The 144,179-nt window shown below is 33.5% G+C and overlaps 1 protein-coding gene across 2 annotated transcripts; it reads left to right on the top strand.

Moving 5' to 3' along the window:
* The first annotated feature begins 70,514 nt into the window (after positions 1-70,514).
* LOC118179467 (synaptotagmin-2-like) lies at positions 70,515-128,264 on the top strand. Of its 2 annotated transcripts, XM_085815429.1 has the most exons (4): positions 70,515-72,139; positions 98,858-98,931; positions 116,597-116,720; positions 126,891-127,029. In XM_085815429.1, the coding sequence occupies exons 1-3, from the start codon at positions 71,048-71,050 to the stop codon at positions 116,673-116,675; spliced, it is 1,245 nt and encodes a 414-aa protein (XP_085671555.1). In that variant the 5' UTR covers positions 70,515-71,047; the 3' UTR covers positions 116,676-116,720; positions 126,891-127,029. The 2 variants fall into 2 exon arrangements, with proteins under 2 accessions (XP_085671555.1, XP_085671554.1); XM_085815428.1 differs by lacking the exon at positions 98,858-98,931 and having other exon boundaries at positions 70,519-72,139; positions 126,891-128,264.
* The last annotated feature ends 15,915 nt before the right edge of the window (positions 128,265-144,179 follow it).

Genomic DNA, 144,179 nt, shown 5'->3' with positions numbered 1-144,179 from the left:
ACATTTCGAGCATGTGAACATAACGGCAATTAGAAATAGGGCAGACCACTATGAAATCATTGATAACTTACTATTTTACACGAAAATAACGAACAAGAATCAAGAGTACCGGCCAGTGTTCCCAGCGAGTCTACGATTAAATATTTTAGAATCTGAATGATTCACCCATATTGGGTCACCTCGGTATTAGGAAAACAACAATTAGAATCAACTAGTTTAAAATTCTATTAGTTTCGGCTAAAGCTTTTAGTTTGTCATTAGTTAGTTCTTATTTCTTACTTTTGAGTTTAAACCCAAGGAGCATTTCCCCATAAACTTTGCTTTATGCGCAAAGAAGAGGCTGACTGTTAATTTCTTTTTGGAGTGAATAAAGAGTAATTAACCCTTCTTGAGTTCTACGTTTTCTGTTCTTCGAGTTGAGCAATTATTCGCTTAGTAGTTCACTAGGTTCCTAGACACATAATTAAAGAGAATAAAGTGATAAACAAAAATGAAAATATTTGTTTTTAAAAAGATGCATTATTTCTTTCCTATTCACTGAATTTTTTTCTAAATGGGATTAAATATTATTACTTTTCATATGCTCAAAATGATTTTAAACTGAATAAAGTGTTTCAACAACTTTTTAATAAGCATGTTAGAAAGAAATTTTTTAAGTAATCTAATATGATTCGGTTAATTGACAAAAATAAAAATATTTATTAAAAAAATATTATTAGTAATAAGATCATGCATTATTTCTTTCCTATTCACCAAATGTCTTTTCTAAATGGGATAAAATGTTATTACTTTTCATACGCTTAAAATAATTTTAAACTGAAGGAAGTGTTTTAACAAGTTTTTGATAAGTATATTAGAAAGAGATCTTTTCAGTAATCCGATTTGATTCGGCTAAGAATCGGCAAGAAAGGAAAATATTTGTTAAAAAATATTATGCATAATTTCTTTAATAATGGCTGATAATATTTGCTAGAAAGAGTCTGAAAAGTGATACAACGCATTTAAGTGATTCAACGCAAAATACCGTTTCGAGACTAAGAGCCCTTCTGGGATAACACCCCTTTGGTCTAAAAAGGCTTACTGACATTTTTTAGACTTATAACTAAATAAAACAAAATTTTTATAAAATACAGTTTTAATAATAATACAATTTAGTTACTTTCAAAAAATTACTTTTGTTTTTATTTATTTAACTGAATACAGTGAAACACATTAGGATTATTTGTCTTAGCGGAAGGATGCCTTTTGTGAAGTACTTTCTAACGATTGTATTTACATTACACGCGAGGAAAATCACAAAAACACACATGCAGCTAGCCCGTATGCTAGGATTCGAAAGAAAGTCGAACTACTTGTGTTCAGAGGTCTTACTCAGTCAATCCTGATGGACTTAATACAGTTTTATTCACTATCATATTAAATTAGAGGACAACAAAGTTATATTTTGAAATATTCAAAGGCAATTTTGCAAGGTATGCGTAATAAAACTGGATATTTTTTCTCAGAAGCTGTTTTAACTATCAAATATTATCATGAGAAAGAGAAAACATGAAGAAAATATTATAAAATACTGCATTTTAAGAATCTGTTAACATAATATGCCTTGGATGCAAAAGAAAATGCGACACACTCATAGACTGTAAAGCTCGTAAACCCGAACTTTAACCAGGTAAAAAGAAAGTCTTTTTCTATTCCTAGCTCCACAGGTTTGAGCACACTTAGATTAGGTTAGGTTATTTGAATATGACAAAGCGTACAAGGGCTATTCGCCTAAAGGGAGGCATGATTTCGTGATGGACTTTCTAAGAGGAACTAGCTTGTTTTCACTTTACACAGGGAAAAAAACACGAAAACCAATCATGCAGCTAGCCCGTTCGCCTGGAACCAAACCCGGGTGAAACTCCTAGTTCGACTAATGGTGGGATTTGAATATAAATATAAGATTTACGTTTTCGATTAAACGAGTAAGTACAATTTCGTAACCACAGGATTAGATACTTGCAATGTGCTTTCGAGCAACTTAGTGTTCTAACTTGCATTTATTCCTTAGCCTTAGAGGAAATTTACGATTCCCACGAATAGACGGTAACCGTGCTTCAGCTTTTTATTATAACCTATGCGCCACCGCGTGGTTAAAACGTATTTAAATTGCTTTTAAATGTTATATAAGGAAAATTTATAGAAATATATCCAATTCAAAGACCATCCAAAGCTATAACTTTAAGATTCATTGCTGTAATTTTATTAACCGGAAGATTTAAAATAGAATGAAATTTTATGAAGGACTGTCCTCTTCTTGATACTTGCATAAATATAGTATAATATTAAAATATTAGAGCATGTCTACTTTTTTTCTGCTATACACGTAAATATTCCTGGGCTACTGTAATGTAAACAGTAATTATAAATCCACTGTAACGTTAAATTTGGTGCTCTTCTAGGTTTAAAGTATATCGTTAGCAAAAAATTATATTGTTACCGAAATATATTTTTGAAAGGTACTATTTTAACTTACTAAATCCGAAATTCAGTGCTATCTTTTATAGAGATGAACAAAAAATAAATACTCTTAATGTAAATATTTATTTTAAAGACATAATTTCCCATACCTTGCCTTCCATTAGAACTGAGAAATCAAATCGCTGATAAAAATTACATGTAATTTTGACGCTCTTAAGGTAAATATTTATGATCATAGGGACAAACTACTATTTTGGTTGCTATGGTTATTGTTTAAGGAGATAATTTTTAACACGCGCTTTACCAATTTACGCAAACTAACAGCAGAATAAATTAGGCGTGAATTTTATGCGTGTGATTTCAGGCTTTAAATTTTAATGATTGTTGTTGGACTTAAGATGACAATTAGTTTGTATTTTATGCACACTTTAATTTTATTTACTTAATGTCTTTTGGCCATTAATAATTATTGTTAGTTTTGTTTTTAGAAAGTGGCAGCAAAACAACTTATAGAATTAGCAAAAATATGAGCCTGTAGTAAGTAGGATTATTAAAAGAGTGCTCTGCTATTTACATGAGTGCTGTATTTATTTAAGATCGAAACTTATTTTCAGCAACAAATGAATATTTTAGAATACGTTTATTAGTCTCTAGAGTTCATGATACGGTGGTAGCGTAATAATTTATTTTGACGCGTAAGCGCACATTTTCTAGTACCCTCGGCCCAAGAGATATTAGTTTGGAATTCTAACGTATAAAAATGGAAGGTAAACAAGCTATTAAATTTCGTAAAAAGATTCACAGAGCTGAATTTACAAAATCCTTCATCATTTTAGAAGAAATTATGAAGAAAAATGGGATAGATTCTTCTGAATTACAATCGGAACTTGATGTTTTTCTTTCGAATGCTGAACAGTTGGAAGATACGCACATACGTTTTTTCAGCACGCTGATCGAAAACGAAATTTAAGCAGAACTTGATGCTATTGAAGACTATAGAGAGAAGCGCGTCAGAAACGAAACTAAGGTAAAAGGTATTCTTCAGAATCTACAAAACGTAAGTAGTGCTCAGAAGTCGGTCGGTTTATGCCCACACACGTGTTAGTGACTTGATCCACTTCATCAAAGAATTTGTATTGACTTTATGCCTTGTTTATTTTGTATTCTGGTGGTTATGGGGAATACCTGAATTTTATAATCGCTTTTGGCTTTATCTCGTTATACTTCAACTTGTACACAGCGTATTCAGTGTTAAAGTGTTCAATTCGTAGGATGTAATAAATAATTTCAATAAAGTTCTAAAAGTTGAAGTTCAAATTAAATTTTTTTAATTCGATGGTAAAATAATGTATAATGTGTATTGATAGTATAATGTGTATATTGTGTACCAGTATAATGTGTATTGATGATAATTTTTTTATCATTTTTAATTATTTTATTATTATTATTATTATTTTTAACTTAGGTAATATTGTGTTAAATATTTGGTTTAGAAAAGTTCTATTACCCTTATTAATAAAATGCCTAAACAACAAAATATTTCGAAGGGACAAGTTGTATTGTTAGAAACTAAAATAAAAATCTTAGACTGTCTAAAGAGAGTCGAAGGTTACATATCTGTTGACAAAACTTTTGGTTTAAACGAAACGACTATAAGAACAGTTAGAAAAAATGAGAATTCCATTCGACAATGAATAATTTCTGGATCGAAACTCAGTTCCAAAACATATTCTTATAGTTGAAATCCTATCAGAGAAAACGGAAAAACACGTGGTGTTTTGGATAGAAGATTCATTAAAGAAAAGATTACCTATTGATAGAACATTTTAAAAGAGAAAGCACTTAGAATATACAACCAACTTCAGAAATTGGAACCACCAAGTCTTCAAGCAACGATGAAACTGAATTTAATGCAAGTGAAGGATGGCACAATCTATATAAATAAAGAAGAAAGTCTGTGTGTTTGTTCACTAATAACTCAGTCACTACTATAGCTATCGTCATCAAACTTTTTACAACTATTTTCTGGGTACTGGAAAAGGTCGACGCCCACGTTTTTCAAGAAAAAATAACTAAAATCAGAGATATTAATTAAAAACGGGGAAAAACAATAATTTTCTTCTCATTTTCCCAGTGGCAACAGTCTCGCAAGCTGGAGATGAAAATCTGCTTTATTTCGAAAGTTGTTGTCACTACTCGCTTTTAAATTTTAGAGTTTGTTAATAAAAATTTTTCCAAGTTTTACGATGAAATAAAAATAGCATTACCAAACATTAAATACATTATTCCCGATTCCGAAAATTCGTGGGAAGCCATCTCGACTATTCCCATCTTCGCACGACTTTAATCAGCCGAAGTGTTAATTGAAAACTCTGAAAGTGCTAGTTTTCGCACTCATTTTTCCGGCTGGCAACAGTCTCGCGCGTTGGAGATAAAAATGCTTTATTTCGAAAAGTCTTGCTACTGCTTCCTTTCAAATCGTAGAGTTTAGTCAAAAATTTGTAAGTTTTACAAAATCGATACATATAAAGAAAAATATTTGTTTGTGTGTTTGTTTGTTCGCGGTATTGATTTCTGATCAATTATGATAAATTTTTTTCCACTTTTAATCGACTAAAATTGAATATAGGTGAAATATTGTACGGAACTTGAGCTTTTACGACCATTTGATTAGAAAGACGAAAATCATTAAAAATTGTGTGCCGTTGTTGCTGATATAATGAGAGAGAATAGCTTATTTTTCTATGGAAATTTTTTATTTGGGTTCCATATCGCATAAGACTGAAAAATGATTGACTATGATTCATATTTTTTGCATCATTATTAGAGAAGGATTACAGCGGTATCCTTCTCTCTGTTGTTAGATGCATTACTCTCAATCTAACTTAACTGGCATCAGGTGCTTCCGCTAGTGTAAAAATAAAAGGAGAAGTGGCATCAGCAGACGAAAATGCTGCAAGAGACTTTCCGGATAAACTAGCAAAAATAATTGAATAGGGCGGTTGAAATAATTGAACTCCCGACCAAATATTTAAAGCCGACGAAACGAGATTATTCTAGAAGAAATTGCGGGAAAGAACTTACGTAGAAAAATATGAAAAATTAGCTGGTGGTTTTCAAGCAGAAAAAGATCGGGTGACGTTCTTGTTTATTAGTTATGCATCTAGTGGTAAAATGTTAAAGCCTCTGTTAATCAACAAATCCCTTATGCCACGAGCTTTAAGAGGTAAAAAAAAAAATTAAACAACTTCCGATTCATTTGATGGCGAATAAAAAGACATGGATGATGGCTGATCAGTTTACAAAATGCTTCAACAACCGTTTTATTCTTGAGGTCCAGAAATTTATCTGGAACAAAAAGGTTTGAAGTTTAAAATACTTTTGCTCGATGATACGCACGCAACACGTTTTGGTGTCAGGAATGGGTTTGAATGCCAGTAAAAGAGCGATGGTGGAACAATTAAGGCAGTTGATGACTGCATTTACTACATTCCAAGTAAAGATGAAAGTTGCCGTCAGCTCTGTTAAAGAAGTAATGCAACCTAACCAAGATTGCGTTAAAGGGAGGTGAAAGTCTTTCAAGCAAAGATGGAAGCTGGTCAAGAATCCGTTAGAGAAGAGATGAAGGTTGCAAAAGAGGAAATAAAAGCAGGTCAAGAGGAAATGAAAAGAGAAATCACCTGCATAATAGAAAAAAATAGACGCTGTTGAAAACAAACTTGGAGAAATTCAAGAAAAGGTTTCTTCTGTGAAAGAACAAATAGAAGAGAAAGTTTCTGTCGTGAAGCAACGAATCGATGGAAGAGTTTCGGCCGTCCAACATCAAAATCGAACAACAAATTGAAGAAATAGTTTCTGCCGTCCAAGGACATATCGAACAACAAATTGATGAATGGGTTTCTGTGGTCGCCAAAGAAGTTGATACCTTAAAGAAATTCGTAGCGACGGCAGGGATCAATTCTGATGGTTTTAAATTTTTACCCATGCCTGTTGGTCCTTCTCTGAAGTTAGCCACATATGATGGGAAGACCTCTTGGCAAGTATATGAGACACAATTTTCTATAATAGCAGAAACGAATGGATGGGATTCCCAAGCTAAGGCCCGTCATCTCGCCGCTTCTCTGAGAGCAGACGTAGCGGATATCCTTCAGACTCTTCCTGGAAACCAAAGAATAGGTTTCGAAGCTTTATCCGGCGCGTCGGAGCTGCGCTTTGGGGAAAATGTTTAAAAGACTACAGTAGGCTTCAGTTAAAATCCCGTAAACAGAAGCCCATGGAAACATTCCAAGAGCTCGCCAAGGATGTTGAAAGGATGTCTTATCTCGCCTTTTCGGAATGACCGACAGAAAGAAGGGAAATCCTGTCCTGCAATACTTCATCGACGGCATCCGTGATCCTGAAATACAGAAAGCTCTGCGAATGGCGGATGTTAAAGATTTGAGAAGCGCTCTGGTGTACGCCATGAAATTCGAAGCAACCTAGCAAGCAACTCGTAGAGACTGCCACCCAATCAGAGCTGATCAAGTTTTTTTTTAATTCATGATTTAATTATAAATACACAGAGGGTGAGGAACCTGCAGTTTTAAAGAAAATATAGTGTATTTTATCTGTTATAATTAATAAATCATTATAATCAATTTTTTAAACGTCATAAATGCTTACAATAAGGGCAGCTTATCTTCTACATCAAAGCTATTTTTTGACGCAAGGTTATTTTAAGGCTGCTTTTTTTTTTCCAAATTTCAAACGTTAATTTCTTTGCTGCAAATTTTGTCTTTGGAGTCAGTGTCAACGCACTACGTCATCACTCCCTCCACACTTCTGTTTCAGGAAAAACAGCTCTATGAATTAACCCGTCTTTTCTAAGTCCTAAGTTTAACTGACCCCTCCTGCTTTTTGTTTACTTCTTTTCTGCCTCCACTATTCCCGACTGAATTTTTTTTTTTTTTTTTTTTTTTTTTAATCAAGTTTCTTTTTTGGGCTGAGGCGTTGGCCTAAAACCTCGCTCCTTTGGTCCCTCACCATACCCTGTTATTCGAATGTTTTCTGCCACTCGTCGATTTGGGAACTTCGGGGCCAATTCAAATACATTTTCTAGCGTTGTTGGTTTTCGAAGCTTGAAGTAGTCTTGAGAAAAGTTATTTTAAGGATAACCTTGAGATAGAAGTCGCGGCAAAATTATTTGAATTATTTCTTCATTCTCTTGCCGAAGAGCCTATGTTTTTTACAACAAAGTTTTCACCGACCGCCTAATTTCAGCACCATACATATCCCGTGTCGTCACGGGCCACGGTCCTTTTCCGGAATATTTCTGGAAAAGCGGTTTTGTTTCCTCTTAAACTCTGTGTGTTCGGTGAAGCTAGATCCCAAGATTATTACATAACAACGTGCCCACTCACAAAGGCGTGGCACATGCAGCTGCCAGACATTGATGATCCATTTAAGCGATTCTTCATCAAGCAACCGGCTTCCCTTAAGAAATTAAGAAGTAGTATTGTAAGATTCTGGGTTATGTACTTTTAAGTTACAGTTGAAGTTGAAGAATGTTAAGAACTGATCAGCGAATAATCGTTTGAGTTCGTGAGATAGAGACAACACGTTGGCCCCTTAATGCCTGAATAACGACGAAGCTATCAAGGGTCTAAAGTACGGCCGAGCGTGATAATAGCTTAAGAGAAAATGGCCTAAGAAGGCGAACACGCGCTAGTCGGAATCACTTGATTCTCTCTAACGAAGTCTGGAGTTGTTCCATCTCTGTTGCCAAATTTGTAACATTTTGAGTTCGGTAATCTTTTTTAAATAGGAAACTGGTGCTTTTAGGGGTGTTACAGGCATATTCAAGTCGTTAGCTGCTAGCTTAGCAAGCCTATCAGCCTCTTCATTTCCAGCAATGCCTACATGCGCTGGAACCCAGCTCAAGTACGGTCGTTGGGACTCGGGAATCTGAAGTAGAGCATCCCTAATAATGTGGACAGAATCCGCTTTGCTGTTGAGTTCTTTAATGGCCAGTAGGCTCGATGCTGAATCACTCAGTATTCTGACTGGTCCTGTTAGATTTTGTTTAATATAATCTAATGCTGCCTAATGCTCGATGCTGAATCACTCAATATTCTGACTGGTCCTGTTAGATTTTGCTTAGTATAATCTAATGCTGCCTTGAAGGCAACCATATCTGCGTAATGTATTGCATTAGTATCTGTGTCTGCATTCGCATTTAATATCTGTGTAGTAAATAATTGTGTATATAATATCTGTTTATCAGTATATTTTGGTATTTGTGTATTTGTATCAGTATTTAGTATCTGGATAGTATTTAGTATCTGTGAATTTGTGTAAAGACTTGCATTAGTGTATTTGTACTTAATATCTGTGTAATAGTGTATTTAGTATCTGTATATCTGCGTTCTTTCGTATCTTATCGTATCTGTATATCTGCGCTAGTATCCGTATATCTGTGTATCTACATAATGTCTTGTATTTAGAATCTGTGTCTGCATCCGCATTTAATATCTATGTAGTAAATAATAATGTATATAGTATCTATTTATCAGTATAAATTGAGTAGCTTAGTTTCTTATTTCAATATTTAGTATCTGTGCATTATGTAGTAGTGTATTTAGTATCTGTGGATTTGTGTAACGACTTGCTGTGTATTTAGAAGCTGTGTCAAGATTCGTTTTTAATACCTGTGTAGTATGTAACACTGTATTTAACATCTAGTATCTGTATAATGTCTGCATTAGTACTGAACATCTGTTTCAGCATTCGTAATTATCTGTGAAATTTCATTGACTTAGTATCTATATTTTAGTTATTTAGTTTCTGTGTAGCAATTTGTAAAATGTTTAGTTTAATGTCTTCATCAGCGTAAGAATTGTAAGAATTGCAGCCTCCCTTCAGCCCACCTGGACACGAGTTTCCCCATAGCTCAAAAGAAGGGGCCCCGTATCTCCACAAACGAGGGCAGCCAGAAACCCAGCCACCCCCAAACAACAAACAAAAATACTAAATAAAAAATAAATAAGCACATCTAACACAAAATTACAGACAAACCAACAAACAAACTCATTTTGTAACTATGTCTATGTCTTATCACTTAGTAAGAGGCAATCGACCATTAACGGCCTTTACCAATATATTATACCTGACTTTTAAATGCTTGAAGAATCGAGTAAGTTGTATCCAATAATATGGAAGCACTTGTGCACATGCTGTGCTAGAACTCAGAGATTACTAGCAACGGAGGCCCCTGAAAAATATTTTTTTCCAGAATGCACAAAATTTATATCATCTGAAGAATTATCTAATCGTTGCCACAAGTTCTTTTCAAACACTATAATAAATTTAAAACGATATATAAAAGAAATTAAACAAACAAACAAAAAGAACAGTTTTTTGCAGACGATTCAGCGCCGTTTACCTAATGCGCATGCGCTACTCGTAAACATTCTCCTCTGACCGAGACAGACTGGCGACAATATTTGCTGCTAACACGAAACCCTTATTTCCTCAAATTTCATTAGAGATATATTTCTCATTCAATTAATTCAGTTTTCACATCGCAGCAAGGGAAAAATTCTTAAAAACTTATCTTCATTAAATATTGAATTCGTGTGCTTTGCCATAATTAAATAATCCAGTCCAATCCAATTCCATTAAATATTGAAAGTTATAGGAAACATAAAACACTAAATAGAGTTAAAACAATTAAAAAATTTACAATTAAATTTAATAGTTCTGCGCAAAAACAAGCAATCTTGTTAATGATGTAATTGATCATGTTTGGCCAGCAGGCAAAAAGGCAGATTTTTCGGTGCACAAAACTAAAAGTTTCCTTTTGGAAACCTTTGGATCCACCGGGCAAAAAAAAACACTGAAGGTGCGTCACTATTCTGCTAAATTTCAAACGTAAACAAATATGGCTGCTATAATAAGAAAAATTAGGCTTAGCCGCACTTAAATAACTTTTAAATTGTTCATAATTCTACAACTATCGCATGCAGATTAACTAAAGGCGTAAAAACCTTAACCGAAATATAAGAACAACATGATTCAATCATTTTAAAGCAAAAAAATGTACAATTTACAAACATATAACAATAAAGAAACTGAGCTTATTGAGCCGAGTAACAGAGTGGATATATATATATATATATATATATATATATATATACATATATTTATATACTTTTAGTGCGGTCAATTGCAACCAAAAATGAAGGTGCACAACTACATGTTACGACAGTCTTATACAAATCTTCAACGTTCTGAGGCTATCGTATCGTTTTTGAGTTAAATGAGATACATACATACGTACGTACGTACCTACAGACTCCACGAAAAGATATCTTCTGAATCCATTTTAAATAAGTTTTATAACTTTTTGAGGAAAAAGAGTTCTTTATTCTGTCCTTAAGTACAGATGTCACGCAAAAACATCGTTAAATTGTATTCCATAGCCGTCAAAATGGACATTTTCATTGAAATATGATACCCAGAATTTTTCGTGATTACAATACTTTCTTTACTCTGTATGAGTTCGTAAAAATAGAAAAATTAAGGTTAAAGAAAAAAATCTTATTCAGTATGTAAGAATTATAAGGATTATGTTAATTTTATTAACAGTTAAATTTTAAGTTCCTCTCCTGTCAAATTCCTAAGTTCAATTTACTACTTCCGGCCAGAACGTAGTTTTAGAATCACGTCTGAATACATAATGAGGAAGAGCGGTATTTAACCGCGAAGTTCTTTGGTCTTAGCGAGAGAGAATCAGAGTTTCTGATTTACGCGCGTCTGCCTTTTGGCCACTCTCTCACTCTCAAGCTGTTATTACGCTCGGCCTTACTTAGGCCCTTGATAGCTTCGCAGTCATCTGGTGTGTATTGGGCCAACTGCCTTAGAATCTTGATAGCTTCGGCTATATTTCTTTAGTTAATCTTAGTTTTAGTTTAATTTTTAGTCTCTTAAGTTGAAGCCCAAGTGTCGGCTTTGATTGTACACTCCAAGACGGAGTTTTATTAAATCTTATTGGAATAATAAAGGGTTAGTTACCTTTCTATCTTGTTGTTTCTTGTCACACGAACTTAAGCGATTATTCGCTAACTAGTTCTTAAGATTCGTCACTTTCTACAGTAACTGAGATTTACACTAGTGAAAATCTTAAAGAAGTTTAAAAAGTCAAACAGGTTTTTTATAAAACTAATTGCATTTTTTAGTGCTATTAACTTCCCAGTGCATTTGAATGCATCTTAAGATATGAAGTCTGAATGATTTTGGTATTGAAAGAGTTTTATGAACATGCAGTTTGAACAATGTATTATGTGTTAAAAGATTTTTCAGTTTAGTATTAGATGCAAATCAAGGACTTTTTGCCAATAAAAGATGCAAAGTTATGAGCAGTTCTGTCAGAATCACAAGTGGTAACTTAAAGCTAGCTTCACTTTAGTTATAACATTTGCAAATCTTATAATATCAGAAGATTTTTAAAGTTTCAAGCATTCTAAGTTAGCAAAGTTTAATACAAATAAAAATACCTTCGTAAACTAATGTAATCTGCCTTCGTAAAATAAGTACATTAAATTAATATGTACTCCTGAGTTGCATTCCTGAACGCATTAATGAATTATTTTGTGCCAAAAATATAACTCAGTCCAAGCTGATTGTAACGCCATTCATTGTGAGCAATTTAAAATGAAATAAAATTTTCAGTATTTCTTCCATAAACATAAAAAGAATTTCCAAGAACAGCGCAAGCAGATAATTTTATTGAACTTCAGAAATTACATAACGAACAACATTTTAATACTGAAAAAATTTTAATTATTTATAACTTTTTTGATATTTTATGTATTATTTCAGCTTATAGTGTAGCTCCAAAAAGTCGAGTTTACTTCAGAAAAGCAACGTAAGCAGTGATCGCAATACCTATCAGCGGTTTTTTTTAATCCAATAATAATATTTGCTCTTTTTTCGAATGACGTCTGTGAAGACGTAATATATCTGAAACGTTAAAGCAGATACAAGAGAATGTAATCCCAGCGCGTCAGATAGTTGTCTTTGTTGATAGTATATATGAGTTTTTGACGTCAGTGGGCTTAAAATAGGTACAGCTTTTCTCTGATTGCGAAACAGAATGCAAGAATTAACATCAGCCATTTTTCCTGTTTGCAAAGGTGTGTTATGACAAATGATAAATCTGTTTGAGGAATGATTCTTTAAAGAAATCTTTAAGCGTAGGAAATGTTTTCCTAAATTACAATTATGTTTGGATTGAAATATTATGAATAGCACATACTATGTGAATGTTATATGACAATATAGTAATATATGACAATATAATGTTATATGACAATATAGTATAGTTAAATAACTATTTTTTATATAGTTATTTAACTTTTTTGATATTAAAATCTTTGTTCTATCGAATCAACTTTCTGACATATACATATATTTGTACTTATCCGGTGTAAAACATTGTTACATATAGTTATATAACTCTCGTAATATAAATGTTCATTCCATTATTTTAAATGTGCCAATTCAACACATTACAAAGTTGATGGTCAAGCGGATAGCCATCATGAACTTTTCTGTGCAGGCGAGCAATCTCATTCAGTCAATCGAAATAGATAGAGTCTTTATCAGCTTTACCTAATTCTTTAATCAGACGTCCAGCGTGAAAGGAAAATGCGTCATTCTTTCTTAGGTATGATTCGTGAAAACACGACAGGAACGTAACTGAATAGACCGTGGTTAAACCAGTGTGAACAGCAGGACACAACTTTCACTCATAAAAGCAAACCATTATTCTCGTTCTACAAATTTTTATATCTCTCTTAACAAATCGCAACAACAGTCTTAATAAAATTTGAACTCTGTGTGGTAAGAACTCAGACGTTCTCTCTCCGGCGTTTTATCTGAAAGCAGACGCTCGCTCTACGGCTTTAAATCGCTTTCATACGACCGCGAGTTATTTCTAATACTTTCTGCTTCTGGATGTTATTGAAAGCAATGCAAGGGTGGAATTAAGGTTACAGCTACCATAGTGGTCAATTACATTTATTCAATTTCAATGCAAATTACCGAGATGCCTATTTACTCAATGTTAAATGCACGTACTCCTGTATTCTTACTTTTCCGGCATAGCTTTTAATTAAAATTTGTCTCGCGCGACATTGCATAGAAAAATACAACAATTTTACTTGTAATTCTATTAAAACTACCTATCTAAGTACACAATTCGTAACAATATATATATATTCGTAACAATATATAGATATTTAATAATATCGTATATTAATAAATGTCTGTAATGGACGATATTAATAAATGTGTGTCAGACGGCTCGACGCCGTCTGACACACATTTTTACAATTAAAAATGTATACATTAAAATTTAATATGGAGGAAGAATACAAATACATGCACTTTTTCATGTTACGTAATTGCACATTTGAATTTATTGAAATACATTAAATTTTTTTTTATACTTCTGTATACTGAAAGTTCATTGAATATATATTGTTGCGTGCGTATGGGATCGTTACGAAATGAATGCACAAGTACGATGAAAAATGAACAAAATTTATTATTATCACAACAAATATGCTTAAATTTCTTCAAATATTCGTGCAGTATTACAATATCTCACAGGAGTTACCTTTTAACTACTCAAAAATTCAAGAGAACTTAATTCAAAACAGCTAGAGAAAGCTAATGCGCGAATTCGCTACAGTCAACAAGAGCAGTTTTCCAAACAAACTCTTAAAACAACAAACTAACTAATCATCAAATTGAGAGGTTTTCCTCCTTTTTATAAGATTTTTACATCGCGCGCGAGAATTTTCTAGAACTTTCTCGAAATCAAAAAGAGATATTTATTTATTAAATGTTAAATGCACGTGCTCTTGTATTTTTAATTTTTCGGCTTAGCTTTCCTTTAATATTCGTCACGCGCTGCATTGCACGGGGAATAAAACAATTTAATTTATAATTCAACTAACATTAGCAATTTAAATACCAAATCCGTAACACTGCCCCCTTCCCAAGGACTGCATGTCCCGGGAAGTACAATCCATGGACAGGAAGCCAAACTTCCAAGGCAACATCAAACAACATAAACAGTAAATGCAATAACTAACTTAAACAAATCAAATGCTAAATACAAGTCAAATCAAATACTAAATACAAGTCAAATCAAATACTAAATACAAGTCAAATCAAATGCAAGATACAAGTTAAATCAAATACTAAATACAAGTCAAATCAAATACACATTTAGAAATAAAAAGGACCATGGTCTTACACTATTTAAAATTATTTACACTACATACTATGGCCATAGTAATGAGCTAACCTGTCGTAATGAACGACTTTAGGTTTAGAGTTCGAAGACTTACGGATCCGAACCACGACATTATTCAGCCTGTTTAGGACTGTGTACAGACCATCCCAAGGTGACTGTAATTTAGACCTGACTCCTTTTCGTCGAATCGAGTTCCACAACCACACCTTGTCTCCTTTGTTGAATCTATGCCCAGTAGCTCTCGTGTAGTATCTGGTCTTTGGTTTCCCGTCGCCAAGTTGACTCGCTTTCGTGCAGAACGGTGCATCACTTCAAACCGGGCCTGAACATCTTGGATGTATTCCTCAGGCGATGAAGACGCATCCGTAGGGCGACCAAACAGGCGGTCACAAGGCAGACGAAGGTCTCGACCGAAGAGCATCTGAGATGGACAATAGCCGGTAGTCTGGTGTTTCTCCCTGACCCTAGTATGATTTTGGCAGGTTTCTGAGTAGGGTCTTTCACATGAGACGTTGGCGTTTCCAGGCGATGATCTCTTTTGAAGATGGATCGTCATGTCCTCAGATGCTGAGAACAGCTTATTGTTGCCACATATTATCACCAGATGCAGTCTGAAGGGTAACATAGGATGGCGTCCAAATAAGTTTATCTTTAAACTGTTGAGCTAAATCTCTCCGAATGATGGTAACATTAGCTCCTGTGTCAATGATCATATTGCAAGGAACTCCATCGATATGCCCATTGATGGACAGTTCGTTACTGTTGCCACTCACTGTAGAAATCTTGAGCGCTTTAAAACAAGGTTTTTCATTCCCTGGCAACCTCCGTTCCTCGATATGTCATTCATTTGTTTCCTCTTCCATCCGTAACACTATGTAAAATATAAAACATGAGACAAAATTATTAAGCTTGATTGGAGCCTATTAACAATAGATCTTAAAAAATTCATAAATTTTAAACACATTCTCCCTTCAAAGATACGCTTTGCACTATTTTGCGTCAGTGTACCGCATATTACGTCAATCGTTCTCTGCAATTTCTCTGCACTGCGACATCTTTAGCCCAACTGCTGCTCAGGATTGATACAATGATTTTCCGACTCTAAATAGCAGAGAAGTGAGTATCTCGCTTGCTGCCCAGCTGGAACAAACCACGTCTCTCTCTTCGCCTCTTTTCTCTTCGTCTTCTCTGTTTCTTGGCCTCTTTTAAATTTTTTTTTTATTATTTTTATTTAAAATATAAACGGCGCATATCGAAACTGTGGGACACATCTAGCACCCGCAATGCAACAGTTTTAAAGATAAGAGTATTTCAGACTAATCTTTCCTGTAAAAAATAAAAATAATGTTTTAACCATCAAGGCAGTCGTTATTTTCGACCCAGTCGTCATCTAAGCAACAGTCTTCTTGGCCGTGGCTCGAGAGCGGCAGAGAGGTAAAAGAGTTGAAAACCTGTACGGCTGACCCCCAAAAGTTCCTATGTCTACTGAAAACGCATTGTGGATTTTTTATTGCAGTTCATTACAATGTCAGTTTCGAATTTATTTCGGCCACCTCTCCAATATTTAGAAAAGCAAAGAAAAGTGTTCTCTAAATAATCAGTGATTAATAAATGTACGAACGTTCCGAATTTATTTCAAGCGCGCAGTTTGAGTGCATTGTCAAAAATTGTTCCGGGTCAAGAAGGGTCATTTTTTCAGTGTTGCAACATAATGAAATACGGTGAAATTTATGCTTTACCGATCACGGCGTGAAAGCAAATTCAATATGTAAATTCATTTATCATAAAGTGATGCTGCCCAATGTTTAAAATATAACAATGTGCTTCAAGTGTAGCTGGAAATATATAGAAATTGCTTATCATTCTAATTATGCTGAAAATCTGAAAAAATAATGCTATTTTTCTCTTGCAATGGATTAAATGTACATCATTGTTTTATGAAAATGAAAGAGTAAAAATTACATGGCATTAAAAATTCGAATTTTGGGAGGTCTAACAAATTAAACAAGTTTAAGATTTTACTTAGGAAAGTTTATTAACTTGATTAACCTATGTTTTTATTATTGTTTGAATACCTTTGAGTTATTATTTTGAATTTTTTTGAATTATTTTAGTAATGAGATTTGTTTAAAAATTTGAATTCTAAAACTTTTCGAATTATTTTAAGCATGAAAGAAGGGAAGGTTATTAACTTAATTAGAGAAGCTTATTAACTTGATTAATCTATGTTTACATTACTAAATTACAGTTTTATTGTTCAAGAATTATTATTTTGAATTTCTGACTTATTTTAAGAGTGAGATTATTGTTTAAAAATACGAATTCTATGAATTTTCTAATTATTTAATGAATGAAATGAATACAAAGTTTGAAAGCTCCCACCTTATAATTTTTTTCCCAAACAATTATTATTTTTATGATGAAGAGAAATTCATTTTTTATATGAATGAAATGTTTTAGTGCAGTTCTAAAAGGCCAGTTGCTTTTAAACGAGGAACGGAGGCCTTGTAGAACTTCCTCGAGCAACCCTTCACCATTGATGAAAATTCATACATTGATTTGTTAATATGGATTTGTCCATAAGATGGGGACTAAACAAAGATGATTTTAAATTTAATTATGCCAGTTATTCTATAAAGTATTTCTCCTGCCTTCTTAGCATGCCTTCATGGTGTAAGGGTCAGCCGCTCGGCGCGTATTTGAGAGTTCCGAGGTTCGAGTTCCGGCGAGGACATTGCTCATTTTTCATGTCTCCTACTTCGAAATAACCTAATGTCTCTACAATCCTTCCAAATTGCATTTTTTCTCTCAATCTGGCTAGTCGCACTGATTCTCTTGCAAGGAACTTTCCATTTTTGGTCAAAGCTTATTATTATGTTGTCTTTTGTTTGCTTTTATATATTAAGTATTTCATTGATCTATAATAACAAAATAAAATGAATTTGTTTTGTACTAAATATCTTAGAAAAATTTTGATTTCGCATTGGATTATAACACATGGTTTTACGAGACTTCGAGCTGACTGTAAAATTCATGATGTGTTCTTCAGATTTCTTTTCAAGAACTCTGAATATTATTAATGGCTAATATTCCAAATTCAGGGTATTTGGAGAAAATGTTTCAAAAATATTTAAAAAAAATTACAAGCGTATCTCTTCGAGACTTTCAAATTCAACTTTAATTCCATTTCCAAATTGTACAATATTTTGTGATTAAATTTCTAAATTTTATTTCTATATATTTTTCAGTATTCCAGTAGGAGAAAATTCATGATACAAATGATAGGCATAATGAAACCTCAACGCAGTGTCCTTTCTCATTGTAACTGCAAATATTATAAATACTCTCCAATATTTCTCTTCCTTCTGCTGTTTTCTTCTCAAAAGTCTTTTCTTTCGCCAAGCCTTTTTCTCTTTGAAGAGGGGATATGTAAAATATAATATAATATATGAAACAAAATTATTAAACTTGATTGGAATCAACTGGTGACACAGCTTCAAATTTATAAATTTTAGTGAAACATATCCCTTCTTCAAAGATACGTTTTGCACCATCCTGTGTCAGTCTGCTGCATGTTACGTCACTCTGTCCTTGCAATCTCCCTGCATTGTGGTATCAGTGCTCATTGTTTTTTGTCATTTGCTACTGCTGGAATAAGCCACGTCTGCCTTCTTTTTTTATTTTCTAAAATGTAAACTATATATATACGGAAATTAGGGAGCGCGTTTAGCTCCCCCTTGTGCAGCAGAAGTATATTTATGAATAATTATTTTTCCTGTGCAAAATAAAAATAAAACCATCAAGTCAGCTGTGATTTTCGCACCAGTCGTCATCTAAGCAACAGTCTTCTCGGCCATGATTAAAGAAAGACTGTATTGTTTTCATCATCCGCAAAAACTACAACAGAAAGTAAATATCCGCTAAGTATAATTAAGTCAGGACGGGAAGAAATGTGTGGTTAGGTTAACTGAATAAAGCAAAGCAATTCGAGCGCATTCTGGCTATGCGTAGGAATGCCTTCTTGTACTTCTTAAAGAAAACTGCATTACGGTTACACATGGAGGAAAAACAATAACCTCTCAATGCAGCCATCCCATTAACCGAGATTCGAAACTGGATCGAACTACCATCGTTCAGAGATTTTACCGCTCTGCTACTGGTAGGCTCAGAAATGAATGAGACATCAGAATTTCACTCAGGACAGATCGATCTGTGGGTTTGTCACCTCTCTTCCTCTATCAGCAAACCACCTGACAGGACTTTCGGCTGACCAATATTTTAAGTGCTGGCATGCCACTAAAACATATTAGAACTTAAAAACATTCGGGATTCGAGATCGAGTTCAGCGATACGGACCAGCATCGCTAGCAAGTGTACCGATCATGATGGTACAATTATTGCAGTAAATTTATCATGCAAATCTGATGAGCTGTTTTGCGGGGTAGATAATGAAAATTCTCGAAACTTTGGCGGTTTGGGATATTTACTAAAAACTTCCCGATCGAGAATTTAAATTAACACTGGGAAGGAAGGAGATAGGCACCAAAAAAATACAAATAACGAACATGCACTGAATAAAAATGAATTTATGCATTTTAAATTGAATTTATATTTACGTATACAACACAGGGTTGTTAGATTAAGATACCATTTTAATGGACGGGTTTCTTACGTTATTTTATACAAACACAGGTTTCTTTATTAAGCAACATGTTTCAAAAAAGTATCGCTTACCACTGAAATTGTTTATCGTAGTGGCATAGTTTAATTAATTCCTCAATAGACCTTTATTTTCCTGGTGTTTCCAAAATTCCAGCAAATACTTAAAAATTCTGGTTTTTATTTTAGAATAACTTTACTCTGCAATGTACTTTTGCGGAAATTCTAAAGGAAAGTAGCATTCGTGCAAATTATATAACTGTAAAAATATTGTCACAATTGTGGAAATTAAAAAATAATTGGAGAAAATTCCGAAATTTACTAAAAAAAAACTGGTATTGGCAAAATTTAAAAAAAAATCATATATTTTGGCGAAATAATCCGAGAAATTTGTGCCACGATAAAGATATCCCCTTCAATAAAATCAATTAAAATATAAATTCTAACTGAATCATGAGAAAATTTTCACCATCTTGGGACTGGTGAATGTCATTTTCAGTTTCATTATCGAATAAAGTGTGAGATCTCGCCTTATGTTCATTTTGAATATTACAGTTTTACAAGCTGAAAAGTTCATTGAGAGTTTAACGGATAGATGCTTGCTGCCGGTTGTTTTATCAGTAAGCGTATCCGCGTTGTCGAGCAATAGATTATTTATTTAAACTTCTTATCAACACGAAGTTTCTTTGTGATTTAAACTCACAGAGTACTTTTTAAAGTGAAGCGAAGTAATGTATTTTTATAAGCATACTTATCTGCTACTGTCATCACTTTTGAATATTCATAAAAAAGCGTTCTGAAACAATGATTCCTAAAAATGTCCTGTTTAAGACGGATATATTTGTTGGAAAATTGCTGATGTAAAAGGAATATAGATCTTCTTTTGAACTACTCGATTTATTTCCTTTTCGGTAATAGCTTTTTGATGTCAGAAATTAAAGCAGTGTTTTTATAAAATATGAAGGTAGAAAGTTTATTATTTTCTTTTGAATAAAAGCTCTGTGGAGTGAATAAAATACTTAGTGTTTCGCTAACTAGACGGAAATTATATTAGAACTTATCTGAGTACTAATTATGCTTCGTTAAATAACAGCTTTAAGATATAATTATGTCCTTAAAGCTGTTATTTAATAATAACATAGCTTTAGGGTATGCAACCATTTAAGAAATTTATATAGCTTTAGGGTATAATATAGTATAGCTTTAGGCTATAGAGTCTCACTCTTTTTGAAAGCATACAACGTAGACTCTACGTAGGAGGCGAAGTAGCGAATACTCGCTATGTCTTTGAATAAATGGAATACTGCAGAAGAAGGTTTAAATAACCTTTTTATTTTAACTAAAACAGATGCACACACTTGGTGCTCACAATTCACCACCACTTGTGGCTACTTAGCTTTAACTAAAAATAAAAATGTAACGAATTGCAATAAATTTAAATGGCTAACGACTGGCTCCTTGGCTTTATCTAAACCGCTAAATCAGCTGCACGCAACAAAGCCGAGACTGGAATATCAATATAAACTAATGTGTGTCTAACACAGACTAGCGAAATAAATTCAAACACGCAACATGAACTCGGAACTAAGTCCATTTCTCTCTTACGAACTCTTAAAACGCAGCTTAATTACTGATTCTGACACACGCTTAGATTTTCATACAACGTCTTTAGAGTTTATATTCCGGCAGGAAACTGAAATCAGAGGCAAAGGAAAGTAAAACTAAAAATAATTGGTTAGAATAAAATAAGGTCTTTACAAGTTAATTAATTATAGATTTAAGATATGCAACCATTTAAGAATATGTACAAAATCTAAAAATAGTGATGCATTTTCATATTTATGAAATATAGATTTAATTAGCAAGCACAGTTATTTCAGTGCACAAAATGCTAATTCATTTGTCATGAAATCGGTATGAAATAAAATACCTTTTAGGGCAGAACTCATTCTGCATCAGAAGACGTTTATTAAATGCATCGAAATCTCTTCGAAAGAAACCTTTTGGAAGTGTTTATAGCTTTTAGTTCGCCGGATTTCGTGTCTAGATAAAATGTAAGTACTACGATTTTACGGTAAAATTTATTGCAAACCTCGTATGAGCAAGCAACAAAGTGAAATAAAATTACGTTTTGAATTATTAAGTTTTAAAATTACATTTTGAATAATTAAATTTTCCTTTTATTGAATATGGCAAAAATCTCCGTGTTATGTTAGATAGTGATGAAACAACATCACATCAAATTATTTTTTTACCCTTTGGCTTTTTCATCTTTCAACAGCAGCTCATTTTAAAAATAATATTTCACGTTTCATATAAAATGTCTAGAAAGATCAGGTCAGTCGGGACTGCATTTGAATTAAAAAATTTCAAAAGCTGCAACTAGAGTTTCAGAGAGCCATAACGAAATATTTATATACTTTTAAAAGACGTACGATACAGGAAGAAACGTTTAATGTAGATTAGCAAGAAGTTTGCATTTTAAAAATAGTATAATTTTCCCTGAGGATAAAGGAATAATTTTTGCATCTCTTGCTTTGTATTGAAGAAAATATATTCTTGCAGTGTACAAATAAGTTTCCTTTGATACTCTTTTGAAGATAATTATCAGCCAATTTTACTAAAAGATAATTTGGAATGAAAAAGTAAATAGTGGTCTTTGCAAAAGTATAAAACTTTTCATTCGACTGAAGATTAAGGAGCAAAATTTGAGAAATAGAAACATAATTTTTTCTTGATTCTCAACGTATATCCATTTCTTTGTAAAAGTTGCAAAGATGTAACGAGACAGCTGAGGAGAAATTGAGTTTCAAATAAAAAAATAAGCGTAAAGTAAATTACCAATATCTCAGACATTAGCATACAAGGAAATAATTCAGGTTCCCATACGGAACTACAGCAAAGACGCCAGTACAAAAACATACCTTAAAAATAATTTACTGGAGTCATTTGATACGAACAAGATCATCAAATATTTTTTTATGTAAATGATTACTCTATGTTTCCAAAAAGAAAATCGGTCCACTGAGTTGTACAGACACCATCGCAGCGGCCAGAAATAACACAGAACGTATGTTTGTCTTTATCTACATTATTTTAATGAAAACAGCGCAGAACATATTTTGACATTGAAATTATTATACTCATACTGCACTTAAAATAAATTGCTAATTGTTAAGAGAGCCTAGCGCGATGTTTCAAATTATAATAATATTTAGAAACTGAAATTCTAGTTTGTCACATTACGAGCCGCACTGAAAAGGTTCAAGAATCGTGTGTAGTTTTCGAATTACATTTAGGGCATGCATGCGTGGGGCGTTGGGAGATGGTGTGCCGTTGTCAGAAAAAACTTTGCTCGTATAGTAGTGCCATTCATCTTTGGTATTCAGTATCACTGGTTGTTCGTCTATGCCCCTTTTAACATACAAGTTCCGTTTTCTTAAAACTTGTCGGCGTTTTTTAGAGAGGTGGGGAAATGCACATTTATTTATAATAATTTCTTTATCTGCATACTAACTAAAAGAATTCTACTACAGTGTGTTTATATTAATAACGATAATAATAATAAAAAGACAAAAGTTTTGTTAAGCCATCTTAGTAAGAAAATTGAACACTGTTATGATGAACTGAGAAAGGGCTGGAAAACAAGCAAACAAACAACAAACAATAAACAAAAAACAAACAAAAAATATATATGCCAACACTTAATGCTGAATCGAGAATTCTAAATGCATACTGCTATGCTGTTTTTAAAATTTTTGTAATTTTGGTGTTGAATTGTATGTGGTGTAAGTGTGAAGAAAATGATGCTTATTAACAAAGCTAAAAAGCCAAAAAAAGTCGGTTAGTAGGAGTGAATGTAATAGCAGACTGGTAGACTGCGAGCTCAGCAGGAGCGTAAAAAATCTTAACAAAACCTTTTGGGCAACCTTTATAATCTGAAACCCTTCAGATTTTATTTTTGTTGTTATTATTTTTTATTTTTCTGTTTTTCCGTCAAATTTCATCAGAACATAAAAGCACAAGTTTAGTTAGTTTGCATTAATAACAAGTATTCATTAATTTCTAGAGACTAATGAAGTCACTGCATTCCCGATAAGGCAGTTATTGAACTCGAACTCCAATTGGAAAGTGTGAAACTTGTTGATATATAATATGTAATTAGGAAATAATATTTAAGAGAGTAAGAGTTATTTTTGTAGCCGCTTATTAAATTTTTGTCGTTTAATTTGGTTCAGTTTCCCAGAAACAAATGCAAAAAATTGCATTTTTTAGTTTTTGTAATCTCTAGAAGTTGTAGAATAAACTTCCATTTTATTCCGCAGTTGTTGATAAGTTACAATATAGACAGCTGGTCACGAAGATGAAAATTCGTCTGAGTGCAGCAAGATTTAGCACTCTGCGAACAGTTAAAGCAAATCTTATAATATATGTTATATTCATTTGTAATTTATTGTTATTCTTAAGGAATTCACTTAATTTATTTTAAGCTTGCAATCAGACCTTTCATCTTTTCACTGCAGAGAAAAAATGCAGACATATTTTCAATTTGATTTTTGCTATTCTATATTTTTGCAATCACAACTGCCTTCTTTAAAGCATCTTTTAAGCATCTTTTCTACATGGAAACTCCCACGTATAAAAACATTTATTTCATTAAAATTTTAGAACTTACAGAGAGAATGTGTAGAGAAAAGAAACTTATAGGGAAAAAAATCTGGAAAATGTGGAGGAATGAAGCAATCTCTCTTCAAAATGACACTGATTGTAAAATTAATCTTGAAGCGGATGTTGTACCTTATCTGAGAGATAAATGCAGAATCCGGTTTTTAAAGGAATTATATTTTATTGCTACTCTGTTATCTCATGAATTTCATTTTCCAGTAAGGATTCTAAAAATATTTTTGAATTAAAAAATTAAAATATTTCTTGAAATTAAATTATTTTGGATTCAAGTTAATAACTGATCAGGTTATGGCTGATTCATTAGATAATTATTGGTTATGAATAAATATATATTTAATAAAGTGTTTGGAGTTTTCAAAATCAGTGTGAAGCAAAGCAATTTCCTCGGCTAAAACAAAACAAACAAACAAATAAAACAAAAAACAAACAAAAAAAAAAGAGAGAGGCCTTTTTTTTTAAGCAGAACTTTTTTATTTCTGGCAATTAAGATTTTTAACTGAGCTTTTTAATTGCTTTATATATCACAATGAAACCATCCATTAAAACAGACATCCATTTCAGACAATTTCTCTCTTCTGTGAATATGATCGCTTTACAGAATATGAACGTTGTGATTTTCCATAGCACTATTTGTTTATGTTTTAGGAATACAAGATACTTTTAAAAATTTTCGCCGTGAGAGTTTACATCGTATCTGTTATCAAAGTAATTATTTCAGTAAACGGAGTTCAGCTACGGATGCTAGGTATGGAAAGAAATATGATTGTTTTAATTTTAAGAAAACGTTTATTCTATTCCTTTGAATATCATTTTTATAATCAGACAATTGTTTATTTTTTCGAGTTTTTTAGATTTTTTCTAAATACTATTTTATTGCTGAATTTGCTGTTAGACAATTATTTTTCGTAGAAACATTTTGTTTCAGGAGTTCAGCTTTCTTTCAAGTTTTACACATTCTGCAATAGTTTGAAAAGGTATTCAATAAAAAAATTCTTCAGAAAGTCAAATTTCACAGTCTATTTGCCACCCATAAAATACAGATGTACTAGAAAGATAGAAATTCTTTTACAAATGTCATTGTTGTGGACTTCGAGAGATATCTATAAAGCGTACCTACGCTGCTGGCCATCCTAAATGTAGCACCGTTAAGAGCACGAAATATCAAAACCATATTAACTAGATATCTAATATAAGGTACAAGGTAAATTGTTCAAACTTACAGGTCCGTCCGACATGCGAAACATGAAGAAATTAGTGTTTTGTGCAGCAACTATGCCTGTGCATAACTGCTGCGATATGCCTCGACATTGAAGAAAGAGGCGTTGAATGTGTGCTTAGGACATGTCATGCTACTTTCATACGTTGTCACAGTTTAGTTTCTGCAGCCATGAGTGATGTATGTAGGGCCGCTTCATTGCTAATCATCGATCAGAACTGTTCGATGAAGGGCAAACCAAGGCAGCAGTGCGACTCAGTGGGCAATGAAGACTTGCCGATGTTGGTGTCTGCGGTCGCGTATTGTTCTGTTGAAACCTGGACTGCAGAAGGTAAGGGAGGATAACAGGCTTCAAAACTTCGGAAATATAGCAATGGCTGTTAAGTGCGTCAGCAGTGCGTAACAGACGGATGCCGAAGTAAAATCCAGTGCCATCCCAAACCATAACCTAAGTGACGTATGGGTTTAGAGATGCATAATGCTAAGGATCATGACGTTTGTCAATGCAATCATACACGAACGTCAGCAGAGCTGAGATTGCTGTTGTAATCAAAACTGAGATTTTTGTTTGAAAAGAAAACATTTGTTTGTTCGTTTGACAGGACTAATTTTTAACGCATTGTTGCATGCTCATGTAACGCAGAATTAACAATAATCGCAGCAATGGACGTCTTGCATAGGTTCCTTCTTTTGGAGACGACATCGAATGGTACATGCTCACACAGATTGCCATGCAACAATTCCTAACTGTCAAACTCGTAAAAACAACCTTGTATTTAGCGTAGGTATAATCAATCGTAAAAACAACCTTGTATTTAGCGTAGGTATAATGATTAAACCTACGCTAAATACAAGGTTGTTTTTACGATTTACGCTAAATACAAGGTTGTTTTTACGATTTTGATTGTCATATTAGCGTGTTTCTAGTCTAATTCCTAACTGTGCTAAGGAGCTTGGTGTTGCTGCGCGATCTGTCATTGTCCTGGGCAAAATATTCGTACCTTCTCGTGCGATGGTGTGACGAGGACAATGCAATCGCTGGCGTTGGCCGGGCTTTCTTGGCACACACCGATTCCATATTCTCCTCACTACGGCTCGATATCGTCCAAAAGGAGCACTGCTATTTCAGAAGGACATACGCAGTCTGAACAAGTCATAATTCTACCTCGGTGAAACTCAGAAACTAACTGGAATGAGCGCCATTCTTTTCGACAAATCACACCATAGCTTCCCACATAAAATAACAGCTGAAAAATGCAATATTTCAGTACTTCAAACAGCCTGTTCTTCCTTTTTATAATGCTTCTAGATTAGGTTCATTCAACCCGGTGGGGGGATTACCCTTGAGGGGAAATTTCATAGTTTCCATGGAGGTAGGAAGTAAGGAGAGGCCCTAACCGGTTTTCCTCATACACTGCTTTGAAGCACTGGCGATCCTTTCGTGGTGACCAAAACATTCAGTGACTTACCATTAAGATCAATGGATTTTGACACGATCGGATGTAAATATTTTGTAATTACGTCGTAAATATACATATAAATGTATATATTTTCTTTTCCTACAGTATTTTAGAGTCTTAATATGTGAAAATAATACATTTTTAAACAACATTTCATTCTGAACGGAATTAAATGCTATATGTTTCACAGAACAGTTAGCTCAAAACGATTTAATTTGATCGAAATATTTTCACAAGATTTTGTTAATTACATTAGGAAAAAATTGAGGTAATTCGATTTTATTCGGCTAAGGATTACAAAAATTAAGATCAAAGTTTATTGTATTATTAATATTAAAATTATATATTACTTCTTTTCTATTTATAGAGCTTCCTCCTAAAATACTTTCTCAAAATTTTTTAGCTTCTGAAGGCATCTTTTAAATCGAAAAATCTAATTTATAATTAAAGCTCTATTCGGTCCATTTCAAATTAGAAGACGTTTTATTTTAATGGTGAAATATATTAAATATTGGTGCTCATTTCCATGTACTTAACCTTCTCAGAATAATTCTGAAAGGGAATAAAAAAGATTTTTTAAAAATATTATTTAAAACTTGTAACTGAGTTATTAAAAAACGTAAGGGAATAATTCTTTTAATGATGCTTATCAGATTTTTTTACCCTTAATTTCAACAATACATATCTAAAACTCTTCTTTATTACTTTTTTAAGTATGCAGCTCACAGAATTTGCTTTGCAATACGTTTTAACAGATTGCTTTTCAGTACGAACAATTCTTGCTTAAATAGTTTTATAAACGTATTTGTCAACAGAATTTCAATTTATGTTTTGAATTCAATGTTAAGGTTGTTATATGTTTAGATAACATTTATAATCATTAAAAATTTAGGTATATTTAATAATTAGATTTCTTCCCATTAACTTTCACAGGAGTTTATGAATAAATAAATCCTTCATTTCAGATACATTTATAAATAATTTAATAAATATTTACGTATTTTATTAAAGTCAGATACAGGCTTATACAGGCAGATACAAGTATATGCATAAACACCCATACATATTTCATATTTTTCATTTTCAGCATGTGCAAGTTTTTAATTTCTACGCATTTACAGGGTGGCGCAGGGAAACGGGAAATTTTGAACGTTACAGTTGCCAGCACTGTAGAGCCGGCAGTTGTTAGAAAACAATTGTTGTGAGCGCATTGCCATTTAGTAATCATGGATCATTGGACTGGTGCGGAACGTGCAGTAGCTGTGAGAGTGTTTTATAAAATGCTGATAGGGCGACTGCCGCGCAGAGAATATTTCGACAGCATTACCAGCTTGGACGTCATGGACGTGCCCCATCTGCGCATGCGATTACAACGAGTAATTTTGAAGAAACAGGATCTGCCTTGAAAAAGAAACCTATCCAGGTGGCATTCCAACGGTACGTACCCCAGAGAACATTGAAGGTGTTAGAGCTGCAATCGAGAAAAGTCCTCGCCGCTCCGTTCGACAGAATGCATCTTCTCTAGAGATTAATCGACGATAAAGAATTAAGGTCAGTTGTTTGGAAGACGCATTATTTCACGTAATGGTGACATTGAATGGCCTGCGAGATCCCCTGATCTTAGTGTGTGCGATTGCTTTCCGTGGGGATATCTTAAAGGCAAGGTGTACCGTACATATCCTGCAACAATCCATGAACTGAAGAAGAACATTGAAAAAGAAATCACTGCCATTCCTTAAGATTTGCTACACCGCGCATTCCAGAATTTTCATAACAGGCTGTTAGAGTGTGAACGCCGAATGGGAGTGCATCTTTCCGATGTCATTTTTAAAAAGTAAAGAGACACTTTTGGACATTTTGATTGTAAAACATAAATGGCATACTGAATACATGTACTTTCGTTAATAAATTACTAGTTTTATGAATTTATTCGTGGAAACGACGTTATTTCGAAATTTCCCGTTTCCCTGAGCCACCCTGTACTATGCTTTTGGAACATAAAATAAAAGTAGCGAATACTCTATCAAAGGTATCGAAAGACGTATACAATTTTAAAGGTACCGTAAGGTATTTTTCATTCCTTAAGCATAATATTTTTGGTAAAATCTATGTAGTTCAACAGCTTAAAATTTTATAAGACAAATTCATAATCAAAATCGCTGCTGTTAGTTATTGAAAAATAACCGATATGGGATTTTTGCGTAAATGTCATTAAACTATACAGATTGCTATTACCCATCACACATTGAATGTTTCTTTTATGCGGAAGTGTCCCGTTTTTCGATTTTTATGGAATTATCGTGTGTTAAAATAATATCAGAACTCTTTCATGTGAGCTTCTGAATGTAAACAAAAAACACCCCAGTTGGAGGGAGACCGAAGCCTCGGAGCAAAGATTCACTCGTAGTGCGGCGTTGCCCCTCCTTTCTTTCTTACCTACATGATAGTTTCATGCAGGTGGGAATGCGGTGAATTGTTTATTTAGTTTTAGTTTATGTATATAAAAAAGCTACTTTTAGTCAAGTACTGGTATTTATCAACATTTTCTATACCTCTTGCTGTTTAGTAATAAAACATATTAAAAACTATCTAAATCTAAATAAATGTATATGTGTTTTCAAGTTTGGGAAAGAAAGGGGTGATGAACTTCTAGCAAGGGTGATAGGGGTGCGTTGGCCACAAAATTTGAGAACCCCTGTTTTAGACGGTGTTACTGGAGCGCATGACTTGCGTACGCACTGCAGACTTGCGTTGAAGTATACGCATGGTAAAAAGCCTATTGAATTCTTCCTTCATGGTTATGGATTCTGAATGACAGCAGTGTAGAAAGCGCGATTATTTCATTATTGAATGTATTTTTGATTTAGCAAAACGTGGTCGTATACAGCGGTACTAACAAATTTCATTTCAACCATTATTGCAAAATCTAGGATTATTTATAGAATGCGGAATATTTTCCGAACCATGTCCTGAAGCGGGATATTACACTGAAATACTGGATTTTCCCATACAGTCCAACATGTCAGGCCACTTTACTATTAGCAAAGATAACCGGAGTTCATCATTAACGGAATTGCATCATATAAATATAAATTCTAAATAGATTGTATTTCTCTTCTAACCGCGGACAACTGTAGATAACAAACGACTTTCTTTTCTTGCTTTCAGCGTTTTAATGCTTTCATTGATATTTATCCTCAAAACATTTTTCTAAAATAATTATATGTGTATTTTTTCTTTTGTCTCTAAGAAGCAGGTAACAAACAATGGCATGTTAAAGAACGCAGCAAAATGCTGAATTTTAAAATACTTTTTATAACTACAAGATACGGAGAGTATATTAGTCCGTAATTTATGAAAGAGATTGACTCTGTTTTACATTGTATTATTTATTAAGCGAATCGTGATATTACAGATATTCAGATGTGTTTGAACAAAATATACTATTGCTATGTACATTCCTATGTTAAATATTGATGTAAAGATTTAAAAATATATTTTCATTGCATTTCTATCCAAGTTAATATGACAGTATCATGGTTTTCATGTTTTTTTGACTGTGTAATTGTGTTTGAAAAATTCTACAGGTATAAGATTCTAATATTTTTAAATTATGGGAAGCAAATTAATTGTTTTGCATCTTTCTTGTTAATACTCAAATATAGCAAACACTTTCCAGCTGAAAAATTTCAAAACGTTGAAAGGTTGGTGATCCGAACTTGTTGAAACTTTGCAAACTTGGCAATCAGGCCAAAACTGATGTTCAATGCTCTAAGCTACCAAACTGAAGTTTTATCCTTATGCCATTTTCTTTTTGAAAGGAAATTTGGCAATGGATTAATCAGTCAGAAAAAAATGCTGACCTAGAAAATTGAGCTGGAAAATAAATCCCGTATCGCTTAGAAAAAGTGACAGGTTTACTGCTGATGCCTTCATTTCGTTTACTGCGGGAATTGGAATGAGTGATTTTGAATTCCCGCTGATGCGGGTTCTATTCCTTTGAAGATTAGAGAGTTCTAAAACTTACCTCGAGGCATCTCAGTATTTAATCTTCGAATATTTTTCCCCAGATAAAATATTTAATTAATCTGTTGTTTGAAATACACATATTTTATGTTGGATAACTTTTAAAATCTAATATATTTTTAAACATATATTAAAATAGTGTTACGAAATAGGCTAATGGTTTCAAATCGCGAAAATTTTAGATTACGATTATTAGCTTTTTTTTTTTACTTGATGCGTAATTGTAAAAAAAAATACTGCCTGAACGTTAAAAGGAAGTTTAGTTGAAGAAACTTAATGAATAACACATTTCTGCTCGGGTTTAGCAATGACGAAAACTGTTTTTCATTACATAATTCAGAAAATTACATTTATATGCAAATGATTAAATGTTTTTCCAGAGTAATGAATTCGAGTGATAATATTAGTCTCAAATACTCAGGAATGAAACGAATAATAATACCAGTAATTTGAAATGTGTATGAATAAAATACTTAATGAATATATATGATTCTTTCTAGGACAGAGTCATGACACCAGGACAAAAACGACAGAGATAATAAGTTAACTAATATATAAAATGTCTTAAAATAAAGTTAACACTTTCTGAATATTAATAGTAGGAATGCTAATAAAAAAAGCATTAATTTTTCTGGTGTCTCTTATCTCAGAATTACAGATGTTCAGAATGACAGCTTGATAGCAGTATATCGCCTTGAACTCTGTAAAACAGATAGACAATTATAGGATATAATATTATTAGGAATCAAAGCCGAAATAGTCACATCATATTTCGCATCATCCAGTGTCTTAGCTTTCTTGTGTTCGGATTGAAAGTCTATGATATTGTTTCCACATTCCTTTTAAACATTTTAGTTGTTTTTATTTAAATTATTAGTTTATTTAGTTTTTATTTAGTTGTATTTATTTTAATATTTATTTACATTATTCTCAGGTCCTTGCTCCTCAGGCTTGTCATGTAATCTGTAACAGTTACAAGTAATAGTGGCACAGATCCAAATTCTATTTTTGTCGTCATTCTGCTTCGTACACATTTCCACCTTTCTGAGAACATTTAAAGTTCACTTAACGTTGCATAAATATCACTTCTATGTTTACTATTAATGTACTTTGATGCCTGCTTCTTAAAAAAACAGAATATGCATGAACGCATGCACTCTGAACGTAAACAGTGTAGTTTCAAACGCAAATGCTCCCTCTCAAGTCATCTTTAATCATTTATCCGTTATTTACGTTCTAAAAGTGTAAAACCATTATTTTAGAACGCTCTTCAGTGCACCTGAGAAATCCTTATAACTCTGTCATTTACCTTTATAATACAATAATGAAATTAACTCAGTAACTCGAAATTAATTCTAACTTGGCCAGTTTATCAGGACTTGTGTTTCTCTTGATTTGCTTTGGAAACATAAATGATTCTGAATAGGAACAGGGAGCTTACTCAAGCTATGTTCAAGAAGGTGTGAAGTAGACAACACAAGCAGGAAGGGTATACGAAACCCTTTATTTTCAATCTTTTACAGGCACTTCCGAACTTCGGAATACAGAAACCAACCACTTGTGGTCTGAACGTAAGAATATAAAAACTACTAACTGAAAGCTAACTTTGAATTAGTATACAAATGCCTAGCACTAAGACTGGCCTTTATTTAAAAAAAGGTACGTATGTAGTACGCCGAGCTGCTGAAACTGCGATACGTTTGCAATTATCAAGAGAGCTAAGCCTCTGGCCTTAAAAGCAACCAGCAACCTAGTGAAAACTCGTAAAACTGCAGTGGCAAGCGGCTTGCTTCCTAAAACTCCTTCTCTCTCCCTAACTCTTGGCAAAAAGCCACTACTTAAATACTTGGGCGTTAGCAAGTCAATTTGCATAAACAAGTTAAAGCATTTAATTCTGGCCGGAAGTAGAAAATACGAAATAATAGTACAGTTTTAAAATAAAATAAACGTTAGTAAAACTTAGGATACTTACAAGTTGTCTAAAACATTCAAGGATCTGTATGCACTCTTTCTTGCTGAACACACATATTTATGACTCGTTAAATCATTTGTGCCAGTCTTTCCAATATTTCAGATGAGAAGACTATCGTACTGTATGTTCCAATTAAGGGTGAGTTGCCATGTAAAATGATAGATTTCTGTTTTATTACTTAAAACGTTCTCTATAGAAATAATATAAAAGTATAAAGAGTTCCCGGACGCAGAGTGCAAGGATTCAATAATTATTCATACTTGAATTTAGTATTTATCCTTCGAAAATACGATATTACGGTTATTTTATGTTAACCATCAAATCAACAAGAAAAGATTGGCAAGTAGTTCATTATGGAAGAGCACAATATGGCTCCCTACCAAGAGGATGTATTTCTGCCTTTTCATGCAAGTGATATTAGACGATAAGAAGTTAGATCACGTTATTATGAATTAAGAAGATTTTATATTCTAATAACCGTGCATAATTTTTACATATTATTTTCTAGTATCAGTTATATGCATGGATTCTATTCTTGAAAAGACATCGAAAATGCAGCACTTGGGAAGAAAAGTACCATCAAATTATTCCCAATGCATGAGAAAGCAAAACTGGTACTGGTTTCGTTTAATAATATTTCTCCCACTTTTTTAAAATTTAGAGTTTAGATAACTTTTTATAAAATTCATTATATGATTCTCTAAAATTTTAGCGTTTTATTAAGTGATAAGAATTTCTCAAAAACCTTGCTTTTTCATTATATTTTAAAGATATATGTAATCAATTAATACGAGAATCCAATAAAATAAGTCAGCCTAGGATATCATTTAACATATAGCTACTTATAAATGTATCAGAATATAATACATTTGGCTTAACTAGAGAGTCTCGGAATCATAACATTGTCATCTGCCTTTAAGAAATATTTTTAGAGTACGAAATCGTCAAAAAACTATAGTAAATGTTTTCCTAATCTAGTGGATTTCCTAATGAGGTGGTATGCTGTTCTTAATAAGCGAAGAAAAGCCTTGTTATTTTGAATTTCTTTTTAAGACTGTTTTAATATAAATTCTTAATTAACAGTTTATTTACTGAAATAGTTACAGTTAAAAATTTTAAATTTTATTATTATGAATTGCTGTCCATTGTTTGCTTCATTATATTCTTATTATATAATTTATAAAGTTTCTAATATACATTTTATGTTCTGATTTATTTTACTTACCGTACACACGCTGACTGTCTCAAACTTCAAAAATAAGAGCTTTTGTGCAAATTGGGATAAGCTGGGAGAAAGGCTTTAGATTTGACAGCCTTCTGGTATTTCAGAACTGTTATATAATTAAGGCAAACTAATGTTGATCTCTTACAGAATTAGGCAAAGGATTAAATTTCGCTGAAGTTAGAATGGGCGTCTCTGAAGTCAATTATTTAAACGAACTGCGAGAAGCAACAATTAAAGAAAGGGATTTACAACAATAAGCAAAAGAACTTACTGAAAACTTGCTATGAAATACTTTTAAAGCTGTTGCCAGGCATGAAAGTATTTTGTGCAAATTTTGTGTTTCGACCCATTACATATCAATGGCTTTGAGCTTGCGTATTTGATATTTATTCGTAATGATACATGTGGAGAGTTATGATTCTTAATTTCGTTTCAGCACAAAATAATATACCTCCGTAATGAATAAACAATTACTTAGTAATTGTTTAATAATGAATAAACAATTAATAATGAATAAACAATTAATAATGAATAAACAATTACTTAGTAGCTTAGATCCGTATAACCAACAGCCACCTTTTTGCTTGGCATACATCTCAAACCAAAAATTCTACACCGAAGCATCGTTGGTTTCATATCTACTGAATAATTTATATCCCTGATGCCAACCTGGGGAATAATTACTTATTATTTTTCTGCTTTCTTCATCGAATGGTACACACGGCAGCTTGCGAAATGACTTACGCACTGATGTCTAAATACTACTTTTTTAATATCAGTAATTGATTACCAAAAAGCATGGTAACCTCTTATGTTGACAGTACGATTGGCGATGATTTAGATTTCAGCTAACTGCGCTATGAAGTGCTGAGCGTGTTCATAAGAAAAATTTCTTAGCATATGTAAAAAATAGATTTTGTAAATGATACTCATACACCGAAGGATTACATCTGATGCTGTTTAAATCGGGAATAGCTCATTTGTTAATCAGATAATCCGACGATCGGAGCCGGAGCTAAAACGACCGCAACGGGCGCCAGGATTTAGGGAAGCCAAAATTTTAGAATTTAGAGAAGCACCAGGCAACACATAAAGGATTACCAAATCTTTAGAATTTAAGGAAGACACTAGGACGCAAAATGTTTAGATTTAAGAAAGCGCTTGGTAGAAGAATTTACAACACGTAAAGACTACACCAGGCCGGGAACTGTCTAGCGCCGACCGCATATTTGATACATGCACATCTGTATCGCCACCGAGTGAGTAGCTTCTAGAATGGTCCAATAGGCTAACAGTAATAATTTTGTCATTTCGCATGACCTTTGCCATGATTTGATTGTTGAAAATGTTTTGCCCCGCAATTTCTTGTACAAAATAATTAAAACATCGTGGACTTCTAGTGAAAATTTTCAGCGCGAAATAAGATCAAATATAAGCATAATTATACATGTAAACAGTAGAAGGCTTAGATTTTTTTTTTTTTTTTTTTTTTTTTATTTGCAGTGTATATGAAAAAGGTGTTTTACAATAATAGCCAATGCACAGAGTTATTCAAAGTGAACTTTCCTAATTTGTATTACTAAACATTTAGTGTGCTAAATTCACATTAATAACTGTTCACTCTTAAATGCACTGACTGCACAAGAAATACTCTTCAAACAGAATTAATTAATTTTATTCACAACAAATATATTTAACTTATCCATGTATAACTTTTAATGTTAACAGTAGGTATAAAAAGATCATTTACAATATATATTTTGAATCTTACGCTTTCAAAATCAAAGGAATGCAAACACTGAGATAAGAAAATACTAGATTCATTGTAACAATTCCAGTTATTCGCAGCTCAATAAAAAAAGTGCACACTTAAATTCTCTTAATCCGCAGATGTTAGTAAATGCATAATTTTCGAGGCTAATTGTAGCTTGAGTCATTTTTCTCGATTTAATGAGCGATAATATGCCACGAACATTAATCCTAATATCAGTGCGTGGTAAGATTCGCGGAAGTGAAATAAATGACGATAAAATGAAAGCATTACGAGATTTTCTACTAAAATGATAGAAGCATTTATCCGCCATACATTTATAACTGCGAAGCAAAACAAAACGAAAAAAAAATTAAATAACATTATGCACAGTTTCAAAGATCCAGCGTCACAAGAGCAATAGAGGCTCATTGGTCCATTTCTGAAACCCCTCCCTCCCTCAGTGGCGATACTGATGTGCACTTGTGATTTATGCACGCACGCTCTGGCTAAGCATTAAGCATATATAGAAATTTGTTTATTCGGGATACAGATAAGCTTTAAGCATATGCAAGAAATTTGCGTATGCATAATAAATAATGAAACTACATAATGGTTTAACTTCGTCAGCGTGCAATAAAAATAAGACAAAATTTAGAGGAATAACATGCCTTTAGTAGTTAAGCTCATGGTACATCGCCGATAGCGTATAACGGGCGCTAGTTAAAATTTATGATGAAAGCCGCGAATTTGAAGCTTTTTAAATATCGCAAACAAAATGTGAAATTTTTGAATTAATAGAATTTGCGAAGAAGTGTGGAGAAGTGCTAATAGATGAAGAGGATTTAACAGACGTTTTTCACTGCGATTATAGTGACCAATTATCAGTTAACTAACGGAAAGCGAAATATAGAGTATGGTTTTCTGAATCTAGAAAATATTGCTACCGACAGCGAAGAAAGTGTCAGAGAGGTAGTTCAGAACGAAAAAATTTCAGTAGACAATATAGAGGGAATTCCCGAAAAGGCAATTATGGGACTTAGAGAAAGGAAATGTGTAACTAAACAAGGGATTATGTATATCTCTAAAATCAAAAAGAAAGTGTTATCAAAAAATAAAAAAGAAAGAAGCAACTTAAACAGATAAGAAATATTTAATAAAGAAAACAAATACATATTGAGCCTTTTTCTTTTGTAAATTTTGATCCTCTTCAAGTCATAAATGTTCCAATATTTTATAAAGTTCTATTTCATATTTTTAATTTTATAATTTCCAGTTGTCATCTTAATCAATTTAAACTGGTGATCTAATCCGAAAAATTTCATATTTTGAATCCTCGAGGTCCCGACGAGCCCGAATCTCGGGCTTCTTACCTTACATTACTGCACAAATGCTAATTAAGATCAACAATATTACCCATACCACCTCCAAAATGAACGGAAGCAAAATATGGAAAAGTGTGAAATACAGTAAGAAAAGGTGAGGAGCAAATTTTCATTTCCTCACCTGTTCATCACCTAATAGCGCTGACGAAAGATTCAAAGTCTTGGATGACAGAAATGTTCAACTCATTCCATGCTGTTTCAGGTCTATGCCACACTTCATCAACCTGGAAATCTTAGCTTCTCCAACTTTAGCTGGAGAGGGGCGGCGGGCCAGTCTCTCAGCAAACCATGGCCCAATGGTTTCAATGAGTGATAGATCTGGAGGCCGTTCTGACCAGGGCAGCAGTAGAATACCCTGTTTATCGAGGAAGGCCAGAACACGACGTGCAACATGTGGTCTTGTTGGAACATGGCGTTTGGGGGCCTCGAAGATAGGGTTAAACCACTGGACGTAAGATGACAGAAATTTAACTATCTGCGTTCAACATAGCGTCGATCCGAGCTAGAGATGTGCGTGTCGTATACCCAATGACTGCCCAAGCCACCACATCAAGTGCAGGACCCCTATGCCGATATCGAAAGCAAGCAGGTGACCTGTGGTCATCTCGGACACTCCAGACACATATACGCCATCAGAAGTTTGCACATAGAACCGGGACTCGTTTGAAAAGGCGACATTGTGCCACTCCTGTACCCAGCTTTGTCGTTTGGAGTGCCAGAGTCGTCCTCTCTATGCTGCACTGTAAGCCGAAATAATGCTCACCCTGCGGATAGTCCACTTTACTACATACGTCGAAGCACCTTACGACCCTACGAGCTGATACTGGGCGTGCTGCAAACATGCCCATTTCCTGACTAATGGTCCGTGATGTGGTGGTACGGTTTTGAAGGTCCGTTAAGTGGTCGTACGGTTTTGGTGGTACAATCGTACGGTTTGCAGTCGCCAGAGAGGACACTATGTCTGTCCTCTCTGGCGTTATTGATAAGAGGGGGTTGAGATCCTGCATGCTGTTCAGTATGATCAATATACTGAACAGCATACAGCTCAGCAATCCATTGATTCCATATTCGCATGACAGTGGTTGGATGTCTACCAGTGCGACCGGTGATATCACGGAACACTTTCGATAGGAATTTCGAAACTTGCTGGTAAGCACTTACTCTTCTTATTCGAAGCATAACATGATATTCTGGGCAAACTCTAACCTTACAAAGCACTTTCCGATGAGAAATCCACTATACAACTTTTCTTTTATGCAGTGCTTCAGATGTCGTTTCTCCCTCCTGCGTCATCTAAGTCCGCCGAAATACTAATCCATTTGCATATCCAAACTTCTTCATTTTATGTGATTTTGAAGTTCGCCAGATCAATCCTTCCTGGTGTTGCAATTTTAATGGCCAGTAGTGTAATATTACCGTCATGTTCAACCCACAACGGTGTTGCACGGCTATGGAAAGCACACAAAACAATTGGAATGTGTAGTTATATTCATGTGGGGGAGGTCTGTAAGATGTATTACCCCAGAAGGATTGACGCACATTGTCCTGTCGGAAAAAAAGCGTATCACAGCCCAGCAGGTCGCGAATGAGTTTCTTACTGCTACAGGACAGCAGGTCTACCGAAAAACTGTAGCCATATGTTTGAGAGAAGAAGGTCTATACGCCCGCAGACCTGTTATGTATGTCCCATTGTTGAGACAGAATCGTATCGTTCCATCCAACTGCCATCGCAGTTGGATTGAACAGGACTAGGTTTGTATACTATACTCAGATAAAAGTAGGGTCTGTTTGCAATTCGAATTATAGACGCCAACTGATCTGGCATGAGAGTGGTACTGCTTATCGCCCAGAAAATATACAGAAAACGGACCGATATCCGAGTGTAATGGTATCAGTCGGCATTATGATTAACTAGTCGGCATTATACATGAAGTATGGACATTTGTGTCTCACTCCAAGATGGACATATCACTTACTGACTTTTTTCTCAAAGATACTTGTTGTCATTCATATGCATTTTTTCGTTTCTCTGCACACAGTATCAAAAGAAAACTTTTTTACTTTTAGATATTTCAAAACGTTCTGCATTTTACTGAACAATAAATGCCCGTATTCTAATGTCTGAAAAAGTGTGGTAACTAATATATTATACCCTACTTAGCCTCCTCCACAGCTTAATATTATGTCATACTGCAATTTGAGATTCGGCCTTAAGAATTGCCCTGAAGTGTACTTCTAAAGGAAAATGAGTTATATATAAGATTAGACTTCATTGAAGGATTTATATTTCAGTTTTCATAAACTTTTTTATCGAGTTATCTTAAGCGTGACGTATCAATAGATGCATACATTTCTAAGTAGTTTTCGTATTACATACAGGTTTCGTAAACTTTAATTACATTTATGTTAATATTTAAGTGGCACATACAGTGCTTCATTTTTTGTGAATATGAACTTCCCGGTATAAACACAGTGCATATGAAAATATTTGTTTTAATTTAGAAAATTTAGTTTCTAGAAAAGAATTAACACATTGTACTAAGTATAAGACTATGTATAAGACTATGTACTATTGTATAAGACTATTAAGGCTCTCACTACGAAGTGTGAATAGAGCTGTGATTTTGCCAGAATTTGAACCACAGATCTTTCATTTGCTATCTTGGTGTGTTAAATACTTACATCAAACAACACGCACGAAGAAATGCGATAATTCTTTCTATTTTTCTCCGTTTAAAGGATGATTGAGGAGAAGCATGAAATCCAGGCGAGCAAATCATTCTGTTCGGTGGTCACTACCCTATTCGGGCTACCCTATAGAAACTAATGAGGATTTTTTTTGGGGGGTAAGGTAAAAAAACTAATAAATAAAAAAAGGAAAGCAAAGGGGGAACAAGAAAATTGTGCCCTCTCCAGAATTAGAACCACAGATTTTCCATTTACTATCTGGGTATGCTAACCACTTACGCGATAAGAGCATTAACGGGAAAATACTAGAATACCTTACAGTGCAACTTTGGTGTAGTGTTATATTTTACCAAATTCTTTCAAATAATTTTAACCTTGCGAGAATAAATTAAATTTCACTGAACCTGTTACTCATAAATTTAACTAATTATGGAATAATACAGGGTGTGATAATTTAACATAAAGGTTCTTTGTCGAAGGTGAGTGATTTCAGAGTGCAATAGTTTTCATATCAGTGGTGAAATCCTGTGCCTTTGTTAACGATTCCGGTTGTAGCCTCGAAGGTCGCTCCAGGGGACATCAGGGTCATGAGATAGACACTGTTATGTATGAGTGAAAGAATCTCCTCTTCCTGGGAGTTCAGCGCAAGGTAAACATAGGGTGATATATAAGGTGGTTTTTTGAAAAGAAGACAGCTTTCCTGTTTAGAGCTATGGGCATGCTAGTCTGCCAGAACGATCATTCCTCGTGTATAATGCGTTAGAGCCTTTTTATTGTAACAAAATTCTGAAATTACGGGACTAAATATATCCAAGTCCCATACTGTCAAGATACACAACTGTTAAAGTTTTCATCTTTTTAAAATTCATGTTATTGTAAAATTTGAGTTTGAAGTTCATTTCAACCCTGTGTCAAAACCCAGGGTTTGTGTAGCGGTTTCGGCCACTACACCACAAGGGTGTCAAGAATTAAAGAACCCTATTTCAAAGCTGACTATAGGCGAAACTAGTCATCAGAAAATTTTGAAATTTTATGACGGATTTAATGAAGGGATGTGAATGTCTTTCAGAAAAAAAAATAGTTGTAAATATCACAATATGAGATCGTATTAATAAATTACACATTTAGTTACACCTTTACAATAATTTTACAGTTGTATACGTTTTATTACAATAAAACATGTTTCACATGCTGATCATCATTTTCAGCTACCGTCTAAAATCGCTAGATGGCATGTTCCACAATTGACCGAAGAGTGTGCTGGAAAATGTTGAGCACGTGGCCTGAAATGCTGGCTTTAAAATCAGGTAACGTTCTGGGATTACCTCGATATACCAAATGTTTCAAATGCATTCAAAGCCAAAAATCACATGGACTATGGTCTGAGAATCGGGTGGCCACACATTACGAAAGTACCTGCTGATGACACGTTCTTCTCTCAAATGATGTTTAAGAACATTCATAACACATCGTGGAATGTGTGAAGGAGCTCCATCTTGGATTAAGATTGTGCGTGGAAGGCATTGACGTGCTTGCAGAGCCAGAACCATTTCGTTCTCTAAAGAAATGCATGACGCTGCCAGGTGATCGAGCTATTCACTGGACCTGCAGAACTAAGCTCCCCGAAGAATAAATGTTGCAGAAAATAAACACCATGCCTCCCTTTTGGTGAATTTAACGGAACCGCTAAGATAGGGGGCAGATTTTCTGATTCCCAAATTCGGCAGTTATGAGTACTCACTGCACCTACGAAGGAAAAGTGCTTCATCTGTCCAAAGCACAATCGAAGGCCATTCTGAACAGATCTCAAAGCGAGCAAGAAACTGAAGTGAGAACCGGAGTCGGGCATCAAAATCATGTGAAAGCAACCATTGCAACAGTGAAAATATGTAAGGAATATTGGAGAATATTCCGCAAGATCTTATGGACAGTGAAACGTGGCCTATCCAATGTCTCTACTACACGCCGGATACTGGTGCTAGTCTGAGAGTTTGAAGCTGTGTCTCTAACACCTGAAGCGCAACCTTCTCTACTGTTTCTGCAGAAACGTGTTTTCTTCCTCTTACACGACGAACAGAAAACAATCCTGTTTTTTTAGCATTTTCCGAAGGCTTTTAACATTTATTGGACCTCTTCGAATCCATTTCAAAGTCCGAAATTTTAGTACAGCAGCTACAGCGGAATTACTCTTTTGGTAAATGAATTTTACTAACCAAGCGCGATCTCATAAACTTATCATCATTGCGAGCAGTAATCGCAAAAAATAAAATCTCCGTAATTGTTTCTAGGATTTTATAACAGATGCTGCGCACGTCTACAAAGATTTAAACTTTTATTGCAGGTTTTCAAGATGACTGGTTTCTCCTGTAGGCAGCTTTTAAATAGTTTTTTGATTCTGGGTACCATGTAGATTAAGTCTTTGATACAAAATTTATTACTTATTATTTTAATAAATCTGCATTAAATATATATTTCTATCTATTTCAAACATCTTATATGTGTTTTTCCAATGTATCTATATTTATTATTTCTTTCTATTTCTATTTATGTATTTCCATTTATCCACCAACCAAATAAACAAAGAACTACACCCAGAATGAACTCCGACTACGCGTTTTATTATTTTCTATTCTATTTTATTGCAACATTTTCCGTTAGTATGCGCTTCCTTGATACCACAGTGTCTGCAAACACGTGATATTTTCAGAAAACGGTCATTTGTTCGTCAGGGTTTCCTTCTTGATATATTTGGCGACCATTTTTCAGAATTATTTCGCCAAAGAGTTCCATGAAATGAAAACAAATGAGTAAGGAGACTAGAGAATGCTGAAAACGCGAGAAAGAGTATTTCTTTGAAAACATACCGTTTTTTTTAACTTTTTCAAAGGAAGATTTTTCATCCTTTGTATTTATTTGTAGCAAGGCTATACATTATAAGACATTCTCAGCCATTACCGAAAATTATTAAACACATTTAAAACTACAAACCAAAGAAAGAACTTCTTTTTAAAATTTTATGGAATATAAACTTTTTAATTTTATAAATTAAAATAAATTTAATCTATTAAAATATTGAAAAAAACACTAATAATGTATTTTGATTTTCTTTTCATTTATTAAGGCTAAATTACCATTTATTCAGAAAGTAATAAATCATTTACACATTTGAATAGTCAGTGATAAAAAGCGTTTTAAAATAAAATCTAAAATTTAAATTCCTTTAAAAATGTCAGTTGTAAGCAGGTATATAAATTAAGTAAACACGAAATTGAATAATTATAACTGAGCTTGAAACAAAAGTCGAACTTCAGCATCGAATGCTTTAAAATGTAGCAAAATGAACAAATACGAGTAAATTGAAATACAGGTACAAGTATTAAAAAAAAAAAATCCTTGCAGTCTATTAATTTATGATTACAATTTATCATCTCAAAAAAAGTTGCAATTAAAAATTTTTTTAAATTAAGAAATAGTAAAAATTTTCTCTGTTTTTCACAACTGACCCCCAAACCAGTTTTCTAACAAACCCCTTTAATTTATTATGAGCACTAAGAACAGCCTAAGAATTACCTTGTAAACAGAGATCTAGTTAATTTAGCTTAGAACATACATCTGAAAGATATGCCAGTGTACTTAGCCATATGACATAAAGATATGCAACAAGAAATAATATATATTTTTTTATAGTGTTTACAAACAACAGGGAATTTCTGTGAGTCTAAAAGAGCAGGCTTCGAGAACACATTTTGAAAAACCCTAGCATAAGATTAAGAAGGTAAAAAAACTTTTTATTTAGTTTACAAGGCACGTGCCTAAAAATTATATACGTTTTAAGAAGCCAATCAGAAGGGTCGGGAGTGAATCTAAGGAGTTGAGCTGTTGCTGGCGAATGTTAAGCCACTACTGCGTGGAGGCTAGACTTAGCTAACTCTAAAGCTTTCGGATGGTTAGCAACATGAGAAAGTCAGTGCCGCATTGTGGTCGAAAATACACGGAAGTCTGGAACAACAATAAGAGAGAGAAGTTTACGTCAAGCTAAACATATTTGTTTCTTACAAGCTCGTATTATTAATATTAGTCTGCGAAGATCTGCTATCTCGAAAGAAGAAGTGTATAAGGTGTTAAAACGGATGCGTATTAGTGCAAGGTATTCAAAAGTGAGAGAAAAGAGGCAGAGAGCCAACACTGTTACTGGTGCCTAGCAACGTCATAAAAATTAAAAAATATGGCTAGACTTCTCAAGATTCTGACCGATGAACTCAAATAAAGTCCTGTCGATTGTCATGAACTTTTAGATTGAGTGCCAACTGAACTGATTTTCTGACTTTTATGTGTTCTTGAGGCTCAATATTGGTCTCAAATGATAACTGCTTAGAGCCAAGGCCTCGTTAAGAATAGTCAAACTGTTAAGAATAGTGGCAGCTGAAATCTCTGTATTTATGCTAAAAACTTTGAAGGATATTAAGTTTATTTGGACCTATTAGTAATGAAACGATTTTTCCAGAATTAGTCTTAATTCTTTTAAGACACATCCTGTACGTATTACTCAACAACGTAATTCTATAATTGAAAGAAAAGAAAGATCTTATATGAAATATATATAATCTAATATGAAATAATATTTCTTATACGAAATATATGATCTAATATGAAATAATATGAAAGAGAGATCTTATATGTGTAACGTCTATTTATTGTGGTTATGGATTTATTGAAGCTAAAAAGAATAACACGCATAAGAGATCTTTCATTAGATTTGTAAAAAAAGAAATGCTACTTCTCTGAGGTACTAGAAGAGGAAATAAGAGGTAAATCTTCAATGAGAGATGCTTTTATACATTTCTTGATGATAATTATAGAATAAATTATGACCTTAAATATGCTTCATGACGAAAGATGTCGGATTTATAAACTAATTTACTTATGAAATGTATCTACACTTTGCTTCTGCAACAGATTGCGCTCTATTAGAAAGATTTTACCACATTCCAAAACTTTGATCTAGTATCACCTGTCATTCTTCCATAAGAATATAAGCTAGTTGGATCTGCAACTTTTGATAAATGTTTTGACTGTCAGTCGTCGTCCTATGATCCTCAGGATTGTTTGATAGGATTACGGTCAGAGCTCTGGAAATGCCAATCAGTATCTTTGATCCCCCATAATAAGAAGATATTTTAGAACATTGGCATAGTCCTTTTGAGTAAGGTAATGATTCAGGTGATGAAAAGTGATTCGTCACTCCATTGAAAACTTTTCTCTATTGAACACGTCAGTCTACTGAACACGCTTATTTTTTACGATCTAGCACTTACATGTGCACAATTCCACTTGCAACTCGCTTTTCTGTGGTCAACTCATTTTTTGTACTACTTCATTTGATCACTCCATGGAAAACAAGCGAAGGGTATCAAGAGAATAAATATGTTCGTGCAGGCCATTTTGAGAGGCTTATATTTACGTTAAACATGGGAAAAACCACTGAGAAGCTCACTCAGCCAGCCCGTTCGAGCCTAGATAGAGGTACCTATATTCATTGATCTTAACATACTAAACCACTTCTAGATTTAATCCAGTTGGTGCGAATATACTCAAGCTATTATTTACACTCAATACGTTTTGACAATCATACTGGATTGGTTTCTTAACAACAACAGTACTTATAACGCTTACTTCATTCTACTTATATTGGATTGACTTCTTCAAACTTCTATATTTCTTAGACGAAATTGTGCCTTAGAAATAGGATTTTTTTGGAATATTCTTGTTAAGATTTCTGCTTTTTATATTTGTGAATTTAGTCAACCTGCTATTTTCAGGTTGAATGGCATACATCATTATCTTCACAGTTTCCACTTTGAAATAACTAGTTAACTACTGTCAGTGACAACTAGTAATGAAAGCTATCAAACCTTCCAACAACTGTCGCAACAGAACTTTCATAGATGATAAAATATATCAACAAAAAGGATTCGAGAAACAATAGAGCCAAAACAAAATACATTGAAACTGACCGAAAGAACAAGGCGAATAAAGTGTCGTGCGAGCCAGCAGGTTTTGCAGCCATAGGTTGGCAAACGTGTTAGTAATGTGTCAGTGAGGTTTAAAGCATTATATCCTCAGTGAATCTATTGTTACGCGTCTTTTAGAATCAGATGTTCCTAATTGATGTCGAATTAGTGGCAATTTACTTTCCATCACACTATATTTCTCAAAAGCCATGGTATATTCTAGAACTTTTTTCGTTTTTTTTTTTTCCTTGTATTTTCGGGCATTTGCCAGTAAGAGTTTTCTTTTTTGCATTGCCAGGGTAAACATTTCCAGCACAGAGTGCTTATCAATGTATGTTAGAACAGTGTAATCTTTCGAGCACACACACATATATATATATATATCACATTCGTCACTAATATTTATACCACAACATGAGGATTACAATCCAAATACTACAGCACAATTATTACTCCAAAATATTACTTATTACCAATCAAGCATGCCATGCTCTTTATCACACTACTTAAGCAGTAGTCACTGCGATACGACATTCATGATACACACTAAGAATGCACATTATCATATCTATCACGTTATAACTTACATATCACAGTTACTAGTCTATGAGCGAAAATGTTGCGGGCGTCGGTATCAGTTTGTACGCCCTGTTCTGGCCCTTGTCGGGACTGCGAATACCATACTATTGCGCCTTACCATACCATATCTTTCATGTGCTTCATCATCTTTGAAAGTTTTGTGACGACTGCCGACAGAAATCTTGATCGATTTCTTGTAAACAAGAAAGAAACTTTCCTGACTTGATTTACTGTAAAAATGGAATCCTATTATAATATTCTGGTGAAAGTCATTTTGTTACTCACTGTAACTTATTTAATTTTAATAAAGATTTGTTAGAAACGAAGGACTGTGTATTTATTTTAATCCTGGTGTGAATCTTAATTCATACGTGTGTGAACTGATAGTTTGTTAAGGAAGAATGCTCAAGAAATTTTAAGATATAGTGTTGTATTAGTTACCACAGCTGAATCACAAGCATTCCACTTGTTTGAAGCAGAGATTTAAAATTTTGGTGTCTTGATGACTTCTAGAAAATTATAGTTATTAATGCATGTATACCACAGGCATCAGTTACGTAGCAAATGCAACAAACGGAAAAAGATTGAAAGCATTGAAATTATGGTCATCAGTCGTAAAGAAAATTGCGTTGCTTCTGTACGTGCAGGTGAAGGAGCAAACAGACAGGGACCTTCATCAAATGCACTAAACCCTTGTCTAACGCGAACTTGGAGCAATGCGATTTTGCCTATATTCGTTATCTTAATTGTCACCATTTAATTTGTCCAGCGCGAGATTTTCAATAACACGCGGTACGCTGCAGAGCATCGGCCGCTTAGTCGTAATGCCTGGTTTAAAAATTCTCTCATTAAAGAAGCCAGCACTGCTTAGAATGGGAAAACCTGAGCTTTTAAGTTCTAATAATTTTCGTTTATGCTTCAGGTTTATGCTTCAGGCTGAAGCTCTCATAGAATTGCATCCAAATGTAGCGGTTTTATTTTCTTTTCACCAAACACCACTTCCTTAATCTATGGGTCAAGGAATCATAAAAGTATTCAACCATTTTATGTCAGGCATGTTTAATCCTCTACAAATAAAGCACTAGAAGAATGACGCAGCTAATGGTATTTTGGAAGCAATTCGACATGGACACTGCATAGAAAGGAATAACTCACATAGGAACAACTAAATCCATCAACAATGAATGCTTGCTGGCATCATTTGTGGCCAGAAGCTGTCAATGATTTTAAAGGATTTGCACTGAATCAAAATGAAGCCAAGGAAACCTTACGAACTGCAAAAGCAATAGACGGCGAAAGATTCCCAGGTACGAATAAAGGAGAAAGCAAAGAATTAGTCCAGAATGACGATCATGAAATCACAAATAAAAAAATAGATGATCTTATAACATTAGGAGACGGTGAAAGCAGCGATAGTGAATAAAATAAAGAGTCTTTAAGATACAAAAAGTTAAACGAATAGTTAAAAAAGGCACTAGAACTGTCTGATTTAGTACTGAAGATTGACCCAAATGATGAGAAGAAGAGGATATTTTATGACAGGTATTGAAAAGTTTTGCACTCTTTACTGCTAAACGTTTCATGAGCTAAGTCAGACATTGCCCCAAGCAAAAATTACCAGCTATTTAGAAACATAGTTATATATACCTACTTAATAAGCAGCAATAGAAATTCTTTCAATTAACTTTTTTCATTTCCCCCTTTTAATAACAATAATACTTAAGGTTGTATAAATTATATATTCTTAAGAAAGTTAACTTTGAGGAACTCGATTTTGCCTACGCGCAATGTGTTAATGATGTAACCCGCCGCGTTCGTCAAGGTTTTACTGTACAAGTATTTTGTAAGCAATATGTAAAAACACTGCAGAGCGAATAATAGAAAAATTATTAATTGCGAACAAGATGAAAGATACTCATAGCTGATGCCAATGCAAAAATCATCTTCACTGTTGCAGAAAGTATCAAAATTTTTAAGTTATGATACCTGAAAATTTGTTATTTGATTTGAGGAATCATCGCTTGCTTTGTTTCTCATTTCAAGAAGAGCTTAGATACGGGAAAGTCTAGTATCACCACAGTTCTGCAGTCTAGTTCACTACAGAAAAGCAGTCATCGTACCCAAATATTGCCTCAGTATTTAGTTCCGCCAAAAGTCGCTGAGCATCTGGTAATTCAACCAGAGTTCGGTATCACGCGAGCGGGCTGACTGCATGTATTGTCGTGGTTCTCGTCATGTGTAACATGCATGCGAGAGAGCTTTTCGTAGAAACTCTTTCACGAAGGCAGAGTTTCCCTTAGGTAGCTCTTTTCATACTTTGCCATAATTACTTACAACAGGTCGTTTGTAGGACCTGCTTCCAAGTTTTCCAGATTCTGGCAGCGGCAAATGTAGGGTTTATATTTATTTTAACTAACATTTATTTTAAGTTTAAACTATCTTTCCTGTCAAGCCTTACTTTCTCCTGGAACTGCCAATGCCAGAGTATGTAAATTTTAGTAGAACGCGCAAGGATTCAAATTATCAGCGGAAGTATTCTGTTAAATAGAAAGGAAACGAGTTCGAGGTGTGCTGTTCGTACTTCACGAGCGCGGAGGTAGTTAGATAGAAATTGAAGAACCCCGCGTTTCGGCCTGTGTGCTTGCCTCGGAGAATTGTTAATTGTTCAACGTGATATTAAAAGTTTGCTGAATTAGCAGCGGTATTGTAAAACGCGGTGAGGTTAGTTACTTTTAGAGAGCCTCGTAGTTAGAGTCTTGTTATTATTTTCTTTTCAGGTTCTTATTTTTATTTTACCGCCGGGTCGGCGTAGTTTGTAAGCGTCAAGAACACGCAATTGTAACTTCTTAAGTTGAATAAAAAGGGACTTAAACCCTTAGCAAGAATCTGTCATTTTTCCAGTTTCAACAGTCACCTCTTGGTTGCGTGCAACTTGGAGGCGCGCAACTCTACATTGGCGCCCGAACACTTATCGAACTGAAATGGCCGAAAATCGGATGGAAGCCGCGGGACAACACCAAGGAATGGCAAGCCAATTGGAAGGATTTGGACACCTGGTCCAGACTTTGAGAGCGTCAATCAAGCCAAACGTCAATTTTGACGGAAAAAATTCGATGGCGATATTTCTAGAAGGCCCTGAAAATCACTTTCAGCTCTACCCTGTGCCTGAAAGACAAAAAGTTGCCATCGCCACATCTGCACTAAGAGGACAGGCCGCGCTATGGTGGAAGAATATAAGCAAATTTTTTTAGGGGAATTTGGAAGCCAAACATATACATTTGAAAATTTCAAAAAATCGTTAGTAAAGGCCTTCCCCATAGTGAAAGATCGAGCAAGGCTGGAAGCCGAACTATATAGTTTCTATCAACGGGATATAGAAGAGTTGACGGACTTTATTTTGCGAAAAATTAAGCTGACGGATATGCTGTATGGGAAGAAACCCGATGCGGAGATTATTGAAATAATCTTACCAAGATTGTTACCTGCTGTTCAAGACTACTTCGAAATTAGAAACCCAAGCACATTGCAGGAGCTCTTCGAATTGGCGGTCAAGTTTCAAAATCGCAGAATAACGGAAAAAGCTAGAGGGGCATCGTATTCTCAAAGTACCCGAAGGAAATCTTCAAATGAGCAAACCAGAAATGCAAATCGCTCTTATGGGGGAAAGAGCTATCAGGCTAACTCATCGAACCTCGAGGGTCAAGGCCCAAAAAGAAAATTCGAAAATAAACATCCGCGTACCCAGAAGGCACAAATTGAAAGGAAAGCTTTAAACGAGTAGAGGGGCCTGTGAAAGCGAGGGTCCAGACCCCGGAAGTTTTAAAAAAACCCTCAAAAAGACATTTAAATACGGTCATCGTAAAAAACTCACATCTAACAATTATACAAATCCTGGTTGGCGATGTACCAGTAGAAGCCCTCATCGATACAGGAGCAGAAGGAAATTTTATGAGCGAAACATTCTTCAAAAAGAATTTTTATAGGGTACGATTATTTAAAACCAAAAATACGGAAATTATAGCGGCACAAGGAAAAACCTGTTACTGCATCGGGAAATTATCATTAAACATACAGGTAAAAGAGGAAAGCCTCAAAGTATTAATTTTTGTAGTGAAGAATCTGCAAAATCCTCTTATTTTAGGTATGCAGTTTTTAAGGGCCGCGAGGGCCAAATTGAATTTTCAAGACAGTTCCGTGGTGCTGGAGATGGACCAGAGGGTGGTGGAACCTGTGGAGAAACCGCAAGTTGACCTTAGCCATCTGAATGACCATGAAAGTCAGCCACCCAGCAAGTGGTGAGTAATTTTTCTAACTTGTTTTCACAAAAGCCTGGTAGTTGCCAAATAGTTACGCATCAGATACAATTAAATGCCGAAAAACCTTGTAGGACTAAACCTTATCGTTATGACAAACAAAAAGACGTAATCATCGAAGAACATATTCAGGAGATGTTAAAGAATAAAATAATAACGCCCATAAATAGTGAGTACGCGTGTCCAGTCGTACTATGTAGGAAAAAGAACGAGATTCCTCCTTCGGATAAAAGGACTTGGAGGTTTGCTATCGATTACATAAAACTAAATAGTATTACTGAATTCCCAGTTTACCCTTTGACGGTTATAGAGGAAATTATTAGACAGATCAAATCGACAAGATACATGTCTACTTTGGACTTAACGTCTGGCTACTATCAAATAGCTATGAGACCCGAAGACATACATAAAACCGCGTTTATAACAAAATCGGGCATTTATGCATTTTTACGCATGCCCTTTGGGTTGTGTGGGGCCCCATCAACATTCCAGAGGACATTGTTCTAAAGCCTGTCCTAGGAAAATCAACTTTAATCTATCTAGATGATATAATTATAACGAGTAGTACGTTGGAACAACATATTAATGATCTAGAAGAAGTTTTTAAATTATTAAAAGAGGCCGGTCTTACAATTAACGCCTCAAAATGCAAGTTCGCAACTAAAGAACTTAAATATCTCGGTTATAAAATTTCGCAAAAGGGTATAGAAACGCAAGATTCAAAAAATAAAAGCAATCAAGAATTTTCCACCGCCCAACACTGCCAAGAAACTTTCTTCTTTCCTTGGGTTATGTTCTTACTATCTGTCTTTCATAAAAGATTTCGCTAATATTGTTGAACCACTCTTAGTAATCAAAAGAAAGAGAAGTAAATTTACGTGGACAGCGGAAGCAAATACAGCATTTGAAAGATTAAAAGAAGCGCTCATCAATGCCCCTGTTTTAAAATTCTCGGAGGGGGACGAAAACCTGGAAATTGCAGCAGATGCGTCGGACTATGCGGTGGGTGCGGTTCTTATGCAAAATAGCCATCCTCTGGCATTTTTTAGTAAAACGTTGAATCAGACACAAAGGAATTATACAGCTACAGAGAGAGAAACATTAGCCGTATTAATGGCTGTACACAAATTTCGAGTTTATTGCGGCAAAGCGCCAGTAACAGTCTTTTCGGATCATGCGGCTGTTGGTAGACTTTACTCGGGAAAAAATCTAACGCCCAGGTTAATAAGATGGGCTTTAAAACTCCAAGAATATAATCTCAGAATAAAATATAAACCGGGTAAGGAAAACAATGTAGCTGACGCACTTTCTCGTATAAAACTGGACGATGAAGGAAATGAACTTAAATGCGCTGTGTTGACTTCAAAAACTTTAGATTCTAGAGATACGATTATCAATGAACTGAAAGCTGATCCTGAATTTGGAAATATCTATGCATATTTGAAAGACTTCGAAAGCTTTGAGCACACAGATATCGATGCGATAAGAAATAGAGCAGAAAACTATGAAATAATAGATAATTTATTATTTTATACAAAAACAACAAACGAAAATCTCGAGTACAAACCAGTCATCCCAGCGTCGCTTCGATTAAGCATTTTGAAGGAATTACACGACGAGAAAACAGCGGGTCATTTAGGGGTCAGAAAGACTTTAAAAAGGGTACGCGAGGCGGTATATTTCCCGCAATTATACAAAATAGTAACTGCGTATGTCAGGTCCTGCAATCAATGTCAGTTAATAAATGATATTAATTACAGCCCGGCCGGGTACTTAAATAGCATTCGCGCTACATTTCCGAATGAAATTTTAGGCATAGATCTTCTTGGTCCTTTCCCCCAGAGCGAGTTAAATAAAAATCGTTTTCTTTTAGTAATTGTAGATCATTTTTCAAAATGGACAGAAATTGTTCCACTTAAACGCGCGTCAGCCAAAACAGTCGCAGATGCATTCTTACACAGATACATTTTAAAATACGGTGCACCGATAAAAGTCATTAGCGATAACGGTAAACAATTCATTAGTCAAATATTTGAAAACATATGCACTGGACTTGGCATACGCCATATCAATATGGTTGCGTATAGACCACAGGCAAACATAGCAGAAAGAGTTAATAAAATTATTGTAAAAATAATTCGCAGTTACGTTAGCACACATCACAAGCGCTGGGATGGCTACATAAATGAGCTAGCTTATGCTTTAAGAACGGCAAATCACGATACTACGGGAAAAACTCCAGCAGAATTATTTTTAGGCCGAAAGTTAATTACGCCTTTAGATAAATTATTCTTTGTGCAACAAAGAGAGCAAGAGTTTAAACAGAAAGATGTGCAAAAACTTATTGATCAGGCGCTTAAAAGCTCGGATACGGCAAGAAATAAGCAAAAAGTGTATTACGATAGAAAACGCCGTGAAGCAGATTTTAAAGTTGGGGATAAAGTATTGAAGCGGAAATTTTCTTTATCAAGTGCCCCAGACAATTTTACTACAAAGCTAGCTGCAAAATTTGAAGGCCCCTATGTAATTCAGGGAATCAAAGGAGTCGTATTGTACCTCAAGAACGAGAGAGGGGAGATCTGTAAAGCAAGTCCCGACCAGGTGAAAAAATACTATAATCCAAATGATTTTGAAATCCTTAAAAGTTTCTTGCAGGACTCAAGTCTAAAAGAAGTAGAAGGTCCAGAAATAACAACTGTTCCACCACCCAAGAAGCAGAGAACTGAAGAGAGACCTAGCCCTTCTACAACCCAGACGACGGTACCAAAAAGAAAAAATGAAAACTTTCAAACTCCAGCATTTAAGAAAAACAAGAATGCAGATCCACCGCGTAAAGAAACCTTGGTAAAGAGGAAAACACCACCTACAACGTATCGCAGTAGAAATTATACATCAAGGAGAACGCTCCCAGGGCCAGAGAGTCAGGTGCAAGCAAGGCCGCCGTTCCGGAAACTGAAACGGCAGCAGGAGGAACGAAAGTACCAGGAACAACAGAAGAAATTCAAGAAGGACTCCAGACCGGAGGACGTCAAGACCAGCCGTTCAATGGAAAAACGAAAACGACAACAACCCGACGATTACTCCGCCAAGAGGCCGCATGCAGAGGACGCAAAAGAAAAACTAATGTGGACGACACTCGGAGGTCAGTAAGGAGAAGATAGACGTCCATGAAACCTATAACATGGGAACAATTTTGCCAGAAAAGAATGACGGAGTTTCAATCGTCGAAAACTCAGAGATAAGTTAAAATCTTCAATAATGTTTTTTTTCTTTTGTTCCGAAATGTTATGCATAAGTACGAAGTTCTATGTTTTGACGAAAGTCAATATGTCTCGGTTGAGACATAATTTTGTTTGACTTTATTTAGCTAAGGCAAAAGTATTATTTTCTTTAAGTATAAAAGCTAAGAACAAGCATTTTCTGTTGGTCGAAAGACTAATTCTGTTATGTTAAAGCCAAAATGTGGCCGAAGATAAAAATAACTTCGTATTCTTGTATTAATAAGAATTTTAGTTTCAGTGCCGCCAGCCTGGCGAAGAATGAGTAAAGTAAAAATTTATTTTCTCTTATTCATTTTAAGGTAAATTGTAAAAATCATATGTATTAAAATTTTGTAAATGTACGTAAATACTTGAATTTATGTAAAAGTAAAATTTAGTCTAGAAGCATAAAATTTTAGATGCTAAAAGTAAAATGCTCAAAAGCAATGAATTCAAAATTTAAGTATTAAACTGTAGTTAAAATCATGCTTTACAGCGAAAGCCTGCACGTCTAAAGATGAATGAGGGGGAAGTTAGAATGAATGTGTTTTGTAGGGTTCTCCACCTACACTTGAATTTTTAAGAATGTTAAAGTAGCTCATCGAGTTGTAGAATGTCGAGTAAGGTGTGTCTATTTGGTCGTTGAATTCTAACAAATCATGGTGGTTAGGGGAAGTGTTGTAAGACTAAAACACGAATATTCCCGTTTGACACCACACATGGTAGAGAGCCAGGGTAAAGTTAAATTAATGCTTGAAAAATTGAATGAATGTGAATTAAGCAGTAACTAAGGAAAACGAATCGTTTAAAAACAAAAACTTATTCAGTGTCAAGAAAGTGTAAATTATAATGTATTTAGAAAGATACTGATACTTATTCCTTCCAGATGCTGGAAGGAAAAGAACAAGATTGATTGATGAAGTCCAGGAAAAGTTGCTGTAAGAAGAGAGATTTGTAAGTATCGACAGAAATTTAGTATACAATTTTTTACATAAGACTTTTTTTTTTTTTTTTTTTTTTTTGTGTGTGTGTGTGTGTGTGTGTGTGTAAACGAGGCTCTTGAGAGTTAGTTCAGAATTATAGAAACTTACAACAGGTCGTTTGTAGGACCTGCTTCCAAGTTTTCCAAATTCTGGCAGCGGCAAATGTAGGGTTTATATTTATTTTAACTAACATTTATTTTAAGTTTAAACTATCTTTCCTGTCAAGCCTTACTTTCTCCTGGAACTGCCAATGCCAGAGTATGTAAATTTTAGTAGAACGCGCAAGGATTCAAATTATCAGCGGAAGTATTCTGTTAAATAGAAAGGAAACGAGTTCGAGGTGTGCTGTTCGTACTTCACGAGCGCGGAGGTAGTTAGATAGAAATTGAAGAACCCCGCGTTTCGGCCTGTGTGCTTGCCTCAAAGAATTGTTAATTGCTCAACGTGATATTAAAAGTTTGCTGAATTAGCAGCGGTATTGTAAAACGCGGTGAGGTTAGTTACTTTTAGAGAGCCTCGTAGTTAGAGTATTGTTATTATTTTCTTTTCAGGTTCTTATTTTTATTTTACCGCCGGGTCGGCGTAGTTTGTGAGCGTCAAGAGCACGCAATTGTAACTTCTTAAGTTGAATAAAAAGGGACTTAAACCCTTAGAAAGACTCTGTCATTTTTCCAGTTTCAACAGTCACCTCTTGTTTGCGTGCAAGTTGGAGGCGCGCAACTCTACAAGCTATTTTGAATAACCAGTCTGGTACTCAAAATAGCATCTCAAACTGTTATTAGTTTTACGAAATGCTTCAGCGGAATTTTATAGTAAAGAGATAACCAGACACTGCTAATTTTGTTAACTTCGATATTCGCATAATTAAGTTACAAAGTGCTATTTAGAAGGTGAAAGCAGTATAGTATATTTCCTAGAGCTGTTGTTCTGTTTCGTGTTACAGGACAAAACACACTGCCCTATAGGGAAAATTAATTAGTGTACGTCCAACATAACATCTTAAAATGTAAACCTACTAGATAAAATTTCGGCCTCGTGAAACGTGTTTTTAAATATGTCAGGTTTTAATTTAAAAATGAATGTATGCACTTGAAAATGTGGAGTTTTCTGAATTCATATCTTATTTATTGGCATATTTACTATTTGTATTCTTCACATTAGCAGACTATCACACTGGCACACGTTTTGGAAATGATAAATCTTCGGCCAAGACTTTCAAATCCTAATCCATAGAAATTTTGCGAAATTTGTTGAGTTCTCCTGCAAACGCTTTGCAAATTTTGCTGGTTCTTGTGATAAACTTGTTAACATACACATGCACACAAATATTACATATATTACGTATATACAGCTAAATACATTTTATAAGTATGAATAAAATAGTATGTATATTTTTGGTTATATAGTATATATATATAATTAGTAATTAAATACAATTTGATTATCTCCTAAGAAATGCTAAGAAAATATTAATTTTTAATTGAAAAACTATTCAAATGAGAGATTAATGAAATAATTTTAAATATAAAAATATTATTAAAGACATTAAAATAGTTTACAAGAAAACTGTTTACATGTATATGTAATAAAGACTGTGCCATTATTGTAATAAGATGGCTTGGGGAAAGGAAGTTTTAATGGATTGACGATGGTTCTTCGTATTATATTGCGAAATTAGAAAGATGGATGCAAAAGTAAAAAAAAAAAAAAAAAAATCCGAACGTGGTCGGTTCCAAACATAATTTTATTCCATGATAATACACGTCATCACTATGGGTGTGCTATGCACCCCACAGTTTTATACAGCTTACATTTCTAAAAACCATGGACGAATTTGAGAAAATAATCTCTACGTAGCTAGCGGCAAGGCGACACAGCGAAATGAAGCAGAAGAGAAGAGCGAAGGAGGGGGAGTTGCTACGCAATTACCTTTTATACCGACTTCCATTTCAGATCACATGACAGTTGTTGGTTTCAGATTTCATCAATAAGTACGCATCAGAATTGCAGGGAGTTTAGTTAGAAAAATTATTGCTCAGTTATTTAGAATAACCACGAAAGGAAAATCCAGCTCCCCAAAGAGCTATTGAAAAATCTTAAATATCTCTTAGGGACTGTGATCACAATTATAAAATCTGATTTAAAGCTAATCAAGAGGAAAAAAACACGACGCCTAACGCCGAAACATGTTTCTGAGCGTAATACTATGTGCAGGTTGTTGTAAGAAAATTATTTGGCAAGTGAAAAAGAGAAATATATAGTCACAATTGCTGAGGCTTAGGTATACTTATCTGATTGCAATAGAAAGATAGCTTTACTACCGAAAAAGAGGAGAAAAAGATGTTATGCTATTGGTTCAGAAAAAACAAGGACAATTTTTCTAAAGATTTTATGATTATTACTGGATTTTCTTATAACGGAAAACTTAAAATAAGGAAAGTAGAAAAAAATCTCAAAATTAATTCGAATTACTACCAGAAATATGTTTTAACACCTGTTTTTAAAGAAGAAATTCCATCTCTTTATCCACTGTGGTTAAGTCTACTGTGGTTATTTTCACTGTTGTTAAGTTCCATCAGGATAAGTCTCCTATCCATACCTCTTAAACTATTGCTCTATGTTCTGAAAAAATGAGAAATGAAACCGAAGCTTTTCTCTTTAAATGTAACCCTCATCAAGTCCCCCGATGTGTATCCAATAGATTACTGTGCATTTGGACTTTTAAAAGAAGCTCTTTATAAGCGGCATCTTAAAACATTGGATGGACTCTGGAAGATTGTGAAGGAGGAGTGGAATACAATCAACCTTGGCGTTTTAAGAAAAAGACTTTTATCTTCGAAATCAAGATGCAATATGATAGTTCAGCAAAATGCTATCACGCTGAACATATTAGAAAATAAAATTCTAAGATTTGTTTATATATAAATCTTTGCAAAATCGTTACAAAAATGGGTGAACACCCTGTGTATATATAGTATGTACAGATAAATGTGTATATATGTGTGTGTTTGTAAAATATAAAAGATGACACAAAATTATTAAACTTAATTGGAACAAACTGGCAATAGAACTTCAGGTTCATTTATTTTACTTAAACACATCCCTGGCTCAAAGATTCGTTTTGCACCATTTTGAGTCACTCTGCCGCATATTACGTCACTTTTTCCGTGCAATTTTGCAACATCTTTAGCCAGTCGCTGCTCAGAATTAATGCAAAGACGGCTATAAATACAATCGAAGCAGTTGATGCCTCAAGAACCACCAGCGATGTCCGATGTCCGACGCATTGCTCTTTCTTGAATGCTGCTGTAATGGCAGAATGAGTAAGAGTAGAGATTTTCTTGCCACTCTCGTCTCTCTTTCACCTCGCCTTCTTTCTTTATTCTTTAAAATATAAACTGCGTATATCAAAACTGTGGGGCGCCTTTAGCACCCGTAGTGTGGTACCAGTCTAAGCCAAAATTTACTCTGAATAATTGTTCCGGTTCCAAATAAAAATAATATTTTACCCATCAATCCAGGTATGATTTTCGCACCAATCGTCATCTACGCAATAGTTGTCGCGAACGACGCTCCGCTCTTGGAGAACGGATTGAGCCTCCAGACCGACGAGAATTGAAAAAGAAAGTTTGTTTTTTGAGAACTGGCAACGATAAGTGTATGCTTTTAGAACAGTGACGCAGTAGAATAATGACGCTTTTAGATATGTAGAACAATGATGATAAGTAGTTAGAAGTGTTTTTTGATAGTGTAATGATTTAGATATTGTTCCTCTTTTGTGTCAAATGTCAAATAAAGTGATTCATACAAAATAGTGCCAATTTTAGGTGAGTTTGAAACCAAATCGGAGTCTACTAAAGCGGCTGACCAGAATCGAAGAAAGCGGATCATAAAGGTAAGCAACCTTTCTTTATTTTGCTTATCTAGAATTTTGAATGATCTGTTTTTTACTGAATACACTGTAAAAAAAAAACCTCGAAGTTTACAGACAAAAGTCTTGTATAGTTACAGAAATGCGAACAATTACGAAGGAAATACCTGTAACGAACACAGAACCAAACGAAACTGTAAACTCTACAGGAATTTTTCAAGAAGTTTTGCTTGGATTTTGTCCGTAGCGTGTGATCACGTGGCTTAAAACGGCTGAGAGAGAAGAACCAATCAGGAAGAAGGTGGAAAAACAGCGTCTTAGCGGGAGAGTTCAACGATAGTCGCCATGTTAGCCATTATTTTTGCTATGGTCGAAGTAAGTTCGAAATAGTGTTTGACGTGTATTTTACTAATTTTATGTAATGTATTTGTTATGTTCTTTACACTATCTATAATTAAATTCCTTTAATGTTTAGCTTATAATTCTAATGCTCCTAAATAAACCTGTGTTGAATTATTGTTAGAGTTCAAATCACAGAGCTTGTGTTCCATTTAGTAAAATAACAACTTTTATTCGTAACATCTGCAGGTGTCTGCAGTTAAACTGCTCATATTTATAAACAGAAACCAATTTGTTAATATGTTAGTTTAAAAACAAATAAGCTTAATATTAATGTTCTATCTATAGTCTAATAATTTCTCATGTTAAATATTTATGTATCTTTTAAAACATATCGCGTTAGAATATTCATATTTTTAATTTTGTTGACAGATGTAACATTATTATTCCATACATGTTATCATTAATCCCAGCGTGAACTGCTTTAGAATATTTTTCAGAGCATTATTACACTATGTATGTTATTATTAATCTCAACGAAAAAGAAAAAAATAAATGTAATATATTTAAAAAATTCGACAAAATAACTTAACATACATTAAAAATGGAATATTATTTCATTAATACATGCGATAAGTTCGCCTTAAAAGATTATATAGTCGGATAGCAATTACATATTTGTAAAAGTATTCAATGTATATTATTTTTTGTGTTAAAGATAGTTTTAATCCAGGATAGTCTTTACCAACTTATAAAGCATCTATTAAGTTACATTATAACCAACATTTACAAAAGGCAATAATCGAAATGCCATGACTTTGACATATTTTTAACTATGATGTAACATACTAGGAACATTAAAGAAAAAAAATTCTATTTTTTCCTTTATGCTTGTTGAAAAGTAAAATATTAATAAAATGGTACAACATTCATTCTAGTACTTACAATGTAAATTTACACATAAATTTACTATAAATTTTGGTGCAAAGTTCATTATAAAATGCATTTGCTAATATTTAATAGTTATAGCATTCAATATCAAATCATGGAAATTTAAGTAATGATACATCAGTTGCTTATATTAATTTCAATACTCAGCTCAATGCCAAATTTCTTCTATATCTGAGATAACATGTATTTTTTTTAGAATAATTCTTTTGTGTCATCTTTTCATTTAAAAATCTCTTTGAGATATATTTTAATGTGAATTATTTTCAAAATTATCCTCATTAGAATGAATGTTGTTCTCTTTATTATGTTTGAAACTGCCGTTACGCTAAAAAATATATTCAGAAAACTATTTATTGCTGAATGTTTAAAATAAGTTCTACTGCTCCTTTTTGACAAAGAGTATCCATACGAATTGCAGTTGGTTTTAATTAATCGTTGGTTGTATTTTTAAGAACTACTTGATAAAATTCAACAAATTAGTTCAATCTATGAGTTCATCTGAAAAACCTAAAATTTTTATTCCAATTCTGTCATGTGTATATATTTCAAGAATGAAAAAGAATTACAAATTCACTATCCAACAATACTGAGTAATATAAGTTGTTGATATAGCCAAACTTAAAATGACCCATTTTAAAACCAGATTAAATAAATCATCGCGTATTTTCGGTCATCGAATTTCTTTGGCGTTAAAAGTGTCAGAGATTTAGTAAATCCAAGGGTCAAGGTAAGCTCAGATATTTTTTTTCATAGTTCATATTTGCTAAGTTATAAATTTTGCTGATGCAAAAGTTATGTAACTTATGCAAACATATGCTTAGAGTATTTGAACTAGTGTTGAAAAATCACTGGAATTTAAAATGTAATTGACAGTATGCCTTAAAGCTTGTTTTGGTAAAAGCATATTGATATCCCTTGATTCCCTTGATATCCCTTGATAATACAGGGAGCACCCTTCAATATACTCTAACTGCTGTTTTTCATAAATTAAAACATTTTAGACATTTAAGTTATCTCCCTGTAAGTTACAACTAAATGAATGACTCTTAAGCATAAAAATATCAAATTTTTATGCTTAAGAGTAGAAGGAGTTATACACATTTTAAATAACAGTGTCAGAAAAATATACTTTTTAAAATATGTAAACCATTGTTTGAAGTACAGAAAAACCTTCCTTAGCAACTATACCTCTTTAAGTGACTATGTCAAGTATTCTGGTGATACAAACATTGATATTATTTATCACTGAGAATCATGCTTTGTGAAGTAACCACCTCCATTAAATATCAAAATTGTACAAAATTATGGAAGGTTATAGAGAGGTTTTACTGTATACTTAAAGTATATCATATCACTGTTAGATATTGATGATGTAAAAGATATTATCTAATCATAAATATTTCAAGTATTAAATAGCTTAGTGTAAGTCAATAAGTTTTCAGATTCTGACTTTGTACCCTGTCTTTCACTATGTAATATTTTTCTAGCAACTGTGTTAAGTACCAATAAGTAAGATGATACCTGATTACACTTAATGTAATCAGGTATCATCTGTTCTGTCTGTAAAACTTAATCGTAATAAGTGAACAAATGAATATCTGTAAAACTAAAGGTGACACTCTATGTAAAAAGTACAAGTATTAAAATGTCTATGAGAGGAACATTTAAAATATTAAATCCACGATCAATTTTTGCGACATCTAAGATAGAAAATACCCAAACTGACTAGTTAATTCAGAGGATGAATGCATGTAACATCATTGTTCATGTGTTTGTTAATTGTATAAGTTTTGAAGTTCATGCATTCATTGTTGATAACTATATTATTGGCCTTATATATATACTTGCATTTCAAAATTTTGTATATTTTGCCAGTGAGCTAAGTATTAAATGCTGTTACGTATAAGTTCATATTATGTGGAAAAGTAGTTTTTGATCTAACACTTTCTGAGAATTTTTTAATGTTGATCATCAAGCTTAAAGCATATGGCTGAAATTACCAGTATTAACCATAATTTAATTATTCTCCTGTTTCAGCGTTTCTCAAACTTTTTTCGAATAGAGATTATGTGAATTATCATAATTTGTGAATCACCTTGCTGCTGTTCCCTTCGAAAGCAATTTTTTAGCATATATTACTACTAGTACACTAATATTTTTAATATATAATTAAAATCCGTTATATTTTATAATTAAGTCCATTGAAGAAAAGTTAGATTTCTAATATTTCAAGATTATTAATGAGAAGGATGATTTGTAATTCTTGCATGGCTCTTCTATATTTGGATATATGATGGTAACACCACAGTCTTAGTGGATATATGATAGTATATTTGGATATATGGTGGTAAGTACCACAGTTATAGTGCTTTAAATCCATCTTTTACTGCTAAGACTGAGTGGGAAGTCTGTAAGTAGGGTAACCAATAATAAATTTCATAAAATGTCTATCTTACGAGAAAAGGGGATAGATGATTGTCATATGTAACTTTTTAAACTCTGAGATTTTTCAACTAAATTTTTTTGTCTCCTTTGGAAACTTCGGAGGACCATGAGGGCAAGCTGTATGATCCACAGATTGAGAAGTGCTACCTTAATACATTTCAATTTCTAGAAAAATTAATCTTAAAAAAAATCTGATCATTATTAAAACTACTTTACAGATTTATTTTATATTACAAATAAATATAGTAAATATCTAATAAACCTCAAATTATTTTCTGCAAAATGAATTATTTAAATTTGTACTGCTTTTGCTTCAAAAATGGATGATACATGCAATTTATGATTTCATGAAAGGACCAAAAGGAATCTTGTTTGCAATTTAATTATTTAATTTTAAAAAAGATTTAAATCATTTGGAATATGTGCAAGTGCATGCAATTATTATGAAGAGGTTCTGAATTAAAATGTCACATAACAAATTTAGAATATGTTATGTACTTCTAACGAATGTGATTTTTTCTTTATTTAGGAGCCATGCTTTGAATCCTAAGAAGAAGAGGACTGCACCTACACAACTATGATTAATTAAAAATAACAATAATATAAATGTTACCTATTTTTTTATTTTATTTTCCTTTTGGATAGTTTTCAAATAAAAATAAACCTATTTTTGTTTCTATATTCTGTGTATTGGAATAAAGAGTTCCCCCCCCCCAGTGTTCACTGATATGCATGTAAAAGAATTGTGTGCAAAATTAAATCAATTTTTGTTTGTCACATTCATTTTTCACAGTATGTACAATTTTCAAGATCTACAATAGAAGATTCATTGTAGCATAAGTCATTTTTTTTTCTGTGTATTTTAAATATAAGATCTGTTTTTGTATATATCAACATTTTCCATACCTTTTTCTTATTTAATTTATAAAAACGTTAAAATATAATAAAATCAAAATAAGTGTATATCTATTTTTCAAGTTGGGTAAGGAGGAGAGGCATGATCTAGCAAAGGTAAAATGGTTGAGAACCACTAATATATGGTATTAAAAGTATTTTCATTTCTGCATTAAATTGCTGGAACCAAATAGATCTTTTATATTATCTTTAATAGTTTTTGTCAACTAAATCTAATCTTGCAAGATGTAGTTATGCATAACGAAATTCATTATTATGAATTATATTGACTGTTAATTATAGATCTTCACGCTAGCTGTATATGTTAGGAGTGAAATGCATTGCAATATCCAATATTTTCAAAATATGATATTTTTTGAAATAAAATATATGATTATGGAATACTACGTTAAAATGAAATGGTTCCTTATGTAACCTGTATGTTACACTAAAAGGCTTCATCGAATACTTGTAAAGTAATGAGCAAATACTAAGTTAATATCTTGTGTGAATGATTATTATCTTACAGAATTTTTTATTCCATAAAAATCTATCTAAAAATATAATTTTGTTGAATGAAGATTTAAACATTTTTCCCGAAGATTTAAAAAGTCGTTTGAAATAATGATAACAAAAACATTAATCTGAAGCATTTAATAAATGAATAGAAAATTTTGAGAACAATTAAATAATCCACAGGAATTTTGAAATAATCATCGTATTTTTGACATCAGTTAAAGAAAGAAAATCTGAGTCATTTTGATTATAGTGATAAATTAGTTCCATTAATAGTAGGATAGAAAATTAAAATTTTAAGGAGCCATTATGCATTATCAATTTTTCATTAAAAAATTTTTAGTTTATTACTACTATCATATCAATTATTAATGCTGAATTCTTTATCTTCAGTTTTTACATTCTTAAGTCTACTTTTCTTAATTTTCTAGGCATAGCAGAGAAAAATATAATTATAGGATCAAGGCATTTCCAAATACGTTATATTTTTTTCCTTAAATTTTTAAGATCATTCTATATTTATCATGTATTATAGACACAGTATCAGGGGATTCTGTTCAATTTTTCAGTTAGAATTTGGGACGAAGTTGTGAAGTCATACCTACATTAAATGCTTGAATTGATTATTTGAAATATGACAAAGCAAGAGAGGGCCATCTGTCCAAGGAAAGGAATATTTTAAGGAAAACTTCATGTTACAGAAACATTTACACAGGCAGCCCATTCTCTAGGATTTAAATCTAGAGCCAATTGCTAGTGTTCAGCTTACTGTCTGGCTGCCTGTAGGTAATAAATGTTTTAGTAGAAGGAATACTTGAAAAATTAAATTTAGGACTAACTAATTCTTCAATTTTGTATTCAATGAGAAGAATGTAATTTATTAATATAAAGTTTTAAATCTGGGAAAATGCCTGTACAACTGTCCGATTAATTAATCTATTATTTCAATTAATGGTCAGTAGCAGAAGAGATTAAAAAGCATTTATGCCTAAAAGAATTATATGTTGTAATTTAAATGAATAATGCAATTAAGCATGAAAATAATTTTGGATAGCTTGTGATAACTGAATTTAAGTTCATTGTTGAGTTACATCAGTAATTTTTTTTAGAATTTGAAAAAATATTTAGAATTGTTTATTGAAACAATTTCATTAAAATATTTTTTACTGTAATCATATCCAATTGCAGTCTCTTTAGATTACACTGTTGGGTATAAGGAGAATGATTTGGTTTAGTTTATTTAAGTATGGCAAAGCACACTAGGACTATCTGCCTAAGCGGAGAAATGCCTTTGTGGAGGACTTTCGAAGGGAAACTGACTTATATACATGTTACACATGGAGAAAACCATGAAAATACCCATACAACCAGCCCATTCGCGGGATTTGAACCTCGGACAGAACTACCAGTGTTCAGCGGAGGAATTCTAGAACATTACTAATTTATTGCCAAAAAACCATTAAGTCTAATACACAAGTTTTTTTTTCCAGCTATTTCATGATGCATATGTAACTTTGAGATGTCTTAAAATTCAATAAAGGAAAGTAATGCAGATGTAAGAAAAACATAAAATTTGAGCTTCTTTTTAACATTGGGAATATTTTGAAAGAAAATGTTTTATATCTTTTAGAAAATCTAAGGTATTTTTCCTTAAAAAAAACTTAATAATATTTAAAGTTACATAACTTCCCTTTCCCCACAAATAAATAAATGCAGCATATTTTGTTACAAGCAGTAGCTGTAGACATTTCACATAAAACATATGTTCTACATGTGTAATTATTTATAGTAATATTACAATCAAAATATTTAATATTTGAGAATACATCATTTTTGTATTTTGTATAAGACAAATATGTTCTATATGCATAATTATTTGGAAGAACTTTTAAGTAAATTATCTGCAACTTTTACATATATATCCTTTAAAATTTCACATGAAAATACATGTTCTTACATAATCACTTGCAATAACCTTACAAGCAGAACACTAATAATCTACAAATATTCCCTTTAGTAATTCATATTCAAAAAGTACGATCTACTTACACTATTATTTCCTGTAATCTTTACAGATGTTTACATTGGTAAATCACATATGAAAAACATGTTATACTTACACGATAATTTCCTGTAACATTACAGATCTTTGATCTGTAACCTTTACAGACATATGCTTCGGTAATCAACATACAAAAACTTTTGTTATGCCTACAGAATAACTTCCTGTAACATTACTTGTCAAACATCTGTAACCATTAAAGGTATAATCTCTGTAAAGTTACTAAGAATATTCCTGTTTTGATTACTCAAATAATCCATGACATCCCAGTTTCCACGACTTTTCTTAGTAACTTTACAGATTTTTTTTTACAGTGTAGAAACGATAATAGTCTTCTCGGCCATATTTAAAGAGCGAGCTGGTTTTCATCTTCCGCAAAAACTACCACAGCATATATATATATATATATATATACAGTGTCTCAAAAAAGTGATGGGACACTTTTGCTTTACAAAAGGAAACTGCAATAAAATAAATTTACAAAACATGTAAAATTTTTTGTGGGTGTGTTTCATTCTTAAATTTAGTAACAATTATTACATAACATACATTTTCTCAAAATATTAAAATATTAATTTAATAAGAATACAATTGTTTAGAACGAAGCAGAAAATGGCTCACTTAAGTCATGGGACACTACGTACTATGCAACAAAAATCGTCTGAAGTAAGCAATAAAAATATCTTTTGGGGTAATTATTTTTACTCAAAAGCAATTGCCAATAATTTATAAAATCGTCTGCAGTATTTCTCTCCAGTTTGTTTTGGAATTTTTGTGTTTTTTAGCTCTGTGCAGCCATGAATGCTAAACGAAAAGAAACTTTGCCTGGAATTCGAAAATTAGTTATTAATTTGCATATTGAACGTGGAAAATCTATTAGAGAAACTACTGAAACAGTTAACCTGAGTCATTCAACAGTTTTCAATATCATTAAACGATATAAAAAGAATCATATGATTCAGGATAAAAGAAGACCTGGCCGACCATCAAAGCTATCCAATGGAATAAAGCGAATTATTGTTCGAAATATTTAAAAAAAATCCAAGAATGAGTGCTCCTAAAGTTGCTGCTGATTTACAAGCATTATATGGAGTAATTGTTAATTCTGAGACTATTAGAAGAGTAATTCGATTTACTGGATATCACGGTAGAGCAGCCAGGAAAAAATTCTTCGTAAGTGAAAAGAATAGAAAACTCAGACTGGCTTTCGCAAAATCTAACATAAATAAGAATTCTGATTACTGGAATGAAGTTATATTTGCTGATGAGAGTAAATTTAATATATTTGGTTCTGACGGTAGAATCTTGGTGTGGAGAAAACCCAGGAAAGAATTTCGCAAACAGAACTTGGTGCCAGCAGTAAAACATGGTGGAGGAGGAGTTATGGTATGGGGGTGTATGTCGTCCGCTGGAGTTGGTAATCTTGTTTTTATTGACAGTAAAATGGATCAGTACAAGTATATTGACATTTTAAATCAAAATTTGAAATCTTCAGCACGAAAATTGAACCTTCATAACGATTTTAAATTCTACCAGGACAATGACCCCAAGCACAGTGCTTTGAACGTTAGACTCTGGCTGCTGTATAACTGTCCTGAAATAATAAAAACGCCCCCACAATCTCAACAATTAAATCCCATGGAGAATATTTGGCAAGAATTGGAATCAAGAATTCGCAAACACGCCATTTCTTCAAAACAACAATTAAAATCGGTGCTTCAAGAAGAACGGGGTAAAATCACTCCAGAAATCACAAAAAAATTAGTCGAATCCATCCCAAGAAGATTAAATCATGTTTTAAAAGTAAACGGAAATCCAACAAAATATTAAAACCTTTTAAAAAGTAAAATTTTTGCATAAATATTTGATGGAAAAGTAAGTGTCCCATCACTTAAGTGGGCCATTTTCTGCTCCGTTCTAAACAATGGTATTTTTATTAAATTAATATTTTAATATTTTGAAAAAATGTATGTTATGTAATAATTGTTACTAAATTTAAGTATGAAACACACCCACAAAAAATTTTACATGCTTTTTTAATTTATTTTATTGCAGTTTCCTTTTGTAAAGCACAAGTTTCCAATCACTTTTTTGAGACACTGTATGTATATGTGTGTGTGTGTGTGTGAGGAAGAGAGAGAGAGATAAAATATGAAAGCAAATTCTTAACTTTAATCTGGCAATAGTCCATTTTACTCCCCATTTCAGTTTGTTACCCCGTTTCTGTTCAAGTTTGTTTATAATAATTTTTCTGGACTGCGTCTTTCCAAATTAATTCGTTTATGCTTTCAAATGTAACCATTTGTAACCCACCATGTACATTGCGGATGACTCTCATCTAGTCGCAATGCTGAAAATTTAAACAAACGGACCAAGTCTTTAAATATCGCTGTTTTTAATGCGCAGCCCTATTTTGTGCTTCGCTTCGCCATTGTCGGAAGAGATGCAAGCTGTATAAAACTGTGCTCTGCATAGCGGACTCATAAATGATGCTGTGTAAATCATTTTATAAGTATACTTGCTCTGTTACAAAATAAAATTATGTTTTTAAATCAACGGCCACGTCTGAAAGCTTTTCTTCATCATTCTGCCATCTTAAGTACCCACGCAGCTGTTTTACTAATCCTCACGTCATCTTACGAGTTATACAGACTATATATATATATATATATATATATATATATATATATTATGTATATATTTAAAAAAAGTGGTAAGCAACATAATATGAATTCAGAAGTCAAACAACAAAAATCAACGTTACATTTTCAAATTCAATTGCTGTGAAAATTTGAAAATATAACGCTGATTTTTTGTTGTTTGACTTCTGAATTCGTATCTGTTCGGCGTGTTATTGTATCTTAATAACATAATATGAATTAGGAATAAATCAAAAAACAACATCATAAACACAACATCAAAAAACATAAACACACACAAAAAAAAAATAAACACAACATCAAAAAACATAAACACACAAAAAAAAAAAAATAAACACAACATCATAAACACAAAATCAAAAAACAACATAAAAAAAAGGGAAGGTATAATTAAAAAAATATGACATGGAGCAAAAACTTAAAAATTCATCTAAAACAGAAGTAAATTAATAAAAAAACAGAAAAATAAAATAAATTAACAAAAAATGATTATTCCTTGATCTTTGTCAAGAAGCAGTCAGAAGAATTGCCAACAGAGGTACGTTCCTGAATTTTATCTGTATGAACTACAGAAGTAATCAATCATTTGAAAATTAATTAATTTTTCAAGTTCAAACATCAAAATTAAAAGAAAAGTTTAGGAATTTAAATAGGAAACCATTCACTAAGATATAACCTGCCCCAATGCGACGCGAAAGAAATGTAATTTTTATTTAAAAAAATATAATTTTAATGCTCAATAAAATGAGAATTTACTTGGAGACAGACAAGCAATTTTAATTTTGAAACGAAGTGAAGATTTTTAAAAGAAAATTTAATGAAAAATCTTTAAGTAATAAAAAATAATTAATTCATAGATGCTTGCTTATGTAATTCCTGGTGTTTATGTAATTAATTGGAATATTTAAGACGGACGACTGCTCACATAAGTAATAAGAATATCGTTTGCAAAACCAAAACTGCCAAATCATGTTAATAAATGTATCTGACGTTTTCTAATCATTAACACATACCTTTTTCCTATATGCAGCTTATTACGATAGTCATCTCAAATCAAAAGGAAAAAAAAACTTGATGTTTTTGAGATACTAGTGACATGGAAATGGTGAAATATTATAGTTATTAATTTCAGTTTTTATTCCTTTAAATAAAATGCAGCAAAGTAGTAAAAATGATCTGTCAGAAGGAAGAGCTGCATTCTAAATAAAACTTACAACTGAGAAATATCATGAACATACCCCTATATTCAGCTCGCTCACCACGATTCGAAGCCAAGTCGAACTACCAGTACTCAACAGTCTTAGCCATTCACTTCTCTGTGATTGGAAGTTTTAAAATTTTTCTCTTAGCACATATTAGTATAAACAAATTTTGCAAGCAGCCAAATAATTTTATGAAATATAAATGTAAGGAGAAAGCAAGCAAGAACGTTTAGCATAGGAGATGGGAACGCAAAAATTATTTATGTAAGCAAATTTTTCTGAAATAATTTTAGCCGTTCATGTTCAATTTCAAAACAAAATATACTCGAAACTTTAATTTATTTTTCCAGATTGAGAAACTATGATACGTTAAAAATGTAAGATATGTGTTTGGTAAAATGGAATTGGTATATTTAAAGGGCGATAAATCTGACGCTGCGGCAGCCACTATACAAACACAGCGTTTGTCCAGCTGTGTTGGGAATGTCAACATCTGTATACGACACTCAGCTTACGTCACGGCCTAGTGGACCATAGGTAAAATGAGTAAAATGAGATAAGATAAAAGCGAATTTATACTTGTGTCACGTGACAGTCAATACACCTGTGGAAGAAGATCCTCACAGCAACCAGCGCATTTTATTTCACGTTCGCAACGAGATTGAATTCAGAAGTCCTTGAGAAAGAGATATTTAGATCATTCTCTCATTTCAGGAGATTAATTCGGTTAATATCTTTTTCATGGTGGTGGGAAGTGTCACATGCGGCAGGTGTCTGTAAAGAATTCATTATTTATTTATCGAAATGCAGCATCACAAGAGCTGCATACTGTTGCTCAAACGTTAAAAAATTTAGCCATTCTGCATGTTTGTGAAGAGTAAGACTGAAGTGTGAAAATTTCTTCTTGAAATTCTTGTGAGTTTATAAATTGTTATATAAAGGACATTTCTTTCTAAAGATATATTTATACGTCTTTTCCCTTCACTAGCATAATTTAGGAAAAAGTCTTTCAAAGTATTATTGTTTTACTATTGCTCATAAAAATCTTTTCTTATATTTCTTCTGAGGATGAAGTATTTAAATTTCAGTGTGATATCTCCAGGTTGATTATTTTATTCATAGCAATACCGATGGTTCCGTTACCAGTTTCCTCAAAAGAAGGTGATTCGCGAGATTTATCCACTGCATTGAATTCAGCTCAAAGAATTAATTCCGCCAATGTGGAAAGTATCAGCAGATCATATGCCGTGTCAGCACATGCTGTTGCTCATGCAAGAACATCGGCATCAAGAGCTTCATCATATGTACTAAGCAGTATCAATGGTCTCCCTAATATCAGCGATGACGATTTTGACACTAAATCTACTCCAGGACATAATGTGACAATAGAAGTACTTCCTACTCAAGCTCCACCGACCGAAAACTTTCCTATATATGCAATTATCATTATAGCTGTTGTTCTTTTTGTAATGACGACGGCATTTCTTTATTTTCTCTGTCGCTGCATGGCGAAAAGAAAAAAAAGAGAAAATCAGTTGGCTACTATCACACCTAAAGTATCCGATCCTAGGATGGCTGGCGTTAGAGCAAACCAACCGATCCAATTTGTTGTGCCGACAACTATTATTGTCAGTGAAAACACTGAAGATTCAGTATCAGAGACTGATTATTCTTCAAGCGGAACAAAGACTTTACCAATTATACTGGATAACAGACGGAAACGTACTATGGCAGGCTTTCATATAAATCCAGAAGATCTCCAGCGTGGGCTATATGTAGGAGTGAATGAAGCTTCGGAGAAAGGTTCTTTTCTCGGAGATTTAGGCAAAGTAGGATTTTCACTGCGCTATAATTTATTGAGGAACCAATTAACTGTCAAGCTTATTGGAGCTACGGGTTTACCGTGCCTTTTTCTAAAAACAACAGCCAATCCTTGTGCTAAGCTGGTTCTACTACCTGATCGAACAACTAAGTATATGAGCAAAGTTCAACGCAATACTATGAACCCAGTGTTCAATGAAACTTTCACTTTTAGTGTTCGGAGGGAGGATCTCAATGACAAAAAACTTAAAATAAGCATTTGGGACTACGATCGATTCTCGCGAAAATGCTTAATTGGGCAAGTAACATATTGCATCAAAGATTCTGGTCTAACGAACTCTTTAGGTAATGAAATGTGCACCGGAGATTTATGGGTTGACCTCAAACAAGACTCTGCAACGGTAAGTTTCAGAATAGTTTCTTTAGTTTTCAATTAACGATTGCAGTTATGTTTATTATTTTTAATTAAATGTATAAGATAATTACAATTCTTATTGTAAATCTCATTAATTGATTCAGCATGTTTTTATATGGCTGGCATTATACTATTTTTTAAGCGTATTTTAAATTTTAGCATATTTACTACAGGTACGCTTTTAATGAATAAATGTATTTGACTATCATTTTAGAAGGCGTATTGTAGAATTATGTTTGCATAAAACACAAAATTATCTAATTGCTTTTTAATTCTTTAAAGCATTTTTTTAACATGTGTTAATACTAACACTAACGGTTAATAAGTAACATAATTGTTTAATATGATCTTTACACACAGGTTTTTTTAAAATTTTTATTAAGGAATTACTTTAAGAAGAATGAATAAGGTTTCAAACATACGACTGTATCATACATTGACTATATATTCAAGGTATCTTATGTTTTTATCACTTCCGAAATATGCTATAATTTTATGACATATATCATTTTAAAAAAGCAAGCAAAGAAACTGAAATATGTAAAGTAGTTTTCAATCTCTATTTTCTCTTTATTTCAAAACTTTAAAACTCACAATGTAATATTTTACTTTAAAATGCACTGAATTATGGTTTATTTCTATTATTCACCTGTTTTATATAATTTTTTCATTCATAAAAGCTAGAAAATCAATTAAAGAAAAGTCGTACGTTAAAACAAAAAAGTCGTTATATCAATTAAAGAAAAGTCGTACTGTCTCTTATATGGTGCTCAAAGCTTATGCCAACGACAGATGCAAACTTGCAGTCCTTGCGATAATAGAATTCGTGGGCTTCTTCTGATTAAGTCAGACAAGTGAGATTAGCCACAACAACAACAAAAGCAAAACTAGTTTTTTTATATATTGCTGCAATTTTCTCACACATTTTGATGTATTTTAAATTCGCCAAAAATTCTCGAGATATTCGTTTTTTTTTCCACCCATAGCAATTTTTTTCCTCCTAGATGATAAGTGGTACACATTTTAAAAGAAGATACTCTTTTATATTTTAATAACATATTTTACATTTTTCTAGAAAGGCCTTTTATTTGCGCTCTTTCATACAACCATTTAGGGTTCAGACTTGTCATATTTTTTCTTCTTTTAATGAATGAAGAGAAGTGTAGTTTGAAGTAAAAAGTTGAAAAATTATTAATACATTTTAAAGTTTAAAATAAAATTCTGCATTATAAAAAAGTACCCGAGGAAATTTAAGCTAATTAATAAACTTATACTATTATGAGAATCTAGTTTAAAAGTTTTAACTTTAATTTCCTTTAGGATGAAAAAAAATGCATACATGAATGACTGCATGATTTCAGCATTCTATATTCATGATTATGGATGTCAATAATTCATGCTGATAAGAAAAGTCTGGAATGTGTTCTAGATCAAAAATAGTAAACGATATAAGAAACTTTTTCGAATTAGAGAGATGTGTTTTAGATACATCATTTTGCTTTTAGTAAGTGGAGACAATTAAGGTTACATAGAAAATTTTTAGGTACATTAAGTAGATTAATAGTACATTTTTGTTCCACTATAGTAATTTTCTCACAGGAGTTTTGTATCTAAAAATGCATGCATTAGTAATTAGTTGTTTAGTAATACAAAACTCTGATTGTAAAATAGACATTTAGCTTAATAGAAATCTAAGATTTATTTACTGACAACTAACTGCTATGTTCCAGTAGATGCTAAGTCTATTTATCTGTTTTATTTTCGAACTTTCGGAATGAATGCTTGTCTGTAAAGGAATTCGATCCTTCGAATGGATATAGAGAATCAGAAATACCTCAAATGCCTCTTAGTGCATTACCCTCCCATAAAAGTTTTCAAACATCGTAGTACACCGCCTTAGAATCGATGTCGTTTTTGAAATGCAGATTTCTCTTGGTTGTACTGAAAGAATAGTATTCCTCAAGTTGATACTTTAAAAAAGAATATTATTATTGTTTATAAGACAAAACCAATTATTAAAATCTATTTGCTAAATGCGTGTTAGTATTTTATTATATGCATTTCCTTTTCTTGGAATTGGATACTTTTTCTCTGCTAGTGAGGTTAAAATCAATAAGCTTATGAGGTATTTCTTCCGCCATTCTCCAGCCTTCGTGGTACAGTGGTCAGCATGCTCGGCGCGTATTCGAGAGATCCGTAGTTCGAGTTCCGGCAAGGGCATTGCTCATTTTTCACCTTTCCTGCTTCAAAAATACTTAATGACACTACCGTGGCGCCCAAACTAAAAAAGGTGGTGGATGATGATTCTCCACCACCAAAATTTGGCGATTGGGTCCCCTAAACCCCAATTGCCCTTTAAAAGGGGGAGTATATAAGGTACTTCTCCCGCATTCTTAGCATGTCTTCGTGATGTAGTGATCAGTACCCTCGGTGCGTACTCGAGAGGCCCGTGGTTCGACTCCCGGCGAGGGTATTGCTCATTTTTCATTTTTCCTGCTTTAAAAATACCTAATGCCTCTATAAGCTTATCTTAATCGAAGAACTACAATATATTAAGTCTCCAGAAATACTATAATATTATATCGTCTTCGAAATACATGATTTCGGTTACTATACAGGTGTTTCCTAAAACGTTGTAGAAATCATGAAATGATTTTCTCTAAATGATCTCTCTTAATGATTTTCCTGTAATTCATATTTCATTTTTAATCAGCTTTTACTTTGAAGAACTCTAAAAATGAACCGTTTGTTATTAAATCTACTATGCCATGGAAAAAAGCAATTAGCAGAATCATATTTACGAGTATTTTTCAAACAAGTAGGATGAAAAGTTGATGATGATGATATAAAAGTTCAGATAATTCTGAGGTAGAGAACGCTCACAAATAAGTACCACAAGCATCCGAGTTTGGCAACAATAGCAACTGTTTCAGAGCTGGGGATGAAGTTGATAGGATTTGGACGGCAGTTACGGGTATTGCAGACCATGCAAGATCAGTTCTAAGCCAGAGTTCATCGATCGCCTGATTGAATGGTGTTGTCATACGAATCTTTCTGCAAACCATTGGCCAGTTACTTTCATTTTAACTGGCCGACCAAGACAGAAGTCGAATATTCTGTGTACTGAGTAAATGTAGGACAGCGTTAGCAACATGCACTCTAGTATACTGTCCTATAGAGAGGTGAGCATCAGTGGCCTTAAAGATCTGACGTAACCATTGAAACCTTCGTAATGTAACTATGAATGGTAAAAGTACTAGATATATGGGTTGGAGTTGAATGAGTTGTGTATCAAATGACATTCTGTATCATCAATTTAAGTGCTGGATGATAAAGACAAACTTCGACTCTCCCTATACTCCCTCACACGGATGCAATTTCCCGTCTTTGAAAACATCGTTATAGGCGTCGATTTCTGTGCTGTAACGTCAAAGGAAGCCTAAAAATGATTGTTTTGCTTGGAGTCCATGGAGTTGCAGACGTTATTGCATCACGCATCTGCATACATGGAGCTATACAGAAAACATCCAATTTCCTGACACCGATTACGGGCCCACCGGCGGCCGAGCGGTAAAGTCGCTGAACACTGGTAGTTCGGTCTGAGGTTCGAATCCCGCGAACGGGCTGGCTGCATGGGTGTTTTCGTGGTTTTCCCCATGTGTAACGTGTATACGAGCCAGTTTCCCTTAGAAAGTCCTCCACGAAGGCATCCCTCCCCTTAGGCAGATAGCCCTCGTGTGCTTTGCCATAATTAAATGCACACCACACCGACACCGATTACGAGATGTTGCTACACGATCACAAATAATGATATGAAGAAGATATTTGTCTTTTCAATGTGTGGGAGAATTGAAATACATCACCTTGCTCTATACGTTCCTTTCTAGACCTATCGAATGTAAATTCTTAATTGTTGTTGAATGTAAACTCTCAGAGTTTTTTTAACTTATGAAGAAAAATTTTCAGTGTGAGAAAAGGTTTTGAAAATTAAAACAAATATTGAATTAGGAAACATTTTAAAACTAAAAAATATTATTGAAGGAGAAAAGTTTTAAAAATTAAAGAAATCTATTTACTTTACGTAATTTTTAGGAAAACAGTCCTTAACATTTATAGTTATACTTTCTTATACTATATTAACTTTTTTATATTCAATGCCACTGAATGCTTTCGTATTACTGTCATAAAAGTTTTATGATATTTAAAAAATACTAAAGTATATATTAAATTGTATTAAAATGTTTTTCGTTGCTTTTATGGATTTCGCGTGAACTTCGAAGTACTTTATCTTTCCGCTAAATTTAAGTACGGCGCAGCTGCAGTTCTTTTGGTATTTCGTAACTGGATCAGGTGGAAGAACGATGTCGAGTACTCTGCTTGGTGTGAAATAAATGAATTTTCCATCATAATCTGGAATCTTTTTTTCCCGTACAAGAAGAAATTGGATCTTTCCGCAAAATTAAACGTTACAAGTCGACCCATTTAACTTTCATCAGGCCTTTATTTTGTTGTTGAAAATGTTAAGAGATTAAATTAAAAAGACAGTTTTATAGAATGATTAAACTTGTAATTTTGAATTGATTTTAATGATTGATGACCCAGTTACGATAAAATAAATTTCGTGTATATTTTGTTGATTTCATTGATTTAAAATGCTAAGGTTACTTTCTATCTAACCATTGCTACTCTAATAGTTTTTTTAAAAAATTACATTTTCCCGCATCCAGCTTCTAAGAAGGTAAACACGATCTCTTTTCAAAAGAGTACCTAAAAATAAAGAAAGCTGTGTCATACTGAACTGGCAGCACTTTGTATATAAATTAATTTATTTCGCATTGGATTTACCAATATAAATGTATTGATATGGAGAAAAGTTGTGCAAAATTATTTTTGTTTGGTAAATACTGTTTACAGATTTCTTTTTAAATATCTAAGTTTCCGAAAAAGCTATCGACAAATATATATTCTAGCTGCAAAATCGTACGTCATCAGCCATATTGGAAATCTTCAAAATAGCACTTTCAGTGACTTGTCTTTTTGAACATTAACAATATTTGTCAACAAAGCTTTATTATGCTGCTGTCACTTATGAAAAAAATACCCAGCGTTCATACCTTTCCTTTTAGGAAAATAATGCACTGATTTTCTTTTCTGCCGATTTACGTAAACATTGTTGTTTGGATGGTACAAATACTGAAAAATGTGACATTAAAAATGCTGTTCTGTGAGAAAATGTGATAGGTATGCTGTTAAAAAATAGTATTGATGTATATAACGTAATTTGCATACTAAATTAGAAATTAAAAATACATGTATGGGGGGGGGAAACGAGACTGAAAAAATAGAAATGAAAAATAAATGAGAAAGATAGCGATTATCAACATAAATACTATACATAAAACTGTGATATTTGTGAAAATTCAAAATATATGAATTGTCATCAGCTCTAAAAAGAAAAAAAAATTAATGAATTAAAATAAGTGAATAATTGTGTGTGATGAATTGTCACAAAATTCTAAATTATGTTAGAGGTTTGGAAGCTGAAATATTCCATGATGCAAATACTAAGGTTCTGTGATTATTATTTCGATCGTTATGTAATGTCCAAGAAGTCCATAAAACGTTAAGTAAACTCAGCTGATATCCCGCAATTCATCTCTGAGGTGAACTTCGTAGTATTAAGTATTACCTATTTTTGCGCTATGCAACATAAGCAAACATGCCTTTTTTTTTTTTTTTTTTTTTTTTTTTTAAGAATTTTAGAATGTTGTCAGAAAAAAATTTTCTGAAGATGAACTGGTTCTTTTGCTGTTCTACATCAGCGTTTCTCAACCTGTGCTACGTGTAGCCCCAGGCAAAGAATTTTTGCCCCAGGGGTTCGTAAAATAGTCTCAGGGGTACGTAGAAAGAAAAATGCAATGGTCATCATTGTTGGATTGATTGAAAATAGGAGCAAAGTTAAAAAGCTGTTGCAACAAACTGGCATTTCCACTCCAAATATTTCATTATGAAAAATCAAAATAAGTAAGTTGAATCCTGAGTAATTTTTATTGAGAAAGTTATGAATGTTTTAAATTCAGTTTAAGTATATATTTTGTCTCCAGGCTCAATACCTGTCGAAAAGGATAAGACCACCGGGTGATAGACAGTAACAGCTATATTTCAAGAAGCCTTACACAAAGAGGATAGCCGATTCAGCATTGTTTTTCGTAACAAAATTTTATTGAGAAGAATTTGGGATAATAAAATAGCTGAATGGAATGAAGGCAATTTTCGAAAAATATTTTCCCAAACGCGTGGATCAGATGAACACTGGATTGAGTTTCTTTTCTGTGAAAAGTATTTGAAGTGTGCATCTTTACTCCTCCGAGGAAAAGTTGATCAAACTAAAAATGGATTCTGCACTTACTATAGAATTTGAAAGAAATCCCTCGTCTGATTATGCACCGACTTGAAAGACGAATGTCTTGAACTATTAAGGCAATTACATTCTCTTACAATTCACAAGCACCATGTTAGTGCAGAGGGCTTTCTCCTTCTATACCTATTTAAAAAATAAGTACAAGAACAGATTTTCCTGCTTAAATTTATACTTCAGACTTTAACTTTCATCTTCCGATCCTTATTTTAAATTACCGAGTGCTGTCAAACAGCCTGAAGTTTCCCCATTACATGTATTTGTATCTTTTTAAAAAATTAATTAATTGTGTATAATTACCAATATACCATATTTTTTGCATAACTGATAAAATAAATGTATCTGTATTATAGCTATTATCATTATAATTGTAAGTGTAGATGTAGGATGTAGATGTTATGGGGATGGGAATGAGATACTTATGAGAATAATGATAGATTCAAGAGTTACGCGAGTGAAAGAAGGTTGAGAAACGCTGTTCTAACTAACAGTTTTAAAAACATTATTTTACAAAATATTGTGTTTCTTTGCTACCAATGATTTTTTTAACTTTCACCAAATTTTCAAATTAAAGTGAAGGTATTTTAGTGATGAAGATCATTCAATTCATCATTTTATTCGTCTAGATTATCTTTCGTTCATAATTACTTGAGTATTAATCTTTGGGCTTTTACCGAAACTTCTAGCATGATCAGACTACGTAGCTAATTTTGACAACACAGTAAGAAAGTACAGCTACAGGTACAGGTGGACGGAACACAAGAAGTTCACCATTGATTATACAGGTATAGTCCCACAATGCTAACTGTGCAGCTCCGCCCCAATTTTGATGGAGAGCACCACGGAGGACTGTCAGACATTTACCACTCCTTTTTCCTACCACCAAACCTATCAACAGGACTTTTGGCTCAACAGTAGTTTGAAGGCCCGCCGTGCCGCACAGACACTATAGACTTACAAACATTCAAACATTCAAACATTCATGCCTTCTCCGGGATTCGAACTTGATCCCATTGGTGCGGCAATCCGCGTTATTAACCGCCGTACCGATCAGGGTGAATAAAGATGCACAACAAAACGTGATTTCTTGGAACTTTAGACAACTGAATGTACTGTAACGATACAATGCCTAAAAATGGTAACTAATTAATTTTCCTACCATTTTGCTTCAAAATAAAACCCAGGCTTGGTTTAACGAATTCTTCAATTAAACGTTTGTTTTCATTGCTACAGTCAGAAATGTATTAAATGTATTAAAAATTATCCTCAGTTTGGTGAAGGATTTCTACCATTGAGATAACGTTTTACAAGAAATAATACATTCCAAGTCCAAAACATAGACTATCTTCCTTCAGCTTTACCACTGTCGTATTTTTCTCAAAAATCTTGTTGGGTTTCACTTTGTTTGGTAAAGTTAATTAGTCCAATAACCCTAACAGAGGTGAAACGAATTATCGCTATATCTAAAACAATGGCAAAGTCGTGAGAAGGTTAAAATAACATTTTTTATTTAAGCAGAATTTAGAATACAAAGGCACTCTTTTGTGCTGCAATATAAGCCACAATTAGCGCTGATACAACTAAACAGAGCAGCAAATTTAAATTTAAATGTTGAACAGTAGCTGAAGACTAAACAATTAATTAGTACTTTACAATATGGATCACTTTTCTACGTAAGCATCAGAAGATTATGTGTTGGCAGCGACAGAACGCAAGGCCGAATAATTACAACTATCAGAGTTGGCAGGAAACTAATACGTAGCGTGAAAGCGATGCCAAAATCCTTAGTTTAAGTATCCAAAAATATCAGTTTAAATACTGGCTATCCAGTTGCATTCTGGTGAGGAATACGGGAAGGAGACGTTATAGTAAAAGCTGAAATCATAAATAACTGGTGAATTAACATAAAATTCCTTACAAGCTTTATGCAAAAGAGAATGGATACAATTTATTTTTCGTGAACTACTTATCCAGATCTTAGCTAGATGAGGAACGTGAAAAATATAAATTGCGTTACAGTTAAATAAGATTGAATATAATTACACCTATTAAAGGTTTAATTTGAAAACTTTCAGTACAAAAAGTTTTATTAACATTAGAAACCTCTGTAAATGCGACGCTTTACTTCATCAGAAGATAAATATGCAGAACAAACGAACTATCATTTGATAAAGCATGTCAGAATGGAATAAATTTCGAAATAACGTGAAAGAGGAAATGAGAGAAATCATTTCTAAATGTTATCTGTGGAAGTCAATTATGATGCTCCAAATTGCTTTTTATCCGAGTTCTCAGGTGAGGCAGCTGGTTACACAAATGGATATTTAAATAACGAATGCAATGTCTCTTATATACGTAACATGCATTCTTCTCGCCTTCTCCCATATTCTTTTCTTTTGTTCTTGTCACGTAATACTGCTTTCATAGTGCACTTTTGTTAGAAGAACCGTAATCAATGTATATTTAGTAGTTTTATTTCAAATTATGACTTGAGTTTAATTTCTACGTTAAAGTGTAAAATAAAATAAGTATTCCATTATTTAAAAATAAATTCTGAGATTTCTGTCTAACAAAAACGAAAAGGATTTTCTACAATATATTTCAAAAACGACGCTTTTTAATCTGCTTTAATAACGATGCTTCCACATACCATTGGAAATAAATCTCTCACAACTATCATATGTTCCACAACTATTACATGTGTTACAACTATTGAAATGTATTATTACACAGCTCACAACTATTTAATCACATACATAAACTGCAATTATATGAGTCTGTGGACACATGTAATTGCAATCTATGTATATCATTTAAGTAATAGCCTGTGTTAAATAGATGTGATTTATAGCCAATATTAAATAGAAGTTATTACGTATTTCCAGCGTCATTCTGACTAGAGGGCGCTGCGTTTGTCCTAATAGTCAGTGGCAGGCAGGATACTAAAGGTGTAGGATGTGCAAGGCACAGATGCCTAATAATATATCTCTAATTGATTGAAATTTTCGTATATTTTCCTGTAAATAAATGTTGTTATTGTTAACAAAACCTCTTATTATCTCTTGGATGCACCTTTAGTCTCACAGAACCATTAGATGCAAAACTGGTGCATCTTGTCCGCGAATGTGGAATACCGGAAGTAATTAGTCATCATTACTGGATTATATTTCTGAGAAGTTTGGATACTTTACGCACGTTTTTGAATACGTAACATTGCATACTGGACTGTGTAGGTAAGACCTTTTGAACTCACAAATTCTGAGTTAATATGGATAAGCTGTCGAAAATAATTGAAAAAAGAAGTAACGTTCGCGCTAGTGTTACTAAACTAGTTAAAAGAGTGCAGAAGCTCGATGAAGCTGTCGAAGACGTAAGTTCATTATCAGAACTACTGGAACTATTAGAAACGAAAGAGCAGATATTGAAAAGCCATGATTTAGAGGTGGAAGCACTCATAGACGATCCAGAAAAATTTAAAAGCGAATTAAAAGCTTCGGAAGAATACGATGACAAAATATTGTTAGCTAAGATTAAACTAAAGAGCAAAATCAAAGGATTAGCAGCAGAAAATGTTCAGCGGACTTCTTTAGTTCGTAACACATCTAGTGTTTCGGAAAACACCGTTACGGCTTTAAAATTACCAAAGTTAGAAATTTCGCGATTCTATGGTGATTCTGGCAAATTTATGGAATTCTTAAACTGTTTTGATAGCGCAATCGGTTAAAACAATTCACTTACGAAAACTGAAAAATTCCAATATTTAAAATCTCTTCTTTCTGGTCCTGCATATAACGTTGTTGCGGGTTTTGAATTAAATGAGAAAAACTATGACTCATGTCTTGAGCTTTTAAAACAAAGATATGGTAGTTCAAACAAAAGATGGATAGTTCAAACAAAACAAAGATATGGTTGCTCCTTTAAAAACTTTGACTCTTGCAAGATTAGAGTTAATGGCAGCACTCCTCGCTGCACGTTTAGGAAATTATTTACAAGGTCTATTTCCTAATTTCGCGAAACAAATTTTCTTTTGGAGCGACTCTCAAATCGTCCTTCATTGGTTGAAAGGATCTTCTAAACAATGGAAACCATTTGTCGCCAACAGAGTAGCTCAAGTAAATATTCTATTATAAATTCTTACATGACTAAATTATTAAGCTTAGAACCCGTGAGAAGTTCGTCTGATGTTAAGGGTTTGCGTAAATTATACGATGAAATAGAAGTTAATATCAGAAATTTGCGTTCATTAAATGTAACGGAGGGTTCATATGGGCATTTATTGAATCCAATATTATTGAAGTTGCTACCACAAGATTTGGTGTTAGATTTTCACCGAAAACGAAACAGGGAAGTGAAGTGTGAGGTTTTGGAAATTATTACGTTTTTGAGGAATGAAGTCGAATCTAGGGAAATTGCCGAAACTGTGATTAGTCCCCTAAAAAGTTACGAAACGAAACGATCCTTTTCCCAAAATTATCAAAGTGGTCAAACTTATCAGAAAAATTATTCAAAGCCTAAAAATATATCAACCGCTTCAGCGTTAAATACACAAATAAAAAATGTTTGTTTATTCTGTGACGGTCATCATGATTCCGTAAGTTGTAAAAAAGTTGATGTAGAACAAAAAATAAATAAGCTTAGGACTGAAGCTAGATGCTGGTGTTGTTTCCAGAAATATCACAGGTCTCGCGTATGCAGGGCAAAAATATCGTGTAAAAATTGTTTAAGCAATTTTCATCATGAGTCAGTGTGTAGAAAAAATAAACCCGTTAATGTTACTTTGAAAGGTTGTGAGAAGCAAGTGGAAAGCGAAACTGTTTTGAATGACTCACAATCTAAATCTAATAAAAGCGCCGAGAATATTTCTGTGTCTCATAATAATATATGTACCAAAAATAAGCCCTTTTTACAAACATGTACAGTTTTAGCTTGTTCGGATAAAAATTCAGTCTTAACTAATGTTATTTTAGACAATGGTAGTCATCGAAGTTTTATTTCATCTCGATTAGTTAAAGAATTAAAATTAAAGCCAATACGCTACGAAAGAATAGCTATTTTTGCTTTCGGAGACAAAATAGCACGTGAGAAGGAATACGGTATCGTTTCATTGACGTTGCGCAATAGGGATCAAAGTTCGAAATCGTACGAGTTAGAAGCTGTCATAAAGGATTATATATCTAATTTGTCCTTGAAAATTCCTGATGTATCTATTCGCAGTGCGTTGAAGGAAAAAGGTTTACCTTTGGCTGATTCATTTTCTGGCGACTGCCAGACGGAAATACTTATCGGATGCGATTCATTTTGGGATGTTGTTTATGACCAGAGAGTAAAGTTAAATGAAAACATTACTGCGATAAATTCTTGTTTCGGTTGGTTACTTGCGGGAGTGAAAGGAAGTAATAAATTGGCTAATAATTATGAAAATGTATGTTTAGTGATGGACTCTTCTTCCATTTTGTGCGATTTGAAAAAATTTTGGGAAATAGAAGAATTTCAGTCAGACAAACAAAACTTTTCTGAATGGGACAATCAATTGATTGAAAAATTTGAAAATTCTTTGGAATTTAATGGGGAAAGGTACGTTTGTAGATTGATGTGGAAGGAAAACTTGGGACCTGCAGTTGGGTTGAATTCTAATTATGAGGTTGCGAAAAAGCGTTTTGATTCGTTAAAGCAAAAACTAAATAAAAATCAAGAAATTTATGACCAGTATAAACAAATTATATCGGATCAGTTAGAATGTCAGATTGTGGGAAAATGTGTTAATGAAGATAAAAATTCAGGATATTATATGCCCCACAGAGCAGTACTTAGGGATGACAAGGAAACAACTCGAGTTAGAATTGTTTATGACTGTAGCAGTAAAGCTAATGAAAATAATAAATCTCTTAATGAGTCTCTAGAATCAGGAGTAAATCTTTATGCAAATTTATTGGACATAATTCTTAAATTTCGAGAATATCAAGTTGCATTTTGCGGAGATTTAGAGAAAGCTTTTCTTATGATAGAGATTGCGGAGGAAGATAGAAAATACCTTAAATTTTTGTGGTTTCCCGAAGAGGTAGGTGATTAAACCAAAACTCTTCATTTAAATCGTCTCCCATTCGGTTTAACTACTTCGCCATTTTCCTTGGCTTGCGTTTTGAAATTTCACATAAAGAAATTTAAGGAACATCATCCAAAATGTTATGACATGTTAAATTCTTTTCTTTATGTTGATGATCTCTGCTTTGGCGCCAATACCGTTCAAGATGCTTATTATTTGACGTCTACGGCAATAGAGATATTAAAAGCAGCGGGATTTCATTTGAGGAAATTAAAAACTAATTGTCCGGAATTGTATAAACTTTGGAATGAAAACGGATATGAGGAAAATACTGACTTCGGGCAAGGAACAGGTTTCTTGGGATTGAAGTGGGATCCGATTGAGGATAAAATTAAATTAGATTTAAGAGATGTTAGGGATTCCATTGATGCTAGAATCACCAAGCGTCACGTTTTGAGAGTTATTTCAAAGATATTTGATCCATGTGGACTGATCAGTCCCTTTGTAATCACTGTGAAAATTCTTCTGCAAGAGATGTGGGAACGTGGTCTACAATGGGATGAAGATTTGCCAAGTGACCTACAAAATAAATGGAGAACCTGGTGTTCTGAACTTTGTGAACTTGAATCAGTATCTATTGAAAGAAGGTTTTTTGAAAGTGTAGAAATAAGTGAAGTTTCTCTTCATGTGTTTTGTGACGCCAGTCCCAAGGCATATGGGGCTGTTGCGTTCCTAAGGTACGTGAATTACAATGGCCAAATCAAAGTGAGCTTTATAATGTCAAAAAGTAAGGTTGCTCCTTTAAAAACTTTGACTCTTGCAAGATTAGAGTTAATGGCAGCACTCCTCGCTGCACGTTTAGGAAATTATTTACAAGGTCTATTTCCTAATTTCGCGAAACAAATTTTCTTTTGGAGCGACTCTCAAATCGTCCTTCATTGGTTGAAAGGATCTTCTAAACAATGGAAACCATTTGTCGCCAACAGAGTAGCTCAAGTGCAGTCGCTGGCTCTACCAGAGTGTTGGAACCATTGCCGTGGCTCCGACAATCCCGCAGACCTTACTACTAGAGGAGAATCGGCTAGGAGGATTCTTACAAGTTCTCTGTGGTGGTCTGGCCCTGTTTGGTTGTCTAGACCACTTTACTCGTGGTCTCTTCAAGAATCGCTACAACATTTTAATGACATCTGTGATGAACGCGTTATAGTGAAAGAGCGACGGACTGCACTGGTTAATTCCATGGTAACCATTTCAGCTAATGGAAACTTACCTATGTCGTCGTTACTGGACGTTAATGACTTCAGCGAATTAAGTAGATTACTGCGTGTTACTGCTTGGATTAAAAGGTTTGTGCACAATTCTAAACCTAATTCTACAAAATTAAATGGACCTATATGTGCTCCAGAACTCGAGCAAGCTTTGCGTTTTTGGATCAAAGCTACTCAATTCAAACATTATAGTACAGAAGTTACCCAACTTCTTTCTAAAGGAACTATCGAAAAGAGTTCACGCATATTTAATTTGAATCCTGAACTTGATGATAATAACTTACTTTGTTTAAAGGGACGTTTACAGTTTTCAAGTAACGATATGCGAGCCAAACATCCTTGGCTTCTTCCATCTAATGATAAATTTGTTGAACTACTTATCTGTGATTCTCATACTAAAATGTGCCATTTAGGTGTTGATGCAACTTTAACACATTTACGAGAACAATTCTGGATTGTTAAAGGTCGTCAATTTGTGAAAAAAGTGTTAAATAACTGTCTGATTTGTAGACGATTCAAAGTGAAATCTGGAATGCAGGTGGTTGCCCCTTTACCGCCTGATAGAATTCAAGAGCATCCACCATTTGATGTATGCGGTGTGGATTTTGCCGGACCATTTTTTGTTCGTGATTTTAATTCAAAGTGTTATTTAATTATATTCAGCTGTGCAGTGACAAGAGCTATCCACTTAGAAGTAGTTCTTAACATAAGTGCTGATTCCTTTTTGTTAGGATTCCGACGATTTGTTTCTCGTCGAGGATTATGTTCCACTATATATTCTGATAACGCCAAAGCTTTTAAAAAAGCAAATAGTGAATTGAAAAAATGGTGGAATCAGATAGATAATGATCAAGTTAAAAATTTGTTTGCTTCTTAAGGTATAGTTTGGAATTTTATAGTTGAAAAAAAAAGTCCATGGTGGGGAGGTTTCTGGGAGAGACAAATACGAACGGTTAAAACCTGCTTAAAGAAAATTGTTGGACGATCCTCTCTCTCTTTGAAGGAATTGGAAACTGTTTTTTCGGAAATTGAAGCTCTGGTTAATTCCAGGCCTATCACGTATCTGTACAACGAACCCTCAGAACCCTCTCCACTCACCCCATCTCATTTTCTTATTGGTAAAAGATTGGTGTCTTTACCTGTAATAAAACATAAAAAGGAAAATTTAAATGTTAGTAGGAATTCTTTGGTAAAGAAATATAAATATCAGCAAACACTTTTGAATCACTTCTGGAACAGGTGGAGAAAGGAATATTTACTTAATCTAAGATCAGCTTATATTTCTCCACAACCAGGTAAAATAGTTTCATTTAAAGTGAATGATATTGTTTTGATTAATGATGAGCGTTATCCCAGAAATATGGGGATGATCGGAAAAATTTTAGAGCTATATCCAGGAAGAGATGGAAAAGTTCGTTCTCTTCTTATTCAGACTCCTAAAGGACAAATAAGACGCTCAGTACAACTTGTGTATAATTTGGAAATTAATCCTTAATTGTGTTAGTTTAATTGAGTTGCAACCTGTTAATGTTCTATCTGTGTATTAATGATAGTTTAATTGTGCTTATATTTTAATGCTTGATATTTGAACAATTTTCTTTGGAAGTTAAAAGTGTAATTGTTTTTTGTATGTTAAGTCACTGAATAATTTTGAAGCTTTGTATTTGATATAATATGCTACTTATATTTTTGTTCTTGTAATTTTAAATGGTTCCTGAATGTAAATTTAGTTAAAATTCAATGGTAAGTGAACTCAAGTGAGTTCAGGTGGGGAGTATTACGTATTTACAGCGTCATTCTGACTAGAGGGCGCTGCGTTCGTCCTAATAGTCAGTGGCAGGCAGGATACTAAAGGTGTAGGACGTGGAAGGCAGAGATGCCTAATAATATATCTCTAATTGATTGAAATTTTCGTATATTTTCCTGTAAATAAATGTTGTTATTGTTAACAAAACCTCTTATTATCTCTTGGATGCACCTTTAGTCTCACAGAACCATTAGATGCAAAAGAAGTCATATTTTTAATAAGAATTAAGTGTAGGAAATAAATGCGTTGTTGCATTTTCTTTGTTTATATAACTTACTTAACTTTCACATGCGAAATGAAAGAAAAATACTTTTGAAAGTTGACTTCCTATCTTTTCTTGTTAATAAACGAATTTTATTCTGTAGAAAGCTCAATTTTTTTTGCTGATCTTCCAATAAATTTTTATTTAACCTCTTTAACTATATATACCTTAGCTAGTTAGTATATACACAGGATTAATTGTTATTAATTTTAATTGACTTTAATAGTTGTTGTTAATAATTTAATTGTTGTTAATTGCTATTAAATTTTACAATAGTTTTACATGAGAATAAATGCACAGTTGCATGCTATACATTTCTTTTACATTCTTTTTATTATTTCATTTTTAAAAATACAATACTTTCGGAGTCCTAGATTGAAAAAGGTAAACATGTGAGTAATCAGGATCGCATTTTGGAACACCTTAACTCAGTAGTGTAAAATCAAAACTAGCATTTTTTGATCGGGAAAGTGTTGCTATCATCCGAAATAGAATATTTTAAATAAAACTTTGTAATAAGGTTGTAGTGTGAAAATAATTACTTTTAACCATTTTTTTTTTCAAAATTTTCGGCTAAAAATGAAGACATATTGGGATGATGTTTATTCCAGTCTTCGTAAAATATTTTACTATGAATCAATTGTGTCTGGTTTAAAAATGCTATTTCGAACTGACTGTAAACATTCCTAATTTGCATATTTTCTGATATCTCAATAAATTATTATGCACTTGTTATAAACGGTTTATAGAAAATAAAAGATAATATATTCTAAAAGTAAGAGATTATAGATTCCATTACAGACATATTTTGCATAAAATTTTGAAATAGTGCAATTTCAAAATCTGTACAAAATTTTGTACATTTGAAATCGAAGTAGTACTATTGCAGAAGTTAAACAACAAGACTCAGCGTAATGTTTGTAAATTTTGCAGGGCTACTTTCCATGGTATAAATATAGAACCAACTTCTTCAGCTGCCTATGTGCAAACGAGGTAGAATATGGTGATAAGATCAGAATGACTAGAAAGAAATCAGACTACTACTGGCGCCATCTATCGAAGAAACAAGAAAGCTGAAACATATTTTCCTTAAAGGTTAAGGGTAAAGATGGGTTGGAATTAGGGTCGTTAACTAGAACAGAAAGATTTTTTTTTTTTTTTTTTTTTTGAATGTGAAACTCCTCTAGAAAATCTAATCCACCAATGCATGATGTTTTTTGAATAATATTGACTTCAGAAAAATCAAAAGTGTGATTTTCTGACTGCTGATCGATAGACTGTTGGACAACAGAGCATTTCTCTTGTTTCCTTTGTCCTCACATATGCCTCATTCATGTTCTTAAACGCGAAATTTTAAGGCTCTCTTAGTTTGACCAATGTAAATTAAACCACATTGGTAAGGAATCCTATAAATACCCCAGGAATTCATATCCGGAATGAGGTCCTTAAATATGAAACTAGAAATTTTATTGGTAGAAGAAAAACCATTCCGAAAATTAAACAATCACAGTTTAACAAAGTGTGATAAAAAAAATCTGATGTGTACACCACATGACTTCCTTGTACGGAATATTAAATTATACGCATTTCTTTTTTTTTTTTTTTTTTTTTTTTTTTTTTTTTTTTTTTCATTTCGTTTAAACTTATTGGATTTAATTAAACCTACTTCGCCAACAGCGCATAAACCGCAATAGAATAAATACATTCTTTAAAATTCACACTATTTGTTTACCATAGCGACACTCTGGCGCTAGGTTCACTTAACAGTATTATATTTCGTTCATATTATAACTCAGAATGCACAAAATTTATATCATTTAAAGAATTATCTAATCGTTGCCACATATTCTATTCAAATACTATAATAAAGCTAGACGATGTATAAAAGAAATTAAGCAAACAAAACAAAAAAGGAACAGTTTTTCACAGACAGTTCAGTATTTCTCATTCCATTAATTCAGTTCTCACTTCGCGACAAGGCAAAAATACATAAAACCGCAAAATATCTGTATTAAAAATTACATTAATAATTATTAAAAATTAAGTGAATCTTACACATTTATTTCCTCGAAAAAATTCCAGAAAGGATTAAGCATGATTTAAATCGCAATAATAAATGAAGGCGTTATCTTTGTTGTTGCGAAGCTAAGTTTCTCTAGATTGCCAACAAATCCACTAGTCTGCTGTTTCAAATGTAAATAATCGGGTGTACACCAACTGCGCTAATGAAAATCCCGCCCGGATCGAGCTATAGTCCAACTGCGCCAATTAAAATTTCTTCCCCCTGCTGCTTACAGGTTACAATTTAACTTTTTGAAGCCAATTGTAGCCAAGAGGAAAACAAAATAAAGGAATAGAATGACATATCACAAGAACAAGTAATAAATATCTGACAAGCAGGCTAATTACTTAATTACTTGAATAACAGTAATAAATACGACAGCTAACAAATAAAATAAAAGGTATTGGTAAACATACATATTAACATTACAAACATCTTTCATTTATTATAATAATATCATAAATTAAATAATTATAAAGCATACAAATTATATTTTTAATAAATTACATTAATAATAGTCAAGATGTCTGAACTAGACTGGAAAATTTAATAGAGTTCACTAGCGTGCAAAAAATTATTCCATATCAAAGTGCGTTAAAATGTGCTAAAAATATTTTTTGTTAATTAAAGTAATCATGTAAATGTTTGCAGAAATTAAATTTAGTTAAATTTAAAAAAAGGCTTATCATGATATGTATTATTACAACATTACTATGCATTTGGAACACTGACGTATAAATTGTAAATAAATTTAAATTATTATGCTAAGAAGTTTTTTCTAAAATTTATCTAGAAGAAAGTAATAAAATAAGCTACATGCTGAAGATTAAGTAAGCTTTGCCAAGGGGTTAGAAACATCTTCTGTTAACTAGAGTTGTGATGCAAGAATTTGTAGAAATTATCATTTAAATATAAATTGGCATAAATAAAATACAAAGTATATAAATTCTACATACATGAAAACTTGAGTACAGTGCAAAATGAATGTGAAAAGGGAAATGAAAATCCCAGGATATGAATATAAGGGAGTTTGAATTTTTTTTTTTTTTTTTTTTTTTTTTTTTTTTTTTTTTTTTGTTAATTATGAAAATTCTGCTGACGCTCATAATTATTAATTTATTAATTAAATGTGCATTAGAAATTAAATGTATGCCAAAGTACATCAGGTGGAAAACAGAATTAATATTTAAACGTTTCTAGTATTAAAATTTGGAATTTGTAACAAAGTTAAATAAACTTAGAATAACTTCAATGACTAAAAATGGAAAGTTTAATACGGGAATATATTGCAATAATATTAGTGTGAATTTAGAACGACTTAAGAAGTCCAATTTTTAGATTTAATAAAGATAATTTTTATAATTAAATTAGAACTCTTTACCTAAAATGGTCAATTTGAAAGTTAAAACCATTCTGCTATCTAAGATTTGTTAATATTGATCTAGACAAGAAACTTATTTAAGGTGAGCTACAAATCCGATATTTGATAGGTTGATTATGTATAGTTTTGTGCATGTCATTAAGCTATCAATTTTACTATTCAAAACTGAGCGACTAAAATCTACAACTTGGAAAGGTTTTAATTCTTACAGAGAATAAAAAGTTCTGGCTCATCATTCCTTTAAGCATCATAAAACTTTAAAATGAGTGTAAAAGAAATTTATTTTTACTTTAGCACACGCCAGACATTAAATTAATATTTGTTTTGCATGCACAATTTTTACAAATGTCCCATTAATGGCGATAAATGACTTTTTGTAGCACCCAATGTTCTTGAAAAAGAAATAAGGGACAGGAAACGTCGCGCAGTTCGTGGATTAGATAACTGGGGGGACGAGGATCTTCGATCAAATTTGGATCGTACTCTACCAATCGTACACTACCAAATAATCAATGGCCGCCATAAAAAAAAACTGATGTGTACACCACATGACTTCCTTGTATTGGAATATTAAATTGGAATATTAAATTAGACGCATTTTTCTTGCATTTTATTTAAACTTATTGGATTGAATTAAATCTACTTCGCCGACAGAGCATAAACCACAATAGAATTAATGCATTCTTTAAAATTCCCTCTAGTATTTGTTTACCATAGCGACACTCTGGCGCTAGATTCACTTAACAGTATTAATAATTATATAACAGTTAACTTATATAAAAATTTTATAAAGGAAACTAAGTTAACTGTTATATAATCCAATAATTATATAACAGATAACTTATATATTTCGTTCATATTATTACTCATAATGCACAAAATTTATATAATTTAAAGAATAGAACTATCTAAGCGTTGCCACATGTTCTATTCAAATACTATAATAAAGTTAGAATGATGTATAAAAGAAATTAAGCAAACAAAACAAAAAAGAAACTGTTTTTCACAGACGATTGAGTATTTCTCATTTAATTAATTCAGTTCTCACTTCGCGAGAAGGCAAAAATACATAAAAACTCAAAATATCTATATTAAAAATTACGAAGTAAATCTTAAACGCTTATTTCCTCGAAAAAATTTCAGAAAGGATTAAGCATGTTTTGAATAATAAATGAAGGTGTTATCTTTGTTGTTGCGAAGCTAAGTTTCTCTAGATTGGCAACAAATCCACTAGTCTCCTGTTTCAAATGTAAACATCAATGGCCGCCATTAAAAAAGGCTTAGCGGCAATTAAACAACTTTAAAATTGCTGATAATTCTAAAATTATTGCACACAGATTTACTAAAGGCATAAAATCCTTAACCGTGTAGGGTTTATATTTATTTTAACTAACATTCATTTTAAGTTTAAACTATCGTTCCTGTCAAGCCTTACTTTCCCCTGGAATTGCCAATGCCAGAGTATGTAAATTTTAGTAGAACGCGCAAGGATTCAAATTATCAGCGGAAGTATTCTGAGTTAAATAGAAGGGAAACGAGTTCGAAAGAGTGCTTTCTTGCTTCACGAGTGTGGAGGTGGCTAGTTAGAAATTGAAGAACCACGCGTTTCGCCCTGTGTGCTTGCCTCGGCAAATTGTTAAACTTTCAACGCAATATTCAGAGTTTGCTGAATTATCAGCGGTATTTTAGAACGCGGTGAGGTTAGTTACGTTTAGAGAGCCTCGTAGTTAGTCATTTGTTATTATCTCTTTTCAGTTTCTTATTTTTATTTTACCGCCGGGTCGGCGTAGTTTGTGAGCGTGAAGAGCACGCATTTGTAATTTCTAAGGTTAAATAAAAAGGGACTTAAACCCTTCTCAAGACTCTGTCTAATTTCCAGTTTTCAGCAGTCACCACTTTGTTGCGTGCAGGTTGGAAGCGCGCAACTTTACATTGGCGCCCGAACACTTCTCGAACTGAAATGGCCGAAAATTGGATGGAAGCTACGGGACAACAACAAGAAATGGCAAGCCAATTGGAAGGATTTGGATACCTGGTCCAGACTTTGAGAGCGTCAATCAAGCCAAACGTCAATTTCGACGGAAAACATTCGGTGGCGATATTTCTAGAAAGCCTCGACAATCACTTTCAGCTCTACCCTGTGCCTGAAAGACAAAAAGTTGCCATCGCCACATCTGCACTAAGAGGACAGGCCGCGCTGTGGTGGAAGAATGTAGGCAAATTTTTATAAGGGGAATTCGGAGACCAGACATATACATTTGAAAATTTCAAAAAATCGTTATTAAAGGCCTTCCCGATAGTGAAAGTTCGAGCAAGGCTAGAAGCCGAACTATATAGTTTCTATCAACGGGATATAGAAGAGATGACGGACTTTATTCTGCGAAAAATTAAACTGACGGATATGCTGTATGGGAAGAAACCCGACGCGGAGATTATTGAAATAATCTTACCAAGATTGCTACCTGCTGTTCAAGATTACTTCGAAATTAGAAACCCAAGCACATTGCAGAAGCTCTTCGAATTGGCGGTCAAGTTTCAAAATCGCAGAATAACGGAAAAAGCTAGAGGGGCATCGTATTCTCAAAGTACCCGAAGGAAATCTTCAAATGAGCAAACCAGAAATGCAAATCGCTCTTATGGGGGAAAGAGCTATCAAGCTAACTCATCGAACCTCGAGGGTCAAGGCCCAAAAAGAAAATTCGAAAATAAACATCCGCGTACCCATTAGGCACAAATTGAAAGGAAAGCTTTAAACGAGTAGAGGGGCCTGTGAAAGCGAGGGTCCAGACCCCGGAAGTTTTAAAAAAACCCTCAAAAAGACACTTAAATACGGTCATCGTAAAGAACTCACATCTACCAATTATACAAGTCCTGGTTGGCGATGTACCAGTAGAAGCCCTCATCGATACAGGAGCAGAAGGTAATTTTATGAGTGATACATTTTTCAAGAAGAATTTTTATAGGTTACGATTATTTAAAAACAAAAACACAGAAATTATAGCGGCACAAGGAAAAACCTGTCAATGTATCGGGAAATTATCATTAAACATACAGGTAAAAGATTAAAGCCTCAAAGTATTAATTTTTGTAGTAAAAAATCTGCAAAATCCACTTATTTTAGGTATGGAGTTTTTAAGGGCCGCGAGGGCCAAACTGAATTTTCAAGACAGTTCTATTGTGCTGGAGAGAGACAATAGGGTGGTGGAACCAGTGGAACAACCGCAAGTTGACCTTAGCCATTTGAATGACCATGAAAGTCAAGCCATCCAGCAAGTGGTGAGTACTTTTTCAAACTTGTTTTCAGACCGGCCTGGTAGCTGTCAAATAGTTACGCATCAGATACAGTTAACTGCCGGCAAACCCTGTAGGACTAAATCTTATCGCTATGATAAACAGAAAGACCTAATTATAGAAGAACATATTCAGGAAATGTTAAAGAATAAAATTATAACGCCTATAAATAGTCAGTACGCGTAGTAGTCGTACTTTCCTACGTAGTAGTCGTACTACGTAGGAAAAAGAACGAGTTTCCTCCTTCGGATAAAAGGGCTTGGAGGTTTGCTATCGATTACAGAAAACTGAATAGTATTACTAAATTCCCAGTTTACCTTTTGCCGGTTATAGAGGAAATTATTAGAAAGATTAAATCTACTAGATACATGACTACTTTGGACTTAACGTCTGGCTACTATCAAATAGCTATGAGACCCAAGACATACATAAAATCGCGTTTATAACAAAATCGGGCACTTATGCATTTTTACGCATGCCCTTTGGGTTGTGTGGGGCCCCATCTACATTCCAGAGAGCTATGGACATTGTTCTAAAGCCTGTCCTAGGAAAATTGACTTTAATCTATCTAGATGATATAATTATAACGAGTTGTACGTTGGAACAACATATTAAAGATTTAGAAGAAGTTTTTAAATTATTAAAAGAGGCCGGTCTTACAATTAACGCCTCAAAATGCAAGTTCGCAACTAAAGAACTTAAATATCTCGGTTATAAAATTTCGCAAAAGGGTATAGAAACTCAAGAATCAAAAATAAAAGCAATCAAGAATTTCCCACCTCCCAACACCGCCAAGAAACTTTCTTCTTTCCTTGGGTTATGTTCTTATTATCGGTCATTCATAAAAGATTTCGCTAATATTGTTGAACCCTTGTTAGTAATTAAAAGAAAGAAAGGAAAGTAAATTCACGTGGACAGCGGAAGCAAATACCGCTTTCGAAAGGTTAAAAGAAGCGCTTCTCAGTGCCCCGGTTTCGAAATTCCCGGAGGGGGACGAAAACCTGGAAATTGCAGCAGATGCGTCAGACTATGCTGTGGGTGCGGTTCTTATGCAAAATAGCCATCCTTTGGCATTCTTTAGTAAAACGTTGAATCAGACACAAAGGAATTATACAGCTACAGAGAGAGAAACATTAGCCGTATTAATGCCTGTACACAAATTTCGAGTTTATTTCGGCAAAGCGCCAGTAACAGTCTTTTCGGATCATGCGTCTGTTGGTAGACTTTACTCGGGGAAAAACCTAACGCCCAGGTTAATAAGATGGGCTTTAAAACTCCAAGAATATAATCTAATAATAAAATATAAACCGGGTAAGGAAAACAATGTAGCTGACGCACTTTCTCGTATAAAATTGGAAGATGAAGATAATGAACTTAAATGCGCTGTGTTGACTTCAAAAATTTTAGATTCTAGAGATACAATTATCGCTGAAATGAAAGCTGATCCTGAATTTGGAAGTATCTATGCATATTTGCAAGACCCCGACAGCTTTGAGCACACAGATATCGATGCGATAAGAAATAGAGCAGAAAACTATGAAATAATAGATAATTTATTATTTTATACAAAAACAACAAACGAAAATCTCGAGTACAAACCAGTCATCCCAGCGTCGCTTCGATTAAGCATTTTGAAGGAATTACACGACGAGAAAACAGCGGGTCATTTAGGGGTCAGAAAGACTTTAAAAAGGGTACGCGAGGCGGTATATTTCCCGCAATTATACAAAATAGTAACTGCGTATGTCAGGTCCTGCAATCAATGTCAGTTAATAAATGATATTAATTACAGCCCGGCCGGGTACTTAAATAGCATTCGCGCTACATTTCCGAATGAAATTTTAGGCATAGATCTTCTTGGTCCTTTCCCCCAGAGCGAGTTAAATAAAAATCGTTTTCTTTTAGTAATTGTAGATCATTTTTCAAAATGGACAGAAATTGTTCCACTTAAACGCGCGTCAGCCAAAACAGTCGCAGATGCATTCTTACACAGATACATTTTAAAATACGGTGCACCGATAAAAGTCATTAGCGATAACGGTAAACAATTCATTAGTCAAATATTTGAAAACATATGCACTGGACTTGGCATACGCCATATCAATATGGTTGCGTATAGACCACAGGCAAACATAGCAGAAAGAGTTAATAAAATTATTGTAAAAATAATTCGCAGTTACGTTAGCACACATCACAAGCGCTGGGATGGCTACATAAATGAGCTAGCTTATGCTTTAAGAACGGCAAATCACGATACTACGGGAAAAACTCCAGCAGAATTATTTTTAGGCCGAAAGTTAATTACGCCTTTAGGAAATTATTCTTTGTGCAACAAAGAGAGCAAGAATTTAAACAGAAAGACGTGCTAACGCTTATTGACCAGGCGATTAAAAGCTCATACGGCAAGAAATAGGCAAAAAGTATATTATGATAGAAAACGCCGTGAAGCAGATTTTAAAGTTGGGGATAAAGTGTTGAAGCGGAAATTTTCTTTTTTAAGTGCCCCAGACAATTTTACTACAAAGTTAGCTCCAAAGTTTGAAGGCCCCTATGTAATTCAGGAAATCAAAGGAGTCGTATTGTACCTTAACAACGAGACAGGGGAAATCTGTAAAGCAAGCCCGACCAGGTGAAAAATATTATAATCAAAATGATTTTGAAATCCTTAAAAGTTTCTTGCAGGACTCAAGTCTAAAAGAAGTAGAAGGTCCAGAAATAACAACTGTTCCACCACCCAAGAAGCAGAGAACTGAAGAGAAGCCTAGCCCTTCTACAACCCATGCGACGGTACCGAAAAGAAGAAACGAAAACTTTCAGACTCCAGCATTTAAGAAAAACAAGAAAGCAAAGCCGCCGCGTAAAGAAACCTTGGTAAAGAGGAAAACACCACTTACAACGTATCGCAGTAGAAATTATACATCAAGGAGAACGCTCCCATGGCCAGAGAGTCAGGTTCAAACAAGGCCGCCGTTCCCAAAAATACAAAGACAGCAGGAGGAATGAAAAGACCATCACCAACAGAAGAAATTCAAGCATGACTCCAGACTGGAGGACGCCAAGACCAGCCGTTCAGGGGGAAAAACGGAAAAGACAGCAACCCGACGACTACCACTCCAATAGGCCAGCAGGCAGAGGGCGAAAAAGAAAAATTAACGTGGACGACACTCGGAGGGCTTTAAGGAGAAGACTGACGTCCATGAAACCTATAACGTGGGAGCAGTTCTGCCAGAAAAGAATGACGGAGTTCCATTCATCGAAAACTCAAAGATAAGTTAAAATCTTCTATAAAATTTTTTTCTTTTGTTCCGAATGTTATGCGTAAATACGAAGTTCTATATTTTGACGGAAGTCAATGTGTCTCGGTTGAGACTTAGTTTTGTTTTACTTTATATAGCTAAGGCAAAAGTATTAATTTCCTTAAGTATAAAATCTAAGAACAAGCAGTTTCTGTTGGTCGAAAGATTAATTCTGTTATGTTAAAGCCAAAATTTGGCCGAAGATAAAAATAACTTCGTATTCTTGTATTAATAAGAACTTTAGTTTCAGTGCCGCCAGCTTGGCGAAGAATGAGTAAAGTAAAAATTTAATTTTCTCTTATTCATTTTATGGTAAATTATAAAAATCATATGTATTAGAATTTTGTAAATATACGTAAATACTTCAAAGTTATGTAAAAGTAGAATTTAGTCTAGAAGCATAAAATTTTAGATTCTAAAGGTAAATGCTCAAAAGCAATGAATTCAAATTTAAGTATTAAACTGTAGATAAAATCACGCTTTAGAGCGAAAGCCTGCATGTCTAAAGATGAATGAGGGGGAAGTTTGAATGAATGTGTTTTGTAGGGTTCTCCACCTACACTTGAATTTTAAGAATGTTAAAGTAGCTCATCGAGTTGTAGAATGTCGAGTAAGGTGTGTCTATTTGGTCGTTGAATTCTAACAAATCATTGTGGTTAGGGGAAGTGTTGCAATACTAAAACACGAATATTCCCGTTTGACACCACACATGGTGGAGAGCCAGGGTAAAGTTAAATTCATGTTTGAATTCTTGAATGAATGTGAATTAAGCAGTAACTAAGGAAAACGAATCGTTTAAAAACAAAAACTTATTCAGTGTGAAGAAAGTGTAAATTATAATGTATTTAGAAAGATACTGATACTTATTCCTTCCAGAAGCTGGAAGGAAGAGAACAAGATTGTTTGCTGAAGTCCAGGAAAAGTTGCTGTAAGAAGAGAGAATTAAATAAGTATACTCAGAAAGTTATTATACCTTTTGTGAGATAAGATTTTCTTTTATGTAAATGAGACTCTTAAAATTTAGTTCAGAATTGTAGAAACTTTTCAACAGGTCGTTTGTAGGACCTGCTTTTAAGTTTTCCAAATTCTGGCAGCGGCAAATGTAGGGTTTATATTTATTTTAACTAACATTTATTTTAAGTTTAAACTATCTTTCCTGTCAAGCCTTACTTTCCCCTGGAATTGCCAATGCCAGAGTATGTAAATTTTAGTAGAACGCGCAAGGATTCAAATTATCAGCGGAAGTATTCTGAGTTAAATAGAAGGGAAACGAGTTCGAAAGAGTGCTTTCTTGCTTCACGAGTGTGGAGGTGGCTAGTTAGAAATTGAAGAACCACGCGTTTCGCCCTGTGTGCTTGCCTCGGCAAATTGTTAAGCTTTCAACGTAATATTCAGAGTTTACTGAATTATCAGCGGTATTTTAGAACGCGGTGAGGTTAGTTACGTTTAGAGAGCCTCGTAGTTAGTCATTTGTTATTATCTCTTTTCAGTTTCTTATTTTTATTTTACCGCCGGGTCGGCGTAGTTTGTGAGCGTCAAGAGCACGCATTTGTAATTTCTAAGGTTGAATAAAAAGGGACTTAAACCCTTCTCAAGACTCTGTCTAATTTCCAGTTTTCAGCAGTCACCACTTTGTTGCGTGCAGGTTGGAAGCGCGCAACTTTACAACCGGAAGATAAAATCAACATAATTCAATCATTTTTAAAGCAAAAAATGTACAATTTACCAACATATAAGAGTAAAGAAACTGAGATCACTGAGCCGGGTAACAGAGTGGATATATATATAAATATATTTATATACGTTTGGTGCGGCCGATTGCAACCAAAATACGAGGTGCACATCTACATGTTATAGGAGTCCTATACACAAAATTTCAATGTTCTGAGGCTATTCGTTTACGAGTTATGCGAGATACGCTCGTACGCATACACGTATGTACATACGTTCGTACAGACGCCACGAAAAATTCTCTTCAGAATTAATTTTAAAGCAGTTTTATAATTTTTTTGAAGGAAAAGAGTATTTAATTCTGTCCTTACGTAGAGATATCACGCAAAAACATCGAAACATCGTTAAATTGCGTTCGATAGCGGTCAAATGGATATTTTCGTTGAAATATGCTGCCTGAAACTTTTCGCGATTACAATACTTCCTTTTTACTTCGTACAAGTAAGTAAAAAAGGTTTAGCGGCACTTACACAAGTTTAAAATTGTTGATAATTCTCAAAATATTGCATACAGATTTACTAAAGGCATAAAAACCTTAACCGGAAGATAAAAACAACATAATTCAATCATTTCTAAAGCAAAAAATGCGCAATTTACAAACATATACGAGTAAAGAAAGTGAGATCACTGAGCCGCGTAACAGAGTGGATATATATATAAATATATTTATATACGTTTGGTGCGGCCGATGGCAACCAAAATACGAGGTGCACATCTACATGTTATAGCAGTCCTACATACAAAATTTCAACGTTCTGAGGCTACTCGTTTTTGAGTTATGCGATATACGTACGTACATACGTACGTATATCGCATAACTCAAACATACGTACGTATAACGCCACGAAAAATTCTCTTCAGAATTAATTTTAAAGCAGTTTTATAATTTTTTTGGAGGAAACGAGTCTTTTATTTTGTCCTTACGTACAGATATCTCGCAAAAATATCGTTAAATTGCATTCGATAGCTGTCAATATGGATATTTTCGTTAAAATATGCTGCCTGAAACTTTTCGCGATTACAGTACTTCCCAATACTTCCTTTTTACTTCGTACAAGGAAGTAAAAATCACACTTTCCATTTTTCTGTAGCCAAAACTATTCAAAATATATTTTCCATTGGTGAATTAAATTTTTAAAGGCGTTTCACATTCAAAAAATCTTTTTGTTCTGGTAAATGACTAATTCCAATCCATCTTTACCCTCAGCCTTTAAGAGAATTATATTTTAGCGTTCTTGTTTCATCAATAGATGCCACCAGTAGTTTGAAAATTTTGTCTCTATATCCTATCTTATGTATTTGCATTTAGGCAATTGAAGAACATGATTCTGTATTTAAACCATCGAAATTAGTCCTGCAAAATTTACAAACATTACGCTGATTCTTGTTGTTTTAACGTCTCCAATGATTGTTATTCAGTGTGTTATTTTAACCTAAATCAAAGTCTGAGTTTTAAATATATATTACACTGATGAAATCGCTATATATGGCTATTTTATCTCAAGTAATGTGACCATTCAAAATAACTTCTTTATTTCTGACAACCTTTATATTTCTATCTTTCCCCTTCAACTGTTAGGAATATTTCACAGAGCTTTCACAAACTTTTAAATACTTTTTTAGCGCTAAACCATAATATTTTACTACTATGGGAATGGGATCAAAACTGGCAAAAATTGTAAGATTGCCAGTTTCATTTCATTAGATTCATTTGATTAGTTTCATTTCATTAGATTAGTTCAGATTCATTTGATTAGTGATTGGAAAGTTATCTAGTTATATATATTGAATATTTTCTAATCATATTATAAGTTATAAATTTGAATAAAAAATAATAATAATAATAAAAAAAAAAAACTGAGCAAATAATAGCAGAATTTTGAGAGTAATGAAACATGCGTTTCGTCTTCACTATGAATGTTTATAATGTTTTTCACCTTGATTCTACATGTGAATAATGAAAACAAGTCAAGAGGTATCTCCGAATTATGATAAAATAATGAGCGCTGAAAACAGCATTTTGATATCACTTGTTAGAAAGCAATAAACCGCATTAATTGAAAATTTATAGTATTACTTTTACCGACATATGGTAGACTTTTATGGTAGTATTTCTATTAAATTTATCGTTTGACTAGTTTTTAATATGTACTTGCCTCTTACTAATTTTAATACCTGCGAAACTGTAATATCAAGTTAAAAAGTTACTAAATGATATAAGCGGCAACTAAAAGATTTAAATTTCTAATATTTACTACGTTTTCAAAGTATATTGCAAGAAAATGTATTGTTCAAAGATGCGTGTTAACTTTCTTAAAAATTATTGCTGTGAGTATCACAATTTCTATCATAACTGAAAAACAGAATACGATTAAAATATTATTCTGTAACGGCATAAAATGTAAATAATTAGTTTGGAAGTAACTCACAAATATTTAAATGAGCATATCTTTAGAATTTCCGATAGACAGTTTTGCGACTGAGATAAAAATGTTTTTTTTTTTCTTCCCCTTCAACAGTGAACCATTGCTCGCTTTTAAATCGTTGAGTTTGTTAACAAATATTTTTTAATACCTGACAAAATACGAAATAGATAATAAAACCAATCCCAATTAAGGCTTCCAGATGCCCATATTCGATTGGAGGACTGCGTTATTCATAATTTGCTCTTCCTACGTACTGTTGTTTTTCAAAGTGCAAGAAACAAACACACATTCATGCAGATTATTCATTATTTAATTTCTTTAAATATAATACAGGGCTGTAATATTTGCAAATGGTTCCAAGACATCGTTGCGATTCAAAGACTGATATTTTATTTATACATAAATTTTGTTATTATTTTGATGATAAGCACCAATACTTCTTTCAATCTTTCTAACGTAACGTTCATTACCGGAAGGGGAGTGAATGTAACGGCATAAAATGTAAATAATTAGCTTGGAAGTAACTCAAAATATTTTAATAATTATAAATGTTTACTTTGCATATTATTGCATTATCGTTTTTGCAACAGTTTTTACCTTTAGAATCCGATTTGTTTTTAAAAATAGATGAGTTTTTGACCACTGAGTTAGTGAATAAACTTATATTTGGTGTTGATATGGTAATCTTTTTAATTATAGTAAGATTTTATCTGCATCTTATTACGCTGTACCAACTGAGGATTCATAATAGGTGTATTTATACCCCTTAGGCAGCGGTAATAGTTATTCAGACAAGGATAAGATAAATTATTTTGAAATGACAAAGTCAATGCCTGGGTAAGAAATCTAGATGAATAAAGTAATAAACTGGAAAATAATAATACATTATTACCTGTTTTGTTCCACTAAACCTTTAAAGATTATCATGTGCTGTACATTACGCAAGAAGCAGTTCTAAATTATCCAGCTGTGTGAATCCACAAACCTATGCTATACAGCATCACGCAATTTCGTTTTCTTCATTCCGGGTTAAATAAATACTGTTTGTTGTGTATAATCTTAATCTTTCTTTGGACACACAAGCATTAGAAAAATATGTAGACAAATGTTATTATATTTTTTAAAATGTCTATTATTAATCTTTATAGCCCATTTAATTCCTTTTTCCTTTATTTGTTCTACAATGGTCCTTGAGTAAGAAAATATTTTTAAAAATAATTTACTTATTAGATATTTTTACCATAAAGAAGATAAAGATATTTTTCACTTTATTATTATTTTTAAGATAAGGTAGATGAGCTAAAAATGCAACTATATGTAAGATAATTTTTACAGCATATGTAAAACAAATTTTGTATGATAACACACCAAGATTGCCCTTGCTAGAAAATTATGTATAATTTTTGTTTCAGAATCAGGAGAACAAATGAAATAATTCTAGAAAGTTTAAAAAAAAATCTTTTCTGTTAAAAGTTAATAAGTGGATTTTTTATCGAATCGAAACGCTACTTGAGGAAAAATGTTAAAGCGTAAGACACCAAATTTTAACTATTAGGGTAGCAAATTTAATTAAATTACTTTCCTAACGGAGGGCAACATAATAATTTTTACTTAAGGTTGTTTTATATGCTTTATTAAATGATCATTGTAATTATTGCTAAAGCAAAAATATTTAAGTATAAGAATTAGATATATAATATAACAGATGTTTATCTATGATGATAATATGAAGTGCAAATTATCTTTGTAATTAATATTATCGAACTGCATAACAGATTTAGTTTCAGTGACTTGCATAAAATATTCCATTGAATTTCATAAGATATGTTCTGAGGACACAAAGATCGGTATATTTCGCAATTTTCCATATATTCTCATATACATTATTTATCGTCTGCTCATACGTATATTTAAAGTTTATTTAGCGAAAGGAATTATTTTAAAAACAAAATATTTCAATTACAAAACTTAAAATTATGAAAACAATTTGAATTATAAATCTCCAACAGAATGACTTAAAGTTAATTTTCTGTTACATGCCAACAGCATAGTTAAAAATGCTTTAATAGTCATACGTAGTAGTCATTATAGTTTAGTATCAGTTTTAGTGGTCATTAGAATCATCTTACAATCTTTTTTTTTTTTTTTTAAAGCAGAAGAAATGAAAAATGCACTAAGCCCTCGTCGGGATTCGAACACCGTATATTTTGATTCTAACCGGGCGTACTTTCCAGTTACTCCCTGAGGGCACGCAGTAAGGAGGGAGAAAATGCTTTATATGATTCCCCTTATAAATGGCCACTGAGGGGAAGAGGAACCTATCCCCAAATCCTGGTGGTGACGAGTTATCGTCAGCACATTTTAGTTAGAGAGCTACTTGTAGAGCCATTTAGAATTTTTTCTAAGACAGGAAATTGAAGAAATCAGCATTGCAGTCGATGGGATTCGAACACTGAACTTACTATCTACTCGTAGTTACGAAGGGACGCAGTAAGGAAGGAGAAAATACCTTAGAATTCTAATTAAATACGGAAAAAATTGAGGCTTTTAACAAGTTTAATAACAAATTTGCAAAGTATTATTTAACAGGTAAATTGTTTGTCAAAATCTTCCCATTTTCACCAACACCAGTACATATTTTGATTGCTTAATTTCGCGATTCAGAAACTTCGCAACATAATTTAAATATTACTGCACTGGAATTGTTCAGGATTTGTTTATCCTCTACTTTACAGTGCGACTATAATTAGAAATACATATGATATGAAAAAAAAAAAAAAAAAAAAAAAAAAAAACAGAATACTTTAGAGTATGTCAAGTGACTGTGCTTTTGAAATTAGAATTCTACATCAGTTTCTTTGTGAATTTAATGCAAAACTGATTTAGAGAATGAATCCATTTTATCATTCAAGAACACAAATAATTTCTTGATTATTTACAATCCATTTCGGGAAACATTGTGGAATAAAAGAGCAGTATGGGTTCTGTCAATATTTCTTTGTGTTAGTACAAAGGAGAACTCCACTTTTAACGATTTTCTCCTAACAGAAGGAAAGTTTAATACAAATGCAATGTTTCATTTATTTAAAGATTGTCTTAGAATTAAATATTAGATTACGGCAAAGCACTCGAGGGCTATCTGCCTTAAGGGACGGATGCCTTCGTGGAGGACTTTCTAAGGGAAACTGGCTCGTATACACGTTACACATGGGGAAAACCACGAAAACGCCCATGCAGCCAGCCCGTTCGCGGGATTCGAACCTCGGACCGAACTACCAGTGTTCAGCGACGTTACCGCTCGGCCGCTGGTGGACCCACACGAAAAAAAGAGGAGAAAGAGAGACGAACTACTAAATATGGGATAGCAGACACTCTGAATCCGAACTATCTGAGACGAACTACTAAATATGGTTTCTGCATTATTACGGATAATGAAGGTCAAATATTATTAATTAGTAATCAGACTTTGATTATAATGATATTCTAATAAATAATCATAATTCATATTAAGAATAATCGTAAGCAACAATGAAGGCAGCAACCATAATGTAAAAATCATGTAAAACGATGATAATTATATCAGTGCACATTTTGATGTGCATATCGTAGTGTACTGTTAAACACTTTCATTGATAGTTTTATCTTAAAATCAATAACATTTCATTTAAAAAGAGTAGAATTTTGTGTTAAAATCATGTTAGAAATCTGTTAAAATCATATTTAATAATACAAATTACTAATAAAAAGTGCAATGAAAAAAATGTATTCAGCGTTCGTGAAGGATTGTTATGCAAATGGACATTTGGACTATTTATGATATAAACTATAAAAATGAATTAAAGTGTTTACAAAGACCATAAAAATTCGGGATATTCTTAACGTAGAATAATTTTCCCTGCTTGACATTCGATCGCTTCCCCGCTGTGGAGAGTAGCGCCATCTGTTAAGGATTGCTGAAAATATTTTTGTATAAGAGATTAACGGAAAAAAATATTTTGTCATGGAATTTCAAGAAGATACGGAACGTGTGCGTTATGATTTTCTGAATTTGCCCCACAAATGAGAATTTTCACTATATAACTTTGCATTTAACAATGAGCAACTTTATTATAATCACTCATTCTTTTATATAACTTTTCTTATTATTCTTTCATTTCGTTTCTCCCCCCCCCGAAAATATTTACTGCTCTTTCCGTTATTAATTACTTTAATGATGGAATTACTTATTACGTTAATAATATTTGTATTTACTTATTACGTTATTTATTACATTACTAGCTACTTATTACGTTAACAATATTTAACAAGTTCTGAGACAAGTTATTAGATGTTATTAAAAACTATGACGTAGAATCTTCTGAAAAATAGATTTCTTTCCCTTCCTTTGATGAATAACCACATACTTTACTGAAGTGGGTGTTATATCACACACACGTGTATTATCATTACGCATTAATTTATTCATGTTTATTTATTTCGGAAAAGCTCATTCTGTTTATTTAACAATTTTCATCGGTTTTAATTCTGCAATAAAAGCTCAGGCACTTCGTTTATATTCATTTTATTGCGCTTTGACTATTAATATTTATGCTTTCCAATTATTGATTTCTCCTTAATAATTTGTCAACGGAACATATACAGTAAAACTTTTGTTATTTTGCACCTATGCGTAGGTATAAGGAGAAGAGAATGAAACAAATGCAATTTTATTTTTGCTTATGCAATGCTTAGATTTGCAAATGCTTAGATTTTCGAAGAAGAGATAGGTAGAACGAAAAAAATGATAGGAATAAAAAAAGGAGCGGAATTTATTGAAAAGTGTTTTTAGCAAACCAAAGTTGAAAGTAATGTACTCAAACATCACTTTTAGATGGAAAATACCTATGCTGAGGGGGGCTCACCAGCAGTCGAGGGATAAAGTAGCTGAACACCCGTAATTTTTTTACCTGGGCTCGATTTAAGGCAAATTGCTCCAGCTGCATGGGCACTTTTGTGGCCCCGCTCATACCAGCTAGCCAATTTCCCTTAGAAAGCTCCCTACGAAGGCATTCTTTCCTTTAGGGAAATAGCACCAGTGTTCTTTGCCATAATTAAATAAACTAAACCTATAATCACTGCATGTAAGAATTCTAACACATTTTTCAGGATTAATTTGCTTTCATTTTTATATGTGGGAAATTAAGATTTTAAAACGTAACAGATCTTCTTTCATGAGCATTTTCGCTTTCAGTTTACCAATACTTATCCTTTTCCTTAGGCAGATGGACTAACGTGCTTTACCGTTACCAGAGCTATACGCCTCGAAACACCGTTAATTAGTTAGCCTGATATAATCTTCTTCTTTTGAACAATAAAACTTTCAGAACGGGCATGAGTAAAAATTGGTAAAATGACAGGAAAATTAAATTTAGAGGGAATTTTCAAAACCGCTCTGACTAATGCTAATAAACTGTTACTTTTAATGGCATGACAAAACTTTTTCATTATTGTTCTTAAACGTTGCATTTACTTTTTAAGCGTAAGTCATTTTTTGTTCTATCAAAACATGCTTTATTTAATAGCTTTTTGAGTGAGAAGTAGTATAAGCTAACTGTTCATTTTTCGCAAAAGCGAATAAGTTAACTATTAACCATAATTTACTCTAACTAACAGTTTAAGATTATGCACAAGATAATTTTTGGTTTATGGCTAGTGTGTTTCTTAACAAGTAGTCTTTGTATGATTATTATTGCCAATTAAACATGCAGAAATAGGAACTTATTTTGAATTTTCTTTTTGATATTAGAATACCTTTGCATCAAGATATAATTAAGGTCGATGTGAGACATGAAATGATTAACGGTGTTTCGAGGCGTATAGCTCTGGTAATTATTCGAATTATTAATACAAAAGAGGGTATCAGGGGAATTAAATAATAGTTTAAATTAGGGTTGTACGGTAGGTATGGTTTTATTTTGACTTACGACTTCCGTGATCATCTAAATGTACGGATGTTATTTACTTTCATCACATCAAATGAATATGAATTAACATGAGCGAAAATGTACACCAACTCGTCGTACACCAACACAACAAGTCGATGTGATTCAAACTACACTGTTCTAGTACGTGAAGGCTATTGGCCCCAAATAAAACCATTTTTTTAGGCTATCGGTGTAATAATGGTTAAAATTGATGTACTCGACGAGATCTAAAATTGTTTTGGAAGAAAGTTTTTTATAATTTTACCTTTGAAAAAATTATCTTTAATCAAAGGATTCTAAATTCAACATCCCCCCTCAAAATTCCAATACATAATGAAATAGTTAGAAATATATAAGGTTCTTATTATTTTATGATTCCAATTATTTTATGATTTAGATCTGTAGTAGAACTTCTCTCTTACGTTTTTCGAGATCACGTTACAAGGTTAATTAGCTGACATAAGATTGTATTATTCGCTTTTGAATTATTGTTGCCAATAGTTAAAGTTTTACGCCGGTGTGAAGTTTAGAGCCAACTTCGCGTTAAGTCTTTTGCGTAGCCTGTAGAAAAACGAGATAGAGGGCGCTGCGCCGCCCGTATGTTTAGCTAATTAAGAGTTTTCAGCAGAGAGTGTTGAGAGGTTGATGAGAATGGTTGAGAGTGGTATAAACTAGATATCCTGTAATCTGTATATAATACTTGTACATAGTCTTCTCTTCATTAAATAGATTTAGTTAAAGGAAAGTGTCTTTGTTTGGCCAATAGAACACAAGAACCACCGATAATAGAAGATTAAGTAAGTTATTACATACATCAAGTTTTTGGTAGTATCAGGCCAGAAAGTGAGTCATTTCATTTATCTGCATGCAATTTATCTTTGAAAATGAGTTTTGAAGAAACCGTCGAGAGAAATAGAAAAATTAGAGGTTCGGTTCGTACCAGTGTAACAAAATTAATAAGGAAATTGGAAGAGGAATTGCAAAGCGAGAATTCGAACCTAGAAGTGTTGCAGGAATCGCTTTCAGTGTTAATCGAGAGAGGAACTAGCTGGTTAAAATATGATGAAGTTATTAATGCTCAAAGCACTGTTCAGGAATTAGAGACAGAAGTAGAACATTGTTTAGAATACAGCGAATCCATCATTAGATGTAAATCGAAAGTCAATAGATATATTCAAAATGTGGGTAAAACCGGAACAACTTCACAAGTTTCGGAAATCAAACCTAATTATAATACTAAATTGCCTCGCATTACCTTAGAAACTTTCAGCGGCGATTTATGTAAATTTACTGAATTTTGGGCTCAGTATAAAGCTGCCATTCACGAAAACAATACGCTTCAAGATGTTGAGAAGTTTAACTATTTAAGATCTTTACTCACCGGTTCTGCTGCAAAAGCTATAAGCGGATTGCCATTAATAGGAGAAAACTATATAAAGGCCATCGAAATCTTAACTGACAGATTTGGGAAAAAAGAAATATTAGTTAGCGCGCATATGAACGTTCTCCTAGCTTTAGAGCCAGTACGTCGTTCAAGTGATGTATCCAGTTTAAGAAAACTATATGATGAAATAACGGTTCAAACAAGAAATTTAGAGACATTAGATATTAATTTTAATTCTTACGGCAATCTATTACTTCCTATTTTATATAAGTGTATACCGCAAGATTTAGGGTTACAGTTTAGTAGGGAGCAAAAGGTCGGCACAGAGTCAACAGTGTCAGATTTATTGTTGTTTCTAAAGAGAGAAGTAGAAGCGCGCGAAAAGTCATTAACTCTGAGTCTTAAACAACAAACACTTTCGATAACAAGTGAAAGAAATACCGACAACTATCGTAAGAGTGTTGCTCCAATTAAAAAGAAAATGGTATCAGCGGCCACGCTTAATACATCAGTCGAAAATTATATGTGCGACTTTTGTCTTAAATCTCACCTCTCAAAAGACTGCGACTTAAGTATTTTAGAGAAACACAAAGCATTATACGATCAATTTAAGTGCAAGCGCTGTTTAAAAAAGGGTCACAAAAAACCATTTTGTAAGGCAAAGTGGGTTAAATGTCATATTTGCAAATCTTTGTCGCATTTCGAGAGCCTGTGTGATGCAGATGGGCAAGAAAATAAATCCATTAAAAATACTGCGTGTGCAGGAAAAGAGACAAATGTTAGTTCACTATTCCCCGAAACACTGAGCAAGCAAATTCCTAATGACGTGATTTATTATCAAACACTGAGAGGTCAACTGGTAGGAAATAATTCCACATTTAACGTTAGGTTGTTATGCGACTCAGCGTCCGAAAGATCTTATATTTGTCAGTCTATTTCCAGAAAAGCAAGTTTACCAACTATTGGTAAAGAAAGATTAAGAATTCATACATTTGCGTCTTCGAATCCGCCAGTGCGAGAATTTAAAAGGAAAAGACTTTCTTTAAAAAATAAGACCGTGTTCACTCTAATCATCGAAGCACTCAAAGTAAAAGCCATATGTTCCAATGCATTACCCAAGCCATCTGCAGAAATTATAAACAATCTTCGCATAACAAGGATTTCACTTATCTGACAGCTGCGATAGTGAAGCAGCAGAGGTACAGATTTTAATTCGGAATGATTACTTGAACTCCATCTTAACGGGGAAAACACATCGGTTAACAGACTATTTAGTATTGCATGAAAGCATATTCGGTTGGACGTTGAGTGGTAGAATGGGTGGGGGGAGAAAGTATGAAGGTCAGGGTCAGACTCCACCGGCTTGTTTATACACACCGATTCGGAAGAGGAATTAAAAATATCGGAACAGATCCGTCAGCTTTCGGAGATTGAAAGTCTAGGGATCTCTGAGTGCGCGTCGGAAAGGGGTGCTGGCGATGAGCGAATAATTAAACAATTTGAAGAGGATTTGAAATATGTAGACGGAAGGTATGAGGCTCGCTTGTTGTGGAATAGGAGTACAGAGCATTTGGAAAATAATTTTGGTTTAGCGAAAAGGCAGTTCGAAAGGGTGCAGCGAGAGTTAAAAGGTAACAGCTTTGTGAGGGAACAGTTTATGGAAATAATTAAATTTCAGACACAAAACAACATTATTCAAAAGTGTGAGGATACGAGAGAGGGGTACTTTATGCCATTCCGAGCAGTGGTCCGTAAAGATACAAAAAGGACTCAAGTTAGAATGGTATTTAATTGCAGCAGTTGCGAAAGAGGAAAGCTATCTTTAAACGAGGCCCAAACATAAATCCGAATATATTGGATATCATTCTTGTCTTTCGAAAATTTAAAATTGGATTCTGCGGTGACATAGAAAAGGCGTTTTTGATGATTGGGATAGCAAGCTAAGATAGGCAATATTTAAAATTTCTCTGGTATCCTGATAATGACAGTGAGGACTTTAAAATTATGCAAATGAACAGAATATTATTTGGATGTAATTGTTCACCGTTTTTATTGAGTGCAACGATCAAATATCATTTAAAGAAATACGCGGAAACACAGAAACTGTCGAGATGTTAAATAGCTCACTGTATGCAGACGATTTGTGTTATGGAGGGGAAAGTGTAGAATCAGCTTTCAATCTTTCATCAGAGGCGGTATCTATTTTGAGAGAGCTAAACACTAATTCTAAAGAGCTGTATGACTTGTGGGTCCAAAAAGGGTTGTGTGAAGAAAGTAGGTCTGAGAAAGATAGTAAGTGTTAGGCTTGGTGTGGAACTTAGAAGAAGATGGTTTGAGAGTAGACGTTACATCATTGTTGAGTAGTTTAGAATCGTTGAGAAATAGCAAAAGATCGGTGTTAAGCACAGCAGTTAAGGTGTTTCACTCAGTCGGATTTATTTCTCCATTTGTGGTGCGAGTTAAGAGACTGATGCAGGAAATATGGGAGAGAGGTTTGCAGTGGGATGCAGAGTTGCCAAAGGAGTTACGGTGCAAATGGATAAAGTGGTGCGTTGAAATTGAGGAATTAAACGCGTTGAAAATAGAGAGGTACTACTTTCCAGAAGTTTCTAAGTAAAGGTCAGTCGGTTGAAATTCATATTTTCAGTGATGCGTCAGTAGTGGCATATGGAGCGGTGGCATATTTTAGATATAAGAATGAGAGAGGAGAGGTATGTACGTCGTTTATAATGTCGAAGAGTAGTATAGCTCCGTTAAAAAAAGTTGTTCCTCCCTAGGTTGGAATTGATGGGGGCTGTAGTTGCAGCTAGGTTAGGGAAATATTTATTGAAAATGTTTCAGGATTTGGTAGGTAGGTTAGTTCTGTGGACGGACTCCGAAATTTGCTTGTGGTGGATAAAGGGGTCAGCGCGTGAATGGAAGCAGTTCGTGTCGAATAGAGTTGCAGAAATACAAGACTGTTCCTCGCTTGATAAGTGGAAATATTATCCAGGGTCGGAAAACCCAGCAGATAAATTAACTCGTGGTGAAACAGCAAATGCATTGGGGAAAGATAATAACTAGAGGCATGGTCCATCATGGTTGAAAGATTCTAAAGATCAATGGCATGAGCAGAAGTTTAAAGTAGAAACTGATACTCAAAATTTGGAACGTTTAAGCACTTATGTTCAGCTGACTATTCCAGAAGAAGAAAATGCGTTAAACAGTACCAAATTCAGCAGTCTCGAAAAATTGTTGAGAGTTACAGCTTGGGTAAAGCGGTTTGTCGCCAAGCTAAGAAAACGTGCCTGTGAAGAAGGTCCTTTTACTGTATTGGAGATCCAAGAAGCTGAAGAGTACTGGATAAAACAAGTACAGAGAGCGAATTACTTTTTGGATATTCTACAATTAGAGAGGAATAATCTAATAAAACCAGATTCTAAGCTTTACAGTTTAGCACCATATCTGGACAGTAGAGGTATTTTGCGTGTCAGAGGTCGTTTGGAACAAGCAGAATTAATAGATGACGAAAAACATCCCATTATTCTGCCGAAAACGAAGTTCACCGAACTAGTGATATTTAGTGAACACATAAAATTATTCCACTCAGGAGTCATGGCAACATTGTCCAAAGTCAGGAATAAATTTTGGATACCTAAAGGAAGACAAGTAGTAAAGAAAGTTATTAACGCTTGCCTGGTGTGTAAAAAGTTCGCAGTGAAGCCCGCCAAACAGTTAACGGGTCAGTTACCCAGAGATCGTGTAGTCCAAAGTGATCCTTTCACAGTTGTATGCATCGACTTAACGGGAGCAGTTACAATTAGAGAAAAAGCGGATAACCACAAAAAGGTGTACATAGCCTATTTACATGCGCCGTCACTCGTGCTGTACACATTGAAGTGCTTAGAGTTATGTCAGCAAAAAGTTTCATTTTTTCATTACGACATTCTTTAACAAGAAGAGGGAGCTGCAAAGTGATTTATTCAGATAATGCCAAGAATTTCCGCAGCACATGTGAAATAATTAAAGGATTTAAAAGAATCAAAGCAGAGATAAGTGTGAGAGATTTCTTGACATCCAAAGAGGTAACATGGAAATTCATACCTGAGCATTCTCCATGGTGGGGAGGGTTCTGGGAGCGTTTGATGAGAAGCATCAAGGAAGCTCAGAAGAAAATCTTAAGGAGAGCATTACTGACTTTCGATGAGCTCTCTACAATATTAACTGAACTCGAGTGTGTGCTAAATAATAGACCTTTAACATACGAGAGCAACGAGCTGGGTGAACCTCGCCCGCTCACACTTTCACAGTTTTTATTGCCAGGACGTGGTACATTTAACTTTAACTAGGAGGAAGTTTTACCAATCTAAGCTCTTAAAATTAACGTGGATCAAGTGGAAAGAACAATATTTACTCCATCTTAGAAATGCGCATACTAACTTTGCTAATCCTAAAACTGAGCGGAACCTTAGGACTGGAGACGTTGTGTTGGTAGAAGAACCAAAATAATTCAAACTATTTTGGAACATGGGTGTAATTGAAAACGTGATTATAGGAAGAGATGGACATTTTCGAGCGTACCTCGTTCGCACGCCCAAAGGACAATTCAGAAGATCGATCCAGATATTATATCCTTTCGAGATTTAATTTAGAACTTTTGATATTATTGAGTTTTTATTATGTTATTAATTATTATGTTCATTTGTGGCTTTGATATATACTAGTATAGATTATTCTTTTATATTATTCATTTATATATGTCGTACTATTTAGTAATAATCCATTATTAATTAATGTTAATATTGTTATGTAAGTAAGTTTGTGTACTTTTATTAAAGAGTACAGGTGGGGAGTGATGTAGAAAAAAGAGATAGAGGGCGCTGCGCCGCCTCCATGTTTAGCTAATTAAGAGTTTTCAGCAGAGAGTGTTGAGAGGTTGATGAGAGTGGTTGAGAGAGGTATAAACTAGATATCCTGTAATCTGTATATAATACTTGTACATAGTCTTCTCTTCATTAAATAGATTTAGTTAAAGGAAAGTGTCTTTGTTTGGCCAATAGAACACAAGAACCACCGATAATAGAAGATTAAGTAAGTTATTACATAGCCTTCGGCTAGATTTAGTTTTAAATTCAAATTTGAATTTACTATTACTTTAAGTTACGTCGCCGCAGGTTGTTGACTGATCCTGTTAAGCATGAGACGTGCTTAGTCCCCTTTCATAGTTCTTAGATGTTCATTTTTCTCATGTAATAAAAAGATTTTTTAAACCTTCTCGAGACTTTGTAGTACTGTCATAGTGATAATTTATTTATTGTCTGTCAGGAGTTTATGTTATCAAAATAAGTCAAACTTTATAAATACAAAAAATCTGACCGGATAACTAGGCCAAACAGCATTCATTGTTCTAGAATAAAGTTTGAGAAAAAATAAACTTTTTCCCCTTAGTTAAAAAAAAAAAAAAAAAAAAAATACATCAGTTTGAGAAAAAATTAGCTTTTTTTTCCCAAGTTCTTTTATTGCTCATGCTTTGTTACAGAGCAGGTAAAACTATCGTAAATATAGTTTAAGGTTTATACAACATAAGTTAAGAAGTAAAAAGCCGAAGACCCTGCCAATGATTGTTTTAGAAAGCATCCATCAGTTTTTAGTATTATCGAAAAGAAGCTATTAAAAAACGCACTTAACTTACAGAGGTCATTAAAATCTTAAAAAAAAAAAAAAAAAAAAAAAAAAAAAAAACACCTCAAATATACAATTAATAAGCACAAATGTTTTTTCTAATCTTTTAAATTTATAATAATGGTTTTCTCTAAGTGATAAAGGCAATAAAACTACGTCCTTTGCCACATGAAGTATCTCTGTAGATATGTATTCTTTAATTGATAGAAAACCACCATAATAATCTGAAGAAAACCCTGCACTTATTTTAAAAGTCTTTTGAGAAATTTTGTCGTGTAATTTAATTAAATTCATAGTCATCGCCAAGGGATCTCGTCTAAAAATATATGATAACTATTGTCATAGAATGCAATGTTAAGAGAAAATTACTAAAAACGTTGAATCAAATATATCATAATGTTTAACAGTAAGATAATTTAGACCAGCGGTAGCCAGACCAGTAATCTACGGACCACTGGTGGTCCGTGAAAACGTTTTGATGGTCCACAGAAAAATTGGGACATTATTTATATTTTTAGGAAGGTTAAGTTTAAAAAATGACGAGTAACAAAACCTTTTATGGAATATGGATTATACTTTTTTTTAAAATTTTAGGTACTACTTTTAACGAAATTCCTTCTGAATTTAGCGACTTTTTCAGGTGAATCTAGCGACATTTGAAAGTGAGAGTTGGCATTCATGGATATGCTGCTGTTATCAATAATAGCACGAAATGAAATTCTCTTTCCTTTTCAATTACAAACATATGCTATTGTGGTCGTTAATAACACAGTTTTTCTCTGTGTCAATAGGCATCTTGATGAATTTTTATGAGAACCATCTGCATTCTTGTGTATAATTGAATCAGTAGAAGTTTCCGCTTTTGTTTTGTCTAACTGTTGATCGAGGGAGCCGTTGCTGAGTAAGCGATGATTATTATGTTTACAATAATTAAAAACTGGCGGCATAACACTGTCAGTCTATCGATATTGCTTTGGGTTTGCCGGTTTGTTCTTACTTTTCGTAAAGTTCCATTTCAGCGATATAGAAATGTGAAGCTCTCTGTACAAGAAGGAAAGATTTTTGTGCTTATCATGTAATTTTTCAGTGTGAACGAAATATTTGTAGTTTGCTGATTATTACAGTATAAATGTATTTACCTTTTTTTTTAAAAAAGTCATATTAGTGGTCCGCCAAATATAAAATTATATATGTAGTGGTCCGTGAAGTTCTAAGGATTGACGACCGCTGATTTAGACAAACACACCACCAAAGTTATAGTGATGGGTCTGATTACCAAATTTAAATATCACTTTGTCAATTCCCATAATGACAACATGCTAGAATTTGAAATATTTTTCATGATTAAAATATTGTAATATAATTTTTCTCCTTTTTATAGGTGATTTTTAGCGATTTATAGACTTTGCTTGTAAATATGTTTTGCATTTATATTTTTCCTATTTTTTAGCACCACAGCGCAAGCGGAGAGATGCTATTTTCATTGTGTTATAATCCAGACACGGCGAATCTCACTCTCAGTGTTTTGAAAGTCAGAGGATTAAATATGCAGCAAGAAAAAGGAAAAGAAGCATGTATGTATTTAATATATTTATTTATTACTAGCCTTTTAGAATTACAAATGCTACTACTATTACATCTAAATGAAACTCAGTTTCGTATAAGCTTGGTCACTGACAGAAAGGAAAAACCTGTCAACAATTACGACTTAATAATTGAATTCCTCGATAGCAAAAGATGAAAAATAGAGCATTTATTATTATTTCAAACAGCGTACTGCTGTTATTAATCACAATAACATTGTTGTTTTTCTAATTTATCCCTCACTATTTATTGAATGGAAACATCTTGGATTCTCAAGTTTAGTTAATCTCTCTTCTTTTAATAAAAAGTTTGGTTTGTTTGACTTCGTCTTGGACTTAAATCGTCAGAGAATTCCTTTATTATGTATTAACAATGCCGGTCGAACGAAGAAAGCATTTAGCTTTAAAGAGTAAAAAACTTTCATCAACAATAGTAAGCATTTTAAATCTTTCTTCAATAATTATCCACAAATCATTCAATAATTTTACGAACTCACGTATATCAGCTAAAATCGTCAAAATATTTCTTCCTTAGTGAATTATATGATTTGAAGCCCAGTATAATTCCCGAAAATCTATCTACTATGATAAGCTAAGGGATTTTGGTCTAGTTTTGTCTTTCCAAATACTGTTCAAAAGCCTTAGATAATATTTAATGGTGTCAAATGAAAGAGGTAGGTAAAGCTTAAAGTAAAATTAAGGAAAACTGTTAACATGGCTCGAAAAAAATACTTATCACTACAGAATAGGCTTTTAAGAAGCAAATTTAAATTTTACATATTTGTTCAGCTTTTAGTTATTTTTTTACTTATTTTCATAAACTAGAACTTTAATAAACAGTTATAAGCTACTTTCGGTGTAGGAATGTACATAACGCAGATATGAATCGCCTTTTGGTCAAAAATGGGGCCACAATTGACGCTTTCTTTCTCTTTATATATTTTTATTTCGTCTCTTTAAATGAAGAAATTTTAAGAATAAATTTCACTTGAAAGACAGAGGCGTGTGTCATATTATATTTCAAAATGCGTTAAGGTTTTCTACGAAACCGACATTTGAATTGTAAGTTGAAATCGGTGTATTTCTTTGGCATCTGTCGTTTTTAATTTTTCTGCAGAGTTTTATCCGAAGCTTAAGATTAGAGTGCTATAGAAAGCCGAATTAAATTTTACATTCTGTTCCAGAGAACATATTAACAGTTACTGACTTTTTAACTGATACTTTTTTGCATTTTAATTACCACATTATAAAATTTAACATAATCGAAATATTTTTCTGATTGATAATTTAACTTGGTTCGGTTACTTGAATGTTGCAAAGCACACCAAAGCTGTCTAAGGGAGGAAGACCTCCGTGGAGGAGTTTTGAACGGAAAGTGGCTTGTATTTACGTTACAGAGAAACGTACGCCTAGCCTTCGAACCCAGGGAGAAATATTAGTCATCAGCGCTATTTAGCCACTCGGCCACTGCTGGGGCAGTAGTGTGATTTAAGGGTAAACAAAATATGTGTAAATCTCTAATAAATCAGACTGGAAAGCAGTTAAAGTAATAAACAGAGGAGCGTTCTTCCACACAACATTTATTCACGAACACCAAAGACGAACTGATACATATACATAATTGACATCACAGTTTCTTTTTACAAACAAACACTACCACCATCTATTGGCGATCTATGGATACACAATCCTAAACTTTACACTCCCCCCCCCCCCATGCATCTGTAACGGATGCATCAATTTTACTGAACTTCAAGATTATAAAGTCTTTCAATTGGTCTTCTAATAACACCCTTATCCAACTGAATCTCACAAGATCTAATTCTATCATCTCTTCCATGAAATAATTCCTTAATCCTACCTATCTTCCAGTTACAGCGTTTCACATTATCTTCTCGCACAAGTACAACATCATTAATTTTAAACACGGGAGAATTCTTTGGAGTTTTTGAAAACATGACTGATCTTAATTCTAACAAATATTCTTTATAAAACCTTTTCCAAAAATGCTCTAATATTAATTGCCTATGCTTCCATCTTTTAATCAACTGAGATCTTGTAGATTCTAATTTAGATTCAGGTGAAGGTAAAACAGTCAATCTAGATCCAGTTATAAAATGAGATGGTGAAAGAGGATCAGGTTCATTTGGTTCATTGTATACATACGTTATAGGTCTAGAATTAATAACAGCTTCAACTTCAACTAAAACAGTATACAGTTCTTCATAATATAAAGAAGCTTTACCTAAGATACGTTTTAAACAAGTTTTTACAGATCTTACCAAACGTTCCCATAATCCGCCCCACCAAGGAGCACCTTCTACAATAAATTTCCATTCAAACCCATATTTACCAAGGAAATTTAGAATCTTTTTATCTTTACATAATTTATACAAATATTTTAATTCACGATCAGCAGTCTTAAAGGTTTTAGCATTATCAGAATATATAACTCTACAAATACCCCTACGTGCAAAAAATCTACGTAAGGCTTGAATGAAACACTCTGCACTTAAATTTGATAACAATTCTAAATGGACTCCTCGAGTCACTGCACAGGTAAACAATGAAATATACACTTTTGTACCATCCTTTAAATACAAAGGGCCAGCGAAATCTATGCCACTTACCTCAAATGGTTGAGCTTTCTCCACTCGGTCAGCTGGAAGAGGAGCCGATATCTCGTGTCCAGCTTTAGCATTATATTTTTTACAAAATCTACAATCATGTAACACAGATTTTACAAAACGTCTAGCTTTTAAAATCCAAAATTTCCCTCTTACTTGCACTAAAGTTTCATTTACACCACTATGAAGTACCTTTTCATGACAATTCAAAATAATTAAACGAGAAAAATAATTATTTGGTAATATTATAGGCTGAATTTCATCGACATCTAATGATGATTTTACTAATCTACTTCCAACTCTTAAACAACCCTTTTCATCCATTACTGGATTTAACCCAAACAATTTGGAATTATGAGACAATGGTTTTTTACATTTAACATCATTCAACTCTTCAAAAAAATACTCACCTTGTGATAAGATAATCCAATAACACATAGCATTACATATTTCATTTTTGGTCACAGGACCAATCACTCTATTCTGTGACTTTAAATTATTAATGAATCTAAATACATATGACGTGACTCTTAAAAGTTTACCTAAGTCACTAAAGTTTTCTATTTTTAACACAGGTTGTAAAGGTTGAACACTGCTAGTAACTTGAGTCACAACTCTTTCTTCAGCACTATCTAGTTACAATGCTTGTTCACTTTAGGCCAATTTATTTCATCTTGATGAAGCCATGGAGGTCCATGCCACCACACTTGATCTACTACAAGATCACTCACTTTAACACCGCGTGTGATTTTGTCGGCTGGATTATCTGAGCCAGGACAATGATGCCACATACTTGGGGATGTTTTGTCTTGAATTTCAGACACCTCGATTTTGTACGAATGTTTTCCATCGCCGTGGTGTGTTCTTTATCCAATGAAGCACAATAAGAGAATCTGTCCATAAATGAATCTTAGCTTGAGGAAAATGCACATGGACGGTAGTTACAAGTCTTGCACCTAACACTGCTGCCATAAGCTCGAGTCTTGGTAAAGATAATTTTTTCAAGGGTGTCACTCTGCTCTTGGTTATCACTAAACTTGTTCCACAATATTTTAAGCTACGGAATTTCACGTACACTACTGCTCCGTAAGCACTTTGAGATGAATCACAAAAACAATGTAGTTCCAGTGTTTCAGGCGTTTCATCAACATCACGAAAATACCACCCAGGTATCTGGATATTAGGTAGATCACATAGTTGCCTATACCATTTGTTCCACTTGTCCTGCAATTCTGGTGGGATAATTTCATCCCAATCAACACCTTTCAGCCATAAATCCTGAAACAGAACTTTTGCTTGAATAACATATGGAGCAAGAAACCGAATAGGATCGAAGATTTTTGAAGCAGCTTTTAAAACACAACGTTTTGTTTGGTCATTTGACTGGATGAAATCAATAACGTCTTGTGCATTAAAACAGAAGATATCCTTAATTGTATCCCATTGAAGTCCAAGAATCTTTGAGGGGGAATCACAGTCAGGCAATTTAAAGCTAACGAAGTTGTCACTTGATTTATACTGGTTTTTTACAGTATCCGAATTAGAATTCCATTTGGTCAAAGTCATTGATGCCTTTTTCATTATGTCATTGGCTTCATGATATATCTGTATAGCTTCCTCCTCCGTATCTGATCCACAAATAAAATCGTCAACATACATGAAGTTTTCTAACATTTCTACAGTTCTGGGATGGATGTCTTCAAATTTCTTTATATGATGCTTAATGCAAGCGCTCAGCAAAAATGGACTTGATTTTGCTCCATACATTACACGACACATCCGATAAACTTGAATTCTCGGATTGCTCAAACTTGAATTCTCATCAATCCACAAAAATCGCATTGAATCCCGATCTTCAGGTGCAACAGAAATTTGCAAAAACGCTTTCTCAATATCTGACGTAAATGCAATTCGATGAAGTCGAAAATTTATTAAAACTTTCAAAAGTTCAGGAAGAAGATTTGGTCCTTGTAGTAAATTATCATTTAGAGATTCATGATTTTTTTCCTTTGAAGAAGCATCATAAACAATGCGAAGCTTTGTAGAATTATGATCTTCACGGATGACAGCACGGTGAGGTATGTAGTAAGTTCGTCTCCCAGATGGAGTACCAAGATCGACCTTTTCTATAATTTCTTCCTTAAGCTGATAGTCAATCACTTCTTTATATTGCGCATAAAAGTTCAAGTTTAATTTAAATTGTTTGATCAGATTTAAGAATCGTCTTTCAGCATTCTTAAAATTGTCTCTTAAAGTCACATTCTGATCTTTCCATGGAAGTCTAACTTCGTATTTATCACCCTTTTGTGTAATCGAGTTGTTTAATATTTGCAAGGCCATTTCATTTTGTTCTTCGTCAGAAATATTTTTAATTCCTATAGATTCAATATCCCAAAACGATTCGACGCTTTTTAGAAGTTTCTCTTCTACACTTACGTTTAAACACGCATCATGGATTTCAAAGTCTGATGAAGAAAATTTGCCTTGTATACACCACCCAAACAAGGTTTTCATCGCTACGGCATTTCTGTTTATCCTTTTTATTTCTTCGCTTGCTATTTTCCACATGATGTCCGCGCCGATTAAAACGGAAATATGATTCATTCCATCGGCGCCGCCGCAGTCTGTCAAAGTGACGCTGAATGCTTGGAGTTTGGATTTGATTTCTACATCAGGTACCGGTATATCGGCATTTGTTATGACTGGTACTTCAATGACTTCGAGATTTATGGATTTTTCAGGGTCATTAATATTCCGGAGCGTAAGTTCAACTTTCGACGCCAATATTTCCCGTTCTTTTCACCTAAGGTATGTAGATTTAAAACAGTTTCTCCTTTCACTGGCAATTGTAATTTTCTTGATAAATCTTCTCGAATTGCAGAGATTTGGCTACCGCCGTCAAGAAGACTTCTCACAATACAATTCTTATTTCTGCCCTCAGCCACAGCATACACCGTTTGAAGCATAATATTAGATACAGTTTTGGCAGAAGAATTTTGAACAATTTCCGCCGATGTTTCGGTTTCCTTATTTTTTACACTGGAGACAGCTGATGTGGGATTTACACACACACTTTCATGATGTTTACCGCGGCACTTTTTGCAGGAAAACTGTGTGTTCTTACAGTTGATAGCTAAATGTTTACATCCAAAACACAAAAAACATTTTCCTGTACGTTTCAAAATGTTTCGTTTCTCTTCAGAGTTCACCTCAGTACATTTATATTTCGTATGATCTTCTTTGTCACAAAATATACATTTATATCCAATTGTTGATAAAGCTGAAGCAGTCGGAACTTTCGGTTTATAATTCGAATAAACTTTCGTGCGTTGTTCATTTTGACGAAAGTATGGTTTCTGATTCGTTTTAGCAGAATTCATTAAACTTGCAGCTTCTCGACAGTTAACTTCCTTTTTTAAGAATTCTATAAGTTCCTTTATATCAAATCCTACTTCCATATTTCGACTTCGATTAAATTCCAAATTTAATTCCTCTGGAAATTTCTGCAAAATGATAGGACAGAGAATATTTCCATAACTTCCAGAAGTAACGTTTAACGATTCTAAACTTCGAATGTTGACTTCGCATTCATCGTACAGCTTACGCAGTGCTTTAACATTTGAAATGTTTCCCACTGGTTCAAGGGATAATAATTTATTCATATGCGAAGTGATAACAACATCTTGTCTTCCAAAACGTTCTTTCAATATTTCTACTGCGGAATCATAATTCTGGTCACTTAAAGCGAAACCGGAAATGGCAGCTAAAGCATTACCTCCAAGTAAGGATTTTAGGTACGCAAATTTTTTAGTTTTTCTCAATCCACTATGATTATGAATTGTATTTTCGAATTGGTTCCAAAAGTCTAACCATTTACACGAATCTCCGTAATAAGTTCCGATTTGCACACGTGGCAACTTCACTGTTTTCGTTTCAACTGGAAGTGCAACATTAGCCGTTTCGTTCTGATGAACTGTTCTAGAAGATTCCGAATTCTTCTTCAAAAATCGTTGCATTCTTCCTCTCCATATAACAGTTTTATCCTGGTATTCTTGACTTAAGGTAACTTCATTTTCAATCTCCTCCGAAGTTACTTTCGTTTCTATTTCTGAATCTAAACTTTTCAGTTCATTGATTTTCTCAATTAACTGTTCATATAAATCCTCGATTATCTCAATTTTCTCATTTAGCGGAATATTATTTGCTAAATTCGATTCGACTTCGGTTATCAGTTTCGTAGTTAATTGTCTTACAACCGATCGTTTCTTTTTCAAATTTTCAAGAACGCCCTCCATTTTCGAAATATTCAGTCTGTCGATTTTCTGGTTCGTAATAATCCCGGTTTGCAGGCACCATAAACAAAATATGAGTAAATCTCTAATAAATCAGACTATATCGCAGTTAAAGTAATAAACAGAGGAGCGTTCTTCCACACAACATTTATTTACGAACACCAAAGACGAACTGATACATATACATAATTGACATCACAGTTTCTTTTTACAAACAAACACTACCGCCATTTATTGGCGATCTATGGATACACAATCCTAAACTTAACAAAGGGAAATGGGAAAGGATTTCAAAGATTTTTTTTTAAATGAGCTTTAGAAATGAATTCGGAAACAAATATAAATCAGTAATTTTCTCGTATTTATAGCAAAATTAATATATAAGTGTTTATTTAAAAATTTATGAAAATGAATAAAATAATAATCTGTACAGAAAAGCTGTACAAATGTAAAGCTGTACAAATATCGTAACAATTAAATTTGCGTCCTAGAAGCGTGTTCTAAGTGATGATTATCATTTATTCAAACGATGTTTTAAAAGTATACTTTATTCTAAGCTCTCCTCACCTGTTTATATGATATCATGAAACATTATTTTCAGACTTTTATTTGAATTTGTTGTCCAACGTTATATTTATAACCATAACATTTAGATTTATCAAAATCCTCAGACGAAGTTTATTTATACGCGGTATGTTTAAAAATAAGAAAAAGGAAGTAAGAAGAAAATGCTTTCGCTTCGGGATAAGGAAAAAATTTATGTAACAACGGTAGTACTTTATCATTTGGTGTTTTTACTTTCGACAATGTCGTTCATCAAGTGTTTGCCAGACTTCAGCAGTTTCAGATTCCATTTATCTTTATAAATAAACATAACCCTTTAAAAACATCTATTTCTGATTTTAGAAATTCAGAATTTTGTCTTCTTTTTTATTCATTTTTGAATATTTTCACTTGCATCATATTTTAAGCCTTTACATACGCTAACTAGGATCAGTTTCGATTTTCTCTTTGTACCGTTTATATACGAGTATATACACTTGAACCGATATTAGAATAATATTTCTTAGCTTTCGAGTATTTGATTATTTATTTGTGTTTATGTTCTGTATGCATTAAATTACAATGCATTAACACTCAGCATTAAGCATTTGCAGAAAGAAATTGCTTTCTGCCGTTTTACTGGGCCGACTGACGAAATTAACTTGTGATTTTCGTTTCGAAACCACGACTCAGGATATGTATTAGATTTATATATTAGCATTGGTCTAATATAGGAATTTGGACATTTTCTGAAGTGACATACCAATTTTTTCCCTATTTAGATTCTATGACTCAAATTATACCAAAATGCCGTTTGTCCGTTTTACCAAAATGCCGTGCGTTTTGTAAAATAAAAAAAATTAGCCCCCAACATTTTAGCTCAGTGTTAATTAAATTTGGTATGTATTTATTAATTAATCTTTTTTATTAAACTGAATTGATTCCTCCCTTCACAGTATAAAATTTAATTTTAATTCAAATAAAATTAGCAGATGTTTCCTAATTTAATTTTAAATTTGTATTTTTTATTTTTATTTATTTATTTTTTTTGTAATTTTTATGTTTTTCGAAGAAATAAAAATGTTTTAATTATGATCTATAAAAGTTTTACCATTATCTTAGTAAATATACTTCTAAGCATATTTACAAAAAATTAAAGTTTTTGCTCAAAATTTCCTAAGATAAAAGTCAATTTACATATTGGCGCATTTTGAAATTTGGCATCTTTATTTTAGGCAATAATAATACTAATGTGGTTTACAGATCTAAAAATAAAAACCACGATTTAAAATATAAAAATTATTTGAAAGAATAACGATGCACTTTTTGTTACACTCCTGCGCAATGAAAGAGAAAGGGAAGAAGGTTATCATAAATTACGAATTTCACCAGTGATTACGAATTCGCCACTTCTTGGTATAAATTGGAAAAAGAGCTCTAAGATCAATTTGTGAATTTCTCCGTACGTTTTTTTACCAAATTTTACAAAATGTAATATTTAAGCATAACTGGCGTCGTAAATTAAAATATGAAAAATCATATGTTATTTCAGAAAAAGTCCAATTTTACGTCCAAAAATCTATATATAAATGTTATATATAAATATCTATGTTAGAGCGATGTTATATATGTATCCTAAGGCACGCTTCAGAGACATATAAAATAAATTTCATCTATCGGTCTAACAAGTTAAATATCATGTATTGGGCCAATAGCTATAAAAGTGTTCCATTTGTTTTTGTGCAGAGTGCACATAACATACGACATTAGGAACGTTTTTCTAATATTAATGCTACATATGTTCGTAAAAATCATGAATTGGATTAAATTACAAAATAATGCATTTTAATTTGCAACAACTGAGTATGTTATTATAAGATAAGATAAAGATTTAAGTTATCAACTTGCACGTTTGTTGCTTTCATATCATTTAATTAATATATAGATTATATAGATTAAATCTGAAAGGTAAATTCCAGATATTATGCTTTGCTAATCGGCAGTATTATGAAAACTGGTTGCCAGCGACGCCCGCGTGAAATAAATTAAGCAACTCCTGGATTAATGATGTTTTCTGTATAGGAAATACATGTGGAATCGATTGGATATGAAAGGTAAGTTAGCATCAAGGTAAATGTAACGGTGAAAATTTTAGAAAAAATATTATACGTTTCTAACGTCAAAAGTTTTGCAAGAACTTAAACATTCGTATTTGCCTATGGCAACCATTTCTCTGATGACGATGGATTTTCTTTAGCAACATTTATTCTAAACTTTGTAGATTCATTTGTGTTTTCTGGCGCAGGAGACGTGAAAAATGAGCAATGCCCTTGCCGGGACTCGAACCTGGACCTCTCGAATATGCGCCGAGTGTGCTAACCGTTACACAATGAAGACGTGCTAACCATTATACCACGAAGGCAGGCAGAAAGGCCGGAGAAAATAACCTTATAAACTGGTTCAGTTAACTAATTTACTGCAAAACACTCCTAAGCTAACTGTCTAAGCCAGTGGCTCTCAGCCTTTGTTTTTCTCCATGCACCTCTTTCAACATTGCTAGACGATCATCCCTTCCCTCCAATCCCAAACTAGAAAAATATATACGTGTTTATTTAACTTTTAGTTTATTTAACTCATCTATTTATAAGTCTTGTGGTAATTTAACCTACATGTTTTAATTTATGGAAAATTATTTTCAGCCATATACATCAAGATCACTCTCTATGTCCGGCGGAAATTAGTTCGAACGAAGAAAACTCCATCTAAACGCAAAGCTCCTGAGGTGGAATTCAATGACACATTCAACATCCACGTGCCACAGATGGCTATTGGAGAAGTAGATATGCTCGTGACGCTTTGTGAGAAATCTCAAGGCTTAGGAAGCAAACGCATCTTGGGAAGGACGCAAGTGGGAGGCAACTGTTTATTTGATCAAGGTCTTCAGCACTGGCAAGACATGCTGACTAGTCCAAAGAGCACGTGCGCACAGTGGCACATGTTGTGCGGTTAACAGTGGCGCACGCTTTGCCATATCTTTCTTTAAAACATTTAATAAGGTAACAAAAATTTTCACATGCCAGCACAGCTGAATTGTGTGGAGAAAAAACGGTTTTAGATACAAAATATTGTGACATTTCAATTTCGGAGAAAGCTAAATTCTATCGTGCTAATGGTAAATACAGCGCAAGTGGAAAAGACAAATGTTTCGTTGAGCTGATGTAGTACACATTACAAAGCTTGGAATTTGCAAATAGTTTTTATGTTTTAAATTTAACATATTCATAGCTATCTCTTCCAGGCGAGTTCTGAAATATTTGCCCAGAGAAAATATTAATCGCGTTTCTTTCAAAGAAAATAGAGCCTAATCACTTACATTAAGTGAATTTAATATTAATTATTAAATGCGCAGAAACACAGAATTAGTTTTTTTTCATGTCAGTGTTATCTTTGTTAAACTAAAATCAGTTACTTTAATCATTTGCTTAACATTACTTTGCTGTCCCATCAGATCCTGACATTGTATTGTTATTTCTATCAGAGATAACTGCTTTGATTTTTTAACTATCAACTAAAAATATATTATTATAATTTCTTTTAAAATTATAAATCTTATTTATTGTTTATTTATTGTCTTGTTTATGAGATATAAAAAATTCTAAGGATGTATAGCTTCATTTTTCCTATATTATTGAAAAGAAAACTGCCTGTAGATTATTTTCATGAATTACTAGTTGTGTTATGTGATAACAGTTTTTAAATTAATGTAAATTTTATTATATTTTTAAAAATGTTTTGGATACTTATCAAATTAATTTTGTATGGTGTCATATATGTGTGCAATGATATCTAACTTATCGTGATTAAATGTTGTTGAGTATTACTTTTAGTTTACGTAAATATACCTGACTTATAGTAACTAAATGTTGAGCATTATTTTGCGTTATCAGTGAGTTGTTAAAAATTTGTGTCGCTCTTATTATTTTCTTTATTTGCTTCGGTTTGTATTTATTTCAATATGTGTCTGTATTTTGAATAAATGATATCTTTGTTCAATAATAAATGAATCAATCAGCTACATGTTTCAAACAAAATACAAATTTTCGAAGTTTTACGGTTTAAAATATTTTCTCTCTATTCTTCTGACACAAGGTAAATTTTCTAGGTGCTATATATTATTTCTGTTGACTTGGATTTGAACGTTTATGACGCGATATATTTTATGTTATTAGATTTATTTACTTAGATAGTTATGGTTTAATGCAGCTAAACAAGCACAAACGTTTTATAGCTTGTATTATTTAATTCTCGTGAATTATTAAACTAGGTAATTTTTGTTTGGAGTGAAAATTTATTTTAAGTTGCAAAATTTCATACATTTTCTGTAAATCAAAATAATATGTTAACCCTGCTAAAATGGCAGGAATTTATTACAAGCCACATAATGCAAATGAGTAACAGAAATATTAAATATTAGTTATAGAAAAACTTAATACAAAAGGTTCTATCCAATTTATTACTAAAAAATCTTTAAAATGTGTGACCTTGTGTGTGTGTGTGTGTGTGTGATTATGGCAAAGCCTCGAGGGCTATCTGCCTAAGGGGAGGGATGCCTTCGTGGAGGACTTTCTAAGGGAAACTGGCTCGTATATACGTTACACATGGGGAAAACAACGAAAACGCCCATGCAGCCAGCCCGTTCGCGGGATTCGAACCTCGGACCGAACTACCAGTCTTCAGCGACTTTACCGCTCGGCCGCTGGTGGGCTGTGTGACCTTGAGCCAACTTCTTTAAAACAAAGTTTTCGTTCATTTACAAAGGAATATATTTGAATAAACTGTCTCTAAAAATAAAAGATAAATAGCATAATTTTACCGCTTGTAAATATTAATTGGAGAAGAATTAATTTCGATTAAAATACAAAGATTTATTTTTAAAATAGTTAAGTATATATAACAAGAAAACACGACAAAGAAAATATTAAACATTAGTTTATAATTAAATACAGAAATGTTTACCAACGTAAATTAGAGTACTTATATATGGTATTTTGCATCTTATAGTAAATGCATCTCACTGAGATAATTTCACTGAAAAGAAATATTTCTGTCCTTTTCAAATGAAACTTTAATCTCTTAAAGATATAGGAAGGATAAAAGGGATTCATTATCTTTGAAAACCAATTGGGTAATTTATAACTATTTGCAAGTATTTATGATCAACGATGCTCTTTCTAGGTTTTAAATAATAGCAAACAAGTTAGTGAAGTATATAGTGTTTCATTGATACTAGAGGACGTTAAACTTTGTTCTCCATGGCTTATACAAAAGATGCGCAAAGACATTTTGTCCGTACTTAATCTATTGCAGATGCACGCTTTTGCATTAGGAATGCCGTTACACCACCATCGAAGAAAGCATGATTGATTAGCTGTCAGAGTTCGAGAAGGGAAGAATTGGGACGATGGACGCCAGATGGTTAACTCAGCGAGTAACTCGCAGCCTAAGCCCTACTGACTTTACTTTGAAGCGAATTTTGGGAACAGCGGATGAGAGGTCTTATACTCGGTGGCCAGGCGTATGACGCCTGAATGAATGTACATTTGGTATCGCGACATTTGTGCTGTCAATGGCATATACTCACCATAGCCTCCGTCTGAAGTGGCGTCAATTTCGACTGGACTGGATCGCAACCGAATGGAACCAAGTCGTCTTCAGTGATGAATGAAGATTAAGTTGAGCGGGGATGACAACTGTATACTTATGTGGAGGCCTCATGGTGAGTGCCTCAATCCCATCTTCGCTTTATAACGGCACACCGGTCCCACAGCTGGTGAGATGTATGGAGTCTATGCATACGACACACAGACACGTCTAATATTAATCTATAGAATTAGGGAAGCCGAGCCATACGTTCATGACATCCTTCTGTCACATGTGTTCCACTCATGAAAAGACTCCCAGGAGGCATTTTTAAGAGGAAAATGCTCGGCCATATACAGTAGGAGTATTACAGGCACATTCCCATTCTTTTCTGACCTGCCTGATCTCTAGATTTGTCACAGATTGAGCATGTTTGCAATCATTTAGGACGACAAGCTGGGCAGTCTAAAAGTTTAGTCGAACCAGAGGCTCGTTTACAGCAGCTGCAGAATGAGATGACGCAGGACACCATTCTCATATAATTTAGATTACAGTTGCACAATTCATAATAGTAATTACATAACTTACAATTAATTTCACTTTTTTAACATTACCTTGAATAAAGGAAATTTTATAGGGGCTTTATTATTATTAAAAGCATTATTTTAGGCACGCATTGGCAGTAAGTATACGTTTGTGATAGTGAAGCATGAAACAACTACCCTTCCAAATTTAGGTATTTTCTTTCAACTGCTTTATTTTGATCTCGCAACTTTTCATATCAACATAGTTTTTTTTTTTTTTTTTTTCTTCTTCAAAATTTTAGAACACTGAATTTTAAAACACGTGAAACAACATTTATTTCGTGTATTCCATAATAAACAAAATCTTGAAAGGTAACTAAATAATTTCAAACATGAAAAATATGAAATCATGAACTGTGCACAGATGCTACTTTAATTAATTATACAAAATATGAATATACAAAATTAAGCACATACATAAAATTTAAATGCAGATAAAACTTTCTCAGAAAAGAAAGAAACATAACTTTGTGCACACAAATGCGCAACAGTAAAAAATATAAATTAACAGAATTAAATGCATGAAAAAATATTTTTAAATACTATCAGTACATTTACAGAATAGGTAGAAAGCACAGCCGTGCCTATATATATTTTCAGCTGAGGTAAAGTTTTAAATACACGCCCATAACGTAAAGTTTTAAATACATACAATGCAAGATTATTTTATTTATTTATTTTTAGAGTCATAAATAAATAATGCATTAAAATATGTGTTATACACATACACACACATATATAATGCATGCATTAGTGTGCATAATTTTATACAGGGTGTTTCAGAGATCATGGGACAAACTTGGAGGGGTGGTGGAGTATACTAAAAATCATGCATTTTTTGTATAGGAAGTAGGGTCTAAAGTGACGCGTTAAGGCAGGAACGCAAAAAAACGACACGAGAGGAAAATGTGTTTATGTACAAAATCAACGCAAAGTGCTTCTTTTGCAGCAATACAGGTTCAGGTGATAGAGGACGTGGAAGCCTGGTGTTTAACGTAGGTAAACAGGCGTATGTCTCGCGCCCTCCACTACCTAGAGACGACAACTTCCTGGAGCCCCAGGAGGCTGCACCGGGAGTTTATTTGGATCTTAAATAAATTTGTTACATGGCCATACAGGGGCTATAACTGATGCAAGACATTGTGTGGGAACGTAGTACGTATGTTATATATATATATATATATAAACTGCTGTTTGTAATTTATATATATATATATATATATATATATATATATATATATAAATTACAAACAGCAGTTACATAAAACACATTAAAATTAATTAAAATATAACATGGAACACAAAAAGCACAAATTATACACAAGAAAATTAACACAAAGAGAGAAAAATAAAACATATTATCACATGTAAACAGAGACCATTAAAATTCATTATACATAATGCGCTCTGCATAATGCAATACGGGGATGCGTTTAAATGATATGTAAAAAATTGATATGCATATAGTACCCGTTACTTATGTTAAAGGTTTTGCATCATGCAAGTACATAGTTTATACGCAATGCACAGTACAAAAAAATTATATACCGGGTGGCCATAATTAAACTGGCAGTGTTCACAGTGTTCTGTAGCGCGATCTATTTGCGAGAATGACGTCACATTTTGTAGGAAGATTAAACAAGACGGGAGATGAAGGATTCCGCGAAAATACAAATTAGTTCCAAAAGTCATCGCTAGAGGAATATTTGGCGCTGTGTAATAGAAAATAGAGTGTTAACAAATGCCAATCAATACGGAAATTACCTTTTATTTTGCATTCAAATGAGGTTCAATGTGGCTGCCGTTGTTGTGGACCACATATTGCATTCTGTGCACAGTATGCACAACAGCAGAAAGTAACATGTCTGCAGGAATCTCCCGTACAGTGCGTGATATGTTATCCTTCAACGTAGTCAGGTCTTGGACTTAAGGTAACCCCATAGCCAGAAGTCGCATGGGTAAGATCAGGCAACCGAGGTGGCCATGCAGTTGGAAAGTAGCGGCTAATGACTCTTTCTGTTGTGAATTTCTGTCCTAGCATCTGTTGCACCCGTACAGCAACGTGTGGAGGGGCTTCATCTTGCATGAAAATGATTTCCCCCATAGAAGAATGGGCCTACGATAAATTCCGCTGTGAACCCACACCAAACAGTTACCTTTGGTGAATGTAAGGGAATTGCTGTGACTGCATGTGGTGATTTGTCATCCCAAATTCGGCAGTTCTGGGTATCCACAGCTCCATTCAGGTAAAAGTGGGCCTCGTCTCCCCATAAGATTTTCCACGGCCAAGCATCATTCACCTCCATTCTGGCAAGAAAGGTGAGAGCAAAAGTCAATCGCTTATCATGGTCGGGGTACAGCAACTCCTGTACACGGCTGATCTTGTACGGATAGAAGTTGATAATCTTTCGTAAGATTTTCCATACCGAACTGTAAGGCATATCCATATTCCGAGTTACTTCACGAACGCTAGAGGTGGCAGCAATACTGTCTGGTCCTCTGTCGACAATCGCCGTGGCAACTGCTTCGATTGTATCCTGTGGTACAGGTTTTCGTCCTCTGCCTGACTGAACCTTCAGAGAACTGTTTTCTCAAACGTCACAACCATTGCTTTTAGCCCATTAACTGACACAAGACCGTTACCTTTACGCATTTTTTTGTGCGTTCTAAAAGCAGAAAGAGCGGCTGATGCGTTGCACTGGTTGTGGTAAAAAACTTTGACCAGTATCGCAAGCTCGATTAAAGAAGGACACATTGCACATAAACTTCCAATCCGTTGCCTTTTAAAACCCAAGCAGCTGGCACTGTGCGAATGGATGTAACGTGAAATTTGAATAAAGAACTTCTTCTTCTGCTCAGCGTACGTGATATTGCAGATCACAAGACTTTATAGGTGTATATGTAGATTTTACGCTTTTTTAAAAGTGTTGCCATATTGCACTTGAACTAAATCAGAAAATGTGCATAATAAAAGGTAATTTTATTCCGTATTAATTTGCATTTGTTAACACTCTATTTTCTATTACACAGCGCCAAATATTCCCCTAGCGGTAACTTTTGGAACTAATTTGTTTTTTCGTGGAATCCTTCGTCCCCAGTCTTGTTTAATCTTCCTACAAAATGTGGCGTCATTCTCGCAAATAGTTCGCGCTACAGAACACTGTGAGCACTGTCAGTTTAATTATGGCCACCCAGTACATGCAGAGTACATGGTGTACATAATACAGATTGCAAGTACAAAATGCAGATAATACAGATAAACAACATACATATAGAGTACATAGTGCTTTGTGCGTAGGACAATACTGTTACATGATACGTGGGATTATTTAAAACTAATTAATATTCTATACATGATACATATTTTATGGAGGTGCATTATGCGCAATACAAATAAATTACATACATACAGGATACATAGTGCATTGTGCGTAGGACAATACTGTGCGAAGTACATAATACTTAGGGTTATATAATACTGATTAACATACCACATATAATACTGATTGTTATGGAAATATTACTCTGAATTTGATATGCAGATTGTGATTGACATAGTTCACACTAAATGTTCAAAAAAGGGAACACTAACAGTAATAGAAACTACAGCTGTGATCGGCTGGCAATGCAGCGGTAGAGGACGGTAGTGAGTCGGACAAACCACGATCCGATGCATCAGAGGATCATTCGCAACTCTGATGTCGAGTGTGATGGGTGAGTTTATGCACAGGGAAAAAGCTGACGTGCATCTCATGTATGGTGTTGCTAATGGGAACGGCAGAGCAGCGCTACGGTTGTACCAGGAACGGTTTCCGAACAGGCGTATGCCGAAGCATACAATGTTCGAGAGGCTGCATCGGTCTCTGTGTGAAAACGGGTCTTTTGAAGCCACCTCTGACACTAGGAGTGGGAGAAGAAGTGCACGACAACCTCACATTGAAGAATCCATCTTGAAAATGAATCACCTCAAACAAGTACAAGAGCTATTGCACGTGCACGTCGTCTGAAGCTGAGTCATTCCACCGTTTGGAGAGTATTGCATTAAAAATGGTTTGCACCCATACCATTTGCAGGGAGTCCAAGCCGTGCAAGAGACAGATTACCCTCTTCGAGCTCATTTCTGTCATTGGTTCTTGCAGCAGTGTGCGGCGCAGATGGATTTCTCATCGGATGTGCGATTCACGGACGGGGCAACTTTCTCACAGGACTGTATCTTCAATAGCCACAACATGAACGTTGTGGCTATTGAATTCTGAGAAATTGTACATTATACGTTTCTGATAAATTGTAAAATAACAAATTTCAATATGAATAAAGATATATGGGAACACAAAGCTGTAAAATTTCATGTAGCACAAGATATTTTTCCTGTTACTTCAAATAAGATTTGGAAAAAAAAAAAAAAAAAGAGAGAGAGAGAGAGATTTTTTTTTTGGCATCTCAATATTTCATGTTTTATAACAGATTTGTATTTTTTGCCTGTTTATCTTTATGTAAAAATGTATCCCATTCAAGAAAAAATTATTAGAATTTTAGGTTTAAAATTTCTTTGCTGATGTTGGAAAGTTAATTATTCATCTCTGGAATAATGGCCCTCCTCCCTCCAAATGTTAATATTACTTGCAAGCAGTAATTAAATACTAAAGAGGTTCAGCTATTTTTTGAAATAATAAGGAGAAATGTGCTATATCATAAATATAATTCAGTAGTTATTTGACATGATTTTTAAATTTTATCATATTTCTCCTCTATTTTTAATTTTGTAATTATTTTCCATTTAAGTTAGTGTCATGAACACCTTTATGTGTGACTTTCTGAAGGAAAGTGACTCACATCTATGCATTATATTTGTAACTATGAAAATGTTAATTGCAAATTGCAAATCTTTCTTTTTTATCGATTTCTCACTAGTTAATGTATTAAAAGCAACACATACTTTAGTTAGAACTTTCAAGCCTCCCTAGTAATTGCAGTTGTTAAAAAATATAAAATACTGAAAAGGTTGTTAAGTTCCATCATTAAAAATTATTGCAGTTCATTGTTTGTCTTCTCAATGACTTTCATTTTGGGGATTGAATTAGATGATTTATGTATGATTTGAAGAAAAAGTAAATTATTATATTAGATAGAGATACAGCTCAAATTACACAGCTTTGTTATGTGTTTAATTGGAAATTTTATCATTTTTTCATGCCATGTCCGATAACTTTAAATTGTTGATAAACTGTAGCTTGTGGGCAGAATAAAAATTCATATAAATTATCCTTATGACAGTTTGATTGATACTGCTTTTTATTTCCTCCCTCCTTCCAGCATGCTTTGTGGTGTAACGGTAGCACCCTCGCCGAGTATTCGAGAGGTCCAGGTTCGACTCCCGGCGAGGGCAATGCACATTTTTCACGTCTCCCAGCATCCAATAAACATAACGACTCTACAAAATTGTCTAAATATTATCAAAATAATACTGTTATATGCTGGGTAGCAACATTTCACATTGTGATGCTGAGATGATTGTAGAACATATCGGAAATAGAGACAGAAGAATTGTAAAAAATGCCTTAACATTTTTGAGAAAAATCAAAATGATAAAATATTTATAACGGAAAGTCATCATATCAATAAGATAATTATCCTTTGTTAAGTTTAAGTTACATTTTTAATTTCTTTGTAAAACAAACATACATTCATACGAAAATCTATGTAATACTAATCCATTTCATAATACACATTTTTACACTTTGTGAATTAATTAATTAGATTTATAATAAAAGCCATACTTAAGTACATCTGAAAGTATAATGTTTCTGTTTTTATGTAACATTAAATTCATTCAGGTACATAAAGAAACTTAAAAGAGACACTTAAGTCGGCTGAAGTATTTATACTAAATATCGTTTTCTGAAATGACTGCGGTTTTCTGTTTCATGCTAGTTTTCCTTACATGACGTAATATTATTTCTTTGCAAAATCGGGCTTCTTCTGCATTTGTATTTCCTAAAACATGTCCTTTATTTGCTCTATATTAAGTTTACAATTTTTCAAAATATAGTTCTCTCTCTCTATATATATGAGTCAAGAAAATGCTCTATGTAGCTATTTTATATGTAGCAACGAAGAGCAATGAAGGAATACTTTTCATACCATGGGGTGGGGGAGAGTATAACATATGCCTGTGTTCTGCATATTTTTTCTCTGATTATTATTCAGGGGAATAGTACAGTTAAGAAGACAGCGAATTCAGCACTTTTACCTTTTGAATAATCACACCATTATGCATAACGGCGAAGAAAGTTTTCACACATTGCCAAGTTCTTCAAGTTAAAGCTAAAAATATTTTCGTCTTTCTGTAGGCAGTTGCTGAGGTAAAATTTCGATATGCTGTAGTAACAGGATCTGCAGTTCTTTAAATTATCAGATATTTCACAGTATTCAGAAATTATGCTTACTTTTATAATAATTTCTAATTTATCCCCTTAAAATTTTCCCTCGAGAGTATAAGTAAAATGTTTTAGAAATTTCTATTTTTTAACTAGAATTTAATAGTATATGAGCTCCTAAATAAATGTGACTGAAACCACATAAAATTTTAACCGAAATTTTGTATTTTTTATTCTTTCTTTTTTTATGTGATGTAAACCATCAAGAATTTTTGTTAGCTAAGATCCTATAATTGTCACTAAGCAATTTGGCTTTAGGAAAGGTTAATGGTACTAATTGTTTGCTTGGATTCCATGAGAAGAAAGACGAATAATTTTATAGTGACATTAGCTGGGTAAAGAGATATACAAAAGGGTCCGAACAAAAGTATATTTCCCTTTTTTTAGTTTTTTATAATTTAGACTGGATAATACTTTTATCATCTCATACCTCGTACAGGCTCCATGCAAAATAAAGGATGTTGCTTTGAAAGAAAATGCTTTTTTGTACGAATTCACCCAAATGCTGGAAAATACGAAATTAGGAAATTTTTAAGAAAAACATGTTATTTATTCACTGTAAGTGGTAGCCTTGTAAAAAAGCTTGCATTTATTATTTACGTTGCCACTGCAATGCTGGATTGCTTTTGAACTTGATAAAGACATTAAATGTGGACAGACAATCTAACAGGCCAACTATTTTTAAGAAGCCTTTCATCTAATATCCAAGGTCTCCTCTGTGGATATTAGTTAAAAATATGTTAGTCTGTCTTGTGGTGTGGTGGCCGAAACCGCTACACAAACCCCGGGTTGTTATACAGGGTCGAAATGAATTTCTAACTCAGGTTCTAATAATAAAATGAATTTTAATGAAATAAAAACATTAACAATTGCAAATCATGATGGTGTTAGACTTAAATACATTCAGCCCCGTAAATTCAGAAATTTGTTAACAGGAAGAACGCGCTATCGCTACTAAGATTATACACGAGGAGAGATGGTTATAGTGGCTAACATGCCCATAGCTTGAGCAGGAAAGTCCTCGCTCAGTCAATCAATATAGTACTCTTATGCCGAACTGTCGCTGTTTTAAACGCGACGTTGCCGGCTCAATGATACTTTTCCCATAAGGGTACTTGACGTAGAACAGTCCGGACGGGCAAGTGTGAGGAGTCTGAATTGAAAAAGGAGTCGTGACCGAATTCACAAGGAGGAGACAAAACCATGACTGCCGCGAGGCCACAAGGCTTAGTGAAAATCTGACAGTGTGGGTTCGCGATGTGAAGGTGGCAAAGAAACATAAGCATTACAATAAAATCAATTTATTTGCAGCATATGATATCTTAAAGTATAAATCAATACATAAGAATAAAATATGAAAATACAAATAAGTGATACAAATTCATATAAATGAAGTGAAAACAGGAAAAAATATATACACTGTATACAATCACTTTGAAAACTTGTCCATTTCTTAAGTCGTGAAATTTGAGTCACGGGTGAGGTGGGCCGCATATGGTTTGAAAGTACTGTCCTCTCTCAGAGGTATGTAATCGAAAACCTTGAAGTGCTTGAAGAAATTCACAATTCAGCGCCTTATCGAAAAAATTCTTGTTCATTTTGTGCAGGAAGCTTTAAACTTTTTCTAATTTAAGATCTCTGTGTAGGGTATCGTTTGACTCAAAGTAGTATGCATTCGTGATAAGTCTCATATACTTATTCTGTAGGACTTGCAGCTTGTTAATACGTTTTTCGGTGGCCGTCGCCCAAGAGGGTGAGGCTTAGGAAAAAATTGGCCTAATTATGGCAGTATACAGATGTCTTTTTCGTGATAGATCAAGCTTGGAGGATTTGCACAGCAAGGGTGCGAGACTGCTCATAGCAGCATGCGCCTTACTTCTAACTTTGACAACGTGATCTTTCCATATAAACTGACTGTTTATCACAATGCCGAGATAAGTGGCTTTGTTTACAATCGCAACCATTAAATTGAAAATTTTTAGATTTCTTCTGAAGGGGGTTCTCAATTGCTTTTTATTAATAATTAGGAGCTGTGATTTTTGCGCGCTGATGGCGATGCGTGCGCCATGTCTTGCACCATTTTTCAATTTCTGGAATGAATTTTTGCATGTTCTGAATGGCATTATCTGCGTTAAAGGACTTGATAGCAATCGCCGTGTCATCGGCATAACATCCAAGGAAGGAATTTGTGTCTGAGCTCATTCTAGGAAAGTCAGCAACGTAGAAAATATAAAGTACAAGATCTACACTCATGTCCATAAATTAAGGATAATGCAAAATCAGGCAAAGGAAGAGTTAGAATCAAAACAAATTTGACTTATTTGTAAAGCTTATTTATTAAACAAAAGGTAAAGTGCAAAAAAAAAAGATGCTATATGTTTGATATTGTTAAAAAAAATACGATTTTTTCTCCTTAAAGCAAATTAAAAAAAAAAAAAACTATTTACAAAAAACCAATATTACATGGTTGGTATGATTGTTAATACATTGTATGTCTCCCAGACGATGCTATACAGTCCGTACAACGCCTAGGCATGCTGAGTATCAAATTATCGATCTGGTCTTGGGGGATATTACACCACTCAAAAAGCAATGCTCTCCGAAGTTCCGGTAGACATGTAGGAGGAGGTTGACGGCTGCAACTCATCGTTCAAGCACGTCTCATACCTGCTCTACTGGTTTCAAGTCCGGTGAGAATGCTACGGATCCATACGGGTGATATCCTCCGATTGAAGGCATTCGCTTACGATGTTTGCAAGGTGAGGACGGACGTTGTCATCCATAAACACAAGTTGTGCGCCCATGGCGCCCCGAAAAAAACGTACATGTTGTTCCAGAATGACGTCCCGATAGATTTGGCTTGTCATGGTTCCAATTTGAACATGCAGGTCAGTTCTAGAACGCAGAATAATTCCACCCCAAACGAGCACTGCTGCACCACCGTAACGGTGTCGTTCAATGCTATTTTCTTGGTGGTAACGGGTACCTGGAGCTCTCCATATGACAGTCCGACGAGAATCAGACTGCAAGCTAAACCTGGACTCGTTGGAAAACAATACACAAGCCCACTGTTGCGGTGTCCACAATTCATGCTCTCTACTCCAGGCTAACCACAGGCGACAGTGAGTTCCAGTAAGTGGAACGCATCTGACAGGTCTACGAGCATATAGACCAATCTGCCCTAAGCGTCTGTACACAGTCTGCATGAAATTGTCGTACCAGTGGCTGAAGTGAGCTGACGAGACAGGTCTGAGGCTATGCTCCGCCTGTTTCTTTTGGCAGTAACTGCCAAATACCGGTCCTCATTCGGCGTTGTAACTCTGGGGCGACCTGTGCTGTAACGTCTACTCACATTACCATCATCTTGGAATCGTTGTCAAAGCCTGGAGATGATACTCTGTGCAATTCCAAGTTCGTCTGATACTTCCAGTTCGGTACGCCCACATTCCAGACGGCCGATAATTCTACCACGTAAAAAAATCATCCAAATGCGTCCTTTGTGTCCTAACTATTCGGTTATTGCACTGAAATGCTTATTAAGCGCCTGCGAACAATTTTACTTCTTTGCCTGTATTCCTTATATATCACTCTCTTACACTCTCGTCATTGTGATGTACCATCGGTGTCATCTGGTTACTTCCTGAAATTTGCATATGATTCTTGAAGATGTGTGTAGTGATTTTACAGGTGTTATATTTATTTTAGAGTTCGATTTCCGCGTGACTCTGAATTATCCTTAATTTATGGACATGAGTGTAGAACAGATCCCTGTGCGACGTCTGCTTTGAGCCTTTTGTAATCTGAATTGTCGTTTCCAAAGTTCACGAAAAAGTTTCTATTCGTATTAAAGGAGTGAATGAGATCTCGACTAAAGTCGAAAGAGATTCATGCCAGACGCGGTCGAAAGCTTTCATCACGTCTAGCATGAGTAAGGCAACAGTCTGGTTATTATGCATGGCAGTACCGGAGAACTCTGATAGTCTGATAAGCTGTTTGGTGGTGCTAAGTTTCTTTTGGAAACCGAATTGCTCAGGGAGAATCTTGCAGAAATGGGGTTCAATCCTTTCGAGAATTAATCGTTCAAAAATTTCACTGAAGCCTGGGAAGTCCTCGCTAGTCTAATCTAATCGGTACCAGTATCGCCGGGATATCGCGCAAAGCGCGATGTATCCGTCTTTGTGAGTAGTTGCCATTACAGGCCGATGACATAAGACCGTCAGGTAAAGAGGTAAAGAGAAGGGGGTGGCAGTGCACCACCAAGGCTTGTTAAGCCAAACTACAACAAGTGAGGAAGAAGAATGGAGAGGAGTGCCGCGTCGAGTCTGACAGTATCTATAAGCTATAAGGGAGTAATTCAAAACTTGAAATGCAAGCACAAGTCAAAATTTTGGAATTTCCGATAACAAAAATACTTGACAAGCTATTTACAAAATTAATCTATATACAAAATCAAGCTATTTACAACTTCATGCAAACAATAACACATGTCTAAATTTGAAAACATACTGAAAATACCTAAGGTCCTCGCTCTTCTCAGGAAAAAATTTTTATATCTCACCGTGCCTGCGCGGGAGGGGGATTTCTTCAGTCGTAAATAATAAAGGTGTCCATATTCTGAACTTGATGAAAAGACTTCTTTTACCCATTTGTCCCTTGGAGTATCCTTCGAGGTTGCAAACAGAATCATTAACAAAGGCACCTCGTTTCAAAAGGATTCCACCACTGATCAGAATGAGCTACCACTGCATTCGGAAATCATTCATCTTAGACAAAGAACCTCTATACGACCTCCGCTCATAGAAGCATTTTCCTAGACTATGGAAGGGAAAATTTTAAGTACTTTTCACTGTTTTCAGAATAAAAGTAAACACAGAGAATTTCAGAAAAATATGTAAACACAGAGTATAATTATAATAAATGCAAATAACATGATGGATGTGTGTAAGTAATAATGGAGAAGCCGCACTTTAACCCGCACTTATTTCTAGATAACATCACCCTGAGACAGCTAGCATAAAAGCAAAAATATAACAAAATGATTTAAACTACTGCTATTGCCTGCTTGACGCAAAGTACCTTTCTCAATTTCACAAAATGTTAATACTTAAGATAAAATATTTGATTCTATTTTGAAAAAGAAACACACGATGCAAACAATTTTGAATTTGAAATAATATAATGTCAAAACACTACAAATACTTTTTACAATTATCATTTAAAATTGAGTCAAAACTTGAGTTTTTGGCTGATTTTAAAAGTTATACTGATATATTTCTTTTCGTGTTATAAATATTAATATTATGTAATAAAATTAATTAATTAATAAATTAAGTTTAACGGGCCATTAAAAAATACTATATTTATTAATGGCCCGTTAAACTCATTAAAACCTGTTAAACCCTTGTCTTATTGAATCAAATTATGAAAGAACATTGAAGCGTGGAATAGGATAATTTAGTACTGAGTTCTTAAAAATGTTGTAATTTCTAATTTAATAAACGCTAACCAATAAGCGGCTGAAAAGATTATTCAATATCAACGCTGCTAGCACTTTAACTAAATTTAGAAAAGAACAAAACTACTTTTTATATGTTCTTACATACAAGAGATGAAAAAACGGGTGAAAACAGTGGAGCCATGGAGATAGGTTTCTTTCCAGTTCATGGATTCGAGTATCCTCAATCTTGCGAAATTGCAGACATATATATCAGAAGCAGAAAATAAAAATAATTGCAACTGAAATATGTTAGTCTGCGCAAAGTCGTCTAGAAGTGGAAGATTCTTTAAGTTTATAAAGAAATATCTCTAACATATAATTTTGAGGATCTTCAGACTGAATAGTTTTATTTTGAAAAATTACAAAGAGAGGAATATATTTCAAGTGAAAAATAAGCTGTATTTTTTACGTTGTAAATCTTTCTATATTTGTAGCAAAAGAAATGCAAAAGGATTTGTGGAAAATGTTCGTACGAATCATAGCTCACAATCATGTGATGTAAAACAAATAAATTACAACTACTGTAAACTAAGCAATTATTATAATAAATAAATATTGTTTCCTCTCCGAGCAATCCCTGTTTGTTGTGTTGTAGAGTTCATTTATGTTGATTAACCAGGTATTTTAAGATTTAGATATTTACTGTCACTTCTTCCCGTTTCCACGCCAGAATGCAAATTAGTATGCGTGTATTTAAGATAAGGTTTCTAGATTGTAAGAAAAAGCGTGCTCTACTCCTATAGGCCCCGTTACTGAGTTGGTGGCTCAGATCAGATTTGTAGTCTTCGGCCTTACATTACAACTGCCGGTATTGAATCTCCACGCCGGTTAGATTTGTGAGCCAATTTCGCGTCGAAGTGATCTGCGTAGCCTTTAGTTACTAGCTAATTAAAATTTAATTTTGCATTTGAACTTAGTGTTATTTTAATTTATCTCGCTATAACTGCAGGCTGAGTTTTAAGCACCAAGTGCGCCTTCATTTCTTCTTTAGTTTAAAATAAAGGGTGTTTTACACTTTTCTCATGCCTCAGTTGTTATTTTAGACTTTGCAATAATTCGCTACCAGTCTTTCTAAAGTTTGAATACAGTTTATAATACCTAAGAAGATTACGAAGCATTATAGTATTTAAAAATTAAAATTTCATCTAAATCTTCCTTTATGAATATTGTTCATGAAAAGATATCCATAGTTTAAATTATTAAGCTTATCTTTATTCATACGTGACAAAAACGTTAAACCCCAAAATTCTTTAGAAATGAAGGATTTGCATAAATATATATGTGTTATATCATTATAGCATAATAGAAATTCATACGTAATATTTACTACTGAACATCACTTCTGTGATATAACATTTGTCAATGTTCACACTAAATTATGAGGTAGGTAACTGTGTGTTATATGTAACATAACAGAACATTTCAACCAATATTGTATCAATAACATACTAAGTATGTGAGCAGTTATCATAGTGTAACATAAGAACAAAATATGTAAACAATTCTAAATTTCAGGAAGTTGCGTTGTGAAAAACAAAACCCATTCTAGTTTAAGGTCCAGTGTAAGGAATTAAATACAATAATTACAAGGCTAGGTAGGTAAAATCAATCTAACGTTTATTAAGGAATAAATAGTATGTATATAGTTACATTTTAAAATGGTGGCGACTAGTCAGCCCTATATCTGAAGAAACAACTTAAGGGTAAGAAAGGTAAGAACTTAGGGGTAAGAAAGGAAGGAGGGGCCAGTCGGCACTAGAAATGAAGCACTACTTTGAAGCTTGGGTCACCAGATGGGGTGTTCTTTGTTTACATTCAGAAGCTCGCTTG

The sequence above is a fragment of the Stegodyphus dumicola genome, chromosome 4, assembly GCF_044657685.1.
Source record: "Stegodyphus dumicola isolate Sdum_Otavi_A_Nest chromosome 4, ASM4465768v1".
Taxonomy (NCBI): domain Eukaryota; kingdom Metazoa; phylum Arthropoda; class Arachnida; order Araneae; family Eresidae; genus Stegodyphus; species Stegodyphus dumicola.
The sequence above is the reverse complement of the archived record's forward strand: the minus strand, read 5'-3'. Positions and strand labels throughout refer to the sequence as shown.

Excerpts from the sequence above, each read along its gene's own strand:
- LOC118179467 (XM_085815428.1), top strand. The coding sequence starts at position 71,048 with ATGGTTCCGTTACCAGTTTCCTCAAAAGAAGGTGATTCGCGAGATTTA. Across the intron at positions 72,140-116,596 it reads TCAAACAAGACTCTGCAACG|CACCACAGCGCAAGCGGAGA; the intron begins GTAAGTTTCAGA and ends CCTATTTTTTAG. Across the intron at positions 116,721-126,890 it reads AGAAAAAGGAAAAGAAGCAT|CCATATACATCAAGATCACT; the intron begins GTATGTATTTAA and ends AATTATTTTCAG.